Source organism: Ictidomys tridecemlineatus, chromosome 3 (assembly GCF_052094955.1).
Source record: "Ictidomys tridecemlineatus isolate mIctTri1 chromosome 3, mIctTri1.hap1, whole genome shotgun sequence".
NCBI lineage: Eukaryota > Metazoa > Chordata > Mammalia > Rodentia > Sciuridae > Ictidomys > Ictidomys tridecemlineatus.
This window is the reverse complement of record NC_135479.1, coordinates 20,680,874-20,813,197: the sequence shown is the minus strand read 5'-3', so window position 1 is coordinate 20,813,197 and position 132,324 is coordinate 20,680,874. Positions and strand designations below refer to the sequence as shown.

The 132,324-nt window shown below is 51.3% G+C and overlaps 8 protein-coding genes and 1 long non-coding RNA gene across 10 annotated transcripts; 1 reads left to right on the top strand and 8 right to left on the bottom strand.

The window, feature by feature from the left end:
• Positions 1-13,411: 13,411 nt before the first annotated feature.
• Positions 13,412-19,989, bottom strand: Krt32 (keratin 32). The gene is made up of 7 exons (XM_005321843.3): positions 19,507-19,989; positions 18,779-18,861; positions 18,462-18,618; positions 16,992-17,153; positions 16,788-16,913; positions 15,865-16,085; positions 13,412-13,541 (listed from the first exon to the last, which is right to left on the bottom strand). The coding sequence occupies exons 1-7, from the start codon at positions 19,987-19,989 to the stop codon at positions 13,412-13,414; spliced, it is 1,362 nt and encodes a 453-aa protein (XP_005321900.1).
• Positions 19,990-25,081: 5,092 nt separating this feature from the next.
• Krt35 (keratin 35) lies at positions 25,082-28,890 on the bottom strand. The gene is made up of 7 exons (XM_078042042.1): positions 28,420-28,890; positions 27,491-27,573; positions 27,134-27,290; positions 26,789-26,950; positions 26,372-26,497; positions 25,689-25,909; positions 25,082-25,519 (listed from the first exon to the last, which is right to left on the bottom strand). The coding sequence occupies exons 1-7, from the start codon at positions 28,888-28,890 to the stop codon at positions 25,372-25,374; spliced, it is 1,368 nt and encodes a 455-aa protein (XP_077898168.1). The 3' UTR covers positions 25,082-25,371.
• Positions 28,891-35,818: 6,928 nt separating this feature from the next.
• Positions 35,819-39,325, bottom strand: LOC144375772 (keratin, type I cuticular Ha6-like). The gene is made up of 7 exons (XM_078041211.1): positions 38,839-39,325; positions 38,088-38,170; positions 37,679-37,835; positions 37,072-37,233; positions 36,856-36,981; positions 36,458-36,678; positions 35,819-36,119 (listed from the first exon to the last, which is right to left on the bottom strand). Exons 1-7 carry the CDS (start codon positions 39,280-39,282, stop codon positions 35,930-35,932), a joined length of 1,383 nt encoding a protein of 460 aa, XP_077897337.1. The 5' UTR covers positions 39,283-39,325; the 3' UTR covers positions 35,819-35,929.
• An 11,361-nt stretch (positions 39,326-50,686) lies between these two features.
• LOC101957697 (keratin, type I cytoskeletal 13) lies at positions 50,687-55,053 on the bottom strand. Its single transcript, XM_005321844.5, has 8 exons — positions 54,438-55,053; positions 53,306-53,388; positions 52,966-53,122; positions 52,624-52,785; positions 52,386-52,511; positions 52,071-52,291; positions 51,347-51,372; positions 50,687-51,042 (listed from the first exon to the last, which is right to left on the bottom strand). The coding sequence occupies exons 1-8, from the start codon at positions 54,906-54,908 to the stop codon at positions 50,963-50,965; spliced, it is 1,326 nt and encodes a 441-aa protein (XP_005321901.1). The 5' UTR covers positions 54,909-55,053; the 3' UTR covers positions 50,687-50,962.
• A 7,556-nt stretch (positions 55,054-62,609) lies between these two features.
• LOC101958273 (keratin, type I cytoskeletal 15) lies at positions 62,610-70,066 on the bottom strand. Of its 2 annotated transcripts, XM_078042041.1 has the most exons (9): positions 69,770-70,066; positions 66,506-66,637; positions 65,493-65,575; positions 65,201-65,357; positions 64,594-64,755; positions 64,385-64,510; positions 63,980-64,200; positions 63,506-63,531; positions 62,610-62,996 (listed from the first exon to the last, which is right to left on the bottom strand). In XM_078042041.1, the coding sequence occupies exons 1-9, from the start codon at positions 69,863-69,865 to the stop codon at positions 62,902-62,904; spliced, it is 1,098 nt and encodes a 365-aa protein (XP_077898167.1). In that variant the 5' UTR covers positions 69,866-70,066; the 3' UTR covers positions 62,610-62,901. The 2 variants fall into 2 exon arrangements, with proteins under 2 accessions (XP_077898167.1, XP_005321903.1); XM_005321846.4 differs by lacking the exon at positions 69,770-70,066 and having other exon boundaries at positions 66,506-69,712.
• Positions 70,067-71,682: 1,616 nt separating this feature from the next.
• Krt19 (keratin 19) lies at positions 71,683-75,628 on the bottom strand. The gene is made up of 6 exons (XM_005321845.5): positions 75,083-75,628; positions 73,288-73,370; positions 72,874-73,030; positions 72,431-72,592; positions 72,188-72,313; positions 71,683-72,057 (listed from the first exon to the last, which is right to left on the bottom strand). The coding sequence occupies exons 1-6, from the start codon at positions 75,500-75,502 to the stop codon at positions 71,812-71,814; spliced, it is 1,194 nt and encodes a 397-aa protein (XP_005321902.1). The 5' UTR covers positions 75,503-75,628; the 3' UTR covers positions 71,683-71,811.
• A 17,250-nt stretch (positions 75,629-92,878) lies between these two features.
• LOC144375771 (uncharacterized) lies at positions 92,879-96,676 on the top strand. The gene is made up of 3 exons (XR_013435658.1): positions 92,879-92,958; positions 93,101-93,320; positions 95,408-96,676. It is a non-coding gene; the product is annotated as an uncharacterized LOC144375771 (long non-coding RNA).
• A 9,735-nt stretch (positions 96,677-106,411) lies between these two features.
• On the bottom strand, positions 106,412-112,636 carry Krt9 (keratin 9). Its single transcript, XM_078040993.1, has 8 exons — positions 111,980-112,636; positions 110,786-110,868; positions 110,514-110,670; positions 110,100-110,261; positions 109,212-109,337; positions 108,863-109,086; positions 107,371-108,272; positions 106,412-106,434 (listed from the first exon to the last, which is right to left on the bottom strand). Exons 1-8 carry the CDS (start codon positions 112,634-112,636, stop codon positions 106,412-106,414), a joined length of 2,334 nt encoding a protein of 777 aa, XP_077897119.1.
• An 8,208-nt stretch (positions 112,637-120,844) lies between these two features.
• LOC144376033 (keratin, type I cytoskeletal 14) lies at positions 120,845-125,230 on the bottom strand. Its single transcript, XM_078042039.1, has 8 exons — positions 124,611-125,230; positions 123,314-123,396; positions 122,629-122,785; positions 122,308-122,469; positions 122,099-122,224; positions 121,787-122,007; positions 121,649-121,695; positions 120,845-121,094 (listed from the first exon to the last, which is right to left on the bottom strand). Exons 1-8 carry the CDS (start codon positions 125,136-125,138, stop codon positions 120,997-120,999), a joined length of 1,422 nt encoding a protein of 473 aa, XP_077898165.1. The 5' UTR covers positions 125,139-125,230; the 3' UTR covers positions 120,845-120,996.
• Between the last annotated feature and the right edge of the window lie 7,094 nt (positions 125,231-132,324).

Genomic DNA, 132,324 nt, shown 5'->3' with positions numbered 1-132,324 from the left:
AAATTATATGCCTGGACAATAGTAAATGCACAGACTCAATCTTAGTGTTCTGACTTCAAATGCAGTATTTATTCTGCCAGATGAGAGACATTCAGCCAGGAAAAAAGTGACTCACAGTCAGCCTCTGGACCTTCAAGTTGCTGCTTTGCCACTTGGAACATATCCCATTGATTTTTTCCCCCTTTCTCATTCACTCATTTACAACTCCTGATACCAAGGAGCTCCTGTGAGTACTCTTCCCACTGATGGATTCGGCTAGAGATCAGTGACTTTGTCAACAACCTGTGCGCTGACAGTTTATTCTTTCTCTTTTTTAATTTTTTTATTCATTTTTTTAATAAATGATAGCAGAATGCTCTACAATTCATATTACACATATAGAGCACAATTTTTGATATCTCTGGTTGTATAAAAAGTATATTCACACCAATTCATGTCTTCATACATGTACTTTGGATAATGATGACCATCACATTCCAACATCATTGCTAACCCCCTCCCCCTCTCACCCCTCTGCCTTATCTAGAATTCATCTATTCCTCCCATGTTCCCCCTCCCTACCCCACTATGAGTCAGCCTCCTTATATCAGAGAAAACATTCTGCATTTATTTTTTTGAAATTAGCTAACTTCACCTAGCATTATATTCTCCAACTCCATCCATTTACCTGCAAATGCCATGATTTTATTCTCTTTTATTGCTGAGTAATATTCTATTGTATATATAGGCCACAATTTTCTTATCCATTCATCTTCTGAAGGGCATCTAAGTTGGTTCCACAGTTCAGCTATTGTGAATTGTGCTGCTATAAGCATTGAAATGGCTGTGTCCCTGTAGTATGCTATTTTTAAGTCCTTTGGGTATAGACCAAGAAGATGGATACCTGGGTCAAATGATGGTTCCATTCCCAGATTTCCAGGGAATCTCCATACTGCTTTCCATATTGACTGCACCAATTTGCAGTCTCACCAGCAATGTATCAGTGTGCCTTTTTCCCCACACCCTCGCCAACATTTATTGTTGTTTGTCTTCATAATAGCTGCCATTCTGACAGGAGTGAGATGAAATCTTAGAGTAGTTTTGATTTGCATTTCTCTAATTGCTAGAGATGATGAACATTTTTTCATATATTTGTTGATTGATTGTATATCCTTTTCTGAGAGTGTCTGTTTGGGTCCTTGGCTCATTTATTGATTGGGTTATTTGGGGTTTTTTGGTGTTTAGCTTTTTGATTTCTTTATGTACCCTAGAGAGTAGTGCTCTATTTGATGTGTGAGGGGTAAAAATTTGCTCCCAATTCTCTGTTCACAACACAGATTACCAAAACAGATTGGTAGACAATAGAATAGAGGACACAGAAACTAACCCACAAAATTACAATTATATTATATTAGACAAACGTGCCAAAAACATACATTGGAGAAAAGATAGTCTCTTCAACAAATGGTGCTGGGAAAACTGGAAATCCATATGCAACAAAATTAAATTAAACCTCTATCTCTCACCATGCCCAAAACTCAACTCAAAGTGGATCAAGGACCTAGGAATTAAACCAGAGATCCTGTGTCTAATAGAAGAAAAACCAGACCCTAATCTTCATCATGTCAGATTAGGCCCCACCTTCTTTAATAAGATTCCTATAGCTCAAGAATTAAAATCAATAATCAAGAAATGGGAAGGATTCTGACAGTTTATTCTTTCACTGATTGGATTTCACTTCTCGTTAGAAAACAAAACTGCTTTATCTTCTAGATACAGGGGAGGAGGGGGTAATACAGGATTTAACCAATCTAGACTACAGCCTCCTCCTTTTGTTTTAATGCTTTCTTCTCTTCCATGCTACATAATGATCATTTCTAGGAACACGCTAAATTAAGTTGGGAAAGTAAGGAAGTTGACACTTAATTATTGACTCATTCATTCATCTAGTCAAAAACTATTTTTGAACACCTAGTGTAGACCAAGTACTATGACAGGCACTTGGAAATAGAGTGGAAGAGAGGAGTCACTTTGGGCTCCCTTCTTACTTGATTCTAAAACCACTGACAGCACATCATTGTTAGTCTGTATAATCCTGCTGACATCCTCTGCTTCACTGCATAGGATCTAAGGGAAACCAAGAAGACAGTTTACATATAACATATGCTCTGGGCTCCAGATCTACCTCTACACTCATATCTCAAAAGAATCCTAAGTGTGTTGGGCTTTAAATGGCTTTTGCCTGCCGTGCCCTTGTATCTTCCTCAGACCCAGCGTACCCCAGACTGTTCCAAGTCTCACCTTCAGCTGGATCTCTTCCTGGTCTGGAGGTAGGACTGGTACTCTGGGCACACACTAGACTCATGGCATTTGCTCAACTCTTGGATGTTGGTCCACACTCTGCTTTCTTCCTCTCCAGCTGGTACACCTTCTCCAGGAACCTGACTAAATGGTCATTCAGGAACTGCATGGTCTCCTCCTCATGGCCACTCGGGATCTTTCACTGTAGGTCCTACAGATTCTGATACCACTGGGAATGTTGCAGGACTCTGGGAAGGTCCACTAGTGTGGCAGCTGTGTGGCAGATAAGGCTGAGTAGATCCATAGGGGTCAGCCCCATAGGAACTCAGGTGACACGTGCCAGGGTGGCCAAGAGGCCCAGGGAAGCAGCCTCAGCATCTGCTCCAGGCTGGTCTCCCAACACCAGTGAAGGAGACAGTTCTTGCCCCAAGCATCATGGTGCTGCCCAGCCGGGAGGATGAGCTGATGCGGGAGGAAGTTATAGACTGGGCTGAGTCCGCACCAGAGCATCGGATCAGGTGGAAAGGTCAAGCACCAAGTCTGAAAACCTCCTCCTTTCCCAGCCTTCTTGTATCCCACATGAAGTAGGTGTTGGCTCACACTTTTGACCTGATTATCTACTTACTATTGCACCTGCATCCTGTCATTCAGCTACTAAGTTCGCCATCAATAGTTCCTCGACTCATTAAAGGAATGTTGATGAATCTGAGGTGCCTCTTGGCTCTTTGAATATCAGGTTGGCTGTTGGTGGGGATGTCAGAAACTTTTTTATCACTTTCCAAGGGAGGAAAGCTCTTTTATCCATCAGCTACTTTTTCCTTGACTGGGTGTTCGCCTTGTTTGCTCTCTGTCGTCGTCTTTCAGACTCACATTGAGGAGAAATGCATCTTCGGAACCCATTCACTCAACACATATCTGGTAACATCCTACACACCAGGCTCTGTGCTAGGACTTGACCTATATAGTTGGCAAATCGTGACGCAGTTGATGCCACCAGGAAACAGGCATCACTTGGGTAGGCACGGAGGGTTTCAAGAGTGTCTGAGATGCTCATCCGTGTGAGAGAGTCTCTTTTCAGATGCCCATAGCTGGTCTGGACAAAGAAAGAGAAGCTCAAGAAGCCAGAAACAAACAAAATGAACAGTAATCTTTTTGGAATCTCTAAGAAGAACGAGGCCTTCAAAGTCAAGGGGCACCAAATGATCAGCGTCACTGTGGGCCCTCTTTATCCCTTGCTTCCTTAGTTCTAAAGTCAGTTATTAAGCACCCACCATATGCATTCAGAAATTGATCTATATTATTTTGGTTCTTTTTTTTTCTGGAACACAGATGATAGATGATTATTTGGTTCTTACTATCAGCCTGTAAGGTAGGCATTCTGACCTTAATTTTACCAAAAAAAAAAAAAAAAGTAAGCCATTGAGGACAGATACATGAGGTCATTTTCTAAAATCAACCCCATGATAAAGAGGCAATGCCTGTTCTCAGTATCAGCCTCTCTCAACTCCAAGACCTAGTCTTGTTCTCTTCACCTTTGGTCACCACACTTCCTGCCCCCAAGGAGAACAACCAGAAGAATGAGAAGTTAGGCAGCCAGAGATGTGATTGTAAATTAGCTCTCCTGTAAAGAAAAAACAAAAAAAAAATCCCCAACTTGTAGCATGTGCCAACTTCTGTGATGTAAATATCCCCACAATAGCCAAGTCACCAATATGATGTCTCTGGACGAGGAGTTGGAAAGAGACGCATTAAATCAGTTCTCGGGAGTCAGTAGGAGCCAGCTCCCACATCTCACTTGATCCCACTTTCCAAATCCAAATTCATGACCGTGTGTTTCTTGCATGTTAATTTCTTTATCAAGTCTTCAGAAAAAAATCAAAGGTTGGTCACACTTCATGACACATACTATAGATGGATCCTTAGAAAAGAAGAAAAAAGTGTGGTCAGGGTGCAGTGCACACGGTGCCCCATCATCTCACCGCTCACCCAGCTGCTCGGCTCCCCTTCCAGCCCCAAGGCCCCAGCTGGATCCCGGCTCTAAGGAAACTCAGGCAACCTCTAGACAGCCTCTAGGGCAACAGTTCTCAAAGGTGGGTTCTCTGGCCAGCAACATCTAGGAACTTGTTAGAAATACACATTCTCAGATTCCTACCCCCAAACCTACTGAATCAGAAACTCGGAGGTTGATGCCCAGCGACTTGTGTTTGAAAAAGCAGTCCAGGAGATTCTGGTGATATGTCCAAATTTGGCAATCACTGCTCCACAAACAGGGAATGATCCCAAACACATTGATTAGAAATATCTAGAGAAAACAGCATCCCCTCTTCTCCCCTCCCTGAAAAACTCACTGAGAAGAGCTTCTAACATTGGAATCCCCTGAGGAACGTCTAGAACTCTGATGCCCAGGCTATTCCCAGACCAACAACATCAGAAGCCCTGTAGGTGGGTGAGACCCAGATATCAGTCTTTTCAAAGCTCTCTGGGTGGCTCCACGTGCAGCTGAGTTTGAGGAGCATGACTTAGAAGGGAAGAAACGAGAGGACGGAAAGGGCCGTCGCTCTCTAATGCTTGCTAACCATTGAGAAGCAGCACTTCATGAGCAGATTCTGGCTCAGTGGGTTTCATTTAAAGCATGGAGCTTTCATTTTTCTCTTGTGGCAAATGAAGACTATAAAATCTGCCCTGAGAGTGAGTTATTTGGAAAGAGTCCCATCCCAGAAAGCCATCATCAATTGCTAATTAAACTCCTTTTAAGAAAACAGTACAAGGCCACACAAGGCCTTATCCGCAGTTCTCAAATCCAAAATATTCTGAAAACCAAGTTTTCTCATTATTTGTTTATCTTCAGATAATGTTTATTTATCCCACTTAGTATACATAGCCATTCTTCAAGGTGGAATTAGTAACATGGTTGTTTGCAAGGTCTTCCCCACACCCATCTGAGGTCTGGATGGGAGCCCAGACATTGGGGCTCAGCAGGGAATCAGCCCTCTCACTACTGTTTGAGTGTGTTTTGCATGAATGCCAGGTTCAGACTGTTGATTCTGGTGGGTGGTTGAGGTCTGTGAGGGGAGAGTCACACCCCTGTGGTATGTGAGGGCCCTTCTAATATGTCAATCACTGGCAGAGGATGGGCATTCTCAGAGAGGAAAGAAACAGGTCAAGAGCTTAACTCCTCGTTGGTGTAGACATCCAGGAGTCTAGCATCTGGTTTGGGGGCTCCTGGGAGCACAGAGGCTGGATGTGGTGCCCAGCATGCAGAGGAAAGCAGGAGCTAGGAGGAGAGGTTCTCAGACAAGGTCATTTTCCTCCCAGAACCATGAGTTAGGACAGGTCGGTGAGTCCCTCAAGTCAAATCATCTAGACTCATGAGCTATACACCCCCTTTATCAGTTCTCATCCTGGAGTTGAGTTGCCTTCAAAGCACTACCCTCCATCTAGTGACAGGGAACCTGGGGTCCTTTGTCACCCTTGACCACTGGTGAGTGAGAGAAGACTTCCCAGCTCTGGCCATGGACCTTAATAACAGCCCAAGCCCAGGAGACCAGGCAGTAGGACTGAATGATTTGGTCCCTTCTCCCCACCAGGAGCATCTCCTTCCAGGGATGACAAGGTGTGATTAGGGCTTTGTTTTCATTAAAGCAGGCATTGTTATAAATGCTCTGCTCCCAGCACTACCACCACTAGCTGCATGTCCCAAAACAAGTAAGCTTGTTCTCTGTGCCCTAGCTCCCTATCTGAAGATGCAAGTTCTGGAACATGCACTTGAACCTGGTGACACAACCCAAGTAAGAGTTACACTGTATATTGCAGCCCAGGGCACTAGTCTTTATAGGCCAAGACCCAACTTCCACATAAAAATGCCTCTCTGTTTTCCATTCTGTTTTGATACCCTCTCCCCATCCCTCTCTTCCTCTCTTCAAAAGTCTGCTACAACGATTTCACAGACCAATACTGAGTCACAGCCATAATTTAAAATGCGATGGACACAATGAAATGACCTGACCCCAGTAGACTCACACTCAAAAAGCAACTTCATTTCATTTCTTGTCCAGGAACCAGAAGAAACGTGCCATTTCCTAAGCACCAAAGGAAAGTGGCCCCACTGAGAAAATCCTTTGAAGATCCAAAAGTGAGAGTAGAAGTTGTGAGAAGCTGCGTCTTGCCAGAGTGACGTGCCATTTGTAAGGCGGGCTCCAGCTGCAGGTAATTCTCCCACTCACTTGTGGTTGGTGATAGGACAGGTCTCCTGGCCGTGTGCTCAGGATCTGCTGCTCCAGCCTCTGGGGGGTTACAGGTCGGGCTCAAGGAGGAGCTGCTTGGGGCGAGGGGTGCAGGCTACACAAGCACCAATGGGGGGGGGCAGGGAATGGCACAAGGTTGCAGGGCATGGCCTTGTGCAACAAAGAAAGAGGCAGAGGCTGTCCAGCTGCTACCGTATGAAGTAGAAGCCCAGTCGCTTCGAGGAAGTAGACCTGGCCTCAATCTCAGTCCCCCAAGCCTCTTCCCCAGCTGTCTGGCCAGAGACAAATTCTCTGAGTCCCATATCTTCATCTGCAGTAATGGAGATGGTAATGTCAACCTCACAGATTGTCCAAGGGCTTAGGGGAAATAATACAAGTGGGGCAGGTAACTTTTTGCAACAAGTGCTTGTTGGTACTGTCATTCTCTCTGTGCCTCAGTTTCCTCACCTATACAATGGGACTGCTGGGACACCATTGGTCTGGACTCACACGTATCCTTTCGGGTAGGACACAACACAAAACTGACTGGGGCTGGTTGGAGCGCAGCGGAACCAAGTCAGAGTTGCTGTTTTGTTTTGTTTTGTTTTGTTTAACTTAAAACAATTCTAAAAATTTTAAAGTTAAAGAAAAGCGAAATTGCTCTCTATCATGTAGAAAGGATACAACGTGGGAATACCAAGTGCCCAGCACTCCATCAATGTTCCAGTCACCCATATGCCTGCTTCCCCTCACCCTGTTCCTGGTGCACCTCACTGGCTAAAGGAAAAGAACTAAAATTAAGGGTCAGGCATAGGGAGAACAGTGAGGCGCTGGAAGGGAGCCACCCCTCTGCTGCTACAGCTGAGCATCCCGTGGCAGACGAGAAGGAGGAACTCAGTCCTGGGCAGAGCTCGGTGGATGCCTGTCAGGACACGTGCAGGAGTCTTCTTCCTGAGACACGGCTAACTGGGGAAGTTGGTTAGAGACCCCTGTGCAGCCTTTGCTAGGAGCAGGGACAAGGTCAACTGAGGGAGAGAAGGTTCTGCCTGGTGAGGAAAAGCACCCAAGCAAAAGCCCAAGAAGATCTGCCCTCTTCTTGGTCAACCCAACCTCCTTAAACTGGCTTCTGCCTTGCCTGCTCAGTGTTCTTTTCCAAACACAGCAGCTCTTCCTTTAGGGACACGACTGAGCCTCCCGCTCTTCCTGGTACAGAATTGCATCCTCCGGGACCTGGGTAGGCTGCTTCCATCAACCTCTACCAGCCAGCGGCACAGCCCCGGCTCACACTGGAGCTGCCAAAGCAGATGAGCAGCCAGCAGCTCTTGCTCTTCCCTGATCCGGGACACCTAGACATCAGCTCTGACTGGGGGGTTGCACAGGCTTGGGGACAGGGCTGCTTTATTGACTCCTGTCTTTCAATTGGGCCCCAGTGCCAAGGCCAGGAGCTGGTAGCCACTGGGTACAGAGTTCCTGTTTGCCCCAGGCTGCCTGGAGTGAGAAGCCCTCAAACAGATCTTCACAGAGGAGGGATTTTACAAGAGCTAGAGCCTTGATCCTAGAAAGGTGGTTTGCAGATTTGATTCCAAGAGCCAAACACCCAGGTGTGAGAGTATTTCCTCGCCCAGAGCTGTTACTCACCTGCTGCCATAGCAGGTACAATACACAAGCTTCCTCCCGTGAATCCTCACTTCTGCTGCCATAAAAACAACCCACTCGCAGTTACTCAGTTCCCCAAAGTAGTTTCCTGACTCCTAAAAGAGAGGGGTAAGTACCCTCGGACCCCCCCCCCCCCGTTACTGGCCTCCATTGCTGTAAGAAATGTTCCACCTTCTGTCCTTAACGACCTCTCATCAGGGAGCTCAGCTCTCTCCCCGAGACACCACCTGGCATCTCTCCAGTGGCATTGACTTTAAGGCAAAGGAGGCCCCTCTGCTGGCCCTCTGTCAGAGGTAGGGTTCCCTGAGCACAGTGGCCTCTGGTCTTGGGTCAGGAATCCCTGGAGTCTGAACAATAAATAGGGGGAGGGTAGGTTTTCAGAACTCAAGGACACTTAAAGAACCCCCACTCAGCCCCTCTGTGCTTCACAGACCAGAGAGGGGCTATGAGTTCCTCAGGGGCACAGAGCATGTTAGTGACAGAGCCAGGCCTGGAATCTGGGCTCCTAACTCCAGCACATCCTGATGTGCCCGATAGTAACATTTTCAGCTTTGTAGGCCACGTGGCTTCTCTGTACTAGAGCAACTCAATTCCGCCATCATGGCACCGAGCAGACAAAGACCATTTAGAAACAAGGGGATGTGGATATATTCCAATAAAACTTGGTTTATCAGAACAGGGAGCAGCTGGATTTGAACAGTGACTTGTCATTTGATGTCCCCTGTGCTACACAGCACAATAAATGACAGCTAAAAATAGGATCCCTCACAGCACGTGGGAGATGGTCAGTCTGCTCCAGAGCTGGAGGACAGGGCCAGAGGGAAGGCACCAGGAATCATCCAGGAGGCCTCCAGAATGGACACCAGGCCTTAGACACAGGGCCTACACTCTTCTAGGACATTTAGACCAAGACTGGAAGTCCCTCAGATGCCCTGAAGCAAAGCCAGGCTCCCCGTGTGCTATTCCTGCTGCTATTGTTTCTGGAACTTGAGCTTCAGAGTGGCTACGAAAAGTGGTTCAGTTGCCATTGTCACTGAGAGAAATGAGAAGGGAGTGGGGGTGTCTGTCACCAAAGCGGATTTTCTTTAATCAACATTTATTGAGCATTTACAATAAACAGGGATCATATCCTAACCATTCAGTGGAGCAGCTAGGACTCTCCCCATTTCTGCAGGGGAGAAAGCCAAGATACACAGAGACTCAGAGATCTGCCAAAACTCACACAGTGTGTGAGCAGCACAACCGGAATTCTAGCCAACGGTTTCCGAAGCCAAAGCCACTGATCTTTTCCATTGTGCCAAAGATGCTCATTCGTGTGTTTGCTTACTGGTTATGGCTAAGGGAGACCACTATTTAGAGAGGAAAAACCTCGACCGATTGTTCACGAAGATAGACATCTAATGATGCCGGGAACTTTCTATTTAGACAAATTGAGATCATTGCACTTAAATGTTAAAATTGATAGAACCCAAAAGGACAACTGTTTTATTATTAATAATCATTCCAGTTTTAGCCTGGAAGAGGCCAACTTTTTAAACCACCCTGCAAAAGTTTTTCTTAATATATAGGGGAGGAAAAACTTCATTTCATTTAATCCAGGGTCCATGAAACCACCCCATCTTCCAGCCACTGTGCACGACTCCTGGGTCTTTCTCTCAGGAAGCATCACCCTCCAGCCAGGCTTCCCTGATGGGTGATTCTGATCATAGCCCCTCACTGCCACCCCCAGAAAAGGGGGCTTGCCCTAGGGTAGTGAGTGGCAGGGGCCAGGACAAGACTCTTTAATGACCTTGGGGAAAGTTGAATCTTTTAAGAGCACATCCTATCTTTCCCAGTCCCACCGGAAGATCCCTGATCCCTGTGGGAGTTTCTCCCAAACATCAAATATGCCAGAGTTTTCATTACCATGGCCCTGCCTACATTTCCCTATAAACCAGCCTTCATTAACTCCAAATGCTTTCATATGAGGACAGAGTTTCTCTGAGAATCCCCATTGGAACACTCCAGGAGGTCCTGGTAATAGTGGGGTATAAATATTTCCCAAAGTCTACACTCATAAGTTCTTTTTCTCATTGGTAAGAGACAGCCTAGGCAGGAAGATGGCTCACTTGGAAGTGCCACCCAGGCATGGAAGGGTGCTGGCCAGCCGCTTCCAGCAGGGGGCACACTCCTGGCCTGGGGCTGTGGGGCTTAGTTTCACATAAAAAGGCTTAACAGGCATTTGGGGGGTGAGACAGGTCTTGGCAAGTTGCAGTAACACACAGGGGTGGAAACAGAAGCCAGTAGGATTGGACAATATATGCTAGGGCAAAAGGAACCTGAACAGGTCCCCCAAAGGGTCTGGGGCCTGGACTCTTGGCCTATAACTTCTGTGCAGTTGTTCCTACTTAACTCTTGTCCACAGCCTGAGGTCTGTGCTTCCACTGAGCCAAATGTACAAAGGATGCAGAGACTCTGAGTTTGGTGGTTGCTAGTTATTTTTTAAAGAGGACTACATTTCCAGGGAAGAGTTTCAGCATCTCAGAGAAAATGTCTCCATTCTTAGGGAAATGAAGAAGGAGAAAGGGGAAATATTTATTAACCTGAAATCACAAATAAGTACGGATACTTGGAGAAAGTATAAAGAGCTTAGAAAGACCTCCTAGACCTGGCTTCCAAACACTTGGCTTCCATTTTCACCTGTTGGTTGTATATCTGTGAGCACATCTTTCCTTCCCTCTGGGTCTCACACTCATTGTCTGTAAAATAGGAGAGGGTAGGCCAAATCATCTAGACGGCTCCTTCTGGTCTGACAGTCTAGGCCAGCTCTATCCAACAGAACTTTCTATGATGTCAGCAATATTCTATACCCACATTGTCTTGCTTCCTTCCTCTTTGAACAGTGCAGATTAGCCATGTGAGGCTAGTACAACTGAGGGACTGATCTTTTCCATTTTGTTCAATTAAAATCAAATAGCGAAGTGTAGTTAGTGGCTACCATATTGGACAGAATAGATGTAAGATTCTAGAATCCAACATTTAGCCTGTTCTATCTAATACACTTATCAAGCTAAGCACATTGTGGAAAAGGACTGTCGGTTTGCACACAGTGATAAGGAGCCCCTCTCCCTTGGCATCACACTGCATTGAAATTTTACCCACCCACCAGGAGCCACAGTTTGCTGAGCCTTATATTAGTGTCTCCGCTGTGGGGTTAATGGCCTTGTCTGCCAAGCAGGCATGCGGGATCATGTCCAGAGGGCCCCCAGGCAACTTGGGGATCCTACCCACTTTTCATCATTTCTTGGCAAGGCCAGAGGGCAGTTACTTAATATAAACATCATTTCAGCTCATTAGGAAGAGCAGTGTGTTTGGAAAGGGAGGTTCAGAAAGGTACTCATCGCTCTCCTTTCTCTGCCATGGCCAGTCCATTGCCAAGGCAGGTCCTTCACCACATCTCTCAAATTGAGCCCTTAATTTTCCATGGCCACCACCACTGCCTTAGCTGAGGGCCTGTTGGCTTCTCCTGTCGACCATCCATCAGCTCCCTGCCTGCCTCTCAGCCAGCCTGTCTCCACTCCATGCAAGACTTTCTAAGATCCTGCTCTGATCATGTCACCCTTGGGCTCAATCTCCCACTGCCTCCTGGAGGGTCAGGCCCTTCATGGGATTCCTGAGCCCCACCCGCCAAAGTCCAATGCCTTCCTCTATTGGAGCTTTATCCCCATTAGTCTCTCACTCAGGAACCTGCTGCTGCAGCCCCCAGGCCACTCCAGGGCCCCAGAGATGAAGGCCACTCCCCTCCAGACCCCTCAAGCACTCCCTTGTCTTCCCTCCTCATCACTTCAACCTTCCCCCTCCACAGCCCATCTCAAACACTACCAGCTACAAGAAGCCCTTTGAGATCCCCACAGCCAATACTTTCTCCTAAACTTCTTTCTGGATAGGAATTTGGCACGTAGCTCAGTAATTAAAAAAAAAAAAAAAAAAAGTACTACTGTGCAATTAGGCTGGGGTTTAAATCTTTGTCCCTGCATGTAGTCCTGTATATTATTATTCTCCTGGCCTCATTTCCCACCTCTAAAATAGATAAAATGCTGACTTTACATGGCGGTCATGAAAACTACACAGTAATTTTTGTAGGATGCTCAACATGGTATTTGATGACTTTTCTTAATTGCTCAATAAGTGGTAGTGATCATTGTACCTGTTGTGGTTACTATTACTATATGGCCCTTATTGAGGAATGCACTGGTCTTGGCGCCCATTCTAATTATAAGTTTTCTGGATGGTAGGGATCATTTGCATATTTGGGGATCCCTTGCACCCAGCTGTAGTTTGCAAATAGTGAGGACTCTGAATATGAATTGATTGAGCATCTCCGGAGCCTGCAGCTTTCAATTTGAGTTCTAGTTCTACCACTTAGTGTGACTTGGGGCAAGTCTCTTAACCTGTCTGGGTCTCTGGTTCCACGTTTATAAAGTGGAGGAAATCATGGTACTTTATTCATAGATTGTTACCATGATTAAAAGGACACTATTAACTAGGTATCTGGGGACCTATCACCTGGGTTAGCCAGCCTCTAATGCAGAATCTTCAATGAGTAGGCACTCATTGAAGATCTCGCAAATGAGTGAATGACCCCATTGTACCAGCTATAATGAGATTTAGGGGTGGGTTTATTACAATATTATTCTCAATTACAGTAGCTTGGCCTAGGTTTCTGGCATAATTTCTCCCTCTTCTCTTTATTCTTTTATTATTTGGCTCCAGACCGATTGCTTGATTTTAACAGATTCATGGCATGTGAGCCCTTTTAGCCAACACCTCTCAAGCCTCTATGGAAACAGTGAGGGCACAAAAATAAATACAGAATCTGGGCGCATTCCTCTTGAGCCCAATTGAGCAGAAGTGGCCGTGAGCGACAAAGAGAAAAAGATGCACCTGCAGAGCCACTAAATGAGGCTTTATTTGCCAGTTAACTAAGATCGCATGCTCTTTGCAGCGACTTAGACAACCAGAAGCGTCACCAAACAGCACAGCTTGCCCCACGAAATGGAGGAGGCAGTTTTGAAGCGTCGAGGGCAAGGGCGCCCCCTGTGGTATCAGGACGCGTTGCGGGTGGTCCGCTTTCAGGTCCTGCTCTGGGTCATCTCCGCGGGCGGAGGCTGGCCCTGATCCTCTGATGGCCACGAAACGGTGGTCCGGCTCAGCCTGAGAGGCACCAGGCCCCCCAGCTCCGGTCCTTCCAGGATCCACCGCGCTGAGAAACTTTAGTAGCGGCCTGGGGTGCAGGGCGAGCAGGGCACGCAGAAGGTGCGGGGCACCCCGACGGGGCGGGGCACACAGGGTGAGGGCGTGCAAGATTGGCCAGAAGGAGTGGAGCAAGGGTTACAGGGCAGCCTGCGGGAGAAAGCCACAGGGGATTAGGCTTAGTGGAGGGGCCAGCTCAGGAGCGAATCTTGCAGAATCTAGGCAACAGATGCTTCTCAAATGGGACCACTGTATACCTTCTCCACTCAGCTTCCCTTGTCCTACCTCGTCATCGTTTTCTGTGTTACCTCAATAACCTCCTAAGTGATCCCCTCCACCCACTCTTGTTTCTGCTGACTGCTGTCAACTTAGTGGCCAGCCGATCTCCTATAGACACCCACCTAATAATGCCCCTCCCCTGCCTAAGACCTTCAGTAGCTCCCATTTGTGCTTGGGGTGAATTCAGCTCTTTAATAGGACCTCCCTGGTCCTGCTTCTGCCCCTCTCCCCAGCCTCACCTCATGACCCCCGTGCTTTCTAATCTGCAATGCTCTTACCTTCTGCCAGTTTCTTTGTGGTCCAGGCCGCTCAGGCCACAGGACTTTTGTGTCTTGTTGGCTCTTTCTGAAACACTCCTCCTTCTTCTCTCATCTAATCAACTTCTGTTTCTTAGGCACTCAACTCAACTGCCATGTCCTCGAAGCCTTCCCACATCTCTCTGTGTCAAATCCCACAGGGTTACCCATACCTCCTTCCACGGTGATCAGTAACTATTCCATTATGGACTCCCCACACACACAAACCCCACACTAGGCAGTGAGGTCAGAAGCTGTGTACGTGTGCCCACCCTGCATACCTGGCATAGAGTCGGCACTTAATGTGTTGAATAAGAAGAAATAATAAGTGAGTCTGGAATGAATACATGGCAAAAGGAAAGAGAATGATCTCAGAGACTGACAGGCTGGGGCTCAAAACCAGAAACAACACCCTGGATGTTGGGCAGAGACCAAACAGCTCAGAGGCCCAACAGGCAGCCTGAGGGCCACAGACAGCCTGAAGTTTTATAATTTGACTGGCATTCTACTTTTTCAATTTGTTGAAAAAATTTTAAATGTGGATATAACTTAGCATTTTAAAACACCCAAACTGTCAGCTTCCCTTGATGAATCAGAAAATCCATCCATACTAGGTTTGTACCTCACATGGTTGAATGGACCCTGAGGGGACAGCACTGCTTTCCTTCCATGAGACAGGAGCTCCCTGGTTCCCACAATCCCAAATGACCTACATCACACATGTATGTGAATGGTCTCATCCTTGCAAATACCTGACTGTGCAACACTTTCCCAAAAGGAGAAGATTCTAGATGACAGGGCTGGAGGTATAGCTCAGTGACAGTGTTACCTAGCAGGCACTAAGTCCTGGATTTGATCACCCATACCACAAAGGAGGAGGAGGAGGAAGAGGAGGAGGAGGAGGAGGAGGAGGAGGAACAGATTCTGAATGACAGAGAACAATGCTAAATGTAAAAGAAAATGCTGCAGTAGGAATCAGCCCACCAGGTGTCCACAGCCCAGCTGACTCCTGCATCCAGGCAGCCACCAAGTCCTGCTGATCCTGATTGCACAGCATCTGGAGCTAATGCCTCCACTGCCCTGATCAGGCCCTCTCCATTGCTTACCTAGGCCATGGCCAGTGTCCCTGCCTGGTTCCCCATCAGTTCCTCCACAGCTCTCAGGGTGACTTTCCTGAAGAGCAGCTTTGAGCTCTCGTTGACTTGGCCAAGAAACATTTATGAAGCATCTACCATGAGCCAAGTTCAGGAAATGAAAATGCATCTTATTGTCTCCACATTCTAGATGTTTGCCTTCTACTGGGGGAGATGAGCAGGTAAGCAAATTCCATATTAGGAAGGAAAGAAGGAAGGAAGGGAGAGAGGGAGGGAGAGAGACTGGCCTCCTGCTTAGCTATAAAATAACATCCCACACATACCAGTGTGGTCTTGTGGTTGTCCATGAATGGGCTCCATCTGCCATTGATCAATCAGTTTCTGTCTGATTCCAGTCCTGATTCCCACCATAGCTCAATCATGTTAAGGGGATCTGTTGTCCCCTAACATCCTAAAATCTTCTCCTCAATGAGCTCTCCGGGGACTGTCTGCCTGTCCCTTTATCAGATGCAAACAATTTGAGAACAGATGCCTTGTCATCTACACAGCATCCTTCCTAGTACCTGGCACCTGGAAGTAGTTTGTCAACTTGGCATAGAGCAGAATGGTCCCATGAGCCAGTTTCAAGATGGCAGCAGGAACACCATTGCCTGGCTCTCTTGGGAGCATGCCAGCTTCCCAATGTCTTCTTACACCTGACAGGGTTCTAAGCTGATGGTCTCTTAAGGATGAGTCTGGTTGCTTCCTATAACCTCCGCTGACCCACGCCCACGTCCCTATGGAGCCTCTCCAGGGCCTACGTACTTGCTGTCCTCGCTGTCCAGCAGGCCCCGGTAGGTATTGATCTCACACTCCAGCCGAGCCTTGACATCCAGCAGCACCTTGTACTCCTGGTTCTGCCGCTCCAGGTCACAGCGGATGTCGGCCAGCTGGGACTCCACATTGGTGATCATACACTGCATCTGGCCCAGCTGCGAACTGTAGCGGGCCTCCGTCTCGGCCAGTGTATTTTCCAGAGAGCCCCTCTAAGGCAAAAGAAAAGATGTCACCATGAGGGGTGAGCTATTTTACGTGGCCTGGTTCAGAAAGAACCAAGAAGAACCAGGTTTCCCTTGGGTGTTGGTAATGATACCCTTCTCCAGGGAAGCCATTGGCCAAACTGAAGCCCAGAAAGGTCAAGTGGGGTTAGATGACTGGTCAGTGATAGAACCCAAGTCCTAAATCTAATTCTAAATCCCTTTTCCATCTAAAACTCTAGGCTGGCTTCAGGCTTTAGATTGGAGGTTCACCAAGTACCTCTCCTCTGCCATCAGTTAGGACAGTAGTTTTCAACCCTGGCTGCACTTAGAGTCACACAGGAGCCCTTTAGAAATACCTATGTGCAGGCTCTGTCTCCAGCAATTCTCATTCAATTGGTCCAGAGAAGAACCTAGGTATGAGGACAATGGAAATCCCTGTGATGATATTGAGAACCAGGGGTTTAGAGGAGCATACCAAGCAGAGAACAGTGTCAGACAGGGTCCACCTACCCCAGATCTGATCTGGGACATGCCCCTTCTGTCTCTGAGCTGGATCTTGGAAGAAACCTTAGAAGTCAGCTGGGGGAGTGTCCATGGTGGCTGAAATCTGGGTCTCCCCTTCCTCCTTCCTGCAAATCTGAACCTGACTCTCTCAGCACACTGCCCCCATCCAGGGCTAGCAGAGAGGCCCCCAGCAGCAGCACTCACCAGGCTGTGCTGGGCCTGCAGCTCAATCTCCAGCGTGTTCACTGTTCGTCTCAGATCAATGATGTCCGACTGGTAGTTCTGAAGCTGCTCTGAGCTCGTGGCCACCTGCTGGTTAAGTTCCTCCATCTGCAGGGGAGAGAGGAGCAAGCTAGGAGGAGCTTCCCGACACCCAGGAGCCCGGACGCCTGGGAGAGGTGCACCCACCTGCAGGTTGAACCACTCCTCCACGTCCCTGTGGTTGCTCTCCACCATGGTCTCGTACTGGCACCTCATCTCCTCCAGCATCCTGGTCAGGTCCACAGGGGGTGCAGCATCCACCTCGATGTTAAGACGGTCTCCAAGCTGGCATCGGAGGGTATTGACTTCCTGAACAGGCACAAGACCCGGGGCAAGTGTGAAAAATCTCACAACCCAGGGAGACAGGAACAGATCCAACAAAAGATGCTGAAGATCTCAGAGTTAGAGGGGCCCTGGGAGGACTGCGGTCCACCCTGCAGTATCTCAATGATCTTCCAGCTCCAGCTGTGCCCTTCCATGACACTTTCTGACACTTTGGCAGAAGTCAAAAGCAGCAAAAGGGTTCATTTGATCCATTTAGGCTAAAATGGGGAACTCATCCCCCCAAGCTCCCCCATCATCCTCCCAGCCTTGTTCAGTCGGGACAGAGGGCAGCAGGAGCCTGGCTCCACTTGGTTTAAGACCCAAGTTAGGATGGGTACCTCCCCAGGCTTGGTTACCAACGAGAGAAAGTTGTCACTGAGGCTGCTGGAGTGAGTGATAATGCCTCATTAGTGGCTACTTGGTGTGGTTCCCAGCTGTCTGATTGAAGTGGAATGAGTCAGGCGCCCAGGGGTGCTCAGTGAGTACGTGGTGAGGGATTGTTACTTTACACTTACGCCAAAGGAAACCCAGCCAGGACCCAGAGACACTCATTCATTCAAATCCCAAGTCAAGAGGCTGCGAGTCAACCCAGGGAAGGAGGACTAGAGCACCCCAGCTCAGGTGGGCTTCGAAACACACAGGTGCCCAGAGCACACAGGTGCTTGCCCTCCGAGGGCCACCAAAGAGGAAGAAAGAGATTGTAGAGGGTTTTCCTACTGCTTGGGCTTAAGTATATTATATGCAAACAGAAGAGAAAAGAGGGAACAGGGTGGGGACAGGGAAAATAAGAAAACCATTGTAGTTCAACTCTCTCTCAGAAGAAATAGGGGCATCCCCAGGGGTCTAGCCTGGCAGAGAAAGAAAAGCCATTGATGTGAGTTCCAGAATATAACCTGACCCTGGCCAAACTACATCACTCTCCCTCTGGGATGTGGCTCTAAGGACAAAGACGAATGCAGTCACTACAAGTGAGCATTCAGTAGTCACACTGTCCCAAGAATTGCAGCAAAACCGAGCTACGTTTCTGAGCAGCTACCAAGAGGCTGGTCTTTCATGTCCATGACCTGGGTCATATCTATGATCCATGTCATATCCATTAACTCCTCACAATAACCTTGTATGATCGTGTTAGCCCCGTTTTACACATGAGGGGGCTCAGAAAGAGGACATCATCTGGGCAAAGTCACAGAAACAATGTGTGTCAGACCTGGTAGTTTCAACTCACATCTACCCAACCCAGACACCACATTCTTCCCACTCTGCTTCCTCGCCTCAGCTCGACTCTGGCCTCACCTCCTCGTGGTTCCTCTTGAGGGACAGCAGCTCCTCCTTCAGGGACTCCACCTGGGCCTCCAGGTCGGCCCTGCACAGGGTCAGCTCGTCCAGGATCCTGCGCAGGCCATTGATGTCAGCCTCCACCAGCTGCCGCAGGGACAGCTCCGTCTCGTACCTGCACACAGTTGGGGTGTCAGCAGCTGAAGGGCGGAACTGCATACAGAACTCAGGCCAGGCCTCGAACGGCTAGCACTTTCCAACCTTCTGTGAAGCTATTAGAAAGCCACCCCGAGAGGGCTCAGGAAGAGGGGCAGCACTCCCCGGGCCAAACTCACTTGGTCCTGAAGTCATCAGCAGCCAGCTTGGCGTTGTCGATGTGCACAACCATCCTGGCGTTCTCCGCCTTGGTGCACAGAACCTGTGGGCCACACAGAGGGGTCAGTGCAGGATGAGAAGAAAGAAAAAGAACCCAAAGAGCAGAAGCAGAGACCCGACGCGGCAGCCCTTGGCCATCCCCGAGGAAGTCCCTCTACTCTGGAACTCTGGGGAAAATTTAGTGAGGTTTCTTGTCCTTGAGATTTACTTTTTAAATAAATCATCTGGATCTTTATTAACCCCAATGCCCCCATTTCAGATGGGAAATATGGAAGGAAAGAATCTCACTCTGTAGGAACTCATTCTCCTGAGAGTCAGAAGGATCCTGGATATTTTACTGAAAGACCAATCTGTGCCAGGGACTATTGCAAGCATTTGACCTGCATTGTCTCATTGAATCCTCTTGACGACCCCATTAGATAAGGAGCACTGTTATCCCCATCTTACAGATGAGGAAACTGAGTCCTGGAGAAAGGAAGAGACCTCCCAAAGTCATGCAATGAGTCAATGGTAAAGCTAAGACTAGATTCCTACATTAAGGGCTGAGTGCATAAATGATGAGATAATCTGATGCCCTAGGGAGGTCTCTTTTCCCTGAACATAGCTTACTAAATTAATGCGATTGAAATCTGGAGTGCCGGCTATTCAGGACGCCTCCCCAGCGAGTCTGTTCACCACCTGACCTCACCTTCTGTTGGAGTTCCTCGATGATCTTGAAATAAGACTGATAGTCAGGACACAGGGTGAGCACCTGGGACTGGCTGGCCTCTTGGATCTTGCTCTCCAGGCTAGCGTTCTCCCTCTCCAGCTGACGCACCTTCTCCAGATAGCTGGCCAGGCGGTCATTCAGGGCCTGCATGATCTCCTTCTCATTGCTGTTGAAGGAGCCCTCATAGTACCAGCCATAGGTACCCATGGAGCTGGAGATGCCACCGGCCGGCCAGCAGCTGCTGGGCCTGCAGGAGCTGGGCAGGAAGGTCTTGGAGAGGCAGCTGGCTGGCCGGTAGTTGGGAGGCATGCAGATGGAAGGCAGGCTCTGCACGGGCTGGCACACATACCCCAGGCACAGCTCGGGCCTGCAGCTCATGCTGCTTGAGCAGACGGAGGAAGGCCGAGGGCAGCCCTTGACAGAAGCTGGCGAGGTATTGGTGACACAGCAGTTGGATGTCATGTTGGGGAGGCCCTTCCTCCTCGGCTGCAGCTGCCCTGATGTCTACAGGCGAACCTCCCACTGGAACCTCTTTTATACCCTTGGAGTGAGGGGGCTCACGCTAGAAAGTCGTCCTGGGGGATGTTGATGTTACACTCGGGTCCAGAGGAAGCTGCTAATTAATTTGTAATCTGGTTTCCAATAAGGACTTCCTGTCCTCATAAAAGACACCAAACTTGTCATTTGGCTAAAGCAGGACTCTGGGCTCCTATCATTGATAACCAGGGGAAAGCTTCAGGACACCATCTTCAAAGAATCCGCTCCAGGCCTGGGCCTTCATTAACAGGGTGTGGCAGCCAGGGACCGCCACAGCCAGGCCCTGGGTCACTATTGGCCTTGCCGGGTGCGCCCCCACCTGTACCTGCCCTGAGGAAGTCTGCAGGGCTGGTGGAGAGGCTGCTGCCCCTTTTAATGAGAGCATTATTCCCTATGGGAAGAGGCCTGGCCCCTTAATGAGGAAATGTGTGGGTGACAGAAGTTGCACCGATACTGGCAGTGGCATAAATCTAGGGACACAGGAAAGTGTGTGACCCTCTGAGGCTTTCAAACATGTATTAGCTCCCACTAAGGGGAAGAAAATAGTATCAAGGAAGGAGAGAATGGACTTAAGACTCATTAAGAAAGCCTAAGAATCCAGGTCATCTTTTCACTGGAGACAGGGAGGCGTGGGGAAAAGCAGGTCAATGTTATGTCCAGGAGGCAGATGCTCTCCCCTGACCATGTCCCTCTACTCAGGGATTGCGGTGCCCTGTACAGAGTTACCAAGCATTTGAATCTGGACTGTTGAACAGATTGAGGTCAAACAGGTTGGAACCAGCTCTGCTTTTACTTTCTGCGAGGGCTCCCTTCAGGATCCCAGAGAACAGAAGCAGTGGGAATCAGCCCCTTTGAGAAAGGACACTCTGCAGCCCTGGGATGAGCCAAGCCAGAAGACCAGGAGCAGGTGTCCCAGTTAACAGGGACCTGGGGCATCCCTGTAAGGCAACTTGCTGTACCAGAGGTTTTCTGTCCTCTGTAGACCCCAGGAGCTCACAGAACGCGTGTGTTTAATATGTGTGTGTTGTAGAGCTGCAGCTTTTATTCGCTCTCTTCCCAATATCGCGTTGGGGTATAAGCATTCTTTTTCATATATTCCAGACATGGTGGTCAAAGGGCCAGCCAGCCCTTTCATTGCTGAAGAAAAGTCAAAATAGAGAAGCCGTCTTCTGGCTTGTTCTGTGGCCTTGAGAAAGTCAGTGTGCCTCCCTGGGCCTCAGTTGCTTCATGCAAATGGGGAGGGTTTGATTGAATAGTATCTCAGCTTGATTTCCTATGACAAGCATAACCCCACTGCCCTTGTCTGAATGAACTGTTTAGAGAAGCCAGTGGTGTCAGACAGAAGGAGGTGGGATGGCAATGTCAAGTACACGGGATGAGACCTCAGGCCACGCTTCCAAATCATAACCAGTGATATTGAATGAATACCACTGCCAGGCTCTGTGCTGGGTTCTTGAGATTCATGAAGAACATTCATAAATATTCTTATAATAAAGTGTAGCAGTAGCTCTCAAAGTAGAGTCCCCAGTTCAGCAGCATCGACATCACTCAGGAACATACCAAAAATGCAATTTTTCAAGACCACTGTAAGACCTATTGAATCAGAAACTTGGAGAATAAGATCCAGCAACCTCTACCCAACAAGACCTCTGTGTAGTTTTGGGAATCACTGAGGTAGAGAAGCATATGTATCTTAACAGCAGCCACCAGAATTCCTCTTGCAGAAGAAAACGGTCTTTACTTTAAAACAATACCTTTATGTTGATAATTTCTTGGGATAGTTGGGACCCCCCACATGCCATGATTTGGCAGTAAGATATCAGATGGAGAAAGGAGAGAAGAATTTGAAGTTCCTGGGGGCAAACATGGAAGGGAAGGATGAGGAGAAGAGAAAAACAGGAGTTAGGTGTAGAGAGAGACATCAGGGAGGGAGAGAGAGAATGTCAAGTTTGACCTCACAGCCCCTAGGAAATCTTCAGCAAACTCCACTCCGTTCAAATGCTTGGCATTATGAAGGATGGACCAAAAAAAGCAAACAATTGAAACAGTAAAAGAGAGAAATGAGACAGAAACAACACAGAATCCAAAACTATATTTTTTAAAAATAATAATCTCAGAGATGGGTGTAACAGTTACATACAGGAAACCAGAACTGGATGCTATAAAAGAAGAATAGAGAACAAAAAGTTTCTTTGGAAATAAAAATATGATAACTTAAACTTATAATTCATTTTAAATATTTGTTATTAGAGGGAAAAAAATAATTGAGGAATACCCCCAAACTGTCGTAGAGATCAGAACTGATAGGGCTAAGGTCTAGGTCAAGCCTATACTCCAAGTTGAATTGCTAAAACCCCTTTTTCCTCCTGAAGGAGCTCTGTACGTTATCATCACCTGGAGAACCTTCAAAAATTCCAATACTGGGCCATATGAAAGAACAACTAAGTCAGAATTTCTGGGGAACAGAGTAGGCATGGGTTTGGTTTTGTCTTGTCAAGCTTTCTAGGTCATCCCAATGTGCAGACAAGGCTGAGAACATCTGGATAAATAGAAACAGTATTATAATTAAAAAGCACAAGCAAATGAAGTAAGTAATAATTAGAGGCAGGATTACATGTGATCTGGTTAACGCCATCTGGAAGGGAACTATTATAAGCTTGGAAGGGACTTGTGCCACGAAGAGTGCTATAAAGAGGAGGAATGGGACATACAAAACAGAATTCACTAGAGCCATGTGCTCAAGAGAGCATCTGGTACTGCTGACCATGACTTCCCCCACGACTGGTCAGAGTTGGAATTAAATAATAAATTATACAGCCGTCTATTCACTTTAGCTAGTCTGCTTTGTCCTGGGCATCACGGCCTTGAAGGAAACCTAAGAAATGAAATCCCAGATAGAGGAGAGTACATGTCACTCCCAGCGCAAGCCAGGCATCCAAGAGTCAATGTGAACTAGTTTCCAGGTGCCCATCGCATGCTCAGCAAAGTATTAGGGACTTTACAACACAGTGTCACCTTCGCACTTTTTCCCAAGAGGAAACTGATACTCAGAAAAGGGGCTGTGACCTGCTAGCATTCCCTTATGCAGTTGGTGGTAGGGCTGGGATTTGAACCCACATCAACCTGACTCCATGTTCTTGGCCCAGATTTTCTTTATGCTTATTTCACGGCCTCCTCCTACCACGGAGGTGGAAAGGAAAGAAGTAGTAAGCAGGTGTCCTTCTTGTCCCATCCCAAGGCCTCCCTCCCACATCGACCCATCCTGCCCCTCGTCCTAACCACTGCCTGCCACACATTGGTGGTCTGTAAGGGTTTGTTGGATGAAGTGAATGATTCTGAGACCATCACCGGCCATGGGCACCTGACCCTCAGCAAAATCTGCCGAGGTGTTCCAAGGTGACTGGAACTTGAGTGGAGGTTCAGGTTGCCATGAGCTAGGTGGTGGAGACCAAAGGCCCAGGCCCTCCTATACACAGGGACAGGAAAGGGACAGAATCTATGATGAAATCAGGTTGAAATATACAGACACCCTGACCTGGCAGGCCTGGGGCCTGCATGGGTCGGGCAGCATTTACCAACCTGTTCACCCTGGCACTGTCAGAGCCCTCTTAACATCACTGAAGTCTCCCAGCAGGAGCCTTTGGCATCTTGGAGAGCAGAGGGCTGACTCGGAACAACCTGCCCTCCTTTCTAGCATTGAAAGTGCTGCCTTGACCCTGTCCCTTTCCCTCTGGGACTGCTGGAACTCAGTACTCGCTTGGTCTGTTTGGGGCGGACATTCTGAACACAGTGAGAGCCCTCCATCTTAGGCGCCTGGTGTTAGCACAAAGAGACGGGGCCCAACACAGATTTCACAAACCAGCTGGAAGTCTTTATTCAGGAATGGAGTCATGGTTCTGATGGACCCACTCCCCTGGTGGAAAATGAGCCACTGAACGAAGGAGGGGACTGGGCGTATGTAGGTTATACTGAGAGGTGACTTAATTAATGACAGAGCGTGTCTAACGGAGGGTCCAGGGTCAGCAGTCTGTGGGCCAGATGAAGAGTCTGGCGTCAGCAATCAGTAGACCAGATGAAGGGTCTGGGGTCAGTGGTCAGTACTTATCTCTTCCCTCCGGGGTCTCATTGCACTGTCATTGAGAAAGAATTTGCTCTGGGAAGGGTCAATACTTTGGCTCCTTCCTAGAGACTGCCAGTCTAGGCTTGGATGGTTATCTCCTCCCCAGGGCTTGTCTTGTCACTAGGAAAGAGTGTATTGGAAAGGATCAATGCTATCAGGTAGGTATGGCCATCTTTTTCACTCCCTTTTCTGAGGCCTCAATAGCTAGGGGTTTGACATTTCCCATCTCTAATATCTGGAGCTCTCTTGCCCATGCACCTGGTCATAGGACTTGTCAGATGCTGAGATCCCACAAGAGGAAGCATGAGTCTCCCAAGGGCAAGAACTTCTGAGCTGTAGCAGGCTCTGAGCCACTGGCAGGCCCACTCTCTGTCTTCTGAACATGATGGGAAGGAGAATATTAAGGAGGTTTACCCATCTAGCAGGGCTTTATGAAAGGCTGCAAGGGAAGAAGGTGTTTGTACCCTCTAAAGTACCACGAGCATGTGATACTATATCATAGCTTTTATGAGGAGCCACAGACATGAAGCTAATAAAGTGGCCCGAAATGCTTTCTATCTCACTGATCTCTTAGCATACAGGGTGGCCATGGATGCTAAGAGGCATAGCAGGCGAGGTCTGGTAAACCTGTCACCGCACTGGAATCTTGGGAAAAGGTCTTCATCAGAGAAGTCAAGCGGAACATCTCACTGTGGCCTCTACCCTTCCTGATCAGAGGCCCAAGGACCCTGTCATCCCCAGGGTCACTCTTGGTCAAGCATTCTGGTATTCATCTACCCAGAGGTTACCCCTGGATCCAGCAGGAACACAAACGAACATAGAAATGATATGAATCAGGCATCCAGAGCCAGAGCAAACGAGCTTTATTGTTCCACCAATAGAAACCTTGTATTGCATTTCAGAACCTACTGGAACACACCAGAAAGAAAGCCCAACCCAACACACCAGAAAGAAAGTCTCTGTTCCCTGAGAACAGAGATGCTGGCGCCCATTGAAATGATGAGGAGTTAAGGCCTTGGGGGCAGCCAGCCTTACTGACAGGCTCTGAGAAACTCAAAGGCATGTGTTTGCAGTGAGCCCTCTCAGAGCCTCTGTGTGCAGAGAGGGGATTGGGCTGTAAGAGTTAGGAGTGAGTATAGGGGCCATGTCCAAGTGACAATGACCTTGGCCTTCTGGGTCAGAAGTTCTCAGAACCGACCCCCTGGGCAGGGCACACAAACAGGGCGGGGGCTGCAGGTCATGCGGGCTATGCCTGGACCACAGGAGGCTGCAGGAAGGCAGGGGAAGCTTGACTTGGAGGATGAGCAGTCAGAGGCACACGGGTTGCAGGGGAGCCTAGGAGACAGAAAAGAGGTAACTTGGATCTTCCAGTTGCTGTTGGAAGGCATCTTAATAACCCAGGACTCCCGACTCTGAGTGTTGTGCTCCTCCCAGTCACCATGTTATCTCCCCAAAACTTTGGAGACGGCATTCAGAAGACAAGAGAACACACGGTGGCACTCACTTGCTGTCCTCGCTCTCCAGCAGGCCCCGGTATGTGTTGATCTCACACTCCAGCCGGGCCCGGACGTCCAGCAGCACCTGGTACTCTTGGTTCTGACGCTCCAGGTCAGCCCGGATCTCGGCCAGCTGGGACTCCACGTTGCTGATCATGCACTGCATCTGGGACAGCTGGGAGCTGTAGCGGGCCTCTGTCTCTGCCAGGGTGGAGTCCAAAGCATCTCTCTGGGTGGTCAAGGGTTATGGAAGGAGGAACAAATTTAGAGGCCAGAGAAAGTACAAGTGAGACCTCAAAATCCAAGAGTGGAAGCTAGAGAATTATTTGAGCCAGGATGAACCACCATCAGACATCTCATTTGAGATGAGCCAACCAGCCCCCGTAGCCTGCAGATCCAGATTATCTCCTGATTAATAGCATCTCTGAGTAACTGATAATATGTCAAGATGGATGTGATTACATAAATAGAGGAGCTACTGCCTGGACATATGGCTTGCTCCAGGCCTCTTGTCCCATACCACTGGGGCATTTATGATTGGGTCCTGGCCCTCATTCTTCTCCTCTGCAAGAGAAGCCTGATGCTCAAGAACTTGAACCCCTGGAGCCTGCCCATGTGATCAGAGTATGGAGCAGCAGGGCTGTGGGCTTCCAGGCCTCATCCAGCAGCCCGCCCCCACCTTCGGGCTCACCATGCTCTGCTGGGCCTGCAGTTCAATCTCCAAGGAGTTGACCGTGCGTCTCAGCTCAATGATCTCTGCCTGACAGGACTGCAGCTGCTCTGAGCTGGACACCACCTGCTGGTTCAGCTCCTCCGTCTGAAACATACATACACACAGGACTGGTTAGGAGCCTTCTGGGGACTCAGCTTCAAAGGTCTCCAGAGGCCAATTAGAATCATCAGTCAAGAAGGACCTTCCAAATCACCCAGTCCGACATATTCCTTTTATCCATGCTATTTAGAGGACAGCCACATGCCCAAGGTTGCACAGTGAGGTTAGAACAGAACTGAGACACTCACATTCAGGTTTCTTGACTCCCAACCTCAGAGCCACTTCTGTGTGGCCTGACATGTGCCGCTGTTGCACTGATTGTTTCCAGGTACCTACCTGGGTGTCAAACCAGTCTTCAGCATCCCGGCGGTTATTCTCCACCAGAGTCTCGTACTGGCACCGCATCTCATCCAGAACACGGTTCAGGTCCACAGGTGGAGCAGCATCCACCTCGACATTGAGCCGGTCGCCAAGCTGGCAGCGCAGTGAGTTCACTTCCTGTGGCACAGACCAGGGTCAGCACTAACTTTCCCAGTTGGCTGCCTCCCCCATGCTCACCTCCTCCCCCATGCTCACCTCCTCCCCCATGTTCACCTTCCCCCCATGCTCACCTCCTCTCCCATGCTCACCTCCTCCCCCATGTTCACCTTCCCCCCATGCTTGCCTCTTCCCCATGCTCACCTCCTCGTGGTTCTTCTTGAGGCAGAGCAGTTCCTCTTTCAGGGACTCCACCTGTGCCTCCAGGTCAGCCTTGCACAAGGTCAGATCATCCAAGATCCTGCGCAGGCCATTGATGTCAGCCTCCACCAGCTGCCGCAGGGACACTTCTGTCTCATACCTGCAGGCATAGAACAGGGCATCTGTAGCTCCACTTTTTTTTTTTTTTTGCTTTCAAAGTCAGGTGCCACCATACACTGCCCTGGTGCTATGAGACCTGCTTTTGTGCCTTGGTGACTGAATGCAGCTAAAACTCTGAGTCCAGGCATCACCCAGGTCCAAGTCTACCAGTGCCTCTCAAGGGTGGGCAGGTCCACTTACTTGGTCCTGAAGTCGTCGGCAGCCAGCTTGGCGTTGTCAATCTGCACCACCAGCCGGGCATTCTCTGCCTTGCTGCAGAGAGTCTGGGGATAGAAAGGAGCAACTTCAGTACAAGAGAGGACCTTCTGCTAGTGGGAACCCCCCAAGGCAGGCAGAGGGGTGGGGAGGGTCCCTCTGGACAGAAACAGTTGTCCATCCTGGACTCCTGGTAGCGGTACTCCTTGAGGGTTCGTGGGAGGCAGTAGGGACTGGACTGTGGAACCTCTACGATCCCTCCCATGCAGCGGGTCTGTGGTATGTAGCCCAAGGCTAGAGAGAAGGGCACGGGCGTGCTTCAGGAAAGGCTGGGCACGGTAGAACGAGGCTTCCCCCTGCCTTCCTGTCTTCCTGTCTCCCAGGACTGCTGGGGACCCAAAGTAGGCCATTGCCTACAGTGTACCCTGTGATTCTCTGGCCATAGACTGTCCTTCTCAGAATCCAGCTGTGACTCTCAAGGGATGTAGACAAGGCAAGAAGGAAACTTTTCTGACAGGTGTTTTCTTCCCTGAGTTACTTATGGGAAACCTGATCTACACTCACCGCATCAGGTTCAATCCCTTCATCTTAAAATAAGTGAAGAAATTAAAAAATCAGAGAAATGGACAATGGTGCCAAAGGTCACCCATCAGTTAATTCATATACTCTTTGTTCATCATGACCCAGAGGGCACTAATGGCCATCTGGGTCAATTAACCAGCCAAAGCCTGGTTAACTGACAGTGTTCTCCTCTGTTTAATGGGCTAATGATACCTCCCTCAGTAATTACTGGTAGAAACATGCTTCTTAACCTCCCAGGTGCCCTAGGGCCACCATCACACATGTTCCGGCTGCTAGTCTGAGTCTAATGCCACCAGGCTCCCGGGTAGCCACTGCCACACGGAACCTCTCACCTTCTTCTGGAGCTCCTCTATGGTCCGGAAGTAGGACTGGTAGTCGGGGCACATGTAGGGCACCTGCTGCTCACACCACTCCCGAATGCGGCTCTCCAGGCTGGCGTTCTCCTGCTCCAGCTGGCGCACCTTCTCCAGGTAGCTGGCCAGCCGGTCGTTCAGGGACTGCATGGTCTCCTTCTCGTTGCCAGTGAGGATTCCCTCCCCAAACCAGCCCCCACCCATGCTGTAGCTGGCGGCAAAGCCTCCAGTGGGGAGGCAGAGAGCAGGGAGGCCACCAGAAGCCCTGGAGCTGCTTCTGCCCAGCCCGGCCGTGCACACAGAGAAACTTCGGGCCCCCCGGGAGAGACTCGGGAGTTTGCAAGAGCTGCTGGAATAGATGGTGGATACACGACTGGAGCCCCCTCCGGTCCCTCCTGGGCTCTTGAGGGATCCCGAGGAGAAGCTGGCCTTGAGGCATTTGGAAGCCATGGCCACAGGAACCCGGATGCAAGTGGTAGATCCCTAAGACCAGACACCCCGATGTGAAGAAGCAGCTCCGCAGCCGGGATTTATACCTCCGCCCCAGTGGGTGTTGGTTGGCCCTTACAAAGTGTTTTCTCCTCATTAAAGTTAATACCACTTTCTATTGAAACCCCTCATTAACCTGTTATTTAGTCTTCCGTGAATATTTCCCGGCCTTGTAAAATAGGAGTCCCGTTGAACTGGTGGCTACACGGAGACTCACCCCCACCATCCCATGTCCCTGGGAAGACCAAGGCTCCGTCAGTTCTTCAAAGGGACCTGTCATCAGAGCCCAGACCTCAGCCTCCTCGTTAAACAGGCGTGGGAGTCCAGCCACCGCCTTCACCTCTGTAGCTTTGTCTCCTTTTATGGGCTGGCTCCGATGAAGAGCAGGCCTGCACACTGCAGGAAGATAAGGCAGAAATAGGGGGCTCTTGAACTGGCCCAGAAGATCTGGCCAGGGTCACCAACTCTTCCTGTTTCCGCCGGGCTGTTCTGGTTTTCATTTAATGTAAGGACAACCAGTCACCCTCCATTCAGTAGAACCTTGGTAGATGCAGCCCTACTCCCTCCCTGGCCAGGCTACGTAGCTCAGTTCCAGACTAGAATACAAGCCATCAGGCATCTGTCCATGACACCACCCAGAGCCTTGGCTAGAAGGGCTTGTCTTCTTTGGTCCTGGGTAGAAAATGGAGGTTTTCCCTTCTGGTTGCCTGAATGGAGGGAAAAGGTAGGTCCTTGAATCCCAGGCCCCCATAGCAAGCACCAAGAACCTGGCCTTGCCGTTTTCACTCTGCTGCACGACTTGGCCCGAAAGAGAGGAGAGGGACAGCAGATCTGGAGATGAGACCTCGTCAGATGACCCTGTGGGACTTGTCTTCTGAACTGCACTGAGGATTGGGGCCTGCTTACTCTTCTAGGGACACTGATCCTGTTCCCATCAAGAAAACAACCATGGCTGAGCACCAGCGCTGAGCCAGGCACCAGCACTTCCCTGCACCGGGTCTCACGGAAGCCCCAGAATTGCTCTGCAAGCCCGAGCTTCTCGTCCCCGCCCTGAAGCTGAAGAAATCAAGGCTCAGGGATGGCGAGAGCTTGCTTTGTGCCCCCCGGATGCTCACTGGAACCCCATCCTGGGCTGCAGGTGATGGAGTCTGTGGAGAAGGGGAAGGAGACAATTGGGGTGGGGTCCCACATGGGGAAGCTGCTCACCCTGCACTGTGCCAGAGAAGCAGCACGTGATGGTTACATCTGAATTTGTGGGTTCAACTAACTTCACTTCTTTGGATGTCCTTCCGTTTTCTCTTTTGGAAACTGGGGAGAGAATAACAGAACCTGCTCCCTAGCGTGGCCCGGAGGAGTGAATGAGTTTGAAGCGTCTTCAAGAGCACCTGCCTGTGATCAGTGCTCATTAGTGGCAGCTGCTATGTGGCTGGTCCCCACCCAAGTACGGTCTTGCACTGAGACCCGTGATGCCAAGCAGCTGTCACTAGGGAACATGTGCAGGCTCTGAGCACACCAGCCCCTCTCCCATGGCCTAGGTACCTAGGTTCGGGGCCCTCAGATATGGACTTCCCATGAGTCACCATGCCTTTCCCACACTCAGACACAATCCTGGGGTCCCATTGGCTGCCTCAGCCTGTCCCCACTGGGGGGGCCATGCCTTAGGGCAAATGACAGAGCTGACCTGAGAGCCTGGCTGAGCCTCCTCAGATGTTGGTGTTTCCCAGCCAAGTGGGAATAGGACTTACCACCCTGCTAAGCCACAGCCTCCTGCTCTGGGGACAGGGTCTGAGCTGGCACTGGCCATCCTGGAGCCACAAAGCCCAGAGAAGTCACAGCAGGAAGGCCTGGGAAGCCTGCACAGCCTCAGGGATCACATGGGTCCCCAGGCAGGGGTCCATAACTGTCCTCCCAGAGGGAGATCTCAAGTGCTCTTTAGCTTTGAATGTTCTCCAGCACAGCGCTGTTAATAACAAAGCTGGTGGGACCAGCCATGGTACGCTGAGCGCTCAGAACCTACCAGGCCCTGTGCTCAGCTCTCTCCATGCATCCTCTCACTCAGTCCTCACAATGTCATGAGGTCAGCATGGCCCATGGCCCCATTTAGTAGATGAGTAAACTGAGGCTTGGAATGTTTCCAGAGCCTGCCCAAGGTCACACAGCTGATGAACAACAGAGTCGGCAGAACCAGCATTTATTTGTTCATGGTGTGCTATCTCCTTGAAGCCCACACACATCTTTCAACACAGCTGTGGATAGGGGGACGCCAGCTTCCACAGGAGAACCCAATGGTCAGAACAGTGACTGGTTTACCCAAGGTCTACACAGGCTTTCCAGGAAGAATAAAGCCCCGGCTTTCTGACTCCAGGCCTCAGACCTGCCCCATGCCTCTGGGGGGCTCATCCCCAGTCATCCCTTCTCCCTGGGGCCCGTTGCCTGCTCCAGCCTTGTAGCACCCCCCCAACGCTGAGCTCCCCTGGCAGTGGCTGGTGTAGTTCCCTTGGCTGTCCATTAACTGCCATCCTCTGTTTATGTTTCAGCCCCAGCTGCCCAGGGAAACTGGGAAGGGAAGGACCTGGGAATGACCTTGTACTTCTTTTGAAGCCTCTGTCAGGTCAAGCCCAGAGCTAGACTCTAGGTGTCTCAGAAAGAATGAGCAAACAAATGAATGATTTGCCCAGGGGGAATTGTGTCTGGAGAGGAAAGGAGTGGAGAAAGGAGGCTACAGAAGAGGGAAAGAGAAGATTCAAATAGGGAGGGGGTAGAAAAACACAGGTGGTCTTATTACTCCTACTCTCACACCCAGGAGGCTGAGACTCCAAGCCAGAGAGGGACCCAGCATCTGTGTCATCAGCAGATTGTGCAGAAATGACCAATTGTATGGCAGAGAGCAAAAGCCATCGGCCCCAGGGAGACAATTTAATGCTAAAGACTTGGCTAAAAATTCTTGATAAGATTTTTTTTAGATAATTTTGTTTAAAACGTGTAAAGAATATTTTTAAAGATATGACATATTCTGTATATTCTGGTCTACTTCCATTCCTTGTTATCATTTCTTTTTCCCCCTCCTCTTTTTTATTTAGTCAAGTGCTGACATGTAAAAAGCTTTAAGTGAACTGAACATCCACTTTCGTATTATTGCTCATTACAAACCCTCAACCCCCCAAATAGTCATAGTTTTTAGAAACAGCAAAATCCATGGGAATTCTGGAGTTGACAGTGTGACAGATGAAGCCACCACATAAGATGCTCACTGCCTCACAGGACCTGAGGTCCTGGGGACTTTTCGTGCCATTTGGGAGACAGTCAACATGGACAACAATACCAGCAACCATTGGCCATGTATTACAACTCATGGAATTGCCTCTTGTACTGTTTCCAGTGGTGTTCCAGAACTACTTCCTTTAAGAAGTAAATCCAGAAACAGAGGAGTCTGCGGCTATGCACCAAATGCAAAGCTGTCCTCTACCACAGACGTACCCCCATGCACTTAAGAACTGTGCCCAGGGCTGGCAACTAGAGCAGGAGCCTCATCATGCTGCCCCAGGGGACCTGAGGGACACCTGATAAGTCACTTCTTCCTTTTGGGCCTGATCTTCTCATCCGCACATAGATCATAACCTGCATAGGTTAAGGTTTTCTTGTTCAACAAACATTTCTGAACCCTCACTATTTACCAGGCACATGTGACTCCAGGAGCCCCTGTGTTCTCAAGGTGAGAGCTGCCCTGTGATTATCAACCTTATGCTGCAAAACAGTCACACGTTCAGGTCATGGCTGTCTAATATGGAAGATGCTGTGCTTTCCAGCTTTCTGTGGAGTTCCCAGGTGAGTTATCCCAGGCGAATTCCTTTCTTCCTTTATTCCCTAAGCAAACAGTCAGCTGTAAACACTTTGCAGGCCCTGGGTATGCAAAGATCCGTGAGATAAATACCTGCTCCCTTAGACGTCACAGTGTAACTAGTTATGAAATAAACCATGTGGTGTGATCATCTCTGATGATAGAGACGTGAGAAATGTGTCCCAGGTGGAAGCTACTGAGATTTAGACAACCAATTTTGTCCAGAGGGAAACAGACAAAATTGAAGAATGTATTGAAGACCATCAGACGGGCACAGTGAAGAAGGTGATTCCTGTCGTCCCAGGCTCAGGCAGGCACAGAGCCTCATAGGGGTTGAGGGGGCACAGGTTCAGCTCATAGATGGCCCACTCCACAGCTCTGGGCCTGTGAGGCAGAGCCCGGTGGCTGGAGGGCGTGGCAGGAGAAAGCCACTCAGTTCTTGAACATCAAGGAAGAAGAGCGACCTTGGCCTTCTTTTTAAAAGAACAAAATAATCACCTAGAACCTTTTATCAATAAGAACTAATATTGTTTAGCAAGTATCCTAATAAATTTCCCTCTGGATCTTTGCACTCTGCTTGAATAGGCTCATGCTGTCCCAGAACATGCTGTAGGGACATAGGAATAACTGTGTCCTAAAATACCCTTTAGGCCTCCTTCTTCCTTTTTCTACACATCCTTGAATCCAATTCGGCCTTCCCCAGGTACCCCATTCTCAGCGGTGTCTCCCTATCTGGAGAACTTGAAACCTGCCCCACGCCAGCTCCTGCCATCCCTGGTGCTGATTCTGGGAGGGTAGGGTGGGGGTCCCCACATCGGCTCGGAACCCCATGGGAAATGTGCCTGTCGTCCACTATTGGTCCAGCTGCTTCCACCGCCTGCTTCTGCCTCGCTGAGCCCTGACATCCATCAGCACGGATGTCTGTGAGTGAGGCGCTCCATGTATTGCCTTCCATTCGATTCACTGAAGTATGAGTGTGTGTGAACAAGGAAGATGACCAGACATTGTATCTAGAACATCCAAAAAAAAAATCAACCACCTGAAAATCAAGGTGACATTTCATAAAATGTAATATGGATATTATCTCTCTCTTAATGTCCTGGAAACAGCTAGATAGAAGAGTCAAAAGACCTAAAAAGGACTGCCAGTCACTATGTGACTTTGGATGGGTCAGTGCCTATTCAGCCACCGTGGTGCATTCTGGTCTGCACATTGGTAGTGACATCAGTGAGAACTCAGTTAAAGGTGAACATGAGGTTGAGAGTAAGAGTGGTTCCTTAGTTGATGCAGGTGGCTCTGGATAATTTAATAAAACTCTAGGCAGTGGGGCATCAGTAAAGCTCCCACAACCACACACAGCCATTTTTGTATGTGTGATGAGCCTGTGAATATTCTGTATAAACTGTAGAGTGCTCATAAAAAGAAAAGCTTTGTGTGGTTTAAGATGTTGACAGCATGATTGCCTGTCGGGTCATAACCCCATGTGGTCTGTCTGCTCCAACATGGTAGCAAAGCAGCATGATCTGTTTTCTAAACAGAAGGCTCAGTCCATCTCCTGAGCCTCAGGCCAGAGCCTAGAATGCAGACCTCAAGCCCCAAAGCAAGGATGGAGCAGAGAGGGAGGCAAGACAGGAGTGAGAACCATGCGGATTGGTCGTCTGCCCAAAGCTGAGTGGGGCCTCTAAAGCAGAGGCCTTCAAGTTCACTGTCCATCTCTGAGGATGCTACTGACAGCACTGCCCACCCCTGCATCCTGCCACATGCCCAGCAATAAGCTTGGCACATCCTGTTTCCCCCTAAGCCCAGAACTCTTCATTTTTATTGACACCAACACGGGTAGCTACCACACTGGGGCACTGTACATATAATATCCCACCAGAGCCTCTCGACAGATCCATTTCACTGACGGAACTGCTGAGATCCTAGGGAAGTCACAGGATATGACTGGACACACGCTGCAGGGCAGTAGAGCCAGGAGCAGTGCAGGGTGCTTTCTGTGCATCTCCCGACATTTTTGCCATACCTCTGGCTTGTCCAGCAAGAGGGTGAGGTTTGTGTTTAGCACCAAAGACCTGGTGACACAGGCACAGCCAGTTCTTCTCATGGAGGTCTCAGCCTCAAGTAAGAGCTCAGATGCAGAGTCAGTGTTGCTGGGTAATGACCAGGTCTCTGCCAACTGTATGACCTGGAGCAGGTCACTGCCCTCTATTCTCAATTGAAGAATGAGGCAGGGGGCAAAGGGATAGCATGGGACCCTCAGACTTCTCACAGACCATGCTACTCCCATCCGCAGGATGTCCAGGGCCTGGCCTGCTCGGGCCCACACCAGACCCACACAGCTTAGCCTGTAGAATCCAGGCACTCTGTTCCATCTCAAGGTCTGCCTGTCCCCTCCCCACACTCCATATCTGAGCACCTGTACCCCTTCCCTCCCCATGCCACGTGTGCCCTCTGCCTTCACTTCCCAGTTCCTCCTCGTTCCCTTTCCTGGTGTGGTTGACTCAGCCTGGCTGCCTGGAGTTTGGTCCTTTCTGGTTGGTCCTAGGACTTCCCTCTCCTGAACTGTCCCCAGCGTGGGGCAGCAGGATGGTAGGATCTAGGCAAGGCAGGAGAACTGGAAAGAACGTGAGGAAGTCTCACTCGATCCAGGCAGAGCTTCCAAGAGAACTGGCCCGGGAGCCTTTGCCTTTCTCCAGACTGCCCTCAAGGGCATGCCAATGGGCAGAGCCGAGCAGGGAGCTGTGGCCAGCACCCGTCCACATGGGATCAGTGCCTGTTCTCGTGGACCAGGCCTGAGGATCCCTGTTATCAAGTATTTTGAATCACTGTCACTTCCAACCCCTCAGAGCCAGAGTAGACAGATCTGAAACCAAACCCCCACAACTTTCCTGCAACCCCTGCTCGAACACCCCTGCTATCCAACCACAGAAGAATCAACAGAAGCAGCCAGGGTCAGGTGTGCTGAGCAAGAGACCACACTTTATTAGGGATGCTTCCAGGGGAACCTGGTTGCACATGATGCCAAAAGCACAGTTAAGACCAGACGCACGACACAAGAAGAATTTTGGTAGAAAAGCCTGCTAAGCGGAGTAGCCCTCCATCTAGGGGACTGAGGGGTCATTGAGCAGCCAGAGGGGGCTTCCTGGGGGGGGCCGAGCCTGATCACAGCGGGCGGGGCAGCACGTGCTCCCTGGAGGAGATGACTTTCCCATCCCTTATCTCCTCGGTGATGGTGCGGATCTGGGTGCTGATCTGAGGACCCACTGGGGTGCAGGGTATGGTTGGGGCGCAGGGAGCACAAGAAACTCTCATGGCAGGCTTGCAATCCGTGGCACAAGGGTGAGCAGGAAGCCTGTGGAAATAACATCATGCAGGATTCACTTGATATTGGGGCATTGGGCTGAGAATGACAGGGGATCAAGTGAGATGGGTGGGTAATAACAAAGAAAAGTCAGACTACTTCAGTGCCTCTGAAATCCCTGAGAGTGGAAAGACAACTGCAGAAGAGACTAGAAACTCCCAAGCAAAAACAATGGTTCAAGAAGCAGGGTGTGTGCTGGGTTGGTGCAAGAAGGACCCTCCAGTGGATTTGGTTCCATCCCCTTTATCTCTGCAACAACCACTTCAGGGTCTGATACCTCCCCCTTGGCCCTTCCCCACCCCGGCTCTCGGGACTCATGGGCCACTCACTTGCAGTCTTCTCCCTCCAACAGGCCCCGGTAGGTATTGATCTCACACTCCAGCCGAGCCTTGACATCCAGCAGCACCTTGTACTCCTGATTCTGCCGCTCCAGGTCACAGCGGATGTCAGCCAGCTGGGACTCCACATTGGTGATCATGCACTGCATCTGGCCCAGCTGCGAACTGTAGCGGGCCTCCGTCTCCGCCAGGGTGGATTCCAAGGAATTTCGCTGCATTGGGAAAGAGGAAGAGCTACCAAGGGGAAGGTATCCCACCCAGACACCCACAGCCCTGGGGTATCTGCACATGGTTTGTGATCAGGCCCCAGGATAGCCCACATGCTGAGGCTGGTGGGCCAGGGAGCCTGCCATGAACTGTGACCAGTCACTCAGGCAGATGCCACCCACCATGCTATGCTGGGCCTGCAGCTCAATCTCCAGGGCGTTGACCGAGCGTCTCAGCTCGATGATCTCTGTCTGACAGGTCTGAAGCTGCTCTGAGCTGGACACCACCTGCTGGTTCAGCTCCTCAGTCTGCAACACACGAGAAGATTCAGGGCATGGTCAGACCAGGTGAAGCTAATTTAAAGAGGGCCCACACCCCAGGAGCTGCCCTAGGCGCACCTGGGTGTTGAACCAGGCCTCCACATCTCTGTGGTTATTCTCCACCAGGGCCTCGTATTGGCATCTCATATCATCCAGTATCTTGTTGAGATCCACAGGTGGGGCGGCATCCACCTCCACGTTCAGTCGGTCCCCAAGCTGGCAACGGAGTGCATTGACTTCCTGCAGAGAGAAAGCAAGACGTCTCAGGCAGTAAGAAGGATGCTGGCTTAGTGATTCAATTGACCTCCCTCTCTGCCAGCTGTGTACCGTAGGACAGGATGCTTAACTGAGTCTCCCTGTAGACATAAACCTACTTCCTCCTGGGGATTTGGGAGATTTAGGTGAGATGGTATAAACGCCAGGCAAATAGAATTGTCATCAGGCATCATAACCTAATTGGAGATTAGTGTCGTGGGCAGAGTAAGGACTTTGTGACTTAACCTCTTTGTGCCTCAGTCTTCTCATCTGTAAAGTGGAGCTTGTATAGCTGAGTCACTCTTGGGATTACTATGAGGATGATGTTTTAGTGTTTCATTTAGTTCCTGACACACTGTAAGCTCAAGGGCTGGCAGAGTTTCCCTCAGCTGGATGGGACACTTTGGGGATCAGGTGGCCCCAGCCTCACCTCCTCGTGGTTCTTCTTGAGGCAGAGCAGCTCCTCCTTCAGGGACTCCACCTGTATCTCCAGGTCGGCCTTGCACAAGGTCAGCTCATCCAGGAGCCTACGTAGGCCGTTGATGTCAGCCTCCACCAGCTGCCGCAGGGACAGCTCCGTCTCATACCTGCAGACATAACCCTGCTGAGTCTGCTGCAAGGGAAGTCACACATAGGCAGGGGACCGTGCCTTGCTGCCCAGCTGCAGTGACTGATTTGGGGTCAGTAGCATGGTGGTCCTTTGCCTCAGGAGATATTAGTGCCACCTTTTCCCATTTTCTACTCCAGCTGGTGTTATTCCACCCTGTAAGTTCCCAAAAGCAGGGGACAGAGATGAGGCGGCAGCAGCAGAGCAAACCTCCCCTGGTCAAGCCACTCACTTGGTCCGGAAGTCATCAGCAGCCAGCTTGGCATTGTCGATCTGCATGACTAGCTGGGCATTCTCCGCCTTGGTCAGCAGGATCTGGGGAACAGAGGCTTCCCATGAACTGGGGAAGGCCCAGCAGTGGGGAGGCAGGTAACCTGGCTCACAGAGGCCATGCCTCTAAGTATGGGCAGCACCTCATGCTTCCTGAGCCCGGTCCCCAGGCATGAAGGGACCACGGGCCCCAGGAGGGGCATTATAAGGACATCAGTCCTGGCATCTGTAGCCTCTTGGTGGCACAGTGTGATATACCAGGGTGAGGCAGACTTGGGTTCAAGTTCTGTATCCAACATGCTCAGGCTGTATGATGTTTGGCAAGTTACTAAACCCTTCAAAATTCAACCTCCTTATCTATTCAGTGAGTCAAGTAATACTCATCTCTCCAAGATCAGGAATAAATAAATCAGCGGATATGAAATTGTCAGGCACAGTTCTATACCCAGTAGGGGCTCAGTACGTGTTCCTTCTCTCCCTGTCACTGAGCCACTGAGGAATGGCTGGCAACAGGGTACAAACCAGAGACCTGTGGAGAATCCTGGGTCCTCCAGGAAACCAGGGTCCTAGAGAAGAAAGCTTGTCTGTCTTTCCAGGAAAATTCCCTGTTTATTCCCTAATCGAAAATCCCACCTGGGAAGGTTTTTTGGAACGAGACAGGACCCTCCCAGCAGCAGGGCTGCTCAGCTGGAGGGAGATCAGGTCCCCAGTACCTTCTGCTGGAGATCCTCAATGGTCTTGAAGTAGGACTGGTAATCCGGGCAGATGTACGGGATCTGACACTCGTACCACTCGCGGATGCGGCTCTCCAGCTCCGCGTTCTCCCTCTCCAACTGGCGCACCTTCTCCAGGTAGTTGGCCAGGCGATCGTTCAGGAACTGCATGGTCTCCTTCTCGCTGCCGTTGAAGGAGCCCTCACAGAACCAGCCCCCGGTCCCAGCAAAGCCAGAGGACAGGTAGGAGCCAGGCAAGCAGCTCCCCAGGCCAGGGAGGCCCATTCTGAAGGAAGAGATGGATCCCGAAGCACCAGCAAGACCGGGGACCCTGCAGGACCCCAGGGAGCGGATGGAGGACACCCGAGAAAGGCCACCTGCTGTGCCACAGAGGCCCTTGACAGACCCAGAGGAAAAGGTCGGGGTGCAGATCTGGGTGGCCATTGGTGCCAGCAGAGAAAGGTTGCAGTTTAGCGCTGAGCTTAGGTTCTGGACTCCCGAGGCCTGTCTGGCTGTTTATATACACTCTCTGTGGGGTGTTGGCATGCTACACTTCTTTCGCTCTTGGGAAAGCCTTTTCCTAACCCAGAAAGCTAATTGCATTAGAATGTGATTTTCACGACCCATCCAGAATTCCTTGCCTTGTAAAAAAAAAAAAAAAAAAATTGTTGATTTGGTTTGCTAAGTCAGGACTCTCCTCCGTTGTCATTTCCTAGCCGACTGAATTTTATTGCCTCTTCAAAGAGTGGTTGCACCAGATCCCATAAACTGGGAGTGGCCTCAGACATGACACTGGAGACCTGACTTCCCTATCTGCCTTCCCCTGAGGATTCCCATATGTCACCACTCATGCACCCGCCCTGCTCATCTGGGTCTGGGCCACCAGGAATGAAAAGGGAGGGAAGGGACTAAAATCCATGGCACCCCCCCCCACGTCATAGGCAAGCTCAGAGCTCCTTCTTCATACCTCATCAACATCCTGGGGGGCGGCTGATGTTTTCTTCATTTTTACCAGTGTGGAAACCGAGGCTCACAAATGTTTAAAAAAGCTTGCTCAGGGGGAGTCGGGATGTGAGTGGCAGAGCTTGGATCTGAAACCGGGACTCCCGACACCCAATCCTGTGCCCTATCCCCATGCTGCCCCACAACTCAGAACGAGTCTGGATACACAGAATTTAGAGACAGGAGACTGAGGTTCAAATCCTGGCTCCATTTGATTATTTGCTCTGTGACAGCGGGCATGCCTCTTCTCTGGGATCCTCAATATCCTCGTAAGAATAATAGAGATCACTGTCCTGTCTGCCCACTTCACATAGATGCAAGGAGGATCAAACAACACAGAAGTAAAAGTATTTCAATGAGCCTGAAGTTTCCTCAAAGACTAGGAAGGGAACTTCCATGGGATCTGGCTATACCTCTCCTCAGTACTTATCCCAAAGAATTAAAATCAGCATACTGCAGTCACACAGGCATCCCCATGTTTATGGTAGCACAATTCACAATAGCCAAGATATTAAACCAGCCAAGGTGTCCATCAGCATATGAAGGATAAAGGAAACGTGGTCTATATTTACAATGGAGTCTTTTTCTGCCATGAAGAATAATGAAATTATGTCATTTGCTGGGAAATGAATGGAACTTGAGAGCATTTTGTTAAACGAGATAAGACAAACTCGGAAAGTCAAGGGTCATCTGTTTTCTCTTAAATGTGGAAACTGGAAAGAAAAAAAGATGGGAAAAGGGGGAGGGTGCTAAGAGCCACAGCCAAATAATATGACGCATGGCATTTTTGGTTGAAAGGTGACGCCAGCTAGCCATTGAGATGATATGATTATGTTAAGATTTGCATTCTTATGGATATTGGACTCTTGCTGTCCACCTCAGCCTGCTACGGGACTCCTGGAGAGTTCCCATTGGTTGGGGAAGTGAGGTAGGAGGGAATTCCGGAGGAGGGACTTCCTCTGGGGATCCGGGAGAACACCGTGTGCATGGATTGGCAATCTTACCGGGCGCCTACGGGGTATTGGCGGCAGTTTCAAAAAATAAAGTTTGTTCCTGCTTGAGTGGCTCGTGATTTTGTGCCCAGCCAGACTGTGGCAGGAGGGGAGTTCATGAAAACCAAAGGGAGACCAATGGAGCAGAAGAAGGGGACCAGCCGTAGGGACAGGAGGAGGGAAAAGGAGATACCGGAGAATGAAACCAACCAAATTATATTGTCATATTGTGTGCAGAGACAAATATGTAACAACAAATCCCAATGAAAAACAATTCACCAACAAAAAATAACAAATGAATAAACAGAAGTAAAAGCTTTTAAAAAGCCATTGGTACTGCGGAAGCGTTGGTCCGGCTGGGACGGTGTTTGATGACACTCTATGGCATGGCAGCAAAGAGCCCAGGTGCGAACACTCTGGGGGTCCTGCTAGTGGCTGCGGAGGTCTGCCTGCCTGCCAGGTAGCGTTGTGGCTGTGAGGGAAGGGTGAACCCCACAATCAAGCCCTTCGACAGTCCATAAACTCATCATCACAGAGTCTCTGCACTGTGGGGTCCTCATGTTTGGATCCATGGGTGGGCCTTGAACCACCAGAGGCCAGTTTCCTCTGTGGCCCTCAGCTCTCCGAACCCAGTCAACTGAACAGGATGTAGAGATGGTCAGGGGCAGGTTCTGTGAACAGAGAAGGAAGAAAAAGAATAAAGACCAGCTATTGCCCGAGTTCCAACACGCCAAAAAGAGAAGACTCTGAGAATGAAGCACCAAAGATAACCCCGTCCTTCCATCTGGAAAGGTGGACTTTCCCAGGGCGTAGGGAACCTGCTTGTTCTTCACAGACTCGGTTTGCAAGGCTGGCGTTTATGGGAGCATTTATGTGCTTCTGAAGTTGTAATTTGCCAACCTCTTAAAGTGCTTTATAAGCTTCTCTCTGAAATTACTCAAGGAGGATTGGCTGTGGCGAACACGCCTCGCCCAGTGAAGTGGACACCACCACAAGATGCCCAAGAGTAGCTGGTGGTGGTGGCCCCAGGGAGACCTGCAGCTCCTCCTGGGAGTGGGAGCAGAGGCACCAGCCCCCCAAAGCCCCAGCTGCCTCAGCAACTGCTTCCTGGCAGCTGCCCCATCTCCCCAGCTCTCCCAGCAGGGCCTAGGATGACCCTGTCACATCCTCAACATTGTCAACGCTGTTCTCTGGGTGATTCCATATTGTGTGGAGCTGCCGTAATCATCGTGGGCTGGATGGCAGTATTCCTGGCCCCCACCACCCAATACCAGCAGCAACTCCTTGCCCCACTTATGACAGCCAAAAATTTCTACAGACATTGCCCATATCCCCTGGGAAGTACAGGGTGGCAAAATGGCCCCCAGTTGAGAACCACTGGACTCTCAGAACAGAGACTGGGAGTCTGCCCCAAACTCCTCTAATCCCCCCGCCCCCTCGGCTTTGTTTTCTAGAACAACTAGCACAGATTCTGCTGTCTCCTTGGGCCCATTCAGACTAATACACTGGATACTCTGGAGCCCCAATCTGTCTCATTTGTGACACAGAGCACTTGTCCTGCAAAATGGACCTCGAGGGCAGCCCTTAATAAACACAGTTCTTGCACAGTTCTTCTCTCTTTGGGGTCTCTGGTAGGTGGGCCTCTGAAAGTAACATTTCATTTTCTACTTTTTTCTAATCCATGCACTATGATTCACACTTCCTCTCGGGGCAACTGAATAAGCAGGTACTTTATGCCCCAATTTTTTTGTCATTCTTACCTGTGTGTCAGGTGGGCCACCAGGGCAAGAGAGATGTCCCCAGGGATGTGGGGAGAGCAAGCCACTCTCCCGGAACAGGTGACAAGCAAATCAAAAGAAATAGTCTTTCAGCCACCCTCAGTCCCCCTGCCTTATCTCTATGTCACCTCACAGAGAGGACATGCAGGAGGAAGTCCTCTGCCCTCTCCCACCCCAGCAATCTGGACCTCCACGGGAGAGAGTGGGGCCCATAGGAACAAATGTTCCTCCTGCATTTGAGGAAAGAACCAGACACCACATCTCCTAGGACAGCTCTAGGGGACCACCCCTCTCCCTTGGTGACCCAGCCCTTAAGAACAGCCAGTGTCCAGGGTAGAGTAAGCCAGGGGTGCCCACTCACCAGGCTTTACCCAAAAAGAGGATCCTTCTCTGAGACCATTCTTTCTAACATCCATCAAAAACTGCACTGGCCAAGGGTTAGGAAATCTGGTGTCCAGGCCCAGCTCTGCCCTGACTCGCTCTGTTCTGGGCATCAGAGCCCCAGTCTGAACAAGGAAGGGTCTGGGAAATGAGCTGGAGTCCCATCCATCTCAGACCTGATAGGATTTGGTGCCCATGGAGAATCTGTCACCCTCCACCCACCCACCCCCAGCCCATCCCCTCTCTGTCACTGATCTACAGACTAACGAGGGTTTAAGGAGTTTCCAGCACAGGACAGCACTGAGTTGGCTTTTGTTTGTTTGTTTGTTTGTTTGTTGTTTCCAAAACATCCATGGACCTCAAGGTCTCCCTTTGCCCCCAGCATCACATGCTACAGGGACAATGAAGCTCCCCCGTGGTCTTCCTGGCCACGGGAAGAAGCAGCGTCAGTTCACCTCTCAGGGCAGCTCCTGAGAAGAGCCAATTCAGAAGCGCAATGTCACTGAACACTGAACAGACGTCCCAGCATGTCCGGGAGGTTGCAATGACAAGTCTGGCCAAGTGAGCCAGAGACTTCACTGAAAACACAGGGCTGGACAGCAGGAGCAAGGCCCAGAACCTGAACCCAGCCACACCTGGGTCCTGTGATCCTCAGTCCTCCCAAGAGGCAGATGAAGCTCACGCCACAGTCACAGGATTGCGAGAACAGGATTGTGTTTGAAAAACCGGAAATCATTTCACAGATTAAAGGGAACTGCTCTGAGAACCCACTAGTCTGAGCCGCAGTGGGATGCTATTTCCAAGACACAGAGCACTTGCTCTCGTTTAAAGAGACTGATTTTTTTCAGACTAATCCAAGAAAAGACAGCTCCTCAGAGAGGCAGTAACTAGGAGATGTAGCAGTCCGGAAATGCAGCAGTCCCCTTGGCCAGGGAGTGACATGGCCTGTAACCCTTCTTCTAGAAATTTCCAAAAGCCCCATTGCTCTCTGTCCGCCACAAGCCCAGCATTAGGAAGCAGGAGGAGGAGAGAATGCTGCTCTAGGAACAGAAAAGACCAGAGCTTTTCCCAGGCCCATCTCAAAAGGCCATCAAGTCCAAGATTAACTGCTAAGTCTATGGCTGCTTCTTTGTTGAAAAGGGGTCTCCACTCTCGGGCAAGCTTCTTCCTGAAAACCAAGGTTCTGCATGGACGAAGATGGAGCATATCAAGCCTGAGTCCTCTTCTGCCCAGCTCTGAGCAGTCCCTTTGATGCAGAGGGCCCAAGGCATGGACTGTTATAATCTATCCAAGGAAGAAATGAGTGCTCTGAGCAGGGTCTGTCTTTCCATGCTTCCCTGGCCTTTGATCAGAATGTGTCGGCCTCCACCGCCTCCACAGAACCCCAAAAGCAGCACAAGAAGCAGTCCAGACAGTAGTCCTGGGGCAACCAGGTCACCTACCAATGGACACCAAGATCATTCCTGGGTTCATCTTTCTGATTTTCTCATATTCCTGTTACAACCTTGAAGGCCACACATAGGTCCTAGAGAATTTCCTACCACATGGAGCACCTAAGAAATGCTGATCCCATCTAACTTCTTCAGACCCTCCAGACCCACCCAGAACACTGGGGACCCCCCAGCTGATTCCCGCCCCCCACATGATTGCTCTTTCCTTATAACAAAGAATGGGTTCAAAGCACCTGGGATTCCGGGTCCCTCTCCTAAAAAAGCCCTTTTACTGCATATTCTGTGTCAAATAGCTACCTCCATAGCCAAACCTGCTGCCAGCTGCTGTCAGGTCCTAGTTCAGACGTGCCGCAACAGGTCCACGAAGTTGAAGAAAGCATTATGGGAAGAACGAAGGCTTACAATTAAGACATTGCTAACTACCCACTTAAGTTTCCCAAAGAATCCAGGAAAGGTCTCACTCAGTTTTGATGGTGAAAGCTGCAGGGCCATTATAGTCCTTGTAAGGATATTGGTTGCCAGGTCTGGCCAATAAAAATACATGCGATATTTGAGGCACACTTGAACGAACAAGTTATTTATTGTCTCTGCAATGCCCGTTTACCTGAGCATCCGATGTCCTGTGTGGCAGCCCTGGGGGAGGGAACATCACTGTTTCGGAGAGTGGGACAAGCCAGATGCAGCTGCTTCTCCCCGCCCCCCACACTTCCCCCTTGAGTTCTGTCACCATGACAGGTTGATATTGGGGACAGGTATATCAGGCTTCCCTTGGGAAATCCTGCCTTTGGGTTCCCTGATATCCTGGTCTCAGCAGCTGCCATTTTTGCCTTTCTGGGCCCAGTGAGCCGTACATACTCAGAGGTAAGGGGCTAAGTTGTCCCCCCTCAGGGCCTGGCCACCTCAGTGACATTCCATCTTGATCCCAGCGGCCTTCTGCAGGGTGACTCAGACCTTCCTAGGCAGGATTTCACAAGTCTCTCTTTGCTTCTTTTCCCACTCCCCCCGGGTGCCCCCAACCCCCACCCACCACATACTGTGGACCAGACCTAACCAGGCTCAGGACAGTCCAAACACACAGGGAGTGACAAAAAAGGACTTCCCCTCACTGCCTCGCTGCCCCTCCACCAGAATCTCTAGAGAGATGGTGGAGAATGGCCTGGGTCCAGAAAAATGGGTCTTCCCAAAACTCTAGAGCCCCACGAAGCTGGTGGGCATCCAACTCCGGGGCCTGCTGTCCTAGCCTGGTCCCGAGTCCCCACCAGGTCCCTCACACCCTGATTAGGCCTAGAGACCCCCACTGAGGGCCGAGAAATGCCCTAGAAATCTCATGTCCCCCAAAACATTTTCTCTCTCCCTGGAGAGAGATGTGCCTCCAGCTATTGCCCAGGGCTTCGAGCTTCTGCTTCAAATGGTTCTTGCCATGGTGGTGCCCAGAAAGCCACCCTGTCCCAGTCTGAAGCCATACCTCTCCAGTCCTCCTGCAGCCACACTGCCCTGGGGGCCAGCTCCTCCTGACTGCTCCCATCCGGAAGAGTCCAGGGCCTCTCACAGAGATCCAGAGTTCCTAACTCCTGCACCCAGCTTTTATGGTCTGGAGAATTCCCGGGCTTCCCTTCTCTCCCTGATGTGCCTATAGGACCTGTGGTTTGTGGGAGATGGACAGCCAGGCCCATTGGTAACTGGTACCTCAATGTCCTGCGTCCCCTTAATTCAAGTCTCACTTAGCTGAACCATAAAGAGAATTCTCAAACACCCTTTTTGATTGGATTCTGTAGTCTGCTTTTACAGGGCCTGGTGGGCAGTGGATCTAACGTCCTTCCTGCTAACAACAGCGTGTCTGAGGCGGGCCGTGGGCTCCAGGCTGTCATTAACCGCGCTGTACACTGGGGGTTTTACTTTCAAGCTTCTCTAAGATGCTTGGATGAAAAAAGCCACAGGTTTATTATGACTGCTCATAAAAACGGACCAGAGAACGAATGCCAACCTTGCCAACTCCCCCAATGCCCACTCCCAACAGGTGCCTGGATGAGCCTCAGTGGCGTCCCTCACCCACCTGTCCCCTCCCAAATTTCATGGGAGAAGGGAATGTGTCCAGTTCCCCCAGATCCTCCCCAGGAGCTGCTCAAAGGGATGCACCCCACATGCCCTGCTCCACCCCAGCCACCAAGATTCCCAGGAACACCATGGAAAAGGGTTCCTGAGACACAGGAACCCAGGCAGGGAGGAAGGAAGGGCCTAGCAGTGACGTGGGGGACACTGGAATAGTACCTCCTTGCAAGCAATTGAAAGAGAATACAAAAGGAAAAGAAATGGAGCCAGCTGATCAACAGATCAGCCATGATTTATTTAACAATGGAGGAGGGGTACATTTTCAAGAGGAAAAATGGTGGTGGGCCACAATGAGGGTCTAGTCTTCATGGGAGGAGTTTGGGTGGTGGGCTCACTTAGGGCGGGGCAGGAGGGAAGGTAGGGGAACACTTGTGACCTTACCCCTTACCAGGCCTCCGGGCCTAATGTCCGTTTCCTTCACTCCCCACACCTCAGCAACTACAGCCCTGCGTGACATTGCCTCCTGGTCTTCCTGCAGGTTTCCTTTGGGTTCAGTGAGAGTCCATTCCCTTACCAGGAAGGCCCGGGCACTCACACGGTTTACGGAGTCTTTATAGACCCTCTAAGCTGTCAGCCAAAACAGAGGGGCAAAAGGCACCAAAGGGGTCTCAGGCTTAGAACCCTGCCCTCAGCCACACCCTGCTCCCCAAGTGCCTAGCTGCCCTGCCCAACTCTGGGGACAGACACAGGGCCTCCTGTTGGAACCAGGCCTATAAGGACCAGGTCTAGGGCCCCTGATCCTCCACCCTGGGTCCCAGCAGGCACTGACCTGCTTTCTGGCCTGAGTCTGCCCTCTGCAGGGCCAGGGCAGAACAGACAGCCCCATGAGAAGGACAGAAGTGCACTGGCCCATTAAACCACAGTGGGATGGAGCCTCACGGACAGGGAGGCACCATTTGCTCAAGGTGGGGGAGGAGCCAGGAGCCCCAGAAGCAGCACAGTGTTAATGACAGTGGTGCCACCACCTTGGTACCACACCTGCTGTGTGTCCAACTCTTCCCTCCTAAACATGACCTGATACTTAGATGCTTGGACACCAGGGGAACATCCCCTGGCTGATCAGGCTCCTGGAACTGAACACGTGACCCTAGACAATGGGCCAAGCACCGTCTCACATTGGAACATTGGATCCCAGCTCGTGCACTAGGTGGGTCCATGAACCAGCCTGGGCCTCAGTCTTTCTGTGTGTGAAATGGACACGATGGTGCCAAACTCGTGGGATCCTCTTAAAGATTTGAAATCAATCCTGAGGAGCTCTGCGGGGTGAACAGTCCAGGGGCACGGCTCTCCCCTATGCCCTGATCCTCTCCAGCCTGGCATCTCATGCATTGTGGTGCCCTCATCCACGCTCGCTGACACAGGTGTGAGTCAGCAGCCCATGGGACAAGGCTGTTTGCTCACAGCTGCACCACTGGGAGGCAGTGCTGTGAGCCTGGGGTGGCCTGGGTACCTAGGACAACCCCTGGGGAGTGGCAGTATTGACCCAGCAAGTATGACCCATCTGTCCTTCCTCAAATGGCTGCCCCATGAGGGTGACTAAGGGGATAGATTAAGTCCTAGACAGGCAGGATTTCCCGTGTCCTGCCTCTCCCGCCTCCTAGACCAGAGCTGGGCCAGCCGCCACCTTCGCCCAGGCCAGGATGGCTCCTGAGATGGCTTTGACCTTTGGACCAAGGCCTGCTCTTAGCCTGCCTCACCCAGCTTCCCCAGGACCCTGATGGCCACAGAAGTCCTCAGGTGGATCCAACCTCTCAGCATCCTCCCTCAGGCCTGCCAGAGTCCCACCAGACCTAGCGTCCAGCTCATGCCATTTCTCCCCATGAACCCTCACACCCAGTGTGCTCCCCAACACCAGCTCAGGAAGAGGGTGGGGCTACCCTAAGTAGCCTCCGCCTGGGTCCTCCGTCTGCTCCAGGACCAGCGAGGACTGGGAACAGAACCCCAGGCTGCCTTGGACACGCCACTGGTGGCTTAGCTTTGAGGACCCAGACTCCTCTGTCTGGGGCAGGTGCTCCTTCTCTTGGTGCCCTCAGTAGATGCGCTTGCTCACCTCTTCTATTTCCTGTAGCCTCTGTTTGTTCATTCCCCAGTTCCTCCATACAATGCCTTTATTCAGCTCCTAAAACATGCTAGGAATGAGGATATAGATGACCCATGAGACTGTCCCTGCCCTGCAGGAATTCACAGGTTAACAAAGAGAACCAGAAAGGTAAGGACCAGAGGTATTGTTTATTGAGCACTTACTCTGTGCCAGGGACTGTTCTAAGTGCTTGCCCTTAATAACCTATCGGGGAAGTAGCACTTAGCAGGAAGATTCCTACTTTGCCCAGGGTTACAAATGGAGCAAGCGGCAGAGCTGGGATACAAACTAGGTGGGGCGGCTGCAGAACCTCGAACCTCTTCCCATCATTGACCGGATGGCCATCAGCACAGGGGGCCTTGCTGGGAGGTGTGGGAAAGGCCAGAAAAGACCTCCCACCCTCTGGCCTAAAAACTCCATGACAAAATTCAAATGACACCTGAGAAGTAGTTTCCCGGTTCCTTTGTACATCTCTTCCTTTAACAAGCGCTGGCTGAGCCCCTGTCTCCAGCAGGCTGCTCGAATTCATGATGAGGAGACAGCTCCGTCACCCACTGTGGACGTGGGGGCCAGTGGCTATGGGCATGTGAGCACCCAAGTGTGCCCCACAGCCGCTGGATGCCGTGGAGGAGGGTGTCCATCTCAGTCTGAATCTGAAATAAAAACCCATCGGTCTCCAATAAAATAAAGACAGGATGTGGAGAGGAAGAAGAAGAAGGTGGAAGCTTAGATCAGACAGAGTACACTGGAACAAGGGTCCCCAACATCCAGCCTGTGGCTGCTTCAACAAGAGTAGTTTTGGGGGGGGCACAATTTGGGGTGTGCTGGGGAGGTTGGTGCCGGAGCCGGGGCTGGAGGGAGGAAGGAGGGGGCCAGGGAAGCAAGCCAGGCCTTGGGGACATCTCGGAGCTGGAAGAAGACTTTGAGTTTCAAACAGTCACCCTGACTGGAGGATGGAGCCTGGAGAAAGGGGAAGGTCAAACCCGAGGCAGGGAAGCAGAAAGGGGGTTGAGGCAACATGTCCAGTGCGCCGGGACCGGGAAGGGTGTCACAGCCAAAACATCCATGGGGGGACTGTGGAGGGTGTGAGGGGCCTGCTGGCTTCTGCTGGGGTTTGCAGGTCCCTGGAGTAGGAGCCAGAAAGGGACAGAGATGGGAGGGTGACAGGGGCGTCTCTGGACATGTGGATTTTAGGAGGCAATGTCCCCCACACAATTGGGCAGGTGAATCTGAAGCTGAGCGGGGCCTCGGTGGAGATCCAGGCTTGGGGGTCATTAGAACATGTGGGTAATTGGACTCATCCAGGGTGGCCCAAGGGGAAAGTGAAAAGAGAAAAAAAAAACATCTATGACAGAATCCAGGGGACAAGCCAGCATGCAAGGAGCCAGCACAGCCAGAGGAGGCTGTGACTCTGAGTCAGACACCCAGAGGGACAGGACAGAGCAGAGCCCAGAGAGTGTGGCAGGGGAGGTCAGCGCAGGCTGAGCCCCTCCGTGAGGGGTGGGTCCTGAGCTGGTTCCCTGCGTGGTCTGGAGTTGCAGGACCTCGGAGAGGACAGCAGGCCTAGGTGCCTCCAGCCAAAATAAAGCCATTTGCCTGAAAGGAGGTTCTGTGCAGGAAGCAGGGAGGCAGCAGGCGGGGATCCCTGTCCCAGGCCTCCTCCGCCCCAAACCACCGCATGACTGGGCCCCTTGGGACATACCCAGAGCCTTCTCTACCTTCCCCCCACATTTCCCCATCCCCCGACTCTACCATAACCCCTTTGCCGCCTCCACAGCAGGCTATCCACAGGTTTGGGGGCTCCTGCCCACCTGGGTGCGTTCCGTTTGTCCACGTTTGCTGGACACCACTCTCTGGGAGCTACCTTCCCTGTTTGCCATCATTGCACCTGTGAGCTCAGGGGCCCACAGGACTCATGTCCTTCTCCGATGGGAGGCTCCTGCCCCTGACAGGGTCTGGGTGAGCTGCTCAGCCCAGCCCTACCCAACTCCCCCGTGGCCCCAAACCAGGGCCCTCGCAGGGATCACCTTCAAAAAACCAGACCAGAATCAAAAGTGCATTTGCAAAAAGCTAGGAAACTTTATTGAATCATCTCCTCTTTTTAGTAGAGAAGTTGAGAAGTTGAGAAAGGAAAGAACAGGCAGTACAGGGCGGGGGCTGGGAGAGAAGAGCAGGGAGTGTCCACCCTCAGGGAGTGTCGGTGTGGGGGAGCGGGCGTCCTGGGAGGAGGGACTGGCCTCCAGTCCTGCAGTCCCCCGCTCTCCTGTGGGGACCCATCAGGTTTCTCCTCCAGTGGTTGCTGCAGGCAGAGGGAGGGGGTGCTGGGCAGAATTAAGACCTCCGGGCAGTGTTGGAGTCTGAAAAGACACGGCGACTGGAGGCTGGGGTAGGACTGGTAGAGCTGCCACTTACTGAAAGACAAAGGAAACCGGAGAAGCTTAGTATGGAGATGACCCAGAGACCAGGGTCACCAAGGAGGTTCCCAAACTCCTAGGCAGGAGTTTAATAATTGCCCCCAGTGGTGATTTTTTTCCCAGACAGCCCAGTAGCTCTATGGGACAAGTCATCTATTTGGGAAAATAAATTAGGTGAGTATCCAAGACCACTTCCTCTCCAGCTCCAGCCCCTCCCTGAACTCATGAGTGAGCACTGCCTCCCCTTGGTCCCCAATAATCAAGAGCCTTATCCCAGCTCCCCATGATGCTGTCTCCTTACCTCCAGAGGCAGGGGGGCCTGTCATCCTGCAAGGGAGAAGAAAGAGACCGCCATAAACAGAGGGTAACCCAGGTCAGGCGCTTACCTGTCCCTCTGATGGAGTGGCTCAGATCATCATTTGGAGCCCTGAGTTCACTTGTGTCCTAGCAGTGTCCCCAGCCCAGGGAGCAGTAGGATCAGGCGTCCACGAGGCCTACCTGCTCCTCTGACTCTCTTATCTCTCCATTTGTCTGCCTGAGAGCTCTCCAAAGGAAATATTATTGTCCCCAAGATTCAGAATGTCCTCCAGAAGCTCTGGCCTCCCTCTGGTTCACTCGGCACCCTCACCCCCACCTCCACCTGCCCCCTGAGCCCACAGGGATGGCTTGGTCTCTGCTAATGGTCTGATGGCACTTAAATCACTATCCAAAGAGCTTGGTTGGGCTGGGCTCATCCAAGCTAAAGTTTTCCCATATTAGATGTCCCCTCCACGTCCCTAGTCCTGCCTGTCCAATCGAAGGCCTGAATTAGAATGTTCAAAAGTACGAACTGGCAGCCAATGGAGGAAAGGCCCCTTGTCTGATTGGAGAGGAGAGGGGAGTCCTGGTCCCCTCTAGGCTCCTTAAGCTCAGACAGGAGCAATTCCCTCTCTGCCAAGAGAGGGTCCGTCTCTAAAGCCCCGACTGCTCTGACCTCAGGGATCCTGCAGCAACTTTCCTAAGACAGCAGCTGCCGAGGGACCTACTTGGAGTCCTGGCCCTCGAGCAGGCTGCGGTAGGTGGCGATCTCCTGCTCCAGCCGCGTCTTGATGTCCAGCAGCATCTTGTACTCCTGGTTCTGGCACTCCATCTCGCTGCGGAGATCACTCAGCTGGGCCTCGATGCTGCTGATGAGGCCCTGGATCTGCTGCAGCTGCAGGGCGTAGCGGCACTCTGTGTCGGCCAAGGTGCTCTCTAGCCCAGCTTTCTGGTGGAGCAAAAAAAAAAAATGTTATGGGAGGAAAGCCAGACTGAAGGGAGAACTGGAGGTGGTGGCTGCTGGCCAGGGGCAGGACGGGTACCATGCTCAGCTGAGACTGCAGCTCGATCTCCAGACCCTGCAGTGTACGCCTGAGTTCTGTGATCTCTGTCTTGCTGGTCTGGATCATGGCGGCGTTGGAGGACACCTCCTTGTTCAGCTCTGCACTCTGAAAGTCAAGCAGGAAGAAAGGGATGCAGGAGCCCACCTAGGTGCTCCTGACCAAGAGGCCATGTCCACCTGGCACTGCCTGGTGACCTGGGGGGTAGGAGGGTTAATACCTTGCTCTGGAACCATTCCTCGGCATCCCGACGGTTCTTCTCTGCCATGGCCTCATACTGTTCCCTCATCTCTGCCAGCACACGGGTCAGGTCGATGCCAGGGGTGGCGTCCATCTCCACGTTGACCTGGCCTACCACCTGGTTGCTGAACTCCTTCATCTCCTATGATGAAGGGAAAGGAAGATGTGTGGAGCTCCCCTTCCTCCCCCTCCTTGGCTCTGAGAGCTGATGGAATGTTCTGGAAAGTGCTTCCAAGGTGCCACAGTGACGGGCTCTGTCCTATTGCAGCAGAGGGCTGCCTTTGCCTCACTGGGATGGAGGCTTGGCGTCCCCGCCCCTCACCTCCTCGTGGTTCTTCTTCATGTAGGCCAGCTCCTCGTTCAGGCTCTCGATCTGCATCTCCAGGTCGGTCTTGGACAGGGTCAGCTCGTCCAGCACCCTGCGCAGGCCGTTGATGTCGGCCTCCACGCTCTGGCGCAGGGCCAGCTCATTCTCATACCTGAAATATTAAAACAATTCTTTTAAAACGAGACATAAAGGATCTGAGACCCGCCCTTTCCCCTGGGCCGGACTCTCCTCCCCCTCCAAGGCCTTCACCCCCGGATGTTCCAGGGTCCTCAGGCAGCTCAGCATTTGTCTAAAATAAGAGACAGCCGGGAACGAGAGAGGGAAATCCACTCACTTGAGCCTGAAGTCGTCAGCGGCCAGCCTGGCATTGTCAATCTCCAGGACCACCCTGTTGTTATCAATGGTGGCTGCCAGGATCTGCAAAATACAGAAGGTCGCCTTTGGAGGGTCCACCCACTTAGGGAGCAAAACAAGGGCAGTACTCTGCCTCTTCGCTGTCCTTGAGCTGAGACAAGACACTTCTCTCTGGGCCTCAGTTTCTCCTCTATAAAGGGAGGGGTAAGGCCAGCTCCCTTCAGTGTGTTCTGTCACATTAGTATTCCCTGTCTGATCATGATGGGGGAGATCCGGGATGTACCTTTCAGGGGAACTGTCCTCCTGAGCACATCATCAGGTAGTCATGTCCTGAGAGTCTCAGACCTGCCACCTCCCCAGGCCACTGTCTTTTTTGAGAGCCTCCTACTTAAGGTCAGAAGGGATTCAGTGTGCTCCATATATCGCCTAGTAATGGCCCTGAAGCTGGACTCCCAGCTGAGTACAGGGTCAATCAAGCAACTAATCCCATCCCTCAGAAATTCTTGCTCTTTATACACCAAAGCACTCCCAGCCCACCCCACATAGTTGGGGCTCAGCCCAGGCTGGTGGATTTTTGTTCCGACAAGCTGGTGTCACAGAGCGATGAACAGGCCTCACGCCACCACTTCCTAAGCCTCTGCCTCTTTCCCACCACTTTGTGGTTGCCAACTGACAACAGGAGTTTAAACAGGATCACTCCAAAATAAACAATTATCCCCAGAACGACGAACGAACATGTCTCCTTTCCTTTGTTGATTTTAGTCATTCAGAGCAGCTTTTAAAGCTGACATGTTTCCAGAGAACTCGATGGGTTAGGATTACAGAGATCCAGTCACTAACAACATAACTGTTTGAGCAGCCATAAAAAAAAAAAAAAAAAATGTTGACACGAGTAACAACATCAAGAAACATGAATCATGGGAGAAAATGCATTTAAGAAGTCATGGCGTGAGAAAGCCCACCAGGAGTAGAGACTGTCGATGGTGAGGAACTAGAATCTTCCTCTACAAGGAGGGTGTGAATTCCATCCACACCCAGACCCTGAGGGACTCTGTGTCCTGACCTCCAAGGGTCTGCTCTGTCCCAGGCATCCTTGGCATCCAAGGCCTCACCTTCTCCCGGAGCTCCTCGATGGTCTTGTAGTAGTGGCTGTAGTCACGTTCGGGACTGGCAGGGCTCTGCTTCTGGTACCAGTCTCGGATCTTCACCTCCAGGTCAGCGTTGGCCTCCTCCAGGGCCCGCACCTTTTCCAGGTAGGAGGCCAGGCGGTCATTGAGGTTCTGCATGGTGATCTTCTCATTGCCAGACAGGAGGCCGCCATCGCCACCACCGAAGTCACCAAAGCCACCACCGAAGCCACCGCCAAAACCTCCACCAAAGCCACTTCCATAACCACCTCCAAAGCCACTACCAGCTCCGCCACCAAAGCCACAGCTCATGCCGCCCCCATAGCTTCCAGCAGATCCCCCGGAGACGAATCGAGTAGAACAGGTGGAGACATTGCGGCCCCCTCCCAGCTGGCAAGAGCCACCTCCGAAACCACCGCCATAGCTAGTGGAGGAGCTCTGCAGGCGACAGCTCATGGTGGGAGCAAGATTGAGAGCAGGTGCACACAGGAGCTGGATGTGGCCTGAGCCCAGGACGGTGGCTCTTCCCTGGTGCCGGGTGCCTTTTATGCACCCTGCGTGGAGGTGGGTCCTCCTCTCTCCTCCCTTCCCCACCCTCTGACTTAGTGCCAACTGCACTTCGATTCCCACAGGACCCGTTGCCTCTGCTCTCCGGGGTGGGTTGCACATTTTGGGGTGGCTTTTTTTTTTAATCCTTAACACAAAAGGGATGATTCAGAGGGAACGGTGTTCTGCTTGAGACTACCCCTTGACAACCGAATTCTACCTCACCTCTCCTGTAAGACGCTCACTCTGCAGGCTGTCAGCCCCACCCAGTGTCAGAATGGGCATCGAGTGGCAACCGTCTGCCAGGGAGCCTCCACGGAGGAGGCTGCCGATGGCCCCGTGCCGTGGAAGGTCACCGCAGCCCTCAGCCTCCCTTCTTCCTAGTGCTCGAACTTCTGAATGAAATATTCTGAATCCTCCTTAGCACTTTGTCTTATACCCGTGCTCCCAGCAACTCTGATGGCAAACTTTGTGGGTCTCATAGAATCCACTGCCTCGAATGTATTTAGGTTGACAAAGAAACGCCGCGAAGACCATCAGAAAAAGTGGCTGTGACAAGAGGCCTTTGAGGACCTCAGGGATCAAAAAGAGGTGAGGAAACTGAGGCACCGAAAGAGGAAGGGATCCCGCACGTTGTAATAGCCGTTGTCCTTGGAGCCCTTACCACACGTAGGCACGCAGCTGAGTGCTTTACGCTCAGTAAGCAGGAGGTGGGTCCTATATTCCCCCCTTTTATACCAAAAAAAAAAAAAACAAGCTTTGAGGGTAGGATCAGAAGTGACCCCCAAATCTTGTTCTGCCTAACACTAAGACTTATTTTTAGGTATATTTTTCGTACAGTAAAGTATATAAATCATTAGCGTCGAGCTTGATTCATTTTTGCCTACGCATGTCCTGTGCGAGCACCACCCAGAACTTTCCAGCCCTTCATAAATCTCCTTGTACCTTTTCCCAGTTGTTACCCATACCCCACACCCCTAAGGTAACCGCTCTTCTTCCCACTTCTGTTACCAGAGATCAGTTCACAAGTTTGCAGCCAGGGGCTATGCTGCTCCCCAGGGGACACCTGACAATTTCTAGGGGCATTTTGTTTGTCCCACTAGGGGAATGCTACTTAGAATGGGTGGTGCGGGTAGAAGCCAGGGATGCTGCTAAATATCCTACAACGCACACGAAAATCCCCACAGCAAAGAATTATTTGGCCAAAAAGGTCAATAGTGTCAGGGTTGGCCAGCCTGGGTTTACTCTCCCATTATAGTAACTGCCTTGGAGGCACAGCCAAATCCGGAAATAAGGTCTTCTCCTTCCAGAGCAGGGCCCTCTCACATGACATCTCTCTCAGTTTGTGTTTGACTAAGAGGCCACATAGGAAGATGTGACCCACGGCCTAGGGCCAGGGTCTCTTCTGGGACCTAGAATGTGGCTTAGTCACTCAGGGGCGCTTGGTAACATCTCAGAGAGGGGCTTCACCATTCAGGCCAGAAGAACAGGACTTGGGGTGGCTTCTCAGAGCCCAGAATAGAAGTTTCCAGGGCTGAAAAAGAGAAGCCTGGGACCAGGGGCCATGGTCGCCGTGGATGGCCTCCCAGGAACAGCCACAAGGGGTCTGTTCAGAACCAGACCAAGGACTGGGGTGTGGTGGCTCAGGCATGAGGCTACCCTGGAGCCCCCTTCTCTGGCTCAGCAAGACCAGAAAAGAGAGATCTGGGTCTTGCCTTTTGTGTTCCGGGATATGGGAGCAGGCCTGCGTTCACCCAGGGGGCAGCTGGCAGTGCCAGGGAGAGAGGGCGGGTAGGCTGAGTCAGGATTCGGGCTGACCCCTCACCCTGCCAGCCCTCCTGCTTCAAGTTGATGGCTCAGCTCTCTGCAAAGGTGTGATTCAGCCCCGAGAAAGAACCCTGGCTCTCTCAGTAGAGGATCAAAACTGACAAGAAGGAGATTAATGGAACCTGCCGGGCCTGGGGTGACAATACCCCAATCCTCTCTGGGCGGACAAACAGGTTAGGGCCAACGCCCCTCTGAGTTACAATACCACAGATCCTCCAAAACCCAGCAGAACAAACACAGGGGTGGCCAAGGCATGCCTCCACTCCAGGGTCAGGGCACAGCCCCACCCTCCGGAGCAGGGACTCCCTCTCCCCACCCTGCACCTAATGGAAGCAATGCTAGCATGGCTTAAGCTCTGTGCTCTGCCTTTTGGGAGAGTGACACCAAATCCAGTCCTCTCCACAATGACATTGCTTGGGAACACTACATTCGTGTCCATGCTTAACACATTGTCCTTTACCTGCAATGATAGGAGCGGGTTTTATTAGCCCCATGTTTTTAGATGAGACTTCTGGGGTTCAGAGATGGCAAGTCCCTTTTCCAAGGTTGCCATGAAGTCAGTCAAATTGTAAATCTGTTCTCTATCTATCTATCTATCATCTATGTATCTATCTATCTATCTATCTATCTATCTATCTATCTATCTATCTCCCCCTCCCTTCCTAGCGTTTTCTTGGTAGCCTGGCCATGAACTTAGATTGATCAACCCCTGTGTATTTCTGTGATATTATGATATATAACAAAATAGGTATATCTGTTGGTCTTCATCCTGAGTCTCTGGCACAGAGCTCCTAAACCTAATATCACCCCTATCACTCCTAATAATTCCCAGAGTGATAGGGGTGCTGGAGCATCATTTGTTTTACTATTTCGTCTTCAGCCCTAGTCTCTGACACAGAGCCCCTAAACCCTTGGTTCTCACAAGGTGTGTACCAGTGGTCTCCTGGAGAGGCAGCTGTTCACTAGAATTACTTTCAGCCCCACCCGCCCTCCATCATTCAGGAAGGGAGGGGTGCCAGAGACAGAGTTAATAATTGATCCTGCCTTTGTGATAAAATCCCTAAGCTAGGGTTCAGAGAGTTCCCAGCCTAATGAACAAGAAGCAGGAGGGTGGCAGGCCCCAGCTCTATGGGGACAGAAGTTCCTATACCTGAGACCCTTCCAAACCTCACCTATGAATCCTTTCCTCTGGCTTCCTTTAAAGCAACCTTTATAATAAATTGGCAAGAGTGAGCACACTGTTTTCCTAGGTTCTGTGAGCTATCCTACCAAAGAATCAAACCCAAGAAGGAGGACCTGGGGCCCTGTGACTTGCAGCCCGATTGGACTGAAGCTGTGAGCAACCTGGGGACCAACGACTTGCAATTAGCATCTGAAGCAAGGAGTAGTCTTTGTGGGATGGAGCCCCCAACCTGTGGGGTCCACACTAACTCTAGTTACTGTCAGAATTGAACTGCCTTGAGGGACACCTCATTGTTGTCAGAAAATTGCTTGATGTGGGGGTAAAACCCACACGCTGGGTCACAGGAGTGCTCTGTGTTAAGGGTGAAGTAAGAGGAGCAGGAAAAGCAGTTTGATTTTGCTGCCCTCACCTTCCACACATGTTCAAAGATAATAGAAAGGGCACGAGCCAACGTTCATGGAACGCTATGATCAACCCTCTGTGTGCATGATCTAATTTCAAAGCAACTCAAATTTATCGTCTCCTTCGTGCAGATGAGGAAACTGAAGCCCAGAGACGTTAAATACGCGGCTCGAACTTGAAAGCTCATTTGGGGCAAAGCAAGATTCGAACCTCTGACTCCGTGATCTGTGTCCTAACTACTGCCTGTAAACCACGCTCAGGCCAGTGCTCCCACCATCCCCACCCAAGCCAGGGCGTCCTTTGCTGCCTTTTCCATTCTCCAGCCTCGACAGCACCCCATGCCTGGCCCGTGGGTGGTCCTGCTTCCCAAATACATGGGTCCTTAACTCTGCCGCCAGCTCCAGCTCATCGTGGGCCTTACATTGAACTGGTATCTGAGTCGCCTTCAGTACTTTGCCTTCCCAAGTCTCTGGCTCTCAAAGATATGCCCATACTTGCCAGGTTGTTCATCTGAACCCTGTCCCCCAGCTCATAATGCAGAGACTCTTGTTGGGGCAGGCTCCTCCCTCTCTCCCTGAACTCAAAGGTCTAGACCCCAATATGCCTGGCCCACTTCCCAAATGATCCTGAGGCTCCCCACAGGGGAGAGGCCTCTACTGAAAGGCAGCCCCTCCATAGATAGGCCTTCTGGGCGGCACCCTCTCCTCAAAAACACCTGCTTGGCACAGAGCTACTTGGAAGTCATTTCAGACCAGCCTCAATGCCATAGGCCCTTGCAGGTCTACCATACCCAACGCTCCAATCCCTTTTACATCACCTGGGCTTCCCAGAAAGAGCAAGATCAGCAAAGATGAGGTGAACCTGAGTTTCAATCCTTCATCAGACACTGATTTGCTCCGTGACCTTGAGAAAGTTACTCAACCTTTCAGTGCCTCCACAGCCACAACTGAAAAATTGGGGATTAGATGAGTTAGTATTTGAGGCCTCTCAAATACCTGAGATTCAGGAGGCACTGGGCAGGTGGAGGGTTGCTCCATCTCACCTCCCTGTTACAATGTGGAAACGCAAGCCCATTGTTATTAGATGACCAGAGAATCCTGAGCCTCCGCCCTGACAGATGGCTTTGCCTCCTTCCCTCTGTGGTCCCCATAGCTACCATGGCACCCACGGCCACCAGACAAATGACAGTTCATTCCTATTTTACTTCTCCCACTCTGTTAGGTTCCCTGAGGACAGGGATTTCGGTCAAATGCACCCCCAAATACTACCCCTGGCATAGGGGAGCCCTTGATGAGTGTCCAGGAAGCTGATTGGGGACCTGTTTGTCTAGTGGGTGTAGGTGAGAAGAAATGACAAACAGGAGTGGCATCCCAAGGGGTCACCCCAGCTCCAAATCTCAGGAGGCGAGCTCTCTTGCTGCCAGCTGCCTGCACAGGTGACCACCAGGTGGGCGCATGCCTAAGTTACTAGAGTATGTCCTGCCATCTGGCTGGAAAATGCAAAGGAGAAGAGAGTCCATGTCTCATTTCAACACACACTGATGCAGCACCCGCTCCCAGGACCCGGCAAGAACAGCGCCTGCGGTGACACACCTCACAGTCCAGGCTACTCCCTGAGGTTCCAGGGCACAAGTGGTCTCATAGAGAGCTTAACGGTCACCTGGTCTGGCCAGACTCTTCAATTTACAGATGGGGAAACTGAGGTCCCGAGAGGGGCAGGGTCCAGCTGAGGTCCCCAGGGAGACAGTGGCAGGCCTGCCCCAGGCCTGTTCTGGGAAGCCCCGCCTGAGCAGAGGCACACCCAGGGCTCTAATCTCTAGTCCCCAAGCTGCCCTCTCTCTGTGGGGAAGGGAGGGGCCATCGCCTGCTGCCTGCTTTCCAGATTGGCTGGAACCCAAGCCTGGCCTCAGCCCAGGGCAGGCAGAAGGTGTGCCATGTCCTCTCAGAGACTATTTAAGGGCTCCGCAGGGAGTAGGCCATCCCTGGATACAGGCATTTCTCTCCAGGTCAGGCTGGGGACAGGATTTGGCAGGTTCCAAGGACCTCTTTGATAGTCCCTCTAGGGGGGTCTCAGGAGAGCAGAAATAGGCACTCCAGGGAGATGAAAGCAGCTTCCCCTCAGACCCCCAATTCAGGGTCCAGTTCTGAGAGAAGGCACGTTGGTGGCCCACAGGCCGAGTCCTCCCTAGCCTCGCTGCATCTTTTGCAGAGGTTGTTATTTTTGCAAACTGAAGGGGGAGAATATGCTGGCCGCTCAGAGGACTGAGACCTGTCCAAGAGGCCAGAGGCTCATGAGGCAGAGCAGCTACCAAGTCCCCAGCTTCTACCACCTGGGACCATAGAAGGCTTGGAACAGAGCCTCACTCTTCCCTGGACATGAGGGACATTGCAGCCGATGTCTGGAGCTTCAGCATGAGCTTAAACCACAGCATGGGAGGCAAAAATGAGATGTGAGCGCAGCATTTGAACAGGATGCTCCAGAGGTCATGAATGGGTTTCAGGCCTGGCCCAGTGGCGCACGCCTGTAAATCCTCGTGGCTCCGGAGGCTAAGGCAGGAGGATCGCGAGTTCAAAGCCAGCCTCAGCAAGGCCCTAAACAATTCAGGGAGATTCTGTTTCTAAATAAAAAATAAGGGCTGGGATGTACCTGAGTGGTTAAGCACCCCTGGGTTCAATCCCTGTACCCAAAGGGAAAAAAAATAGAATGGCTTTCAGATCAGCACACCTTCTAAAGAAAGGCCTTGCAGCTTCTGCCACTTGATGACATCAAGGGAAAGAAAAGGTTCTGGAATCAGAGACACGTCCCAGACCTAGTTTTGCCATTTCTCATTTGTGGCCCTCATTCAAGTTGCTTAACTTCCCCCCAAGCCTCAGTTTCCTCTCTTCTGAAACTATGCTGAAGGTTGACATCCCCCTCCCAGGGTCATAGGAGAACTAATGAGATACCATCGGGAAAAGCCCGCCTGGGTTCTGGCTTACTGTGAACACTCTTGCCTCCCTCCGGCCTCCACGCTCTCGGGAGGCACATTCCTCTTCCAACTGTCCCAGAGAGAGAGCTGGAACCACCTTGTCTCTCTTCTACTAAACTTTCTGGGGCAGCACCTTTGCCCAGAAAATTGCATGGTGACCCTCTCGGAGGGCTGGGTTCTTTCCCCAAAAGATCAGATTTTCCAAAGAGGCCCCTCCCACCTGCTCCTTCCAGCAGGACTAGGGAACCGGTTCTCCTTTCCCATCCCCAGTCCTCGCCCCAGGGCCTGACCCAGCCCAGCTGAGGCACCCAGACTTCTCTGCTCCCCACCCCCCATTCCTGCTGTCTGTTTAGGGCTATGAATCCTGGAGCTCAGAGAAACCAGCCCCAGACCAGAAGCAAGAACCAGACATGCGTGGACCCTGCTGTTCTATCAGGCCTCAGGAGTCTAGGGATAAGAGAAAGTGTGGGATTTGATGTTGTTTCAGGCTTAAGCTTAGGAGACCTGGAATCTTCCCCTCTGGGCACTTTAAGTGCCCCTCAGAAGGAGGTGTAGGTTTGGGGGGGGCACAGGGGCCAGCTTGTTATAGGGTGGCAGACAGAAAGAGCCAACCTGGAGGTCAAGTGTGCCTGGCTAGAAAAGAGGGGAAGTCCGAGAAGCACATACGGAAAAGCAGAAGCCAGGAGAAGATCCTGCAAGAGACGGTGAAGGGCCATGGCCCAGGGTCCCAGAGCAAGCACTGGTCCTAGAGTCATAAAGATGTGAGGCCCAGTCCAGCCCTGTCATTGACCGTCCATCCATGAAGCCACTGGGCAAATCCTTCATCTCTCCAAATTCAGGGTCCTCTACTCCAGTGGTGAGTACTCTGTGGGACACGTGGGCCAGCGTGCGTAGCCCAGTACCAGCCACACAATGCAGAACAATAGGTTCAACCCGTCGCTTGGCAAATAATTACTAGACATGTCAAGTTCTGTCCTAGATGCACCAAACTGCTCTGAGGGAACCCGACACCCACACTTCCCCAGGGCCCCATGGAAGAGCAAGTCTCCTGAGCTGCACTGTGGTTCTAGCCTCTAGCACCCTGGGTTCCTCAAAGAACGAATTACATATGAGCGGGCAAGGAAGAGGTCAACAGGATAGAGATATCAGCATAAGGGGACCCTGGACCTCCCTGGAGGCCAGAGGCCAACCCAGATCCCCACCAAGAAAAATTGGACACACTACCAAGAAATACTTGCAAATGGAAAAGTAGTTCTTTATTGCAGGAATAAACTCGATACAATGAGCTTGTTACCCAAAACAGTTGTTGCTTGCACTCCTTGCCAGGAAGGAGGTGCAGAGCATTAGACAGGGGAGAGAACATGCAAAGCCCCAAACTAGGAGATGAAGGGAACTACATCAGCCAGTTGCTTTCTGAAGGTAGGGACCGGAGTTTGATTTCCAGCCCCCTCTCGCATTCCAGTCCCCAACTCAGCCTGGGAAGGGGAGCTGGTAGCAAGGAACGTTGCTCTCCTGCTGACCGCTTAGACTTCTCTCTTTCGGGAGGAAACCACCTTTCCATCCACTGACTCCTCTACCTTGATGTGGAAACTGCTGCTGCCACCACCTCCCAGGGAGGCTGTAGAAAGAAGGAGCAAGTTTTAGCATGAAGGAACCTGCCCTCTCTCTCCCAAGGTGGCCAGGACCCAGGCTAAGCTGTGGGAAAACTGGACAGCACCCCTGCAAATGGCCACTGGCCAATCCTGTCCGAGCTGCCAGGAGGTCTGGCATTGAATTATTCATCAAAGACATGAGCAACAGCAATGGCAGGTATGCCAGCTCGGAGCAATAATGCAGGATTTTTAAGCTGCCAGTGAACAGGAGAAATCATGGGCATCTCACCATCCATGCAGAAAGGCTGGGTCTGGGGGAGAGAGAAACCCTGGACAAAGCCTGCTCAGCCTGGAGTGGTCTCAGTAAATCCCCAACCTCCACCCTACCTGGGACCAGTCAAGGGTCCCACTGGGAAAGGTGTGCATCCTGGGATGGGAGTTCCCTGCCCCACTGGGTGTTTGGTCTCTTTTTCTGTCCTCCCCATTCCAAGGGCAATAGTGGCTTCAATTGCTCCAGTCCCCACCCTGCACCTACCTTCCCTGATGCCAATGCCCGCCATCCTGAAGGAGAGGGGAAGCAGATGTAAGCAGAGGGTAAAACTCCTGCTCTCCCCAAGAGAAGCTGCTGGGGACGGCTAAGAGGTCCTCTCCAGCCCCCTCCCACCTTCTCTAGAGCCTGAGACATCCTTACATCCTTCAGGCCTGCCTCCCCCAAGCTAGAACCCTCTGATCTATAGTAATAACCCATCTACTTCACAGAGAGAATGGAACAAGCATTAAATCTTAGAGACCGCTAGCACCACCTCCATCATTTACAGGAGAAGTGCAGGTCCAGAGAGGTAGCATGACCTGCCCAAGGTCACAGCCAGAGACCAGAGCAGAGTCCAGACCGTTTTCTCCTAGCTCAGTTCTTTTTTCACTGTATCATACAGCTGCCTTGGGATACCCTGTGGTCCTCTTAGGATGACCCTGCATCACAGCCCTCCTCCCGCCAGGCCCAAACCCCTACTTAGCATCCTGGCCCTCAAGCAAGCTGCGGTAAGTAGCGATCTCCTGCTCCAGCCGAGTCTTGATGTCCAGCAACATGTTGTACTCCTGGCTCTGAGCCTCCATCTCACAGCGGAGCTCACTTAGCTGGGCCTCCAGGCCACTGATGAGCCCCTGGATCTGCTGTAGCTGTGTGGCATAGCGGCACTCGATCTCCGCCAATGAGTTCTCCAGCCCGGCTTTCTGATGGAGCAACAGATCCATAGACACATTGGAACCCACCAAGGGCGTCAGGGCAGAGGAATGGAAGGGAATGCAGGCAGCCACCTCCAAGGGGGCTGGAGAACTCCAGGGCTTCACCAGCCATGGAGGATGGGAGGATCTGACACTGAGGGCTCAGGGTGAGATGAGATGCGGGAGGCCCTACCATGCTGAGCTGGGACTGCAGCTCGATCTCCAGCCCCTGCATGGTGCGCCTCAACTCCGTGATCTCCGTCTTGCTGGTCTGGATCATTTCAGTGTTGGAGGCCACCTCCTTGTTCAGCTCCTCGGTCTGTGGGTCACACACAAGAAATGACAGCCCCAGGGGCCTCCTCGGAGACCTGGGAAGGGGCAGGGCAGGGAGGCCAGGCCCACCTTGCTGAAGAACCAGGCCTCAGCATCCCGGCGGTTCTTCTCCGCCATGGCCTCATACTGCTCCCTCATCTCAGACAGCATGCGCGTCAGGTCCACACCGGGTGCTGCGTCCATCTCCACGTTGACCTGCCCGGCCAGCTGGCTGCTGAACTCCTTCATCTCCTGTGGGTGGGAGAAGCCCAGTAGAGACAAAGGGCAGAAGAGAGAGTCAAGAGTCTGGGGTCCTAATGGGGCAATCTGGGCTCTGTCCCTAATTCAAGATGTGACCATGACATGCCACCTCTTCTGTTTCCCATTGCACAAAAAAAAAGGTTTGATGGCATGGACCCCTCAGCCCTGAGGACCTCTTTCCTTCTCTAGGTCCTACCGAGGGAGGACTGGAGAGAGTAGGATCTTTATTTGACTTGCTGAAACAAACCAAGACAGCAGTTCATGGCTGGCTGGCCTGGGGTCTAGAACACCAGAGGACAGTGATTTTTTTTCTGTCCCTGGAAACATTTTTTGCGAGGAGGGTGCATTTCTGAACCACTAAACCCTCAGCCAGCTCTGGGGAGGCGCAGCAGCCCTGCTCTGCCTCCCACCAGCCAGAGCCTCCGGCCGCTCTCACCTCCTCATGGTTCTTCTTCAGGTAGGCCAGCTCCTCGTTCAGGCTTTCAATCTGCATCTCCAGGTCAGTCCTGGCCAGGGTCAGCTCGTCCAGCACCTTGCGCAGGCCATTGATGTCGGCCTCCACGCTCTGGCGCAGGGCCAGCTCATTCTCATACCTGGGAAGAGAAAGGGAGCCCAAAGTCAGGGAACGTGAGGGGCCTGGGCTGCTGAGGCAGAGGAAGAGGAAGGCCCAGCCCGGGGGGCAGGGGGGGGCGGCGATGCAGGGAGGGGAGAGGGTGATGGGAACGCACTTGAGTCTGAAGTCGTCTGCAGCCAGCCTGGCATTGTCAATCTCCAGGATGACCCGGGAGTTGTCGATGGTGGCGGCCAGGATCTGCAGGGGGGCCAAGTTGTTTCTCAGGGCTGCTGATGTCCCACCCTGCACGCAAGGTTGGACCCCTCACCAACACCCTCCCCTCCAACACCACCAGTGGAAACCTGTAGAACCCAGGGAGCAGGCAGAGTCAGGCCTCATCTCCAGTGCCTTTGCCCCCTCCCTGGGACCCCTCCCTGTCCCCAAGGAGGGAAGATCAAGGAAGCAGTATAGCCTGGAATCCCTATGAGAATTGGCTGGCCAGGTTCAAGCTAGAGAGGGGTGTGGTCGGCTCCCTCAACAGCCCTCTCAGGGATCTGTCTGCAGCCTTCTGGGGCATAGCTCATGGTCTTTGCCTCCTGCACCCCTTGACAGATTGTAGGTCGACCAAGTATTATGGCCAGTAAGAACCTGAAGAGTGGCTAAGAAAAGCATTTTACAGATGAGGAAATTGGTCCCAGGGAGTAAAAGAGAAGGTGGGGGATGGCAGAGCCTATCATGAGTTCCCAGTTCTCCTAAGTCCTGAAGGTGCTTTTGGCACTAAAGATGGTCCTTAAAACGTGAGGCTGGACGTCCTGGCATTTAGGGATCATAAGGTTATACTACAACACCCTCTCTGCCAAGAAGGTAGAAGAACAACTTTTCATGCAAACCCTGCAAGGTGTCTGGGACAGAGAAGGTGAGTTGCTCTTTATAATCGCCCCCACCTGTGTCCCATTTGCCCTAACATGATTCCCAAGATCCTTCCCTCCCTGCAAACTGCCAAGTGTAGTAATGTGTACCAGCCTCTGCACCTGGAAAGCAGGTGCTTCTCAAATATGCCAAGGTTACACTGCACACAGTCATTGCCTGGGCAGGAGAGGATCTCCCCAGCCAACGGTTACACTGAGTCAGAGACGTGCACAGGCCACCTGCCACCTGCTCCCCTCTCTTTGACATCTGAAGACTTACTTTGTCCCGGATCTCTTCAATGGTCTTGAAGTAATGGCTGTAGTCTCGTTCCGGACTGGCAGGGCTCTGCTTCTGGTACCAGTCTCGGATCTTCACCTCCAGGTCGGTGTTGGCCTCCTCCAGGGCGCGCACCTTTTCCAGGTAGGAGGCCAGGCGGTCGTTGAGGTTCTGCATGGTGATCTTCTCATTGCCAGAGAGGAGGCCGCCATCACCACCACCAAAGTCACCAAAGCCACCACCGAAACCCCCACCAAAGCCACCGCCAAAACCCCCACCAAAGCCACCACCAAAACCCCCACCAAAACCACTACCAGCCCCTCCACCAAAGCCACAGCTCATGCCACTCCCATATCCCCCTCCTGACCCCGAGGAGACAAACCTGGCCGAAGAGGCCGAGATACTACGGCTTCCACCGCCACCATAGAGACTCCCTCCACCAAAGCCCCCTCCCCCAACCCGGAGGGAGCCCCCTCGAGTCGAGCCACCCCCGAAGGTGGAGGAAGAAGTTTGCAGCAACGTGGTGGCCATGGCTGGGCAGCAGTGCTGGTGAGCTCTCAGCAGGCAGAAAGGCACAGGCAGGAGGTGCGGGCTGGGCTGGACCTGGAGCGCAGTGCCCGTGGCCCCCAGCCTGGGCTCCTTATATACCCCTCGGAGGGTGCTGTGGGCCTGTCTCCTCCCCCAGAGCGAAGCCAACTCCTCTGTCCTCCTGACAAACACAGCTGCCTGCGCACCTCCACGGGCTCGTGTGCAGTTTTTCTTTCTTTCTTTTTTTTTAATGCAACAAAAGAGATGATTCAGAAGTAATGGTGTTTTGCCCCGCGGCCACAGTTTTAACACTTGGATTACAGGTTCACTCTCTCCACCCCAGGAGAAAGAGCGGCAGGGAACAAACTTTCAGCACGTTTCAGCTCCCACAGCCTCTGCCCATCCCGTTAGAGCAGGGAAGCTGCAGTGCCCTCAGCTAGACTTTGTTGCCCTGGCCCAGGGTGGACAGCACCCCACTCCAAGTCACCACTCCATGTTCTCTCATTCAAAGACTATGTGCATGAGCCTGCAGGACACAGGGGGCCCAGGCCCCTGAGGATGGGAACGTAGGACTCAGGGGACAGACTAAAGACAGGAGAGGGAGACATGAGTTAAGTTCTGGCTGAAGTGACCAGGGGGGTGAGCATCTGTCCCTGGTGCTGCAAACAGACTTTTTTCCTCCCACCTCTCCTCCCTTGGATGCCCACTCCTGCTTCTCCAGAACCCCCAGCCCCCAGCCCCATGTCCCTGGCTAGCTCACAAAGCCCAGCAGGCTCTGAGCTGACAAGGGGCTGATTGATAATCCAGCCACCTGCCAAATTCGCATGTCACTGAACCTTTGCTTGCTCCCGGATGGAACGCGTTGGGGCAAACCTCTGCAGATAAGGCTGTGGCAAGTTCCAAGAAGCCCCTGCCTTCTCCAGGGAGAGGCATGTCGCTGCTTAACAGGGCCAGATTAACCCCCATTTGTCCTGTCAATTGCTGCAGGCTCAGGAGAGATGAAGCCAGAAAACTCTGCACGCCTGAGCATTGTGGAGAAGGAAGGGTGGGGAGGCCTGGCGAGCAGGTGGAAGGCACCAGAGACCTCAAAGATCAAGGCTTCATTTTACATAGAAGGTCAATCGAGCAATCAGGAGACACATTTCTTCAGCCCACCAGCTCCAGGGTGGATAGCATCACTTAGATGTATGACCTGCCCCCCCCCCTTGGCCTACAGAATGTAGAGATGAGCTAGACTAAGCTGAAGAACAGGGAGGAAGATTTCTGGACTGGGGTGGCCGCACCCAAGAACAGACATGGCTCTGGGGTCCTGAGGTCTAGATTCAAATCCTGCATCTATCAATGATGAATATGAAACTCTAGACATGTTCTTTTTATGGCATTGGGTACTTGCAGCTAACACTGCCAGGGAAGCACTAAGACCCAAGAGCCCCAGCCTGCCACCCCTGGCTCTCAGCATCTGAGTAAGAGAGTGGTGACTGCACACCCAGCACCTGGGACTCCCCCAGACCCTCAGCAGGAGGGCCTTTGTCCGTGGGCATCAGATCTTACCTCGTGAGCCTATCATGCTCCTAGCTTAGCAGCATCACCCACCTGTGCCAGTTCCAACTGAGCAACAAAAGTGGATCTTAGTTCTGCTGTAATAACGTAATCCACTGCTACCATACACTTCATGATTTAAAAAGCACTTTTGTGTCCACTGTCCCCTTTAATCCATCCCCCCACAAGGAGGATGACCCCTGCCCAAATTTAAAAGGGATAAAAATTGGCCCTCTGAGAGGTGAAGCAATTTGTGCAAGATGGCACAGCTAGCAAAGGTCTGCACCAGAACCCAGATAAGTCCTCGGACCCCTCCTGAAGCAAGGCACAGGAAAAAAACACCCTCCCTCAGACTCCAACTCCTGCATCTGAGCTGGGTTGAAGGGACCACTGCGGGTCTGGGAGGGTGGGGTGGACTCCTCCTGACCCAGCTTCACACAGGAACCCCAGGCCGCCAAGTTCTGGCCCAGACGGGGTAGTATTGTCTCATGGGTGGGAGGATATTGCCTTTTCCTCCGAAAGAAAAATAATCAAGGCCAGATCAGCCAGAGCTCATTAAAGCTTCTGCAGACATGGCGGCCCCTGCAATTAACCCAGAACAATTACTCGGCCGTCGCCCCGGGGTAAGGGAGTCTGCACCCCAGCCAGCTCCCCTTCTGCACCCTGATTCTTCTCCTGCAGCCCCTCATAAGGTTTCCGCTTCTTTCTCCAGCCCAGGCCAGGGGAGGCAGCTGGCTCCTTCCTGTCCTGGTTGCAAATCCTTAATTTCAGTCCAAACAGCGACTGCAATCAAGGTCTGGGCGGGGCCCCTAGGGCCTCCTCATTAGCGCCAGGCAGGATGGCCTTGCCAGGATTGCTCCCTGGCTCCAACCCAGGCTGCTGTGTGCCAGTTTCTGTCCTTTGCCCACTGTAGCCAGACAGGCGTCCCTGAAGCCGGACATTCCCTCCTTGAAATGGGGCCATGCAGCTCAGTGGAAAGACCCTGGCTGGCTGCCACCTCTGGGCGTGACTCAGCTTCTGGAACTGGTTCCTGATTTTAAATGAAGCTATTAACACTGACCCCAGCCACAGGGCCCTAGAGAACATTTAAGAGCACATAGGAAGGAGGTTCCCATAAACGGTTAGATCCTCCTCACACAACTCCTGTTCCCCAGGGGTGTGCCAGGGATAGAACACACAACCTGGGGGCTAAAGGCTCACCTTTGAGCTCCTCCTTTCCCAATTTCCAGGCATGTGGTGTTGGATAAGGTGCCTTACCCTGAGCCTCAGTCTACCCATCAGGAAAATGGAAATCATTCCAGCCCAGCCGGACTCACGGAGCTAGAGCAAGAGGGTTGACAGGAAATGCTTCACATGCTGGAGCAGCCTTGATGAACAGCAGTGAGGGGGAAGACCCCAGCGCCCTCTGTCTCCTGACCCAGGTCTCCTCGGGTGCAGCTCCCAGACGGAGACGGGAAGAGTTTTCCTGCCCTGCCCCTCACCCCGCGAACACAAAGGAAGGCTTCATTCCCAACTCCCAGACCTGGACCCAGTCACCAGCTGGCCGCACCTGTGTGCGCCCAGACCCCGCCCCAAGCCACATTCCAGGGGCCCCTGGGCAGAGTGAGGGTTTCAGCCGGGACAACAAGGAAGGCTTTCATGGGCAGGGACCAGAATCTCTGCACAGTCCCAGCCTGGGGATGTGGCCAGGCCTCTGCCTCGTGCTCCAAACTTTCCTGAGACGTTAAATGGGAGAAGGGGCTGGAGGGGCCGGGAGGCCAGAGCAGGACAGCCCAGAGAGGGCAGAGGGCTGCCCTGGGGCTGCACAATGCCAAGGAAGAACTGGACTCTGGGGCACGTGGTCAAACTAGGGGGCCTCTCTGAGATCTGCAGGGAAATGGAGGCGTTAACACCCCCTTCGGGATCCGCATGAGGGTTGGCGGTGTCCCTGGCACAGGGCAGCGAGGATAGCGTCAGTTTTCCTATAGAAGTAGGATGCAGGTGTGAGGTGGATCCCTTGCCCCCTCCTCCACAGGTCAGCCTTCTGTCATGGAGAGCTTATCAGGAAGCCCTCCTCCCAGGGGAAATGGGACTGATTTGTGGGCCTCTGATTGCCTTGAATTGGCCTCAGTTCTTGACAGCTGAGCTGTAAACCAGGGGCAGGACCATACCTACCCAAGGGCAGAGCCATACCAGGAAGCTGGGACTTGGTGCTTTTGCTGGTCCCTGGCAGGCCCCAGGCAAGCCAGGTTGGGGGTCTGTGTGGGAGGTCTGGGTCACAGCCGGGTCCCATTCCAGTCTCTGGGCCCAGGCATGAGCTAGCGGGTGTAAGGGGATTATGCAGGGTTGCCCCAGGAAGGATAAATGTGTTAGTGCAGGAACAAAAACACACAGGGATAGGGACACCCTCTCCAGCCAGCAGAATATCTAACCCCAAAGCCCCAGTTTACATTAGGAGAAATGTGTTGGGAGGAACCACCCCAGAGGATCCCAGTCCAGAGCCTTCATATGGAGCAAGACTGGCACAAATGATGTCAACTTTAAGAGACCACCTGGGCAGGAGGTGACGTCACGCACTAAGGATCAGGAAGCATATATTCTAATTCTGGCTGTGGCATAAATATACTTGTTATGTGACCTTCAACAAGTTACTCCACTATCTGAGCCAGTTTCCTGATACATAAAATGCAGCTCATACTTTTAAGATTGTTTTGATTTCATGCCACATGGTAGATGTTCAAGAAACATCCATTTCTCACACACACACACACACACACACACACACACACACACACACACACTCTCATTCTCCCCAACCCCCAAGAGAGTAGTACAACAGAAAGAACTCAATCTGGAACCACAGTTTCAAACCCCACCTTTGCCATTATTAGAGCAGTTACCCATGCGACAAACCCCTTCGCCTCTCTAAACCTTAGTTTACCCCTCTGTAGAATAGAAGAAATGCTTAAAGACATGCAAGCAGGAATTACCACCACAGCAGAAGGACCTGAGCGCCCTTGCCCTCCCTTCCCTTTCCTGGGACAGAGTGGACTTTATTTCAAATAAAACCTGAACAGGGCCAAGGCCTGCCCCATCTCTCCATGGGCTGAAATAACCACCACACATCCTTCCTCCCTGGGGCCATAAAGTTTTATTGGCAGGTCGGGAAGAGCCAGGGTAAGGTCCCTCCCCTCCCCTGCCCCTGCCCAGGGGCCTCCCTCTGCAGGAGGACAGGAGCCCAGGAGCCTTCGCACTCAACACGCTCAGACGTTGGGCAGATTGTTGTAGTGGGCGTCCTGGCCCTCGAGCAGGCTGCGGTAGGTGGCGATCTCTTGCTCCAGCCGAGACTTGATATCCATGAGCTGCTGGTACTCCAGGTTCTGTCGCTCGGTGTCAGCCCGCACGTCACCCAGCTGGGCTTCGATGCTGCTGATCCTTGCCTGGATCTGCGCTAGCCGGGCTCCGTAGCGGGCCTCGGTCTCTGCCAGTGTGCCTTCCAGGGCGGCTTTCTGAGAGGACAGAGAGGGGATGTGTCTCAGCAGAGACAGCTCCCAGAGAGGACACGGGCACAGCCACCAGCCAGGCCACCCCAGACTTCCAAGGGCACAAATGTGTGTCCTACAGGGCGGGGACACGTACCATGCTGAGCTGTGACTGTAGCTCAATCTCGAGACCCTGGAGGGTACGTCGCAGGTCCGTGACCTCACTCTCACTCATCTTGAGCTGTTCCGAGTGGCCAGCAACCTCCCGGTTCAGCTCCTCAGTCTGAAGACAGAGAGGGGAGGAATAAGGACTGAGGCAGACCTTTGGGAGGGGGACACCAAGCCCTCTCTCCTCGCCACCCCATCCCTCAAAGCGCACCTGCTCCCCCTCCCTGCTTACCCGACTTGTGAACCAGGCTTCAGCGTCTTTCCGGTTCTTCTCAGCCATGACCTCATATTGGCTCCTCATGTCATTCAGGATCTTGGCTAGGTCGATGCCTGGAGTGGAATCCACCTCTACGTTGACCTGGCCACCCACCTGGCCCCTCAGGGCACTGATTTCCTGGAAATATACAGCAGAGGTGGGCATGTCAGGGCACCGAGCCCACTGGACCTGGGCCAAATCACTTCTTCACCCCCAAAGCAGGTTGGTTTTCAGGTACAATCCTAGAAGCCAGCACTGGGGAGGACACTGGGTGATCACCATCCCTTTGCTAGAACCCTGGGAGCCATGATCACTAACCAGGACCATGCTGAGGGTAGCCACAGTCAGAGGGTATGGGATCAATTATTCTCAGCCTTGGGACCTGGGGTGAGATGGACCGATGGCCCAGTTTGACCCACCTCCTCGTGGTTCTTCTTGAGGTAGGCCAGTTCCTCCTTCAGGCCCTCAATCTGCATCTCCAGGTCGGTCCTGGCCAGGGTCAGCTCATCCAGCACCCTGCGCAGGCCGTTGATGTCGGCCTCCACACTCAGGCGCAGGGCCTGCTCCGTCTCAAACCTTTCAAAGAAAAACAGTGGCAGTCAGGCCACAGTTGGCTCTGTACCTCAGAGGACTTCCCCAGTTCCCCAGGGTTCAGGAGTCTATAGGGGGCTTGCTTTAGGCCAGCTAGGGTGGGTGAAGTCAAATGGCACTGAGCCCTACAGAGGACTAGGACTGCCCCCTGCCACCACACACACACACACACACACACACACACACACACACACACACACCCTGCTATCCTGGTTCCTGCTCTCCAGGGAATTAAGACTCACTTGGTTCGGAAGTCATCTGCAGCCAGACGGGCATTGTCAATCTGCAGGACAATCTTGGAGTTCTCAATGGTGGCACCGAGAATCTGGAAGGCAGAAGGTGCCATTAGGGCATACCTATCCTGCCCACCCACTTTCTTCCCAGAGAAGTGGGAAGAAAATGAGTATGTCCCCCCCACTCTCTAGAGACCAATACCCAGCCACCCATCCCTGCTGCCCATTCGCCTGATCTCTGGGAGGCCTTGGAATCAGTTCATCTCCAGGAGCTGAGGAGGAGACACACTACAAGGAAGGGTGGGTGGGGAGAGGTGGGCAGGGAAGCAAGCCTGGGGGCACATCTCTGAGTCCTATGCCCAGTGAACTTCTAAATGGGCTGAAGGGGGGACTATAAGTCAGATGCAGAGAAGCAAGTTGTTTGAAACCCACTCAAGGACAGGGTGCCTTCAGGAAAAAGGATCCCATTTGTTGAGCATCTATTATGTGCCAGGCACTTTGTGCCTCACTCTAAACCAGGTCAGTGGGCACTCCCACTTTACAGAAGTGGAAATCCTCCAAGTTCCCCTTTCATCTGAAGACTCTTGTGACCTGAGAATATGCCTCTCAGGCCCTCTTCCAACACAGCACCAATTTCAGTACTCTGGCTCAGTGTTTTTCAAAGTGGTTATAGCTCAGTAGTCAGTGTCACCAGGAGGTAATTTGCCATTTTTTTAGTGAAACTGAAGAAAATATTAAAAAATCAGAGGGGATCACCCAAAGTAGGGTAAGAATTGGATCAAGAGGCTTTTGCCTTCTGTGGGAGGAGGCAGGAGTAAAGGAAAAGAAGAGAAGAGGTACTGGGTAAATAGTAAACTGTATTTCTCATTGTATGTCAAACAATTTGAAAACTGGGAACTGTTCTAGCTGGCTGTTTACTCCTCCAACTCTCCCACACCTGTGGATCCAGGTCCAGGCCCTCAGCACCCAGCTCCAGGCTAAGTTCATGGTTGAAACTGGGAAAAGTTCTGGGAGCTGCAAGATGGGAGACCAAATGTTGGGGGACTATTAAATGACACGTTTCTTCAGGATGGAACTTTTCCCTTTGGGTGGAGACCAAGGCCTACTTTGGAGTTCCCCATAAGAGCCTGTGGCTCAGACCCACAGGGAGCTGCCTCTGTACCTAGTCCTCCAGGCCAGAGGTTTACGCAAGCAAAGGCCCAAGGCCTCTGCCTACCTCCCTCTTTTCCCGGGGCCCAGGGCTCTCCAATTCTTCCTAGAGTTCCTTCCTCTTAGGCCTGGGTGGTCCCTGGGAGGGAGAAGAGTGGGAGGAGACCAAATCCTAAACAAGAGGAAAACCAGACCTGCTGGGTGATAGAAGAGGAATGCAGGGGGCCCCACATCCCACACAGGGGTCCAGGGACAGGTCTGGCTCAGGAGGACCAGATCCCCCCAGGTCAAACTCGTGAGCTCCCTATGCAGCTGCAGCCCCTGGCAGAACCCCTGGACAGCCTTTACCGTCTCACTCTGTGGACCCCCTTTCCCTGGACTGCGGACACGCCCTCCCTTCTCCTGGAGCCCCAACCGGGTCCTTGCGCTTCTACGGATGGATCCCACCCACTTTCCCTCCCCCTCCCTCCACCGGCCTCCACTTCCTCTGGTCTCCCTCCCGCCTTCTCTCTGCCCCACCCCACGGGCCCTCCCGCGTCCTAACGGGCTCGCTCCCGCCCGCGCCTCGCCTCGCCCAGCCTGCCGGGCAGGGTTTCCACGCCGCCGGCCGCCCCACCGCGGCAGGTGCACCTCCGGCGGCTCGGCCGCCACCCACCTTGTCCCGCAGATCTTCAATGGTCTTGAAGTAGTGGCTGTAGTCGCGGGAGGGCCCGGGCCCCTGCTTCTGGTACCAGTCGCGGATCTTCACCTCCAGCTCGCCGTTGGCCTGCTCCAGGGCGCGCACCTTGTCCAGGTAGGAGGCCAGGCGGTCGTTGAGGTTCTGCATGGTCACCTTCTCGTTGCCCGCCAACAACCCGTCGGACCCGGCCAGGACGCCACCATAGCCGCCACCATAGCCCCCGGCGGAGGACGAGGACACGAAGCGGGCAGAGGACACGGATATGCCACGGCCACCTGAGCCCCCGTGGATGCTGGGCGCGCGGAAGGCTCCCCCAGACCCAAAACGCACGGAGCCGCCGCCAAAGCTCCCGAAAGACGAGGTGGCTGAGGACTGGCGATAGCTGTAGGAAGTCATGGCGAGGCAGACGACAGGAGCGACACTGGCCTGAGAAGCTGCGGACTGCAAGGGGAGTGGCGAGGCCCTCACCTGGCGCCTTTTATGCCCCAGGCGGGAGGGGGAGGGGGACGGTGTCGGGGCGGATATCTGAGCCCCGAGGAATTTGCAGACTCCTGAGTGCAAATATGGGCCCTCTCCTCATTGGTCAACTCCCAGCGGCTCTGCACCAACTCTCCTCCCAGGAACCGAGGCCCCGACCCTCCCCGGCGCTGCCCCACCCCAACCCACTCTGAAGCCCTGGCCCCGCACGCCTCTGCTCTGGCTCTTTGCTGTGGATCTTTAGCTCTGTCCTAAACGAGCTTAGACAGCACCGACCCCATAACTCACTTGTGACCTCGAATTCACTTTCGACGCTCACTTACTCTTTAAGGTCCTCAGAATTAGGAAACCCCTTCCCCGCTATAGGTCACCCAAAGAGCCCCTTTAGAATCATGCTAAAGAGCCCCTTATGATCATAATCCACGTCCCCACCCCCCAGCCCCCTCAAAGTACTTGCACCAGATTCCTACACCCCACTGGAAACTACAGCCTCCAGACCCCTTCCCCTAGGATGGCTTCACCCCAATCCCCCCTTCATCCCCTCCGACAAAGGCAGTCGGAGGGGGTGCCCTGAGCGGCAGGCTTCCTAGCTGCTGGAGGCACAGCTGCCCCACCCTGCTTTAGCCATACAAAGCCCAAAGGTGACAATAGGCACCTGGGAAAACAGCTGCAGGGAGTGCTGCTGGCAGCCTGACTGGCTCCTTCACAGTCATAAGCTCAAAGCGGACCCCTACCTGGGGCTTGCACACTCTGAGACTCAACACCAAACCCACTGGGAAGGCTCCCTCCCCTCTAGCCCCCAAAGCATGTCTGCATTTATTAGGCTATTTACCAAGGTCCCTCCTCCCCAGGAATCCCAACCTATTGGGAGGCAGTTAGTCCGCCCATGGGGCATTTAACATTTGCCACCGAAAAAATAGGGTGGGATCACTGCCCTCCTTGAGCATCCCTGAGGAGGTATTAAGAGATGCATGCTGAGTCCAGGTACCTCCTAGTGCACAGGTGAATGAATGAATGAGCTGGAGAAGAAACCCCCAAGCTCCCACCAGTTAGTCTTGATAATAGAGGAAGGAGCCCTGCTCACGGCTCAGAGCCTGGGTCCTGCTGTTCCTGCTGTTCATTCCCTTCACATTTCTTGGTCTCCTCAAAGGGCCAGACCCCTTGCCAGATGCTGTAGGGAATTGCAATAGCCTTACCCAATTACTGCCCCCCCACGCCTCACCTGTCCTCAGAATCATCCCCATCATTCCTCCTCATCTCTGTCACAGCTGTCTCCCATCTCAGACAAAAGCCCTGTGCCCCGTGAGATGAGCCAGTTCCTGCTTATCTCCCGGCCTCAGTTTCCACCCCCACCTCCGTGAAATGAGGGCATTCCATCTCAGTCCTACTCTCTGCATATTATCCCCTGGTCCCCTGTGACTAAAAGAAGACTTGTTCCCAGCCTCTGAAACCTAAGTCCCCAGCAAACTGCCTTCTGTCCAGCAACAGGAAAGGAAAACGGCTCACACACACACAGCCCCAACCCCAGAGCAGCCCTCAGCCACTCAGGAGGCCCAGCTTGAGGCTGTTTCAACTAGTGAATCAGTTGCTGAAGGACCCAAACTGGGACCAGGGAACCCAAGGCCAGCCTTGAAAGCAGGGCGTGTCTGGTCCTCCACAAAGGTGGTAGCCACCAGGGCTGGTCTGCCAAGAGTTATTCTCCTTATCTGGCCCTGAGGAGGTAGCCTGCTCCTTGTGAGGGAAAAGGGGGTGATTGGCCTGATAGTTGCTATGCACACTAAGCCTCAGCGGCATCTCTTTTTCTGGCTTGATTGTAGGGTCTGGAAAGGGACTTTGTATCAGGAAACAAAGAACAGACCCAACAGCTCTGCCCCCAAGATTAGAGTGTTCCAAACTCCAGAGGAACTCAGAGCCCCAGCCCCCTACCCCAGGGCCATACCATAAGGACCATCAGCTGTAAGGTAGTGTACAAAGCCATTTCAGACCTCCTTGGATCCTCACAACATCCCAGGGGAAAGGTTACTCTTCTCCCACTTTACAGCTGAGGAAAGGGGCTGGAGAGGGGCAGTGACTTGCCTGCATTTAACCATGCATTTATTAGGCTATTTACCAAGGTCCCTCCTCCTCGAGAAATCCCAACCTATTGGGAGGCAGTTAGTCCGCCCATGGGGCATTTAACATTTGCCATACTCCTGGCCATTGTCCACGGCCAGGAGTATCAGATTCTGGCTTCCAGCCTCTTGACTCTCAGCCCCATGGCCTGGAATCTGAGTGTGACAGGGTCTTTGCCTTCTCTTCCAAGGAATTCCCAGCCCCCAAACAATTCCTTAGGGTCTCTTCCCCCAAAATCTTCTCATGCCAGATCCAAGGGCAGTCAGCCCCTAACTGGCCAGGGACAGTACACTGCTCTCTCCTTCCCTATGGCCACAAAGAGTGCCTAGCTGTGAGCTATGTGGCTTTGGACTTCTCTGACCTATCAGGAACTCAGAAGAACCAGCTGCTTCCCCACCAGCAAAAGTAGAACTGAGGATTCCAGGTGCTGCTCCCGTTCAGACGGCTCTTGCCTAGTGTCTTTGTTCTACCTCTGGCTTTGGGAGGGAAGAACCTGGCCAAAGGACCTTCCTTCCAAAGCCCTAGTCTCCAGGCTAGAGGCTCGAGCCTGCAGAAGAGAGGCGTGATAGGATCAGCTTGAAGGAATTCCAGAGAGGATTCAGCTCAGGCTTCCCCAGAGCCCCAGCATCATGAGATTCAGGGGGGCTGGGATCCCTGTTCAGTAAAAAGTAGAAACTGCACACTCGGACTTCCCTTTAAAAGTTTCACCATGCCGGCTGGGTATATGGCTCAAGGGGTAGCGTGCTCGCCTGGCATGCGCACGGCGCTGGGTTTGATTCTCAGCACCACATACAAATAAAATAAAGATGTTGTGTCCACCGAAAACTAAAAATTAAGTATTAAAAAATTCTCTCCAGTCCCGGAGGCTCTGATGGTGATGGTTCTTATTTCACGGGATTGTTTGAAAATAAATGTGATGGTACTTGTAAAGGGCTTAATCACAGTGCCTGGAAAATAATAAGCATTCAAGTAACCCCATCATCATCATCATCATCATTATGATGTTATTAGTGTTAAGTAGTACGTGGTTATTATAGTTACGACTACAAGTTTGACTAACATTTCCCCACTGTACTGGAGTGTAGAATCTTTTGTCTGGTAATACCTATTAATAGCCCACAAGTGAGAGGAAATGCTGATCCCGTCCAGGGATGCTCAAGAGGTAGAATAAGTTGCCTGCGGTCACGAGGCTGACTGAGGCAGAACTGAGATTAGTTTCCCAACCAACGCTGAATCTGAGGCAGAGGTGCTCTCTGCATCTCTACCTGGACATATGCTAGAAGTTTCTTACAGTTACCAAGTGTGGATGGTTCCCAGGGGGACTAGGTTAAGGGTGGGGGAATTTTCATCATCCTTCAGGAAATGGGATAGTGGATGGAGACCACTGGAAAGAAGCCAGGGCCACGAGTAGAATGTGATGGTGACAGTGACTCTGGTAATGATGACAAAGGTGATCGTGATGATACTGGACGATGCTAACTCGTCTCTCCTGGTACAGGCAGTATACTAAACACTTCCTATATATTATCTCAGTTAATCCGGTAACTCAAGTATTGTCATCCTCAGTCAAGAAAACTGAGGCTCCAAGGGTTAATAACTTGACCAAGGTCACTCCAGCAGGTAGTGGACCTAGGAGTCAAATGCTTTTTCTCTTTTCACAGCACGGAAGTCCAAGTACCTTCCTCCATTCACCTGGAAAAAAAGTGATCCAGTTGGGGAAGGTGTATTGTCACCTGCCAAGGACCTAACTTGACTTTCCTGCTCCGGTACAGTTATTAGGTCAGTCAGTGGGCCATTCAAGCACAGTTTCTTAAAGTTCAGCCCAGCACAAGAGAGAGGCATGTATATAAGCAGAGCCAAATTATAAGCTAGAGGAAAGAACGCTTAAGTGTGCGGAACACTTCCTGACTATACCTGTCACGTAAATTAGTAACCCCTAACCTAGATGCCCTCTCTCTCCCAGGGACCATCAGCAGGACGCCCTGAAGGTACCTTCTCACCCTGTCCATTCAAGCAACAGGTACCAAGCCCCTTTTCCCTTGCCAGGCATGTTGCTGGGTGCTGGGAGACAGGGAGGTAGTTGCACACTTTACCTGTCGCTAAAAGGCTGATAGTCTGTCAGGAGATATAGAGACTCACAAGTTTTGGTGAAATGGAGTAGGTTGAATACCCACGTTAACTTCTGCTCTTTCCTAAAACCCTGCTAAGATGACAGTCATATCTAAAGAGAGTAGGAGATAACAGAAGATGAGAAAGTCCACAAAACTCTTAAAGCTCAAAACTAAACTCAAAATGATAGCATAGCCAGGCACGGTGGTGCATACCTGTAGTCCCAGCGGCCCGAGAGGCTGAGACAGGAGGATCACAAGTTCAAAGCCAGCCTCGGCCAAAGCAAGGTGCTAAACAACTCAGTGAGACCCTGTCTCCAAATAAAATACAAAACAGGGTTGGGGATGTCCCTCAGTGGCCGAGTGCCCCTGAGTTCAATCCTTGGCACACACACAAACACACACACACAAAAAAAAAAAAAAATGGTAGCATTGCAAGTGATATAAACTGAGACCTAGGGTTTACAGGAAGAGGAAAGGGCAGGAAGCCGGTGAGAAAAAACAGGTACTCTTTCTCAGCACACACCAGAGAAGCTCGGGAATTGGGGACAGCAGGTACCTTGAGAGAAGTGGAAGACTGAACGGTGACAGGGCTGACTGAAGTCCCTATAAACAGCACCAGGGTTCTCTCCCAGCCACCCAAGGCAGCCAAGGGACTACCTCTCCCCAGCTCAGAAGCAAATGGGAGATTTACTTTTCCCCAAGTACATTGATAAAGTTACAGTTCAGTAATATAGAGGGTTGGGGAAGCCGCTGGTAATGAAGCCCCTCAAATGCACTGAGTGGAATGAGCTATAGCAGCCACCTCCCAGGTGATGGCCTCGTTTTCCATTTTAAGAAGTTCACACAAGCCACCAGCTGTGCCCCTCATATGCCCTCAGAGAACACTTTGCAGTGTATTCAGGAAGACACATAAAAGGATGTTCTTTGAAGCATTGTTTGCCAAGGTGGGAAGACAGAAATGATTCCCAGTGGGAGGTGGGGGGGGGGTTAAGTAAACACAATAACATCCACCCTGTGGAGGAGGAGAAGCGAAAATCAAACACAGTGAGTAATCTCAGCATATAGTGACATGGAAAACCCTAAGGACCAGTCATTGGGTACAATAAAGGCAGTGGGAGTGTATTCATATAATATGGAAGTTCACATGGGCATACAATTAAAAGATGCCTTTTTTCCACAGATGCTTTATGAACATGTATGTAAATGGCTTGAAAAGTAAGGAAATGTACCGACTGACAAGATTTCCCTGGGAGGAAGGGGCCAGGTATGATGGCACACGCCTGTAATCACTGCGACTCCAGAGGCTGAGGCAGGAGGATCACAAGTTCAAGACCAGCCTCTGCAACTTTAACAAGACCTTGGCTCAAAATTTTAAAGAATAATAATAAGTGAATGAAAAGGTGCCTGGTAGAGCACCCCTGGGTTCATTTCCCAGTACCCCCAAAATAAATAAATAAATAAATTCCTTGGGAGAGCTGATCGAAGGGGCAGTAGTCCAGGGGAACCTCAGCTTGATCTGTATGGTTTTACTTTTTGCAAGAATGTATTTATGCATTATTTGTTAATTAAAAGTAAATAACTTCTTATGAAACACTACATGATCAACATTTAGAACTGGCCGAATCCAGGCACAGTGGTGCATGTCCTAATCCCAGCTGCTTGGGAGGTTTAGGCATCCCAAGAAGGATCATGAGTTTAAAGCCAGTCTCAGCAAAAAGCGAGGCGCTAAGCAACTCAGTGAGACCCTGTCTCTAATAAAATACAAAATAGGACTGGGAATGGAGCTCAGTGGCCCCTGAGTTCAATCCATGGTACCCCCCAAAAAAAATAAATAATAAACTAGAACTGGCTGAATTCAATAGTAATACTCTCTTCTTCCCCTCTACGTGCCCCCCTGACATCCCTGTCTCTGCTCATCCATGCCATGCTCCAACTCGACCTGGGAAAGGAGAAAGTCAGTTTTGGAAACAGGAGGAATAGCTGTAGGGAGAAGAGAGACCTTCCCAGCCCTGGGTTGTTGGGGCTGGTTTTAGCTGAGAAGAAAAAGTGGCAGAACTTTCCAAGAGCAATTTGAAGGAGAGCTCTCCAGGCCCAGGTGACTTAGACTCCCTCCCTCTCTGGCTTCTGGAGCATCTGCAATGAGGCCCTCACCCCAGGTGTTCCCACTGTAGGCAGCACGGCCCTCCTGGGTGGTGCATCTGGACCTGTGGGCCAGAGCTGGTAGCAGGGAGAGCGAACCCATCTTGTTCGCACCTGTGAACTGTTCCTTGGAGGACTTTCTGAAATAACTGGAGAATCTTCAGGGGTCTTCTGGAGCAGGTAGCCACGTCCTGGGCCTTCAAGTAGAACCATTGAACTAGGAGCATTTTAGGCCCCAAACCACTAACATAATGGAGAGTGAGGATGTGGGGAATTCTGTTTGCTGATTCTTGCCTGAGCATGGGGAGCTGGTCTCAGGGAGGGTGCAACCCTTGAGCAAGAAGGTAAAAGGCAGAGGGGCAAAGAGAACAGAGTTCTGGAGAACAGGACAACTGGGGGCCCACTTGGGGAAACAGGTGGACAATATGGGAGGGAGGCAGGGAGGTCAGTGGGCTCAGCCTAGAGTCGGACTTGGACCGGAAGACAATGGAAAGTCATTTTAATTAGGGAGGTGACATGGTTAAATCCACATTTTGGAAATTACCATGGATTTCCAACAGCTAGTGAATCGGTGGGACAAGGGAAACCAGCAGGACCAGGAACAAGGAGACCCGTTTAGTTGATTTAGGTCCTTGATGGCGCCAGGAGGGTCTGAAGGTAGCCACAGAGGCAGGGTGGAAAGTAAAGGGCAGTGACCAGAAATACCCCTCTGGCTTGAGGATGGATTGGAGTGATGAGAGGGACAAGGCAGAGCCCTGCTCCATGCCCCATCCTGGGGCCCCTCACATGAGCAAGACCCCTGGACCCCCACACTGACAGGGACCTTGGCCTTCCCTTAGGAGCCCCACTCACTCCCAAACTCAGAAAAAATCCAATTTACTGGTTTGAAGAGACTGGAGGCTGGAGAGGGCCGCCTGGCCAGGGCAGAGCTGGCCAGGCTGTGAGCAGCTCAAGGCTGGACTCCTCAGTCCCTTCCCACAAGCCAAGCAGGAACCCTGGAGAGAGGGCAGGGCGGGCGGGAGGGCTGAGTCAGGATGGCCCCAGTGTTCCTCTGCACGTCCTCAGGGGAGGAAAAACCAGCCTGACCAGAATCAGGGTGAGCTGCGGGGGAGGGGAGAGTGGACTCCCCTGGGGAACCGTCCCTGGGCAGGCCTGGGGGAGGAGCAGGAGCTGAGGCTCCCCTCGGGTGCCACATTCCACACCTTGGGAAGGCTCGGGCACCTCTCCGCCTGGCTGGCCCTAGCCAGGGCTGTTCTCTACCTTTGCCCTCCCCTCGTCTATTTGGGGCCCATTTGGAGCCGGTGCCCTGCGGGAGGCCAAGCCCATGCTCCCTGGACTGGGATATAGAGAGTGGCAGACCTGGGACAGAGAGAAAGAGGAGTGTCCCCTGGCTGCCCTGATTGCCTGGAGCCCAGGAGAGGAACCTGAATGCTCCTCTTCCCCACGCTGCCCTCCCTCCCACCAGGATCCTGGGGTGACAGGTCTGCCTCCCCAGGGGACTCTACCCTCAAGATCTTTGCATTTCAAAGCTTATCTGATTCTATAAAACCTGAGCTGGAGATGAGGGCCTCAGTGTTCTTTCTAACGTCACCTGGGAAGGTTCATCCTGTCCAGGAGATTCCATGGCCTTCCTCCAAAGCAGGGGTGGGTCTGACCACCTGGTACTTGAGCAGCACAATTTCTCAAAACACCTACTAGAGTTGGGAGGCAGCACTGCTGTCCTCAGGCAGGGCGTGGCCTGCAGCACCCTCCTCACCCCCTGCCTCCTCCCTTACCTGGATGGCCATAGGAGCCGTTCCTCCGGTTCCCCTCAGCTTGGGCATCCCCTTCCCTGTCCCTCTTAGCCTGGGACATACACACACCTCACGGCTCGGTCCCCCAGATTGTCTCCCCAGTTAGGCTCCTAACTTCGCTGCTCTATCCAGCCCCAGGGCTAACCCTGCTCTAGTTAAGTTTTAAGGACTATTTTCCTAAACAGAGGAAGAAAGGGGAGAAGCCCTTCTTAAAAATTAATATGAACAAATAATTACAGACCCATTTCTATGTACCCTGGACCTTCTAGACCCATTTCCATGAAGGAGTGAGGGGACCAGGGATATGGCAGAGCAGGGAAGCCGGGAAGTGCCCAGTGGGGAGGCCTCTCTGAACAGGTGACCAGGGAAGGAGACCTGAATGAGGTAAGGGGCCTCTGGGTCCCTGGGGAGGAGTGTGGCAGGCTGAGGGTGCAGCAAAGGCAGAGTCCCTGAGGAGGAAGGAGCCTGAGTGTTGGAGGAACTCCTTGCCACAGGTCTCAGGATGGAGGGGTGACAGGCGGGGTACGGAGGGTGGGCCCAGAGAAGGGACACCAAAGTAGAAGCCCTACTAAGTCTCACTAAGGAGCTGGGGTTTATTCTGAGAGTAACGGAGCTTTGAGCAGAGAGCGTGGGGACCCCCAGCTGCTCTCTGGGGAATGGACAAGGGGAGACACTGGCGAGGGAGACTGGAGGCTCATTCTGGCTTAGGGAGCAGCAGAGGCCGGGTCTCAGGGGCCTGCTGTGGATGACACGCTGAGGGCAGAGCCACTGGGTCCACAGCCAGATTCGTAAAGGGTGCCAAGGAAGGAGGTTAATCTCTAGGGCCCCTAGTTTGAGACCTGTGTGGCATTCACACTGCAGGCGGGGGACTGGCCTGAGGTCCTGGCTTATCCAATGACCTTCTAGGAGGACAGTGGTCACCACTGGGGTCCCCCAGGACCTGTTTTGAAAAGAGTCTTGGCAAAATTAAGTTCTGCTTTCCAAGTACCTTCTCTCTCCCAGCACCAATGCCCATGGAAAAAGAGAAAGGACCGGGATGGTGGCTTTGTTCACCCAGGCCCTGAGGTCCTGGAGTCCTCGGTCAGGGATAGGGAACAGGGAGGTGACTTCTGTCTAGAACTTGCATTTTCCAAATTTTCAACAAAGCAACAATGATTGGGTATCACCTCTGCAATCAGAGTGAGGGCAGTGTTTATATATTTTTTTTAATTCTGACTCACCCTGAGCTCCACTGGCTTTAAGATAACAAGCGGGGCCTTGTCCTGGGGGAGGGGTGGTCAACTTGGCTGATTTTCTATAGGAGTGGGGGGCAGGGGAGAAGGGCCATTACTAAAAGCCACTGGAGGGACCTTCAGAGCTTCTGAGGACAATGCCAAGCCCCAGAGCCTGCTGGCCTCTCCCGGCTGAAGCCGGCTGCAAGGTAAACACTCTGAGGCAGAAAAGTGGCCACCAGGAGCTGGGAACATCAGGCATCCCCAGGACTGGGAGCTGAGGGAGGAGATACTTCTCCCAGACAAAAGGCAGCTGATGCCCAAAGCTGTCTCAGGGGCCTAGCATCCAGGGGGACACTTCCATCGGTGGACAGTCATTTGGAAGGAAAAACACCTGCACACAGAGCTTTAACAGAGGACAAAGGACGAAGCCTCACAGGCTCCCAGGGCACCCCACTTCCATTCCTGGCAGGACCTACCCGATGCCAACCCTGGCCCTCGTCAGGATGCCCAAGCAGCAGCCCAAACTACCAGCCCCACCAGCACCAGCGATCAGCCAAGGTGTGTGGCAGGAAGCATCTTCTGCCTTCCCCTGTTCATTCGACCCAGACCCTGACCCCGTTCAGTGGAATGCACTGGGGGTTGGGAGGGGGCCTCTGGGGCCTCCGCTGGGATTAGGGCTGGCGCCTGGGGGCAGGAGAACAGCCGCCAAAGATAAAGCACAATTCAGCAACCCCCTTACACACACACACACACACACACACACACACACACACACACACACTCACACACACACACACACACACACACTCACACACACTTACACACACCAAACACACACCTTCCCACAGGGAGATCCATCCCTGGGGGTTCAGAAGACTGGATTTGTGCTCCGAGAGAGGAAGCAGGGAGCTTCGGGTGAACACTGAACATTCCACACCTGCCATGCTATTTTCCACATCCTTATTTTGGACTTGGTCTTTGAGAAATGTATTAAGCATCTTTTATAAGCCAAGAAAGATGAGTTGGACGAGACCCCTACACTAGTAGGATGGGAGTGTAGGAACCTCCGTGTCCAGAGATGCCCAGCCTCACTCACACAGCCCTAAGCAGAGCAGTGGGCACTGAGCACCCCTACCTCAGGCCCGGCTCGCCAGAGCGCGCACACGCGCACATGCACACATACACACGTTCACACACACTAACACACATATGTTCACATATATATGTTCACACACATACCCACACATGCTCACATTTACACCCTGACACACAGTCCTTGTACACTCTCACACATGTGACACATGTATACACACATGCTCACACACCTGCTAACATACACGCCCTCTCCCTCACTCACACATGTATACACACTCCTTCCCAGAAAGCAGCTCCCACTGGCTTTACATACCCAATTGTTTGGGTTTTTTTTGTTGTTGTTGTTGTTGTTGTTGTTGTTTTGGTTTGGTTTTGTTTTGTTTTTGTTTTTTTGGTACCAGGGATTGAACTCAGGGGCACTCGACCACTGAGCCACATCCCCAGCCCTAGTTTGTATTTTATTTACAGACAGGGTCTCACTGAGTTGCTTAGCGCCTCGCTTGTTTTGCTGAGGCTGGCTTTGAATTTGCGTTTCTCCTGTCTCAGCCTCCCAAGCCACTGGGATTACAGGCACCCGGCTACATTCCCAGTTTTCTATAGGATTTTGCTTCACCCTAGTGTGTTAGCCCAATTCTGTTTACAGGCCAGAGACAGGAGACTCCGCCCCACAGGCCCCAGGCCTGCCTCCAGGCTCCCTGCCCCCAGGGAATGACAGGAGATTAGGGAAGAGAAACAGACAAACACTCCAGGTTTCTGACCAGAGCAGGTGGCAGGCTAGGGTCAGAGAAGGAGCTAGAAGGAGGGCCTGGGTGAGCAGGGGGGACTTGCTGGAGAGGGGCCTCTGAGCAGTTCTGGTGAGCTTCAATAAGTGGTGTAGGGAGTGACAGCAGTGAGGTGACAGATGGTGGGACATTTCAGCAACCAAGAGGGATCCTGTAAACACAGGCCAGATGTGCTGCTCCCTCATTATCCTCCTGACTCTGCTCAAGGGTGTGGCCCACATGAGCTTGTTGAAACTGTCCAAGCTCCCCCGTGCAGGGGACTGTCATCATTCCCTTTTCACTGATGAAGAAACTAAGGGTGACTTGCTTAATTTAGTAAAGGGGCAGAACCGGAATTTGACCCCAGAAGGTCTGGCCCTGCACAGTGAGGCCCAACACCGTGCCAAAGGAGAACGGAGAGGGCAGGGGCTGCAGAGCTGGCCGGAATCAGACAGCAAAGGTCCACACGGACCAGGACACCAGATTTGGAATTGTTTTTTTGTTTTTCTTGCAGAAGCCAAGGATTTTTTTTAGCCAGGAGGTGACACATGCAAAGTGTCAGACGAGTCCATGGCCAGGTGTAGGGTGGCCTGAAGCTGGGAACACAAGGGCTGTGGCCCAGCTGGTTGTCCCAGTGCCACTTTATTTCTTCTCTCTCTGCCCGGCACCCCTCCACACACCCCACCCCTGAAATCCTAGTCTTATCACTTCAGGATCAAAGGACTATGGCCACTGGCCCTTCACAGCTGACTTGCTGCAGCACCAGGCTCATCAGCATTGTTCAAACCACTTCCTGCTCACAGACTCTCAGTAGCTAGCTGTTCCCTACAGCTGTGCTCCGTACACTCCCTGGCACAAATGCACCAAGGAGAGGAGCTTGTTTTAAATGCTGGTGCCTGGGTTCTGCTCCAGAACTACAGAATCACAGTTCTGTGGTGAGCTTATATAAATAAATAATATATATATATATATATATATATATATATATATTTTTTTTTTTTTTTTTTTGGTGGTGGTGTTGGGGATTCAACCCAGGGCCTTGTGCATGCAAAGCAAGCACTCCACCAACTGAGCTATACTCCAGCCCCCCTTATATTTTTTTAAAGTCAAATTTTTAATAAATTCTCAGGCAATTCTTGGCTCACTAAAGTTTGAGAACCACTGGCTCCACTGAACCCCTCTGTTCAAACCAGATAAGACATATGAAAAAGACACAAGATCAAATACCAGAGGAAGACCCCATTAGCATGGTCAAAGCTTGGAGTGTGAAGCAAAAGACCCAGCTCCAGATCCAGTTTTGCTGCTTTCTATCTGGATGACCTTGGGCTCCATGGAAGCCATGTCATATTGTCAAGAATTGTGAGAATCTGAGATTTCACTCTTTTTGCATGCTAACAAGTTGTCCTGGTTTGAGTTTTTGTTTTTGTTTTTGTTTTGATGCTATAGATTGAACCCAGGTGACTGTGCATACTAGACAATCCTTTATCACTGAGTCATATTCCCAGCCCCCTGCCACAGTTGCTTGTGGCAGAAGACACAAGACCCCCGGGTCAGAGACAAAGAACTCTATTACTCACTGCACAGAAGGCAGCTTAAGCTTCCTGATTGCATTGAGTCTTCTTGTCCTCCAAGTATCAAAACTTGGAGGACAAAACCAGGTAGAAGCTACATATACAATGAGTTTTACATCTCATCTGAGGATCCCTAAGCTTTGGAAAAATCCATCTTTTGTAATGGGCCTCAAACAAACCTTTCTGATCTTTGCTCCACGGAGAAATACCATCTTTATTCTACAGTTCAGTTAAAGGAGGTGGGGGAGGGAACTGTCTCTTCTCCAGAAGGAAATACTATCTCTATCTTCCAAATCAGTTTGCTACTAAAACATCTTTGAAAAGATAGACCAGAACTGACAGTGCCTCTGGTTGAAATATATGTGAACTGCAGGAGATCCATGGCAAATTGGCTCCCAACACAAATGGGGATGTCAATACTTATCTCGCATGGAGATTGTGAGCTTTAGATCTGGAAATGTGAGTGAAAGTTCCTGGAAATATGAGGGATCATTACAATGGAGATAACACCAGGAGGCAAATAACTAGAGTCAAAGTTGGAAAGTGATAAACAGAGAGTCTCTTACAGCACAACTTGTGAGAACAACAGAGAGGAAAATACAAACCTTATCTTGACCAAAGGCTAAGATTCTTAAGACATATAAAGAGTTCCCACAAATAGTCCAGTTTAGTGGTGCACACCTGTAATCCCAGCAACTCAGGAGACTGAGGGTGGCAAGTTCAAGGGCAGCCTGGGCAACTTAATGAGATCCCATCTCAAAAAAAAAAAAAAAAATAGAAAGGGTTAGGATTGTAGCTTGGTGGTAGAACACCTCTGTGTTCAATCCCCAGTACCAAAAGAAAAAAGAGTTCCTGTAAACAACCAAGAGACCAACAACCCTGGAGGAACAGGGCAAGAAATGCGAGCATATAGTTCCCCAGAACTTAAACATGAAATGTTTGATTTTACTCACAAGAAGAGAAATGCAAATTTAGATTACCATGAAACCTCGTTTTTCACACACCAGATTGGTAAAGATGAGAAGGATTGGTAATGGATTGATTAATTGGTAATTTATTAATTTATATTTTTGCAAATGTGGAGACCTGTACATATGACCCATTGCCAGTCGTGGTAAAATCAGCTTGAATAGTAATTCCCACTAGGAATCAAGTTTTTGAATGTATTTCTTTGAACCAACAGCTTCTCTCGTGGGTGTTTATCTTTTAGACATACTTTTGCAGATGTGCAAAATGCGTGATGTACTAGGATGTTCACCATAGTGTTATTTATAACAGAAAAGACTGGAAATGTCTAAATTCCTGTTATATGATACCCACATACAATAGGATACTTATTATGTGGTCATCGAAAAGAATGGGGCCGCTCTAAATGGCACTGATAGGAAAGATGGCAAAGTGTTTTGTTAAGTAAAACAGCAGAGCAACTTATATAGCCAGCTACCATTTTTCTCTGTGCTCCAGGGAAGCACATACATGTCTGTAATTTTAAAGTGTCTTTAGAGTCACCTAAAAGAAATAGCAAAGGATACTTCAGGGGGAGCAGGGAACCTAGATTCAAAGGATGTCCAAAGACTAATGAATGATTTGCTTTGTACTCTGGAATTTTAAAATTCTGTTCTTCCTTATGCATGTAGTACCTCTAACATGTGTGTGTATGCATTCGTGTGTGTGTGTGTGTGTGTGTGTCTGTGTGTGTGTGTGTGTGTGTATAAAATATAAAAATTTTGAATGTTCAGATCTGCCAAGAAGCTGGGGCAAGGCTGGGACCCCAGCCTGGGCTCAGAAGGACCTCAACAGCCTCAGCCCCTCTGGATCTGGTGACTGCAGGTGGCTTCCCCAAGTAGTACCCTGTGCGGCCTGAAGCCAGGTCAGGAACATCATTAGTTCTCTCACTCACTCCCGTGCCAGGCACGTACGCAGGGCCAGGCCCTGTGTGGGGTGCAGAACAGAGAAAAGAACTAGTCCCAGAGCCAGCCCCCAGTAAGCTTCCCACAAAGCAGGAGACAGGGGGTAGGGAGAAATCTGCACAAACAACTACAAAACTGAGGCTAAGCAGGGTAGCAAGCAGTTAAGATTAATAAGTGACCATGCGGCAAGGCAGTGACGAGCTTGGCCCTTGAAATGAGCCACACCTGCGCTTGAGAGCCACTCAGCCAGGCCCAATTATTTAACACCTCTGAGCCCCCGTTCCCTCCCCTGTAGCAGGCGGGTGATAATCATACCAGGCATAGCATGGGCTCGGAGCATAGACTTTGGAACCAGGGTGTTCTGGGTGTGATTCACAGAGGCACCCTTGATTTTTAAAGCCCACGCAAGATCAGGACTTCAACTTGCAGAGCCTAGATTACCTTATCTCTGAAACAGGGCTAACAAAACCAACCTCAGAGAGTTTGTGGGAAATCAATGAAAAAACCATGTATAAAGCACAATGCCCGGCACACTGTGAAACTAGAGACCCATTTCCAGACCCAGTCTTGCTGCTTTCTATTCGGATGACCCTCAATAATTGATAGCTGTGGTTGCCAACTTGAGGAGTAAATAGCATGTGCCCATCATCCCTACCCAAGACGGCCAGTCAGCAGGCAGAGATTCTTATAAAAGCTGTCCCCCATGTGGCAGGGAGGAGAAAGGGGAAGTCATCCTTCCTAAGAGCTGGAAGTGGGAGGGGAGGGTATTCCTGGCATAAAGAAAGCCATCAGAAATGACCTAGCATGAAAAAAAAAAAATATATATATATATATAAATATATATATATATATATATATATGGCGCTTGGCACGGTGGTGCACGCCTGTAATCCCAGCAGCTCTGGAGGCTGGAGCAGGACAATCACGAGTTCAAGGCCAGCCTCAGCAATTTATTGAGGCCCTATACAACTTAACAAGACCCTATATCAAAATAAAATATTTTTAAAATGGGCCAGGGATGTGGCCCAGTGTTTAAGCACCCCTGGGTTCAATCCCTGCTACTCCCCCGCAAAAAAAAAAAAAAAAAGAAAAGAAAGAAAGAAAACATGGGGAGTTTAGGAGCTCAGGGTGTCTGGGACGTAAAACTGAGGTGAGTCAGAGGCCTTGAGGTTGGGGAAGACCAAGGAGGAAAGTACTGCTGACTCTGAGACTGTCCGCACTGGGCCCTAGGGTAGGGGGACATGGCAATTGAAGGACACATCCTGAGGGGACCTGACTTAGTACCTGGGGAAGGAGGGATAGAGATAAGAGGAAGGAACACTGAACGGTGACGACACGAGCAGCCAGCAGGCCAGCCCCAGCCCCACCACCCTCAGGGCCAACATTGGCTGGCCAAGCTGGAAACCAGTTGTGTTAGGAACGGAGCAACCTCCTGGCCGTGTCGAGGGGGGCTTTCCAGCCCTGTTCCCCCAAACCACACCTTCCTGCAGCCACACTCAGGACCTGCCATGTCCCTGTACCCCTTCCTCTACTTGGGCTGTCTCCTCCACCGTGCCGCAAAGCTGCCTCATGTCCAGTACCACCCACACAATAAAGATCTGCCAGAGATAAGCAGGTCCTACTCCCTGAAATCTGTGAATATGTCATAAAGGGACTTTGCAGATGGGATTAAATTAAAGATCCAGAGATAGGAAGTCGATTCTCCCAGGTTACCCAGTGGAGTCCAATGCAATCCCAGAGTCCTTACAAGAGGAAGGCAAGACGGTCAAGGTCGGAGGGAAGAGATGTGGCCATGGAAACGGAGGTTGGGTGATGCACTTTGAAGTAGAAAGGGGGTCAAGGAATGCAAGAAGGTGGAAAAAGCCAGGAAGTAGATTCTCCCCTCAGAGTCTCCCAAAGGAACATATTTCTGTGGACCCCTTGATTTTTAGCCCTAAGACCCATTTTGGATTTCTGCCCTCCTGAATTTTACAATAGTGTGTACTGTTTCAGGCCACTGAGTTTGTGGTGCCTTGTTACAGCAGCAACAGGAAACTAATACACAACCTCTTCCCTAAGGCCTCTTCATCCCTAGCCCCCTTCCCCATTCAATGGCCTTCCTCCTCTGAGCCCCTTTTATGCATTACCTGAACCATTCCTGGGTGCTGTCCCCTCCCAGTGCCCACCCCTGTCCACACTTTCAGAAATAGTGCCTTCTCCATGGCCCAGATACCCCTGTGTGCCCTGACGGGCCAAGGGGTGGCTGGAAGTCTGTGTGGAAGAGCAGCTGCAATGTGCCTGATGCTCATGTGGACACTGCCTAGTCTGTGTGTGTTAGGAGGTGAGCCCATGGGGGCTGGCTGGGAGCTTTCTCCTCCCCCTCCAGCAGACAAGCAGAAAGAAAGGGCTTGGCACTGGGGTGGGGAGGAACAGGAGAGGAAAACAGCCAGACCTTGCCCCAGCTCTCCACGGGGACTCCACTCCCCACATTGAGAGTTCCCAGCACACTTCTTCTATGTCCACCCCCCAACTCCTAGTTGCACAGAGCACGGCAGGGCCTAGCAGGTGGGTGGGGCTGGCAGAGTGCCACACCCTTTCACAACTGCCTCCCTGCCCGGTATGTACGCCTGTGCCTGGTGCTACCAGGCCAGTGGCCTCCCCACTCCTTCCCATCCCACCAGGCTGAGCTGGTGAGTGAGTGATTCATCCCATATCATCCTACCCTGCCCCGTCCCTGACCCCGCCAGACCCTGGACCCTCTCAACTCCATCTCAGCACAGCAGGGACTCCCTGTAGCCTGAGTAATGCCCACCCCCATGCTTTGCATTCCAGGGTCTGATGTCCCAGCCACCATCTCCAGGGAGCAGCTGTGCAGAGCACACATTGACAACATGGCAACCCCAGATCAGACCTCCTGTATCCTGTCTCTTTACATCCATTAAATCCATCCTTACTGCAACCTTCCAAGGGAGATGACTGCCACCACCCATTTACCAAAGAGGAAACTGAGGCTCCGAGAGGTTAAGTGACATGCCTAAGGCCACGTGGACAAGTGAGTAACGGAGCTGACTCCAGAGCTTCCTGCCTTCCCCTACAGCACACCTGTGTCTCCTCCCTGAGCCAAACTAAGGGAAGCTGCAAGTTATGCAGGGAAAGAGCTGGATAAAAAGTCCAGCTGACTGATCAGAAGCCCCACAGCTTCTCTGAAACAGAGAGGTCAGAGGCCCAGCATCTGAGCCTGGGAGAGAAGCAGTGGTGTCCACTTTGGAGCTAGCCCTGTCTAGCCAGGGCAGGCTGCTGGCCACAAGCAGGATCTTTTTAAGCGCCCCAGGCCACTCATTGCCCTACCCAACCTGCAAGGCTTACACCAAACTAGGCTTTGTAAATGCTTCCTCTTCCCTCTGAGCCTCTGAAATTGGGTGAGGCGGGCAGGGCAGGATCATTGTCCCTGATTCGAACGGAGAAACAGCTGCAGAGAGGCTGAGAGTCTTGCCCAAGGCCAGCCGCTGATAATAAACAGGGCCCTTTGTCCCCTGCCTTGGCGCCCGCCCTAAGCCTAGGCAGGGCGAGACCGGGCCAAACAACTCAGCGCCACAGCGCCCCCTGGGGGCCACATGGCGACTCGCCACCCGGCCACTGGCGGACTCCTTCCTCCTAGCGGATTCCATTCTACACCCTGGGCCTAGCCCAATGCTGAAAGGAGAGGAACTGTCTGTCTGAGTGAGACTGTTTGGGCACAAAGCAGACCCTGCACTCCAGACTGCTCCCTGGCCACCCGACAGCGGCAAAGGGGCATTGAGCTAAGAGTGGTACAAGAAGAAGAGTCCCGGGGAAGGCTAGTTGTCCTAAGATCTGGATTCTCCATGTGTAATCTGAGCATATGTCTTCCCCTTTCCGGTCCACAAGGGCGTAGAGGAAGTGATCAATCTGAGAGACAAGAGCTCCCCTCCCAGCTGTGAAATTGTAGCTTATCTGACACTTAATTTTCTGACCTGCAAAATGGCCACAAGGGGTCGCTGCAGCCACAGCTGTGCAGAAAACAGCGAGAACTGTAACCCAGCCACCCGGTCAGCCCAGCCTCCTGTCAACCGGTGCCAGGCTGCTAGAATTACAAATGTTTAAACACCTCCCGGAATATACCTGTCCTATTACCTCGTGGTCCTACTGGGGGTGGAATTGAATGGGACTCTGGGGAGACAGCTATGGACACCCAGGCAAAATAGAAGCATATACCCAGTAAGATCTGGAAACATCCATATATCCCCCACATGGGCTAGGACGGGGTGTCTGGAAGAAATCCCACCAGCCTTGAAATTCGGCACAAGGTGCTCAAATCCAGACTCTGTCCATCCTCCAACTGTCTATACGCCCTTAGGTCGTAAACCTCTCTGAACCTGTCTTCTCCAGAACCAACTAATGGGAGTAAAGTTCTGGTCTGGGGGACCTCTGCCAAGCCCTCCCCTCTGCCAGCAACACCCTTCACACGTAGGAAATACGCACGTGGGAAGGAGGGCCATAGCACCTCAGAGTAACCTCCAAGATCATTCCAGAAATTTGACATCAGAAGGCTCCACAGCCTGAACCCAGGAACACTCATGGGTCCCACCTCCCCACACGGCTTATAAGAGCTCTTATCTCCAGGCCTTTGCTTATACATCCCACCACCCATTCCCCCTGCACCAGCACTTTCCTTTTTCCCTAGCCCTTGTGCTTGTGCTTCTTTTAAGCTTTTCTCTCCCTGGCCTTCTTGCAAGTCCAGACTGTGGCCCCTGCTTGAGCTCCCTAGCCTGTGGGAGCCCCGAGCTCACTGGAAGTGGTGTTTGTTCACCTGTGTGTCCCCGGGTAGGTGATTCAGCCCATGGAGACAGGCACCATGGAATCAGTATTTGTCAACTGCAGAAGTGACCTGGGAACAGGGTAAGGGCCCTGTGTGGGTCACACTGTGAGTCAGAGTATGGGTTCCATGGTGGGTGAGTGTGGGCTACTGGTGAGAGCAGCTTTGAAGACAGCCCCTCTCCTCTTCCTTCTCCCTAGCTCCACAAGACGGAATCCATCTCACTTTATAGGCTCTGAATCTTCCCTGTTCCTTTCCCTAAAGACTTCCCGGGATTACCAAATTTTTCCTCTGAAAATCCGCAGGTGTCTCAAGTGCAAACCAAGAATAGAAAGGAAGAGAAGAGAGCCACAGGAAGGGCAAAGAGGAATTTGTTTTGTTTGCATGTGGACCTACGAGAAAACCAGAGTGGCTCTCCCCTGTGGCAGAGGGCAGCCATGACATCAGGGAGAGATTTGAGTGACCCACGAGGAGGAGAAAACTTGGGAAATAAAGTTTTGATGGTGTTGTTGAAGACTGATGAGTTTTAGAAATCAGGAGGGCCACAGGGTCCTCAGCCCTGTCCCTGTTCCTTTATCAGTCACACTTACACAATGCATTCAACAGGCACTGACCTCTGCCTCTCCACAGAGAAGTGACTCATTGAGAAGTTCTTTCAGCTAGCTCCTGCTACCCACACCACTGTCACCTGAGAATAGAGGTTGGGTGAGTTCTTCTCAGTTAAGGGGACAAGGCTTTTCTAAACTTGGAGGTGCCTAGCCAGGTCAGGTATTGCAAAAAGCACGTGCTTTGAAGCTACACCAGTCTCAATTATAAACTAAACCACTTATAAACTGTGTGACCTCAGACAAATTATTGAACCTAAGACTCGGGGTCCTGAGACAGTAAGATCTTCCTCCAACTGTTATTGCAAATGAAGTTATATATTCAATGTGCCTGGGATCCAGCAGAAGCTCAACCAAGAGGAGTTATTATGTCCTGCATCTTGATGATTAGCAATACAGTCCTTGCTGCACACATTGGTAAGGAGGATGCACCCACCTCAGAAGCACAATGTGCATGATTGTGAAGACATCAGAGAAAATGGGGTGATGAATGGACACAGGCATTTGTTGGGACAATGACAAGGCTCTGGCCTAATCAGTTACTGCGGGGAGAAGAGATGCTGGGATCTGGGAGGTGGGGATAGAGAGTGGAGCTCTCCCCACCATTCCCAGGCTCAGCTTCTGCAGTCACAACTAGGAGCACAACTGTGTCCCCTTGTCTTATTCTGCTCTCAGGAACTCTAAGAGCACATGTGTCCATCTTCAGTCGGGACCCTCACTGTCCTAGAAGTTCCCCGCCCAGCTGGGGAAGGTGGATCCGTGGAAGGGCAACCTAACCACCCTGGCAGCATCCATTAAAGATCTCCACATTTTCCACCCTGGATTCCACAGCACATCTCATGGTCAAATCAGTCTGGGAATTACTGGGTACCATCAACTCCTCTTGGAAACTCATAATACACTTTAAGAAAACAAAGGCTTTTCAAAGTCCTGTAAATAAAAAAGCACGCTGGCTTGTTTACTTCCATAGTTTTCATTGGATTTGATGTCAAGAGTTTGTTTGTTTACTGTTATTTTCTATTTATTAACACCCCAGAGAACATGCACTGGAAAATCCAGAGGCCCCAAAAATTTCTGCAAGGGGTTTCAGCCAAGACTCTTAAGAAAGGGGCCCTTTGAGCTAATTCCCTCTTACCTGCTTTTTGTACCTTGAACATGAGTGTTTGCTAAGGATTTTGAATTTTCTTTGTTTTCCTTTGTATTTATCCAAGGTTTCCATTAGGAGTGACAAAAGTCCCTTTGGAAAATTCCTCTGTGTGTTAGTCATGCTGAGGGGAATGGAGAGAAGGAATTTGATTTTATTCATGTTTGGGCCTGAGAGAAGGGAGAACATCATGGCCCTGGGGCTAAGAGTGCTGGCAACAGCACAGATGGTGGAGACCCCATAAACAGAGAATTCTGAGAGTCTATGCATCATGGATTTTCCATGACTGAGAGAGTCAGTGGAGACCACCCACCCAGTGCCCTCATTCCTTCATTACTCTGCCATTTTGTTCCACCCACACTGAGGATCTCCAATGAGGAAACTGAGGCCCAGAGACAAGAAATAACTGGGATGAGGACTCTCAGCTTATGCGTGACCACTTGCTTCCCAAGAGGAGAATTTCCAGAACTTTCCTGCTCATGGGAGGTGTTCATCTCTGCACTCAGTGGGTGCTCTGTGATTTTTGGACAGCGTGCCATGGAGAGGGTGGGCTTGGGACACAGATCACACCAGACCCACCATTAGCTGAGTTGCATCAGGGCTCCAGGCCCGATTCCCATCTGCACAGTTGGTGACGGGGGGAAATAAAGTTGGTGATATCTGTATAGACTCACCACTGTCCTGGACAGAAGAGGCCTGGCTGCAGTGGTGGGGAGACTGGGGAGTGGGCAGAGGAAAGTGATGATGACGAGAAGGGGAAGGAGGGGGAACTTGGTTGTCATCCAAAGAGAATGTTCTCTGGGAAGAATGGAGGCACTTTGGGCAAAGGGAAGGATTATGAGGGGTGATGGGGGTAGGCAAGATGGTGGAATGAGATGGACATCATTACCCTAGGTACATGTATGATTGCACAAATGGTGCATCTCTACACCGTGTACAACCAGAGAATTGAAATTTTGCACTCCATTTGTGTGCGATGAATTGAAATGCATTCTGCTGTCGTGTACGACTAAGTAGAACAAATAAAAATAATAATCATTAAAAAAGAGAGAGAGAGAGAGAGCAGGAAGGGGACCCAGCTCAGGCATGGGGTACTCATGGCAATGGGGTGTAAAGGGTGTACCCGGAGCTGTTGAAGCAGTGGCATGACCCTGCCCTGGTGGTTCCTCAGAGAAAGTGGGGTGCTGGGAATTTAATACATGATGCCCCCAACTCCAGTGTGGCTTCTGTGTGTCAGGACAGAGACCCCTTGCCTCCTCTCTGGAGGCATCTTCCTCTAGGGGAGGATCCAGAGCAAAGATGGAGTTACACAAACTGTGGAAGCTCTTGCCCAGTAGGGCCCCGCTCCCCGACCCCAGGGCTAGACAGAGTGTAGGAAGGGCTCTGGCTTGGCTGCAGCCCTCAGGTACCATCGAAGCTCCTCAGCATGGCTGCCTAACCAAGTCCTCCATGACTTTCCCTCCCCTTTCCCCCCACTTTGCCCTTGCCAGCCCCTCTTTCTCGGTATGATAGCCCCAGGAAACGAGTTCCAGTTCCCCTGTGGTGTTTCCTCATTGTCACCTCTAGGCCCCTGCCCAGACCTCTAACCTCACCCAACACTCACAAGCACACCAGCCCCACCAAATATCACCTGGGTCAATCCACCCATCCTTCAGGTCTTGGTACTGCACTTCCTCGGTGGAATGTCACCTGCCCTCCAAGGCTGGGTGAGGCCTTCTTGCTCTGTGCTCCAAGTCTCTGGACTTCCCCAGAAAGGAATTCCGCACACGGCACTGCAGTTGCTGTTACGCATTGGTGTCCCCCATAAGACTCTGTGGGAGCAGAGCCTGAGTCTCTCTGCCAGGGTCATAGTCACGGCCTGGCACGGAGCAGGCCCTGCAGGAGCCTATGTTCAGTGCAAGACCAACGACTTGATAAAAGTAGAAGGAGGCTCCCCTTGAGGCTTCTGATGAGCATGGAGGAGAAACCGACCTGCCTCCCACCCCCCACCCCCCCACCTTGGGACTTCAAATCTGACTCTCTCTCCTGGGTTTGGGGATTTCTTGCTTCACGACCCTGAGGTCTCCCTGTCTTGACAAAAGCGCCTCTGACGACATCCACCGCGCCTCAGTCGCGCTGGATGGGACACCGAAAGGGTTCGTATTTGGCTAGGTTTGGCCAGAGTTCGGGGGAGACTGGCATGTCCCTGAGACTGAGGTGCGACTGGGTTTATTTCCTTGAACTCTCCTTGGGAAAAGAGCATCAGAGCCTGAGGCCAAGAGAGCAGCGGCCTCCACAAGGGCGGAGACTCTGGAGATCAAAGCCCTCAAGGTTTACGAGTGACAGGATACCAGGATGTTGGAGCCAAGAGGATTTTCAGGGACCATCAGCTGTTGCTCCCATCCCTCCGCTATCTGCCCATTCACCCACTCTTCCCCTCGGAAATGCAGATCCAGGGTCTTCTAGGGACAGGGGAAACGGAGGTCTCAGGAAATGATCCGTCTGTGCAAGGTCACCAGCCTTATTCTCAGCGCTCTGTACAGTCGTTCCTTCCCACATAAGGTAATGTTGGCAAGCTTCTATTTCTAGGAGTTGCCTGTTTCCGTGTTCACTGGAGACTCAATAACTGCTTGAGACCACAAAGGGCAGGGAGAAGAGCATCGGCTCTGGAAATAGGCCAAATGCAACTGAGAATAGGCTTGATCACTTATAAGCTACGTGACCTTGGACAAGTTACTTAACCTCTCAGAGCTACAGTTTCCTCATCTGTAAAATGAGCATAATAATCCCAGGTTTAGTGGGTCAGGCTTCCTAGATTCAAATCCTGGCTCCTCTGCTTAAGGGCTATGTGATCTTTTTGGCAAGTCAAAAAGACTCTGAACAAGTTTCCTCATGTACACAATGAAAATATGAACAGCACCATGAAGTTACTGTAAAGATTAAATAAAGGAATATATGTAATTAGCACAGCACCTGGCACATAGTAAGTGCTCAATGGATGTAAAGGTTTGTTCATTCTTGCCCCTTTCTCTTGTAGACTGTGGTTCCTAGTCACTCAGCTCCTCTGAAAAAAAGAATCTCCATCTGGTATCTGTGCCTTCCTCATCAAGAAGCCATCAATGAACCTTCTAGAAGGAGCACAGGTGCATGGCAGGCTCCCCCAGCCAAACACAACTCATAAGCCTGCAAGCTGGGAGCTAACGTTCTGAAGAAGTAGGCGCCGCATGCAAAACATTCCAGCAGGAATGACCACAGAGACATTCAGCTTCTAGAAGCAGCAACGCTGGAAGTGATAGCATCAAGTGAGACTTGTTCCTGCAGACGGCACCGAGGGTGGGCCTCCTGCCATGCTGTGCAGCCTTCAAGCCTTGTTCTCTGGGAGAGCTTCCCAAAGAACCTAAGACTTGCCTAACAATTTGTAGTAAACCAGCTTCAGAGCCTGGATGCTAATCTTTCTTTGCAAGTGAAACTCCAAATGGTTAAAGGATTTGGCAGCAGGAGTGAGCTGATGAGACATCAAAGGCATCTCTGCTTGAGTGTCTAACAGAGGTGCATTCATCACATCCAAAGCTGATGAATTATTAGACACACAACCACCTCCACTCCCAGCCCTCCAATATCAGTGATGACAACTCTTCTCCTCCAGTTGCTCAGACAAGACTCGGAGACCTCCTTGATCCTCTCTGTCTTCTACAATGTGCAGTCCTCCAAGAAGTCTTGATGGCACTTCCTTCAGATTATGTCCAGAATCTGATCCTTGCCACTCTGAACACCCAGGTCTCACTCTGGACTTCCTCCCTCTGATTACAACTGGGGCTTCTACATGTAGCCCCTTGGCCTCTTCTCAAACAGTGTGTCACTCCTCTGCTCCAAACCCCATTTGTTGGTCATGATCATCAACGCCAGACGCTGTAACAACCTCAAAATCTCACTGGCTTCACATCACAAACATGTGTGCCTTGGTCACTAATGTCAATGGCTGACGTGGTTGTTCCTGGTTGGGCGGCTCTCCAGAAAGTCCTCTTCCAAGCAGTGAGTGAGCTCAGGACTCCAGGCTCCTTGTATCTTCAGGCATCCGCCATCTTGGAGCCATCTGCCTCTAGCTGGGCTTCGTGGCTCCCCGAGTGTAAAGCCAGGCTCCTCAGAGTGCCTTGTGTAATCTAGCCCACCCCTTCCTCCCTGACCTCATCTTCCAGCACTGAGTTTTTCTCTCACTGTGCTCTGGCAACCTTGGCCTCACTCTTTACTCTTCTTTGAACATGCCAAATGGTTCTCACCTTACACACCTTCCTGGGTCTGGAGTGATGGACCACACACCTGCTTAACTGCCTCCCTCACTGGGTTAACTCAATGCTTATGTGACTTAGTGATCCTGACCTTGGCCAACCCATTGAGTCAAATTCAAATTTGACTCTCCTCTCTCATGGGTTTGGGGATTTCTTGCTTCACCCCCATCCCACCACAGCACTCAAGTCCCCTTACTACTCCTAACACATATCACCTTCAAAGACATTATTTATTTATTTATTTACTACATTTATTGTTTTTTTTTCCCTCCTCTTACCTACAGTGTAAGTTCTATACAGGCAAGATCTTTTCCTCTTCTGTTCATTGATGTCTCCCAAACACCTAGAACAGTATCTGACATTAAAGGCACTTAATAAATAATTATCCAATAAAGTTTGTTGAATGACTGATAATGAGAATCAGATTGGTTATCTGGCCTGATGGAAGGCAAAATATGGGATGGGGGTGCCTAACTAGAAGAATAAATAGACCCAATTCTTCATCAAGTCAGCTTAGGAACCAAAGTCCTCAAAATATAGGATAAGAATTCCAAAGGGCAAGAAGAATTAATAAATAGGATGGTATTAAACTAAAAAGCTTCTTCATAGCAAAGGAAATAATCAAGAACATGAAGAGAGAGCCTACAGAATGGGAGAAAATCTTTACCACCTGCATCTCAGAGCATTAATCTCCAGCATATATAAAGAACTCAAAAAAAAAAAAAAAACCTAACACAGAAAAACCAAGTAACTCAATTAATAAGTGGGAAAGGGAACTGAACAGAAGAAATACAAACGGTCAACAAATGTATAAAAACATGTTCATCATCTCTAGCAATTAGAGAAATGCAAATTAAAACTACACTGAGGAGCTGGGGCTGTAGTTCAGTGGTAAAGTGCTTGCCTCACATGTGTGAGGCACTGGGTTTAATCCTCAGCACCACATAAAAATAAATAAAGATACTGTGTGTTCATCTACAACTAAAAAAAATTTTTAAAAAAACTACACTGAGATTTCATCTCATGCCAGTCAGAATGGCAATCATCAAGAATACAAATAACAAAAAATGTGGGCAAAGATCTGGGGATAAAGGTACACTCATACGTTGCTGGTGGGACTGCAAATTGGTGTAACCACTCTGGAAAGCAGTATAGAGATTGCTCAAAAAACTTGGAATTGAGGAGTTATCTCACTCCTCGGCATATACCCAAATGACTTAAAATGAGAATACTATAGTGATGCGGCCACATCAAATGTTTATAACAGCTCAATTCACAACAGCTAAGCTGTGGAACCAACCTAGATGCCCTTCAACAGATGAATGGACAAAGAAAAAGTGGTACATATACAGAATGGAATATTACTAAGCCATAAAAAGAATAAAATTATGGCATTTACCAGTAAATGGATGGAACTGGAGACCATGCTAAGTGAAAGAAGCCAATCCCAAAAAAGGAAAGACTGAATGTTCTTTCTGATATGCAGATGCTAACACACAATAAAGGAGGAGGAGAATAGAAGTTCATTGGATTAGACAAAAGGGAAAGAGGGAAAGGGAGGAGGGATAGGAATAGGAAAGACAATAAAATGAACTGGACATAACTGTCCTAAGTTTATGTATGAACACATGACCAGTTTAACTCCACATCATGTACAACCACAAGAATGGAAAGTTATACTCCATGTATGTATAATATGTCAAAATACATTCTACTGTCATGTATAACTAAAAAGAACAAATAAAATATTTTTTTAAATGGGAGGGTTTTTTTTTTTTTTTTTTTTGGCAGGGAGAAGTATTAGGAATTGAACCCAGAGCCTCACACATGGTAGGCAAGCACTCTCCCAGTGATTCATATACCTAACCTTTTTGCTTTTTTTATTTTATTTTGAGGCAGTGTCTTGCTAAGTTACTCAGACTGGACTTGGAATTTATGGGGATACTCCTCCCTCAGCCTCCCAAGTAGCTGGGATTATGAACATGTTCCACTATTGTCTAGATGAATGCCTTATAATAAACACACACACACACACACACACACACACACATATATACATATATTAATAGGATTCTAGAAACCCATGGTATACTAATAAAATAGGAGTTGGCTAGTTTCTTCTAACTATTGGAGACCTTGGAGAAAGACTAACAGGCTTTGAAGTCTAATTTTTGACTCTGTGGGCAGTCAGAAGACCAGGGACTTTCAACAGTTATGACAAGAAGATCTATTTCTTGCAGTTGCAAAGCTGAAGCAGCTTATACACTCAGAATTCAGTTCTCTGAGTTACATCATCAATTGAAACCCCAATCTTGCCAAGTGTCTCATATAAAATTTAGGCCATCAATCAGGAAAGAGGGGCCCCTACAGAATTGGAACAAGAATATATTAGAGAGTTTAACTCATAGTATCCCCAGCTCCAAATTATCTCCATGTGCTCCTCTACCTCCCTTTATTGCCCCCAAAATGATAAATAAGCTAGATACTATATACACCTGGGAGAGTGGTCAATTACAAAGTCAAAGCTTGGAGAAAAAGGCTTCCACACCAGAGAAAATTCAAGATGCTGCTAATCTATATCAGTGGAAATGTGAAGCTTGGGTTTGGGAAATAATGCGAATTTTTTTTTTAACCCAGCTAAATTAACCAAGATGGAGGCCTTCCGCAGACACTGGAAGTTCAACTGCTGGCTCGTTATCTAGGAGTAGATCTCCATGTTGACTCCGTTGGGTAACAGAATTTGAACTCAATGGTGTGCTATTCAAAATAAAGCTGTTTCCAGAAAATGCTTGTTGTAATAAAGAGGAAGGAATCGGACCACTTAGGAGGACCAGCATGTTGGAGTGGAATTGTCACGTGGAATCCATTCTCTCATCCCCCAGCCGTGAGTCCAGAGGACACAGTCTAGATTCTGTCTATTTAGAAATACACAAACAAGGGGAAATGGAGCGTCTTTCAAAAGCTGAGGTGGAGCACGAGAGAAAGGGTCACAAACTCACTGCTGAAGCATCTTGCTGGAGCTGCCTTAGACCCAGAGACGCCGTTCTCCTCCCACTTCCATAAACCTCAGGATCTTACATCTTCTGGACTTCTGTGCCCTTAGTGCCTTAAGTGTCCCCTCCCAATACCCACCCCCCAAAGACCTGAGCTACCCTGTGGCAAGTTGGGTTTCCCAAAGACGGCCACATCAGCGTGTTCCACTGCACACGCTGTTCTTCCACGTGACATTGACATGCCTTCATCTGTATATGTCTACGTATGTTTCCTCCACAAGATAGTGTCTGTACGTGAGGGAAATGGGGTCTGTATTGGTTTTCTATTTTTGCCTGACAAATCACTGTGAACTTAGCAATTTTAAACCGTTCTTCTATTATTATCTGACATGTCAGGAGGCGTGCGTGACTGGGTTCTCTACGCAGAGGATCAAAAAGCTGAAGTCAAGGTAAGGTCCCATCTGGAGACCCCGAGGGACAATCTGTTCCACACGCTAGTCCTTGGACAACTTTGGTGCCTCGTAGCTGCAGAACTGTGGTGGCCTTTTTGTTGTGGTCAGCAAGAGACCATCCCCATGGCTTGCCGCACGGCCCCCTGCCTCTCCGACCAGCATTGAAATTTCACGCTTCAACATTCTGACTTCTTCTCCGATCATCCTGAGAAAATTCCCTGCTGTTAAAGGGCCCCTATGTTAAGTCAGGCCCACTGAGAGTTTCTTTCTTAAGGTCAACACATTTGAGATCTTAGTTACCAAAATACCTTCACAGTAGCAAATAGGTTAGTGTTTAATAACTATAAGGAAGTGTGTATACACCTGAGCCAGGGGTTTGGGGGGATTATCTGAGAATTCACCTACCATAAGGTTTATGTTCCCTGGCCCTGAATCTAGTCAGGCCTGTGACTACACCAAAAGTAACATGGGTGGCTGCCAAGTCCAGGTGATAAAGCAAAACAGCTTCTTCTTCACTCTTTCTCATTTAGGACTTATGTCTTGGGACCACAGATCCATCAGGGAAGGAGTTCAGCTACTGTGAAGCTGCCCTCCTGGAGGGATCGCACTGAGAGACTCTGCAGAGAGCGAGAAGGAGGCCTGAGGAGCCTCACGGCGGACCTGAGAATAAGCAGGTGCACCAACGCTGCTCACAGACTCTTGACTCTGGTCCCAGCCTGTGAGCCACAGGGACACCAAGGGGAGCCGAGACCAGCTGTCTCAGCCAAGCCCTGTCAAGATTGTAGATACTTATGCAAAATTTTGTCCCTTTCTTATGAAAAGGAGTTTTGACTATCAGGCCCAATCAGAATCCTTGGACAATCTTATGGAATGTTGTTTTTTTTTTTTTTTTTTTTTAACTAGGAGCACCTTATTTAGGCTTATATTTTTCACCATCGGTGAAATCTTCCACAGCATCAGCCAAATTATTTTTGTCTTGTTTCCCTCCACAACCAACACATGAACCTTCTAATGGACTATGGTAGATTGCTTGCCAAAAATGACCTTAATCATTGCCCTCCCTACATCCATGCCCTTCTCCGTGTGACCTTGTAGCTCCTTACCTCAAGAGAAGTCTATGGCCCCTGTTCTTCTTGAGTCTGGACCAGGTGATAGCTTGCTTTGGTCAATATCATGCAACAGCAGTGACTACCGTACCCTAAGCCTCAAGACGTCTTGCATGCTTCTTCTCATTATCTAGTGACACTGGCTCAGGCTACCTGCATGGAAGGTGACAGTCACATGGCTCATTCATCCCCATTGCCCCTGTCAGCTTCCAGCAACCCTAGAGGTAGAGCCACTTAGCGGCCTGACCGTTGATCACAGATGCATAAAGGAAAATGGGACAGCCCAGTCGAAATCTCCAAAAGCAAAATCATGAGCCAAATAGATGGTTATGTTAAGCCACTAAAATGCATGTTGCCTGGTAGTAAACAAAAGTTAACCTACACTTTTTAAGAATGGATTGAAATGCACCTCCATTCCTATCTAATCCTCATGCACCAACGAGTCAAAGTCCAAGTTTGATTTGCAGTAGGAAAGCTTTATTTGGAAGTCAGGATCAGGAAGGGAGTGAGGTCACCCCCAGGCTACCACAGAGGAAGGGAGGTGTCCTCAAACCTGAGGTCATCAAAGCCCAGCAGGGGAGAGAGAGAATGGAGAGCCAGAGGCACAACGAACAGTCCCAAATGGACACTGGGGCTTGTTGCCAAAGAGTCCTGAGGTCAAGATGTAGTGAGCAGGCTTCATCCAGGGTCTGTCCCTCTGAAGGATGGTCAGCTGTGGCTGGGCAGAGGAAGTTGACTAGGGGTCTAGTATCGATGCATCTGGTGTTCTGTGGAGAGATGGAAACAAGAAGAGAGGACTTCGAACAGGGGCTTGGAGGAAGTTGAGGGAATTGCAAGCAAGGAGCCTATAGCTCAAAAAGCTAGAGAACCCTGAGGTGGAAGGACCAAGGGGTCACCCGATCTGTGGTCCCATCTAATTCTGAATCTCTGTTGCAGCAACCCTGGCAGATGCTCTCCATCTCTGAGGCTGGGCACCACCCCACACCTCTGTTAGCAAACTCTGGATATTGAAGCAAAAATCACTCTGGCCTCACCCCTAGATGTCCATCCATGGCCCTTCAGTGCCCCTGGACACACAAAAAACACCAGATACACTACAGGGGACAGTTGTCAGGTACAACACCAGATACACTACAGGGGACAGTTGTCAGGTACTATAAGGCTTCTCTGAGCTAAACATACCAAGTCATGTTGGCCAGTCTTTTATGACAATTTCATATTAAATGTTTACTTGAAAAAAATTCAATGTGTACGTAGAGAAATTTTCCCCGACTTGACACCACCTCACCTGCATGACATTCTTAAATTTAGATTATCACTGAGTCGCTCACTTACCAATTATATGGCCTTGAGTAAATTACTTGCTCTCTCTAAGCCTCATTTTCCTTACAATAAGGATAATAATAGGGAATACTGGAAAATGTGTATGATAATGCACAATTTTCAACCCATCTCCTTACTCTCATCTCTATTACTGAGACTCTGGCCATAAGTAGATTTGATCCTAACCTAGTTCAACGATAAATTCAGAACCAAGGATAGGTCTATGGCACCTCAATAAAGATCCCCCTAAAATCTAGTCCTGTTCAGAACATGTACTCCCCAGAGAGGTTCAAAGGTACACAAAAAGGAGTGATTGCCTAGCACACACAAGGCCCGAGTTCAATCCCCAGCACCACCCACAACCTAGAATTATCACTTACCTTGTGTGTCATCACAGTCACCAGATTTTGAGGAGGAAGACTGGGACTGGGATGGTCTTCCACTTCCTCCCCTGGATCCACTTCCTCCTCCAGAACTACTTCCTCCACCATAGCTACCTCCAATTCCTCCTCCAGAGCTACTTCCTCCTCCATAGCTACCTCCAATTCCTCCTCCAGAGCTACTTCCTCCTCCATAGCTGCCCCCACTTCCTCCCTTGGACCCACTTCCTCCACCATGGCCACCTCCACTTCCTCCTCCAGAGCTACTTCCTCCACCATAGCTACCTCCAATTCCTCCTCCAGAGCTACTTCCTCCTCCATAGCTACCTCCAATTCCTCCTCCAGAGCTACTTCCTCCTCCATAGCTGCCCCCACTTCCTCCCTTGGACCCACTTCCTCCACCATGGCCACCTCCACTTCCTCCTCCAGAGCTACTTCCTCCTCCATAGCTACCCCCGCTTCCTCCCCTGGACCCACTTCCTCCACCATAGCCACCCCCAATTCCTCCTCCAGAACTACTTCCTCCACCATGGCTGCCTCTACTTCCTCCTCCAGAACTACTCCCTCCACCATAGCTGCCTCCACTTCCTCCTCCATGGCTGCCTCCACTTCCTCCTCCATAGCTGCCTCCACTGCCTCCACCATAACTGCCTCCACTGCCTCCTCCGTAGCTGCCTCCACTGCCTCCCCCGTAGCTGCCTCCACTGCCTCCACCATAACTGCCTCCACTGCCTCCTCCATAGCTGCCTCCACTGCCTCCACCGTAGCTGCCTCCACTGCCTCCCCCGTAGCTGCCTCCACTGCCTCCCCCGTAGCTGCCTCCACTGCCTCCCCCGTAGCTGCCTCCACTTCCTCTTCCTTTACCACTTCCAAAGCCAATTCGTCCAGCTCCAGATGATTCACTGAGAAAGAAAAGAGAGATAAAATGAGTGGGCCCCACATATTTATGGAAAGATAGGCCTGGCCAGCAACTCAAGAGGCTGAAGCAAGAGGATTGCAAGTTCAAAGTCAGCCTCAACAATTTAGCGGAGGCCCTAAGCAACTTAGTGAGAACCTCCCTCAAAATAAAAAAAATTAAATGAAAAGGGCTAAGGATGTGTCTCAGTGTTTAAGGTCTCTGAGTTCAATCCCCAGTACCAAAAAAAAAAAAAAAATACACCTGGACAGTCAAGACCCAAATGTGAATCCTATTAATTTTTTCTTTCTGTGAGACAGAGACGGAGCTGGCACAATAGCTGGGAGGAAAGATCCTCCAAATAGGATAATAGTACTGTCCCCCTCCTCAGAGCATAAGGCAACCCCTTCTTTCATTGTCACCATCCTTGTTCCTAAAGCCCAAGTATCCTGAGGTTGCCCCCACAGGATGCAGAAACCCTCGACCCCTCAGATCTTTGCATACAAGAACTTCCCTCGCCGCCTCTATCCAGTGGAATGCAAGTAGTATCAGAGGCCCAGAGAGTCCTGGGGCTTCTACAGAATCCCGGGGACCTACAAGTCTTCCTGGCCGCCTTCAAGGAGATTGCGGTAGGTTGAAATTTCCTGCTCCAGCCTCATCTTGACGCTGAGCAGAACGCTGTATTCCTGATTCTGACACTCAAGTTCCGCCCGGATCTCGGCAAGCTGGTTCTCCACGTTACTGATTTGCTCCTGGATCTGCTGCAGCTGGCCACAGTAGCGGTTCTCAGTGTCTTCCAAGGACTTCTCCAGGGCAGATTTCTAGGAAGCAAGAGGAGGCTCGAGGAGAGTGCACACATCGTATCTCCTCTCCATCCCACTCCTGGGGATCATGCAAAACTGTCCTGTGCCCCAGCCTGGCACACAGTTTACAGCAGGACACCAACCATGCTGAGCTGAGCCTGCAGCTCGATCTCCAACTCCTGGACACTGTGCCGGAGCTGGTTCACCTCCTTTGTGTTGGTCTCAATCTCTTGGCTACTATTTGTCACCTCCTGTTCAAGATGGCTCATCTGCAAACCCAAAGACTCAGTTAGGACCAGGCAGGGCTAAGAGCCTCAGTAGTCAAGATTCTGCCTCACCTCGCAGGATCTTCACATCCAAGACCAAGGCTGAGCCAAAGGGAAAGACAAGTTGTTCTGAGTTCTGGGTCCCTCTAGTCAGAGTTGTCCAGTTCTCGCCACATGATATTCCTTCTCAGCAAGGCTTCAACGTCCTTCATATTATGTCCCCAAGTCACCTTTCTAATCTTATTTCCTTCTACCTTTCGAACACACACACACACACACACACACACACACACACACACACACACCCCAGACCATGGCTACGTATGCTAATTCCTATGCTAAGCTTTGGAGACCCAGGGAGGAAAAGGGAGCCATCAGAGAACTCAGTGCCATATGGGAGACAAGCTGTATCCTTCTAATAGAATCTGTGTCCTGCAGCAATATCGTCCATTGTCTATGCTCTGCTTTCATGCATGCACACTCATAAACTCTGAGTTTCTCAGAAACGATCTTATTTGGTTCGTCTCTGAGACATCAGCACTTCCTGTAAAACTTGGCACCGAGAAGCTACTCTGCAATTGGGTCTGTGTGCAGTGATTGAAGATAGTGAATGACATCCACTGGAAGGTGGATGGATGACAGCAGCACCGAGAGTTGGAAAAAATAGGAGGATGGGGGGATGGGAGAAGGGAGCCATGGGTGGGGGAGTGGAGGGGTCTGTGGATGGTGGGGTAGAAGTTTGAACATCTAACCCACTCTGCTCACCTGGGTCTCATATTGTTGCTCAATTTCCTTACGGTTCTTTGAAATGAGCTGCTCGTATTCCTGGCGCATGTTGTTGAGGGTTTGGGTGAGATCTATGCCAGGAGCAACATTTATTTCCACGTTGACGTCCCCACCATTCTGCCCGGTCAGCTGTGACATCTCCTGCCAGGGAAGAAGGAGATAGGAGGTCAGCAGGTGGGATTCCTTCCACCACTTTTCAGCTCTCTCCTGCTGTTCTCCTCGGAGTGCCCAAAAGGGACATGATGGTGAAGTCAAAGCCCAGCCACTACCATGGGTAGTGCTAAGGAGGGAGTTGGGAGTGTCCTCATCAAGAGTGAGGGAGGCAGTATCTCTCAGACAATCCTCCAAAGCCCCTCCTGTTGTCCCAATTAAGCCATAGCAGCAGGAACCTACATCCTGATGATTCTTCTTGAGGGAGGACAGCTCCTCCTGCAGAGAGTCGAGCTGCATCTCCAGGTCAGACTTCTCCATGTTCAGACCTTCCAGCACCTTCTGCAGGCCATTGATGTCAGCATCCACCCCTTGCCGCAGGGTCTGCTCCATCTCAAACCTGCAGACCAGTCAGGAGTGATCAAGAGGACACCAGGCCCTAGAGAAACCTCCAGAGTACCAGAGAGGGAGGAAGAATTGATGACAAGGAGAGGGGAAAAGAGGACAGGACTCACTTCATCCTGTAGTCATCCAGTGTCATGCGCGTGTTGTCAATGTCCAGGAGAGTTTTGTTGGTGCCCACTGTCAGGTGCACAATCTGAAAAAGAGGAGATGGCATGAAACCTTGCTGCCTTGCTCTGACTCACTAGTGGAAGAGAAAGCGGCCCGACAAAGCCACAGGCGGGGAGAATCCCATCCTAGAAGATGTTCAAGAGGCAAGGGAGTTTCCAACAGCTGGTACATAGCACAGACCCCTCACGCCCTTCGGCAAACGTGTTCGGGTGTGGCCTTCATTCATTCATTCATTCAGCAAACGTTGAAAGATCTACTGCACCGGCTGCCAGTTGGCTTTAGAAATCAATGACTCTCCCTAAGGAGCCCACCACCAACTACAAAGTCCAAAGTGTCCTGAAAGAGTTCAAGGAAAGGAAGCATGGCTGTGGCTATGGGAACCCAAGAAAGACTTTAGAAGGCAACTGAGTTAGACCCTGAAGAATGGGTCACATGAATAAATAGATGGAAGAGGTTTGGGATAGAAAAAAAAAAACAGCACGTGCAGATGCATGAAGGTATAAAAGTAAGCAGATAAAAGTAAGGTATAAAAGGTAAAAGGAATGGGTAAGAACAGTGGAGAACCAAACTGTGATCTCCCAGGGGCAAAGGCTGTCTGATTTGTTACTCTATCAGCCCATTGCAACACTGAGAGTAGTCACTGAATTGAGAGGATGAATAAATATGGACATAGGTATATGGACATGTGGATGGGTGAATGGATGGATGGTTGGAGAGATGGGTTCCATCCCCAGAATTCAAGATCCTTTCTATCACTTGAACAACTAGCATGTGTAGCTGAGTTCCATAAAACCTGAGAACCTCGAGAGAGATGGAAGGGAGGGATAGTAACGACTGAAGACTAGGCCAGAAGAAGACTCCACATCCAGTCTCAGCCTTGTCTGTGAATCCAGGCCTCCCTCTTGCTCTGCCCAAATTCTGAAACTTGAAGAAGTGGAGACAAGAATCCAGAGCACAGGCCAGCATCCCAGCCTGAGGGCCCTTCAGGAACCAAACACAAGTTTGTTTCTGATGTAAGTTTAATGTTTCCAAAAGATGGGTGCCTGGCTATGGGTCTAAGCTTCAAGTCTAGCATCTCAGCCTTTTGAGAAGATCAAGTGAGGAAAGAGGGATCAGAGATCGTTTCCTGCTCCTACCTGGTTCTTGAGATCGTTGATGGTGTCATAGTAAGGGGAGTAGTCCTTCTGGAAGACCCTGGGCCCCTGATTCCTGTACCATTCCTGGATCTTCTTTTCCAGGGTAGCATTTTCATCCTCTAGTGACCGAACCTTATCCAAATAGGAGGCCAGCCGGGAATTGAGGTACTGCATGGTGGTCTTCTCATCCGTAGTCAGAATGCCACCATCGCCGCCTCCAGCACCGCCACCAAAGCCACCGCCAAAGCCCCCAGACCCACCATAGCCACCTCCAAAGACCCTAGAGCCACCAAAGCCACCGCCAAAGCCCCCAGACCCACCATAGCCACCTCCAAAGCCCCTAAAGCCACCATAGCCACCTCCAAAGCCCCTGAAACCCCTGGAATCTCCTCCAAAGCTACTGATAGAGCTCCCAGCGCTGAAACCACCCCTAGATACTCCACCATAGCCGGAGCCAAATCCACCACCACCTCCTCTCCCACAGGCCCCCGAGATCCCCCCAGCATAGCTACTGGAAGAGCTGAATCGGCCCCCTCCTCCACCGCCCCCCGAGGAGCTGAAGCGACTGAAGGAGGAACGCATGCTGCCCCCGCTGCCCCCGCCGCCCCCGCAGCTGCCCCGGCTCCAGAAGGACGAAGAGAACTGTCTGCAACTCATGGCACTGCCCGGAGCTCGTGGGGAGGAAGCCGTCGCAGGAGGGCGGCTGGTACAGAGCTGTCCCCAGGGCCGCTGACTTATACCACCAACCGAAGGTGGCACCCCTGGGTGTGCCCTCGGTCTGTGCCAGCCTCCCCCCCCCACAGACTCAGAGGAGGTCTGGGATTCGGGAGCAGCCCGGCTGCCCCAGGCTCAGCGTCCCTCGGTGACTGCCTGTCGGCGACCCAGCCTCTCTCCATTGTGTGGGGTAATTTGGTGATATTAGGCTGTCAAGGGCACCATAAATCAGCTCTGCTGCCAAGGGGGTGACCTATTTCCTAGAGTCGTGTCTGGCTGACCCTGACAGTGGGTCTGAGACTTAGCCCCTCTGGGATAGAAGCTCCTGAGTGTGGAGTCATCTCCCCCGTGGATGATTGTCGTGGTCTGCAGCCCTCCCCCACTTCCACCTAGTGCCTATGGGGACTGAGCTGGGAATGGGGTACAAGAAGTGATCCTAGAGGCTGGGGGAGGCATGGCCCTGTCCCCGGGGGGGGGGGTGCCAATGTCAACCTTGAGGTTGACGGGAAAGACAGAGCTCTGACCTCAGGAGACTCCAGTTTGCTGAAGGGACAAGTGGCTAACAGATGGAGAGAGGCACCGAGCAATGTGTCTGCCGGGGCCCTCCCAAAGAAAGGGCAGCCTTCACACTGAGGCCTGGGAGAGGAAAGTGCTGATCACGCTCGCCGACCTTTGAGCAGTAAAACCAATGGCCCAGACTGTCCGGGTCCTTTTGCAGGGCCCAGCCCTGGGGATGGAATTTGACCTTGGATTCTGAGCCCTGGGAAGAACAGGATACAAAGATGCGAGCTACCTTTGCTCCTCACTCAGACCCTCATTCTGGTCACCAAAGCCAGAAGAGAGCAGTAAAGAAGGCTGCGGGCCACTGTGCCAGACCACCCGAGTCCCATCCTGACTCCCTCCTGGGTGGCTTTGATTAGTCATTTAACCACGCCGGGCCTCAGTCCCCTCCTCTACAAGAACAAGTGTACTAATGATTTGCCCATTTCCCAGAAGGGCACATGAGAAACTCTCAAGAAATAGTCAACTGTCTCTGATCATCGGCAGCTCTGCCCTCCCCTGATCCTTAGCCATCCGTTTTGTCTCCCTTGCCCCCTGCTCCTTCTGCACAGCCGCCAGGATGACCTTTCCAACCCATTTCTGACTCTGTCACTCTCCTGACTTCCCTTTGCCCCAAGACATGGCCCACGTTCCTGGCACTCAAGGCCCATCCCCAATCTTTCCATTCCTGTCCCATCTCTCCCTGCCCCCGACCCCCGACCAAACCACAGTGTTCCCCAAATGCCCTTCAGAACTCAGAGAATGCACCACACTTGCAGTTTCCTCCAAGTGAAATCTCCCTTACATCTCCTCTATGCAAAAAAAAAAAAAAAAAAAAAAAACCTCCAACTCTGCTTTCCATAATGGTTGCACCAATTTGCAGCCCCACCAGTAACGTATGAGCGTACCTTTCCCCCCGGATCCTCACCAACACTTATTGTTGCTTGTATGCTTGATTGTTTGTTGCAATGGAATGAGATGAAATCTCAGAGTAGTTCTGATTTGCACTTCTCTAATTGCTAGAGATATTGAACATTTTTTCATATATTTGTTGATCAATTGTATTTGTTCTTCTGTGAAGCTCTGTTCAGTTCCTTGGCCCATTTATTCATTGAATTAATTGATTTTTTTTTCTTTTTGGTGTTAAGTTTTTGAGCTCTTCATATACCCTGGAAATGAATGCTCTCTCTGAGGCGCACATCCCATTCTGTAGGCTCTCTCTTCACATTATTGATTGTTTCCTTTGCTGGGAAGATTTTTTCGTTTGAATCCATCACATTTATTGATTCTTGATTTTACTTCATACTCCATTTATGTATAATGTGCCAAAGTGCATTCTACTGTCATGTGTAACTAGTTAGAGCAAATTTTAAAAATGTAAAAATGAAAGAAAAAATGCAAACTACAACTCCAGTTCACCTTCAACCACCCCTTTGTGTGCCTCCTCCTCCATGAAGGCTTCCTGGCCTCTCCCACTCTGGGTCACTTTGTCTTTCATACTATGTCCCCATGGCACCTCCCCCGGAAGGGCAGGGCTCCCTTCAGCCTGTGCCTGCTCATCTTGAACTTACCCCAGTGTCTAACACCATGTCTGGTCCAAGTAGGATCCCAACATATATGGAATGAAGGAAGGATAACTGATTGTTCCAGAGAGATGCTGGGAGCTGAAAGAGAGCTCAAAACCAGACAGACGAGGAGGGTTTCCTTTATAAATGTATTTGCTGAAATTAAAGTTGAACTAATTTACCAAAATGTGTTCAACAAGTATGTAAATGGGCGATACAAAATTCGTTAACTGAGAAATAAAAAAAGGTAAGTAGGAAGAATAGAGAATATATAGGCATAATCCATACGTGAATTGGGGAACGCCTAATGTGTGGGAAACTCATAGACCAAGATTAGGGGGGAGCACATAGATTCCCTTTCTACTTCCTTCCCGCCACCCTCAGTATTGGGGATTGAACCCAGGGTCACTCCACCACTGAGCTACACACTCATGAATCCTCAGTCTTCTTTTTATTTTTTTATTCTGAGACAGGGTCTCACGATGTTGCTGAGGCTGGCCTTGAACTTGGGATCCCCCTGTCTGAGCCTCTCAAGGGGCTGGGATTCCAGGTGTGCCGCACCACAGCAGGTCCCGACTACTTTCTACACCTTTCTCCAGGTTCCAGTCAGGCTCCACTGGGAAGCCCAAGATCTTCCTGCAACGTGGCCTGAGGCCTGGAAAGTCCCCACCCTGCTGGGACCTGGGCCTGGATCCCCTTCTGCTGCTTTCCTACCCCCTTGGCCCTCCCCGTGCTGATGCCCTCACTAATTGGGATGTAAACCCCAGGCCCTGGGGACTGAGCAGAGGTTGGCAGCTGGAGGACAGCCCGCAGGGCCGTGCTTCAGCAACCCCACTCTGTTCTTGTGAAGTGCATTCTTTGGGGGCATCCTGCCTGACTGACCGGAAGCTCCAAGCTGGGACACTGCTGCCCAGATGGCTCTGGTGACAGATGGCCCGTTTCCAGCCCTCGTGCCAAACCAACCAATGTCCCAGTTGCCCCCTCTACTTCCCACCCTCCAGCCCTACCCTCGAGCCTCATTCAGCCAAGGCAGCGGGCTCTGCCCTCAGAATCCCATGCCATCTGCCCAAGAGGTTGAGCTGCTCATGGGGACCACAGCAGCTGGCCCTGTCCCACCTCCATCACCAGGGGCCAGTCAGGGAGGACTTGACCGTCCATCTACTCCAGCTCAGCCGTCCAATCTGGCCCTCCCTGAAGGTTGAACCTATCTGGCCAATTCTCTGCCTGGATTGAGGGGTCCTGAGTCACTGCCCTCCCTCCTGTGAGCACTAGAAGGCACAGGCCTTTCCTCCACATTGGGCTATCCCTGCATGTTGGCCCCAGGGCCTCTGCCCTCGCTGCCTGGTCCTTCCCATGGGGAAGTGGAGAAAGCAGCATCTCCCCTGCCAGAGAGGTACCACCTGCCAGTGCCCACTCCCTACCCCCCATGGTCTCGGCCTCTGTTTCCTCATGGAGAAGGCCCTTTCTGGTGAGCTGCCAGTGGGCATAAATATACTGCAGGTGGGGTGGAGGAGTCTCTAGATAAAGCCCCACTACTACCCATGAGCCGGCAGCCTCACCACATCCTCCTCCTCCTCCTCCTCCTATCTGCCCTCTTCCCACTTCCATGTTCCTCCCCATCCTGCCTCCCCTGAACCTCAGGCTCTGCTTCCAATACAAAGAGAAGCTGGCCATGCTGGATCTCATCTACAGTCCAGGTAGGAGCTCCTGCTGCTGTTGCAATTTGGTACCATCTTTTCCCTTCTCTGCTAGCATGGGGAACGGACTGGGCAATGTGGGGCCTGAGATGAGCAGGCCCACAGCCTTACCCCATGAGTGATCCTGTGACATGGCTCATGCTTCTATCCTCCCAGGGTTCAAGATCTGCCCTCCGAGCCCCACCTCCTGGGCGAACCCTTCAAAGAGTGAACAAGGGATGGAGCCCACATAACTCGGGGGCCCCTGGCATCTGAGTCCCATTGAGAATGAGCACTGCTCTCTGCAGCTCAGGTGCAAGACTGCAGCTTGGGACCACAGTGTCAGCACCCCAAGGACAGCTGCAGCCCCCAGAAGGTGTGTGGAGCAGAGATGAGGGACCGTGAGGACCCAGAGAGGCAGACAGAAGGCCAGAGAGGGAACCAAACATTGATGGCATCTGCAAGGATCCTCCTTTGAGGGTATGGGGACTTGGAGGAAGAACAAGAATAGGCTTGCTCCTTCCATGGAAGCCCAGCTCCTTGCCCGTATCCACCTGCCCCCCTCTCTGTGCATGCACACACACTTGCTCCCCACCACCGTCTGTCACTGAGCTCCAGGTGGAGCCCAGGAAAGGCCCTGAGTCATCACGAGACGAGCATGGGCATGAGTCATGGCTCCTCTCCTGGTGCTTGGGCCCACTGGCGCCGGGCTGGAAGTGTCTGCACTTACCTGTCTGTCAACGCTGATTCTTTCTCATACAATAGTCACCTGCCACCACCCCACCTAGAGAGACCCCCCACCAGACCAAAGTGGCCTGAGTCTAAAACCAGATTCCTCCACTGATTTGGAGAAAGTGGCTTCCCCTCTCTGAACCAGTTTTCTCACTGGATTCATCCTTTATCCAGCTTCAACTCTGTACCAGGCACTGTACTGAGAGCGGAGGAAAAAGTGGTGAAGAATTCCCCCCACCTTCTTGGACAGTTACAGGACAAAAGATCTCCCTACCAAATAATTGTCCAATTCAAACCTGACGTGAGCACTATTAATGGAAAATTGGGGCACACATTATAAGGGATGTGGCATGGTTTGGGGGGATCAGAGACAGTCTTCTTGAGGGTCACTTGAGTAGGAGTGACCCAGAAGAAAGAAAAAGAGAGGAGGGGAGGGCAAAAGTATATGCAAATGTCCTGAGGTGGGAAGGAGCTATGAGACCGCAAGGGCAGAAGCCCAATGTGGCTAAAGGGCAATGGGTTAGATCAAGCCAAGGATTTTGGAACAAAAAAAAGAGTTCTGATCTCATGAGGTTGTCATGAGGCTTAGAATATCTACTATTGATAAACTGCTGGCCTGGGTCCAGCACCCAGTGGGACATTTTCCTATCTACTCTGACTTCCCCTTGGACCATCTGGATGGACTTGGGTTCTCGCTGTCTTGCTTATTATTACTCCATTCCTCTGTTGGACCTCCATTAAGATCAAGGACCTATGCCAGATGAGGGCCATGGAAGATACAGAAATATTGGAGGATCATGATGACTTGGTCACTTTCGGTGTATGTGACTTGGAGCAGGCCAGTCTCCTGAAGATGAAGAGGTTGTGGGAATGATCTCAGCGGCTCTCTTAGCACTGCCCTACTCTGCCTTCTGCCAAGGTAGAGAGACATCACTCCTCCCAGATTACATTAGAAGGATATGGAGCCAGAGGAGTCATTTGACCCGCCTGGGACTCTGTAGCAAGCCCGCCTGCCTCCACTAGGCGGTGCTATCGAGTCACTTTTCTTGTCTTATTTGGATGGCCAGTCAGGGCCCAGATCCTGAGTTGGATGGGCAGCCTGCAGGCCCTATGGACAAGAGCGCTAATCACAAGCAGGACTCAAATGTTGGCTCTACCCTGTCCAACTGGATTATGGAGATGGGAACCCCAGAGGAGAGGGGAGTCCATGTGAGATACCAGGACAGCTGCCATGTCTGCCCTCTTCCTCTCGGGCTTGAGTGTACAGGAGGAGGCCACCACCCTAAGCCCACTGTCTGACTTCCTCCCTTCCCAGTTCAGAGCCTGCTTCCAGCCAGGTGGCCTGTGGCGCCATCTTTGCCCTGAAGTCCACACTTCCTGTGTATCCCTTCAAACAGCAATGGCAACACTCAAGCACACTCAAGCCCACCCCACCACACTCAGGTCTCAGAAATCTCACCTTCCCCTATTTCTCTAAAGCAGACCTCCTTGGAGAGTGAAGACTTTCATATGGCACCACCTAGAAAGCATGGGATTCCTGTACCGCCCAGAGTGTTCTAGGCTTTGGTCCCCACTGGTGATTATTGCTATGTTTTTCTCTCTGTCCAGGCTCATATGAGTTCTCAAAGGTAGACCACTCCCCAGATTCCATGCCCCATTGAATAGGAGGCTCATTGCCCAGCATCCTTAGGGGTATCGTAAAGCCCCCCTCCATTAAGGTGGTATCACTCCAAGGCCTGAAACCCCATCCATCCCAGTCTCTGAGCAAGCTCCCCACAGCCTTCCTCCTCCCTCAGTTGTTCCATGTTCCTCCTTCAGCCCCAGGACAGCCCGCCCTTTCCCGAAGGATCGCCCCAGCTCAACCCTTCTTGATGCCAGAACTCAGGTAAAAAGACATCCCAGAGTTTCAGGAACACAAAGCAAGTCCTCTCTTTCCTGACGCGTCGGTCGGGACAAGAGAAGCCAACATAACTTCATTCCTTTTGCTAATAACTCACCCTCTTATGCTACCATGTATAGAGCGATGGCCATGTGCCAGACGCGATGCCAACCTCGCTGCCACCATGAGATCATTTAATCCTCCATCAGCCTTCTGTAGCGAAGGTGTGTGTTCCCCACTTTGTGAAAAGGAACGTGGGTTCAGCGTCTTGCCCAGACTCTTTTAGCCTGAGCAGCATAGGAGCCCAGACTCCAATGCAAGATGTCTGATTCCAAAGCCCAGTTTTTTTTAGTCCCCTCTCCCAAACTTAGGCCTTTCTCCAGTCCCACCCAATTCTTGACTCCCCCTAAAAGTTTCCTTCACAAGGCCAAATGAATGAGCTGTTGAAATGACACAGGACCAGTCAGGGCTTTCCTAGCCTGGGGCAGTGAGCCCCGCCCACTCCAGGAATCTCCACCGCTCACTCAGGTCAGACTACTCCCCTTCCCAGTTTCCAACCCCCCTCCAAAAAGCCAAAGATGCTCCCCCACCTACCACCCTAGCTCTCAACTGTGCATTTTTTCACTGGATTGTCTACCAACCCCAAGAAGCCAGGTTCTCCCTCTCCATTGTGTAAGTGAAGACACTGAGGCTCAGACTCTACTAGGTCACAGAGCTAATTCAGAACCCAGTCAGGGTTAGAAACCAGTCAGGCCATTCCTAAAGCCTCCAAAGATGTCCTCATCACAAACGGATAGTCACCACCTGGTATCACACAGCCAGGCTTCAGCCTTACTGTGCCAGGTGCTGCGCTAGAGGCGCATGCTCACAAACCAACCCTAAGTCACTACGAGCCCATAAGGTAGGAATTGTATTTGTTGTCTGTTTGTGTTTGGGTATTAGGGATTGGACCCAGAGGTGCTTAAACACTGAGCCACAACCCTAACCTCTTTTATTTTTTATTTTAAGACAGGGTCTTGCTAAGTGGCTTAGGACCTTGCTAAATGTCTGAGGCTGGCTTTGAGCTTGTGATCCTCCGGCCTCGGCTTCCTGAGCCGATGGGATGACAGGCATGCGCCACCCATATGGGACTAGGTAAGTACTACCTTTATTTCCTTTTACAGATGTGGAAACTGAGGCTTCAAGGTGGTAATTAACTTGACCTAGGTCAACTAAGTATTGGCAGGACTAGAGCTGGCCCTGGAGGATTCATTCCAGAGCAAGGAGATAAACCCCTCAGTAGAGCTTAAGTCCTTATCTTGGGTTCATGGGCCTCTATTGAGGAGCTTTGGGGAACCCAGAACCCCATAAACTGTCGGCAAATGTTTGTGCTTCTCTGAAGTTGTGGTATAGGGAAAATATCTGTAGTTTCTAATATATTCTCAAAAGAATCTCCAATCACAAAAAAATGCTAGGAATCCTTGACCATGCACAGTGCCCAGCACCTAAAAGCACCAGATATCTGGTAGATAAATGAACAAATGAAAGACTGAATGTCCCCCTGTGCCCTGGGAGATTACCACATATGACCTGGTACACACATCTATCTCTATCTTCTGAGATGGTGAAAGCTGTTCTGGGACCTGAGCCCAGTCCACCCCCAGGCCCTTTCTCCCAGTCCCAGAGGCCACAGCCAGGTGCTAGGACAGGTTCCAAAGCAATGCTTCCCCCGGCCTTCTTCCCACCCCCACTCCCAACAATGACCAGGCAAAGGCAGGAATTATGCAACTCAGATAAAGAAGCTTTATTGATTGCCAGGAGGGATCAGGGGTCAAGTGTGGTATGACGTGTTTGGAGAACAGGAGAAGGCATCTTCAGGTGGATCTGTGTCCACACGGGGGGCTTCCTAGGCCTGAGCCGCGCTGAGCAGCCTCAGTTCTTGGTGCGAAGGACCTGCTCGTGGGTGGACACCACCTTGCCATCGTGCACATCCATGACCTTGGTGCGGATCTGACGACTGGAGGAAGTCACTGAGGAAGAAGGAGATAGGGCATTAGCAGAGGTGAACAGGCAGTGGACAAATCAGGAGTGGAGAGGCCAAGAAGTTGGGACCTACATGAACTATCTCCCTACTGCCCTCTCCCCTGATCATTCATTCACTCGCGGCTGTTGGCTAAGCACTGATACCATCCAATCGTTTCAGACTAGGGTTCCTTAAGGTCATTGACAGAGTCTGTGTCCTCAGACTGAAGCTCCCTAATAATTCAGACCCAGCTACTTCAGTCCAAATAGACCCCTCTGGACGGGTTTTGGATGGAAGGAGACTTGTTTGCTGTCCATGGTGCTGACCGCATAACCATGGGGTCTGCCTGGACATAGGGTGGGAGAATTATAAGATAGGAGTCAAGGCTGCTAGCCCTAAGAGGGTTAGAAAATGACTTCTTCTACCCAAATGGATTCTTAACAGATACTGGGTAAGAACACTATAGCTCCACCCTTTGAGAAGCTCTTAATCTATGCCCTAGACCTGCTCGGGGACCTGGAGTGTTCTTGAGCCCAGGTCTGATGAAAAGGAAGGTCTTACCATCTCTGGATGACTGAGAGCCAGAAGAGAACTGAGAGGAGGAGAGGCTGTGAAGACAAAGGAGAAAGGCCATTAGACACTGTAGTGGGTGGGGGTGAACTATAGGGGCGCGAACTAGGGGAAGGGCTGGGCACTCACTGGGCATCCTCGCCCTCCAGCAGGCGGCGGTAGGTGGCGATCTCCTGCTCCAGCCGCGTCTTCACGTCCAGCAGGATCTTGTACTCCTGGTTCTGCTGCTCCATCTCGCAGCGCAGCTGTGCCAGCTGCTCCTCCACGCTGCCAATCATCTCCTGGATCTGGGCCAGCTGCATGCAGTAGCGGCCTTTGGTCTCCTCCAGGCTGTTCTCCAGGGATGCTTTCTGTGAGGAAGGGAAAGAGGATCAGGGATCACTGAGGATGGCCATTCCGTCTCTGACATCTTGTGCCCACCCCATGCTGCAGCATTCCTACCATGCTGAGCTGGGACTGCAGTTCGATCTCCAGGTTCTGTACGGTGCGCCGGAGCTCGGAGATCTCGCTCTTGCCGCTCTGCACCAGCTCGCTGTTGGTGGCCACTTCGCGGTTCAGCTCCTCTGTCTGCAGAAAAGAGAACAACATTCGCACCAGAAGGCCTCAGAAGGCTGGTGGTCTGGGTCCCTTCCTCTCCAAATGACACCCACCTTGGTGAAGAACCATTCCTCGGCATCCTTGCGGTTCTTCTCCGCCATCTTCTCGTACTGGTCGCGCATCTCGTTCAGGATACGGCTCAGGTCCACACCAGGGGCTGCGTCCATCTCCACATTGACATCTCCGCCCACCTGGCCTCTCATAGAATTCATCTCCTGAAAAACCAGAGAAGAGTTCACAGTCAGGAGCCTCATGACAGCTGCTGATTGGGGGTCTCTAGTGCCAGGTCACCTGAACCTTGCCCTCCCATCATCTCAATTCCATCTCTTCTCTCCAGCCATTCCTTAAAGCTGGATTTTCCATTCAGCTCCCACCTCTTCGTGGTTCTTCTTCAGGTAGGCCAGCTCCTCCTTCAGGCTCTCGATCTGCATCTCCAGGTCAGCTCTGGCCAGGGTCAGCTCGTCCAGCACCCTGCGCAGGCCGTTGATGTCGGCCTCCACACTCATGCGCAGGTTCGTCTCTGTCTCATACCTAGAATGACCCAAAAGAAAAGGAATGAGGTACCCATCCTGGCCACACTGAGAGCTTTGTTCTCTTTCCCTGCAGCTTCTTCCCAGAGCTGGCACCCAGTGGGTGGTTTGGGAAGCCAATCTTAGACACAGTGCCCATTGATTGCTCAGATCTGAAAATTCCTGGGATCCTGGGAATAAGACAGTTCATTATGCTGCAGAATTCGGGGAGGGAGGTGCTTCTAACTTCAGTCAACAAATAAGACTCAAAGCTTCCAAATATAATTATCTGCTGCACTTCAGGGGTAGGTGGGAAAGAGGGAGTTCCTTCCTCTCCCTGAAACCGTGCTTCCTGAACCTGGCAGTGGATCAGAATCACCCAGGCAACCTATTACAAATAACTGAACCAAAATTCCAAGGGTGGGGCCCAGGAGTCTTGTACTTTTACAAGTGCCCCACGGGCACTAGTCAACTGTGTTTAGGAAACACTGATCCAAAAATACCCCACCCTGGGAAGATTGGACATTCTGAGCCACCACTGCAAACTCACTTGGTGCGGAAGTCATCAGCGGCCAGGCGAGCATTGTCAATCTGCAGGAGGACATTGGCATTGTCCACAGTGGCTGTGAGGATCTGCAGAATAGGAAGGGAACAGGTCATTTTTCAGATGGACATCTGTAGTCAGAGGTCACTGCAGCCGACATTGACCTTTACTCTCCTACCCTTGCCTGGTCCCCTTCCTCCCCAAACGTCTTTATCATAATGGTCTAAAGGGCAACCCCAAGTAATCAGGCTTTGGCCCCAAACTGGCTCATGATCATCAGAGGAGGTAGAAAGAGTCCTGGCCCTAGAATCAAAATCCCTGAGGTTCTGGTCCCAGTGCTGTCACTGACTTGTTGCAAAACCTAAGGCAGGTCTCGGGGCTTGAGTTCCACCCCCCCCTCCGCTCCCTAGACCCTCTTCATGCTCTGGATTCTCCTCTTGGCATAAGCCACCCTGCCAGCCCTCGGCAGCACACACATTCCGTTTCAAGTCCACAGGGCACGGGACCTCAAGTGGGATTTTACCAAGAGATGAGACCCAACTAGCACAGAGGATTAGAAAAACAGGAAGCAGGGGAATAAAAAGAAATTAGATGGAACCCCAAGCTGGAAGTTCCTTCCCTCAATTGTCCTTAATCTGTGCAAGGCACCAGAGCCAAGCAGGTTCAGCAAGAAGAGTTCAAGGGGGTGGGTAGAGGGGAACTGGAGGCAGATGGCACAAGCCCACCAGGCTTCCTCTTGGGCAGGGCACATATGTGGACCATGATTGAAGGCTGTGGGTTTTTTAATCCCCGCCTGACTATAGAGAGGTCACACGGTGCCAAGGCTCATGGGCGGCAGCAGCCACAGCTCAGACTAATGAGCTAATGAGCGGTTTGGGTGTCTAGCCTCGTCCCGTTACAGCCTCGCACCTCCCCTGCGCTGGAGAACAGGTAGCTGCCTCCTGAGCTATACTAGAAGGTGGGGTGCGAGGGCTGTCATCTGGGCTCTGCCATGACTTTGCTCTTCAGCAGGTCACATGACCTCTCAAAGCTTCAACTTCTTCCTTTGCAAAATGTAAGGGTAGGAAACACGGGTCTCACACAGTCTGAAGACTGGAGCCCAGAAAGGTATGAGCAAGGTGGGGGAGGGGAGACCCTCTTCTCACTCACCAGCTCTGTTTGGGATGTCCAGGACCTCCGATGAAGATATCTGGGGTGGAAGTTTGTCCTGTCTACAAATCTAAAGGTGCCCATGACCTAAGGCCTCTACTATGCTCAGAGGGAGGTAAATGGAATGGTTCCTCCTGCTGCCCAGTACACCCACCTTGTTCCTCAGGTCCTCGATGGTCTTAAAGTAGGGGCTGTAGTCTTTGGTCTCAGCAGGCCGCTGCCTCTGGTACCAGTCTCGGATCTTCACCTCCAGGTCGGTGTTGGCCTCCTCCAGGGCGCGCACCTTGTCCAGGTAAGAGGCCAGGCGGTCGTTGAGGTTCTGCATGGTCACCTTCTCACTGCCCACCAGGAGCCCATCACTACCGCCAAAGCCACCTAAGCCACCACCGAAGCCACCACCGAAGCCAGCACCAAAGCCACCACCGAAGCCACCACCAAAGCCGCTACCTAGGGCCCCACCAAAGCTGCTGCTGCTGCTGAAGCCACCGCCATAGCCGCCCCCCATCCCGCAGGCTCCCCCAGAGGAGAAGCGGGAGGAGGTGACTGACAGGCCCCCATAGGTGCTGGGCGCCCGGCAGGATCCTCCGGCCAGGACAGAGGAGATGCGGCTGGAGCCACCACCAATGCCACAGGAGCCCTTCATGGAGCTGGAGGAGGTGAACTGGCGGCTGCAGGTGGTCATGGTGCCAAGGAGGTGAGTGAGCGAGTGAGCGAGCGAGCGAGCGAGTCGGCAGAGGGAAGAGAAAGGTGCTCAGGGCGGCTGAGAGGATGCCGGAGCTTTATACTCGTGAGTAGGGGGCGGGCCTGGCATCCTCCATCCCCCTGGGCTTTCATCACGCACGAGCCAGGGCCAACTCCCAGTTAGATCCCTCCTCTCCTCCGCCTCGTCATGTCGGTCATATTTTACTGGAAACTCATTGTTTGGGGTGTTTTGGGCTTTCTTGTCCCGCCAGGTGTGATTCACAGGGGGAGGTGTGGGCCTGCAGGCTACACTTTCCCATGAAGCCCTGGGAGCTGCAGCCCTCAGGGACCCGCGTGCTGGGCTCAGCTAGGGTGACAGAGAGCAGAGTCGTTCTCCACCATAAACCTGGTGACCTGACCCGTTCCTTATTACCTGGTTGGGCCCTTCTCCTCCACAGACAGGAAGACCATCACTGCAGCTGACTGACACCTGGCTGGAGGAACACCAGCAAGGCAAAGTCGCCTGGGATCCAGACGTGCCACCCTCACCATTACCACCTATTAAAGAAGACGAGACATGTGTAGTGCTGGGCTGGCTGTGCTCAAAAACCCATCACATCCCTGAAACATCCCCAGCCAGTCAGGTGATGCACACTTGCCCCTCAACTCCCCCATGAAGGGAAACCCTGGCAGGTCTCCACATCCTTCCTGAGGGGAGGGGATCACACCTGCCGCACATCAGCGGACAGGCCCCTGGCGTTGGCTGCTCAATGGGGTCAAAGGCAGGAAGCCTCATGGGCCCAGCCAGAGACATCAGGGAAAAGCACAGAGACAGGTGAGTCTTGGCTCTGCCATTTCCACCTGTGTGAGCCAGGGCGGGACACTTACTCTGGGCCCCCAGCTGCTCTTCTGCCAAGTGGGAGCCAGTACTATCCACTGTGCCTGCTACAGTCAAGTCTGGGGATCCGATGGGACAACGTATGTAAACTGAACGTGGCAAACTCTGGTAAGGGGGCGAGGCAGCACCCCTGGAACAGGCCTTGAGAAGCTCTCTCTGCTTCCAGCCCCCAGAGACTGCTCAGGGCAGCCCGGATAGGGGCAGGGGTCTGCCTCAGGCACCCGCACTTGAGCTCCTCGCTCAAGTGACACAATAGGTGTGTTAGGGAGGAATGCAGGCACCTGGAGTAGAGCAGGACTGTGCCAAGGGTGTGGCCAGAGTGGACATGAGGGTCCCTGACTCCTGAGACCCAGGAGTTCATTTGATTCTGCCTTAGAGGTTTGTATACCTAGACCCCGGCGATCCCACTTCTCGCCACCAGCTTCCCAAAGCAGCCCCTTCCAGCCCCACCTGTCCTCCTGCCAGCCCCTCAGCCCCACGGACCCCGGCAGGCATGTTGGGAGGAATGTGGTCGTGTCTGGGGCTGCCTGACGCATCCCATCTCCCCAGACAGGCCCCAACAGCCCCCGCTGGAGGCTCCAGGGCTCTTCCCAGGATCAGCAGCTCCCAGGAAGGAAGCACAGACTCCCGCCATCCCCACCCCGCCTCCACTGCCACCAGAGCAGAATTCAAGGAGACCCTCCCCCTATCAGGCTTAAGAGTTCAGAAGACGATGCCGAGACAGACTCTTGAGGCTGAGGGCTCCCCAAATCTGCAGTGCCAAGGACTCGCGAGGGTGTGAGTAAGCCAGGGCCCCACCCTGCTCCACCCGCCCCTGACAGACGTTCCTAATCTCCTTCCAGAGAATGGTCCCCCCCACCTGGGCCCAGCCCTGCAATTTCCCCAGTGAGAGGCAGCAGGGGTTTTGGCTTGGGCACAGATGCCTTTGTTGGGAGGCATGTTGCTATTGGTTTGGGGTAGGGGTGGGGTGCCCTCCCTCACTGGAGAAAAATGCAGCATCCAGAGAGATCCAAGGAGCTGGAGAATGGTGCAGAGCCCAGTAACAGCTTCCTCAGTGACCTACCACCCTAACTCTCTCTCTCTCTCTCTCTCTGCAAGAAGTCCAGGAGACAAACACCCCCCCACCCAGCTTCCCCCTTCATCCAATTCAATGGAACCTCCCTCCTCCTCCTCCTCCTTCTCCTTCTCCCCCTCCTCCTCCTCCTCCTTCTCCTCCTCCCCCTCCTCCTTCCCCTCTTCCTCCCCGTCCTCCTCCTTCTCTTCCAAGAGGGATCTAAACAATAAAGATGAAGGGAACCCCTGACAGATGAACCCACATACACATTCTCAGAGAAGGCATCTGCCCACCCTCCTCACTCTGGACTGTGGATCCCCAGCATGGAATACACTGAGGCCAGCAGACAGCGTGGACTCATTGATCAAGAACCTGCCATGGGCCAGGCCAAGAAGGGATCAGAAGACACCATAATCCCATCCCTTCCCCCTGGTGCTCCTGGCAGTTTTGAGAAGCCAGTTTTCTGGGGCAGCAGGGGTTAAAGGCTTAGTGGATATCAGAGAGCTCTGTCTGCTGGGGCCTAGAGGACTCCCCTCTTCTAGGCAGGCTTTCTGTGGGTGCCATTACCTGCCCCTCCCCGAGCCTGCCCAGAAAGGAAGAAAGTGAAGGAAGAGCCTGGGGCGGTGCCTCTTGTGGTTAGTGAGTCTCCCAGCACCACACCACTGGGGGGAGACCCATGCCAATCCAAACAGGTGAAGTAGGCAGGGCCAGGCAGCCCCCAACACAGCCCTCATTGTGTGCCGAGGATCGGGCTGGGCACTAGCGGGTGGCATCCTAAGGAAAGAGAAACCCTGTCTGAGGGAGACAGCCTCAGCCCTCAGACATAACAGTCTAAAAGTCAGTGGCGATGGTTATGATAAGAGGTGGGTGGGGCCGATCTGGAAGATTTCTGGAAGCTACTTTGAGCTCAACTCAAAGTAGCTTTGAGACTGGGCAGCAGGGAGGGGCAGGATTCTCAGAACTGCATCTTTCCTTCCCACTAATTTCTCTGGCTACTTCACAAATAACTGCTCATGGGTGGGGGGGTGCCTTTAATTTTGAATTTTGAAATAATTTTAAATTCTCAGAAAAAGTGTCAAAAAATGTATAAAGAGTTTATCTGACCCCTTCATCCAGCTTCCCCTAATAACATATCCCATAAGCATTGTACAATATTCACAACCAGTAAATTAGCATTGGCACAATGTCATTAATTAACTACCGTCTTTCCTGAGATTTTGCCAGTTTTCCACTGATGTTCCCTTTCTGTTACAGGATCTGATTTGGGATCCTACATTGTTTTGGGCTGGCATATCGCCTTAGTCTCCTTCAAACTGTGACAGCTCCTCTGTCTTTCCTGGTCTTTCATGACCTTGATGCTTTTAAAGAGTACCGATCCTTTATCCTGTACAACATCCCTCAGTTTGAGTTTTCCTGTTGTTTGCTCATGCTCAGACTAAAGTTATTCATTCTAGCAAGAAACCCATAGAAATAGTGTTGGGTCCTTCTTATTCCTCCTATTCAGTCATATAGGACAGAGATGTTGATGTGTCTTATTGCAGTGACGTTGGCCATGTTCACTGGGCTAAGGTGACATCTGCTAGAATTGTCCACTATGAAGTTTCTATTTTTCCCTAAGAAATACCTCGAGGAAGATACTTGAAAGCCAGTAACAAATTCCATTTCTCCTCCAACTTTCACCCACTAAATTATGTGTTGCCCAGTGGGCTCAAGAGCCTTATGGAGGGCTGGGGCTGGGGCTCAGTGGTCGAGTGCTCACCTAGCATGCATGAGGCACTGGGTTCAATGCTCAGCACCACATAACTGTAAGATATAGTGTTTGCCTAAAACTTAAGAATAAATATTTTTTTTTAAAAAAAAAAAAAGAACCTTATTGATTCTGGACTCTTTGAAGGACTGTGCCTCCAGGAGAGACTTGGTGTTACAGACCTAGAAAAAGAACTCTCTTGCTCCCTCCTCTAACCCCCAAGCCAGACTGGGTGTCCTCAAACCCTCTCCTGGGCCTGCCTAGGACATGCCATACTGGCTTTCCTTGGAGAGACACCAAGTGTCTCTCTAATCACCACTGCCTGGAGTCTTTTTCTAGGCCTTGAGAGTCCTTTCAGGAAGAAGTGGGTAGTCAAGGTCCTCCCCGGGCCCCAGGTGGGAAGTCTGCAGTCTAGAAAGGCTCTAACTTAAGTGACAAATTGTTATCCCTAGACCCCCAGGGTCTTCCCAGAACTGGGCTTCTTTCCTTCTCTGCTGGCCCCCTTCACTCTGCCCACCCCTCTCTCCTCCAAGCCTCAGGCGTCTTGTATAGAGGGGGTAAAACCTCCTAGCACTCAGGACTGACAGTTGCAGGGATAATGGTCTGGGGCCTAAGCAGCCTCAGCTCCCAGAGGGCAGGGCTAGGGTAGGGACAAGGAACAGGTGAGCAGGCAGGACTGCAGGCACGGGAGTTCATTGAGAGCCTAGAGCACCTTTCTGAGGCCCTGCAGTCCCCTTTTCCCTAGAGAGTCCTGCCACCCACTGCTTTCCCAGGCCAGCCTGCCCATCTGGGCCAAGCGTCCACGTCAGAGTCTAATATGACAACAGGCAGGCCAAGCTAAGTGTTTCAATGTCCATGGCCTGGTCTGAGCCTCTTAGCTATGCTGCAAAAGCTAGTGGACCAAGAGCTGATCATCCCACCGTGTAGATGACAGAGGCCCAGGTGTCAAGGAGCTTCTCAGTGTCCACAACAAGAAGATACTCAGGATTCAGCCCCACTTTGCCTGGATTCCACCTTCACTTTCACCTTCTGCTAGAAAGTCCCCAAAATTCAGAGCCAAAAGGGCCTCAGAAGTCATCTAGATCAATGTCATAAGTTTATAAGGGGAAATCATGAAACCCTGAAAAGGGAAGGGGCATGTCCAAAGTCCCACAGCACAGTCTCCTTCAAAAGTAAAAAATATTTAACAGTATCACCAGGGCTCTGAGCTAGGCAGGGTGAGACTATGTGCTGTGTCTGCACCCCAGAGGGACATTCATGTTGTTAAGAACATGGAGAGCCAGGCACAGTGGCAAACGCCTGTAATCCCAGTGGCTTGGTAGGCTGAGACAGGAGGAACATGAGTTCAAAGCCAGCCTCAGCAAAAGCAAGACACTAAGCAATTCAGTGAGACCTTGTCTCTAAATAAAATACAAAATAGGGCTGGGGATGTGGCTCTGTGGTCAAGTGCCCCTGAGTTTAATCCCCAGTACAAAAAAAAAAAAGAAAGAAAGAAAGAAAACACAGAGTCAGGTGGCTAAGAATCAGCAACAGATTAGTTCACAACCCCTCCGTGAGTCCCCAGTAGAGAGAAAATACAGTTTAAATTCTCCAGCCCATTATCCATGTTGCACCCCTCCCCAGTAAATCAAGTCCCATCCTCAACAGGTCAGTCTCCTCACTGAACCCTACAGCCCCATCCATCTCCTAGCCTCTAACTAAATGTCCACATCTGTCCTCTCTTCCTACCGAAATCCCTCATCTTCTTTAGGACAAAGTCTATGCTCAACACATAGCTTAAGATGTGATTTCTGAAGACTATGTGGCATAAAGCAGGTGCTCAATGAAGGAAGGAAGGTCAGGGTGGGAGAGGGTGAGGAGTCAAGGAGAAAGAGGAAAAATGGGGGGAAAGCAAGGGAATGTGGAAAAGTAGATGACTAGATGGATGGATGGGTGGATGGATGATGATGGGTTACCAAATGGATGGATGCATGGTAGATCAATGAATGGAGGTTGGGTAAATGGAAGGAAAGATGATACATGGACAAGGGAGCAGATGAATGAATGGCTGGAAGGAAGAAATTATTATAATGGATGGATGGATGGGTGGATGGACAGAGGGATGACTAAAAGGAAGGTGGATGATGAGTGGGCAGGTGTTGAGGGATGAATGGAGCTCAGAGAAAGGGCAGGCAGCCCAGCCCAAGCATCCAAGAGGAGCTCTTAACCAACTGAACCTTGAAGATGAATGGATACTAAGCAAGCCAAAAAAGAGGAAAAGATATCCCCTTTGCTCAGTGAAGCCCCTGAGCAGAGACGAACAGGTGTTAAACAGGTCTGATGGGAACTGCAAGCAGTTAAATATGGCTGCCACTGCCTGGCGCAATTGAGAGCAGAGGCCCCTGATAGGAAGGCGCTGAGGATCTCAGACTTCACTCTGACAATACCAGGGCTCCTAAAGGGCTCTAAGCTGGGAAGTGATGCTGTTGGGTATGTTTCCAAAGGTCACTGTGGTATCTCGTGGCACACACTTGAGGGGATGGGCAGAGGAAGGAAAACTGGTAGGGAGGACTCCCCATTATCCAGGTAAAGGATGATGTTGGCTCAGACCTCTCCTCTCCCAGGAAGTCCCACCCTGGCACTTCACGTCACTTTTCTCTCCTTCTGTCCTCCCACTGCCTCTGTGATCTGAGCCCCCATCGTTATTCTATGCCATGCCTTAGGGAGTCACAGAATCTCTCACATAGTAGGTGCCTGGTGATGACTCAGGTCTGGTGAGGAAGGCACAGCCCTTGCCCTGTCCATCCAGTCCGATGGTGGAGGGTAACCAAGCCCAGGGTTTTCTCTATCCCATAGGCTCAGGGGAGCCCAGAGCTGAGGAGCAGCAGAGTAGGGTGGTGGCACTCAGAAGCTTCTTGGAAAGGGTGCTTTGACTCAGGTTTGAAAGCAGGAAGAGGCCTGAAGGGTGGAGTGGGGAGGGCATTCCCAGCTGGGGGCATGGCTGTGGGAACTCCAGGCCTCAGCAGATGAGTCACCCAAGAGTCAGCACTTAGGTCAGAAGAGCTGGGTCAGGAGTCTTTTTGAGGCCAGGATGGAGGGACAAGGACGCAGAGAAAGAAGCCATGTCAAGTCTTGGGAGCCTCAAGGGTAGAAATGAAAGGAGTTGTTTCCACCAGTCAGAGGCTTCAGAGCTCCAGCATCTTGCAGCCCACCCCGCTTCCTGGACAGAGAGGTGTCACAACTGGGGAAGAAGCAGGACTTCCCCTGTCCGAAAGACTGTGGTTCAAGTCTATACCCCATCCCCAAACAGACCTGAGACCTTGACAAGCCATGGCAGCCCCCACGCCTCAGTGTCCTGCCACATGGGCATGAAGATAGTTCCCACCTGGCAGGGGCATCAAGAGGCGTAGATAATTCAGAGTGAGTGGCTGCTAAGGAGCTTGGTGCAAAGTCAATGTTTGATTTTTTAAAATTCTTAAATTAAGTCCTAGAGTTCAACCAGTGGAGGT

Bases quoted from the DNA above. Each gene is read 5' to 3' on its own strand.
- Krt9 (XM_078040993.1), bottom strand. From the start codon at position 112,636: ATGAGTTGCAGACAGTTCTCTTCGTCCTTCTGGAGCCGGGGCAGCTGC. The intron at 109,338-110,099 runs GTGAGCAGAGTG...TTGGGTTTGCAG, and splicing joins AGCAACAATATGAGACCCAG to ATGAGCCATCTTGAACAGGA. The intron at 108,273-108,862 runs GTAGGTCCCCGG...TTTCTTTCTCAG, and splicing joins GAAGGCGGCCAGGAAGACTT to TGAATCATCTGGAGCTGGAC.
- Krt19 (XM_005321845.5), bottom strand. From the start codon at position 75,502: ATGACTTCCTACAGCTATCGCCAGTCCTCAGCCACCTCGTCTTTCGGG. The intron at 72,593-72,873 runs GTGGGTCAAACT...GTATATTTCCAG, and splicing joins TCAAGAAGAACCACGAGGAG to GAAATCAGTGCCCTGAGGGG. The intron at 72,058-72,187 runs GTACGTGTCCCC...CTGTCCTCTCAG, and splicing joins TACAGTCACAGCTCAGCATG to AAAGCCGCCCTGGAAGGCAC.
- LOC144375772 (XM_078041211.1), bottom strand. From the start codon at position 39,282: ATGGCCACCCAGATCTGCACCCCGACCTTTTCCTCTGGGTCTGTCAAG. The intron at 37,836-38,087 runs GTGAGTGGCTTG...TTATGTCTGCAG, and splicing joins GCTGATGACTTCCGGACCAA to GTATGAGACGGAGCTGTCCC. The intron at 37,234-37,678 runs GTGAGGCTGGGG...TTCTCTCTGCAG, and splicing joins TCAAGAAGAACCACGAGGAG to GAAGTCAATGCACTCCGTTG.
- Krt32 (XM_005321843.3), bottom strand. From the start codon at position 19,989: ATGACATCCAACTGCTGTGTCACCAATACCTCGCCAGCTTCTGTCAAG. The intron at 18,862-19,506 runs GTGAGGTCAGGT...TGTGGCCCACAG, and splicing joins TCGAGGAACTCCAACAGAAG to GTTCTGTGCACCAAGGCGGA. The intron at 18,619-18,778 runs GTGAGTTTGGCC...AACTGTGTGCAG, and splicing joins GCTGATGACTTCAGGACCAA to GTACGAGACGGAGCTGTCCC.
- Krt35 (XM_078042042.1), bottom strand. From the start codon at position 28,890: ATGGCTTCCAAATGCCTCAAGGCCAGCTTCTCCTCGGGATCCCTCAAG. The intron at 26,498-26,788 runs GTAGGTACCTGG...TGTATGTTTCAG, and splicing joins AAGACTGGTTTGACACCCAG to ACGGAGGAGCTGAACCAGCA. The intron at 25,910-26,371 runs GTGAGCCCGAAG...TTGACCACCCAG, and splicing joins TGCAGGCCCAGCAGAGCATG to AGAGATGCTTTGGACTCCAC.
- LOC101957697 (XM_005321844.5), bottom strand. From the start codon at position 54,908: ATGAGCTGTCGCCTGCAGAGCTCCTCCACTAGCTATGGCGGTGGTTTC. The intron at 52,786-52,965 runs GTGAGGGGCGGG...CCTTCATCATAG, and splicing joins TGAAGAAGAACCACGAGGAG to GAGATGAAGGAGTTCAGCAA. The intron at 51,373-52,070 runs GTAGGTCCCTCG...TCTCCCTTGCAG, and splicing joins CTCGAGGGCCAGGACTCCAA to GATGACAGGCCCCCCTGCCT.
- LOC101958273 (XM_005321846.4), bottom strand. From the start codon at position 67,033: ATGGCCACCACGTTGCTGCAAACTTCTTCCTCCACCTTCGGGGGTGGC. The intron at 65,358-65,492 runs GTGCGTTCCCAT...TTCTCTTCCCAG, and splicing joins GCAGACGACTTCAGACTCAA to GTATGAGAATGAGCTGGCCC. The intron at 64,756-65,200 runs GTGAGAGCGGCC...TCCCACCCACAG, and splicing joins TGAAGAAGAACCATGAGGAG to GAGATGAAGGAGTTCAGCAG.
- LOC144376033 (XM_078042039.1), bottom strand. From the start codon at position 125,138: ATGACCACCTGCAGCCGCCAGTTCACCTCCTCCAGCTCCATGAAGGGC. The intron at 122,225-122,307 runs GTGGGTGTCATT...TCTTTTCTGCAG, and splicing joins AGGAATGGTTCTTCACCAAG to ACAGAGGAGCTGAACCGCGA. The intron at 121,696-121,786 runs GTGAGTGCCCAG...TTGTCTTCACAG, and splicing joins CTGGAGGGCGAGGATGCCCA to CCTCTCCTCCTCTCAGTTCT.